The sequence below is a fragment of the Oryzias latipes genome, chromosome 12 (assembly GCF_053564925.1).
Source record: "Oryzias latipes strain Hd-rR chromosome 12, Olatipes_Hd-rR_3.1".
Lineage (NCBI taxonomy): Eukaryota > Metazoa > Chordata > Actinopteri > Beloniformes > Adrianichthyidae > Oryzias > Oryzias latipes.
In genome coordinates, this window is record NC_136248.1 from 5,395,564 (window position 1) to 5,539,742 (window position 144,179).

General features: G+C 40.7%; 5 protein-coding genes and 1 long non-coding RNA gene across 10 annotated transcripts; 4 read left to right on the forward strand and 2 right to left on the reverse strand.

Moving 5' to 3' along the window:
• Positions 1–249: 249 nt before the first annotated feature.
• Positions 250–81,699, forward strand: npr2 (natriuretic peptide receptor 2). The gene is given in 22 exon segments (NM_001104658.1): positions 250–1,150; positions 18,517–18,698; positions 28,491–28,604; positions 28,972–29,107; positions 29,774–29,868; positions 35,228–35,363; positions 40,444–40,525; positions 50,903–51,023; positions 52,185–52,259; positions 52,785–52,862; positions 55,302–55,406; positions 58,915–58,986; positions 59,507–59,666; positions 59,752–59,907; positions 63,743–63,911; positions 73,759–73,905; positions 74,377–74,500; positions 77,113–77,181; positions 77,258–77,432; positions 79,053–79,151; positions 79,454–79,545; positions 81,143–81,699. Coding segments are annotated over 22 exon segments (3,168 nt in total). The 5' UTR covers positions 250–432; the 3' UTR covers positions 81,206–81,699.
• On the forward strand, positions 46,406–47,521 carry LOC144996293 (uncharacterized). The gene is made up of 3 exons (XR_013659291.1): positions 46,406–46,531; positions 46,661–46,726; positions 47,454–47,521. It is a non-coding gene; the product is annotated as an uncharacterized LOC144996293 (long non-coding RNA).
• Positions 81,700–85,101: 3,402 nt separating the features above from the next.
• Positions 85,102–92,556, reverse strand: spag8 (sperm associated antigen 8). Of its 4 annotated transcripts, none has more exons than XM_078955702.1 (6): positions 92,373–92,556; positions 91,090–91,246; positions 90,917–90,962; positions 87,428–87,538; positions 87,168–87,230; positions 85,102–85,552 (listed from the first exon to the last, which is right to left on the reverse strand). In XM_078955702.1, exons 1-6 carry the CDS (start codon positions 92,439–92,441, stop codon positions 85,546–85,548), a joined length of 453 nt encoding a protein of 150 aa, XP_078811828.1. In that variant the 5' UTR covers positions 92,442–92,556; the 3' UTR covers positions 85,102–85,545. The 4 variants fall into 4 exon arrangements, with proteins under 4 accessions (XP_078811828.1, XP_004075132.1, XP_020563518.1 ...); XM_004075084.5 differs by having other exon boundaries at positions 87,424–87,538; XM_020707859.3 differs by having other exon boundaries at positions 91,084–91,246.
• Positions 92,557–103,013: 10,457 nt separating this feature from the next.
• pmchl (pro-melanin-concentrating hormone, like) lies at positions 103,014–103,634 on the forward strand. Its single transcript, XM_004075083.5, has one exon. The coding sequence runs from the start codon at positions 103,094–103,096 to the stop codon at positions 103,502–103,504; it is 411 nt and encodes a 136-aa protein (XP_004075131.3). The 5' UTR covers positions 103,014–103,093; the 3' UTR covers positions 103,505–103,634.
• Positions 103,635–128,105: 24,471 nt separating this feature from the next.
• Positions 128,106–131,897, reverse strand: ccnb1 (cyclin B1). 2 transcript variants are annotated; one of them, NM_001104667.1, is given in 9 exon segments: positions 128,106–128,584; positions 128,673–128,930; positions 129,002–129,112; positions 129,191–129,652; positions 129,790–129,948; positions 130,022–130,216; positions 130,698–130,814; positions 131,303–131,434; positions 131,674–131,699. In NM_001104667.1, coding segments are annotated over 6 exon segments (921 nt in total). In that variant the 5' UTR covers positions 131,695–131,699; the 3' UTR covers positions 128,106–128,584; positions 128,673–128,930; positions 129,002–129,112; positions 129,191–129,355.
• Positions 131,898–135,902: 4,005 nt separating this feature from the next.
• Positions 135,903–143,776, forward strand: LOC101161739 (AN1-type zinc finger protein 5). The gene is made up of 7 exons (XM_023960843.2): positions 135,903–136,167; positions 140,689–140,852; positions 140,954–141,104; positions 141,227–141,330; positions 141,987–142,115; positions 142,865–143,040; positions 143,312–143,776. The coding sequence occupies exons 2-6, from the start codon at positions 140,696–140,698 to the stop codon at positions 143,011–143,013; spliced, it is 690 nt and encodes a 229-aa protein (XP_023816611.1). The 5' UTR covers positions 135,903–136,167; positions 140,689–140,695; the 3' UTR covers positions 143,014–143,040; positions 143,312–143,776.
• The last annotated feature ends 403 nt before the right edge of the window (positions 143,777–144,179 follow it).

Below are 144,179 nucleotides of genomic sequence, written 5' to 3' on the forward strand. Positions count from 1 at the left end.
TCGGAGAAACAAAGATGTAGGTCTGGTTTTGGAAAATAAAGTCTCAATTTGTCTCAAATCTGCCACAAAAGTCCAACAAATGAAAACACTCAGAAATGTCTGTGTTACACTTCAAAGCTGTAAAATTTCAGAGGAACTGAAATCCTTCCCGGGGTGGGATTTACTGTTGAGGGACACTGTGCAGCGCATGACGTGTGGGGGCCGAGCGGCGCGGCGCACAGTGAAGTTACTCTCGTTTGGACGGCTGTTATCACTCTCCGAGGGGCCACCTCTGCGGAAACCACGCTGCGCTTCGGAACTTCATTCGCGTGGACTTACACAGCGGAGACTCACGCGCGCCTTGGCGTGACAGCATGACGCATTTGTGCGACTTTTGAAGCAGAAAACCGTCCAGTCAGCCGCAGAGCTTCAAGACGGTCGAGTGTCCTCTCCATGCCGCTCCCTGGACAGAGAATGGGATGCAGAGGCGCGTTGGGATGCTGTCTGTTCGTGGCGCTGTGCTTTTGCCTCCTGCCCGGCTGCAGAAGTAACATCACCGCGGCGGTCATGCTTCCGGACAACTATCACAAGTACCCGTGGGCTCTGCCGCGCGTGTTCCCGGCCCTGCTCATGGCGCAGGAGGATCTGCACACCAAACACAAGCTGCTGCTCGGGCACACCATCACCATTCTCAACTACAGCACGGAGAACCCCGCCGCGCCAGGCTCGTGCGCAGAGAGCCGAGCGCAGGTGGTGGTCGTGGACGCCAAACTTTACAGCCGCCCAGATGTTTTCTTCGGACCCGGGTGCGTGTACCCGCTGGCCTCCGTGGGGCGCTTCGTGTCTCACTGGAAGCTCCCGCTGATCACAGCCGGAGGACCCGCTTACGGCTTCGAGAAGCTGGATGAGTACAAGACAATAGTGCGCATCGGGCCGTCCACCACTAAGCTGGGGGCCTTCGTCAACGTGCTGCACACGCAGTTCAACTGGACGTCCCGGGCCGTAGTCATCTTCTACGACCTGAAACAGGACGACCGGCCGCACTACTTTCTCTCTGAGGGAATTTTCATGAACCTGAAGGACGAAATGAACATGACCGTGTCGGCGCGGCCGTACACGAACGAACAGGACTACAAGGAGCTGGTTTCTTTCATTAAGGAGAACGGAAGAAGTAAGTTTACGCACCAATATGACACAGCCTGAGTGAGTGAAACAACCACACCTTAATAATAATAATACTGATTATAATAAAGTTTCTGCAGATTTCTGCTTCAGTGGTTCTTTACAACTACTGTCGGAAGCGCGTGAGATTATCTGGAGCTAAAGCAGCTGGAAACTAGATTGCGTTAATGGATGGAGGATCCGGTCTGCGGGAAACTCTCCAGCGCGCCGCGTTCGTTCGGAACAGCTTGACAGTTCAGATAACCAAAAATGAAAACACAATGCGTAGATGATGTTTCGCAGGACTGATTGTTTCATTCTTGGAGTCACCGTCAGGTTTTTCTACAGACATTGTGGGTGGTGGGTTTTTAGTCCGCGTGAGTATTCCGGGGGTCCTGACACAGCCCTCTTTTGTGTTTGCTGTGCGTCCTCCTCGCTGCTGCCAGCAGCAGCTTCATCATTGCGCGCGGACCTCCACCTGCGCTTTTTTTACGCACGCAAATTCAAGAGTGGCACGTGCCTCCAAAACTGGCTGGATGCATTTGTTGGGTTTTAAAAACTCAGAGAGTTTTTGATGCATTTTTTGCACACTTGAGAAGCTGAAAATCAACAAACCACGAGTTTTTAAAATTCTATTTTAAGGTTTCCTTGAAAATCCAGGAATTATTTTCTCCTGGACTCGTATCTTTTAGAACTGAATCGTTATCAAATACATCTAAACACAATTTTAGAATTGTGTCAGCTGTGTTAAAAGTGCAAGAGGCCTATTTGTATGTAAACTGAATCGGAATCATATTCAGGATCAAAGCTGCTCAATGTTTCTGTGCTGGAAGGTTAAGATGAAGAACGTTTGCCCAAACAAGTTCAAAATGAAATATTAATTTCAATCTACTTTCAACTGAAAAAAGATTGAGTCTGAACCTTTTAAAAAAAAAAATGTTTTGGAGTCATTTCCTCCTCCTGGAGGTTTCCCTCTAAAGCTTCACCTTTCTGGTGTTTCACAGGTGTGAATGTCTCAAAGCGCAGAGCTGCTGCTGAGCTTTGACATCATGCACAGCCAGGCAGCCTTTTTTCTACCAAGAACTGGGAAGAATTTATTTTGGAAGCAGCTCAAATCTGCGATTGATACTTACTGAAAATCTGCTTTCACTCAGTGGATCATTTCGAGTTGTGGTTTCGGGTGAGACAAACGGTTTCTAAATATTTAAATCTGTTGTTGCTGTGAAGGGAATGAAGGGGAAGCTCAGCATTAGGAAGGGCAGCCTGCGGCCCCCGCCCCCCTACTACTGAATTAGGGGTCTACTGCAGTGAACTGGGGGTCATGGAATCTGAGGGTTCAGTTGCTTGCTTGTGCGTGAAAACCCCTTAACTGTGTTGAGTCTGCACATGGAAACACTTCCACGATTTTCCATGACAGCTTGTCTAGCTCTGGTTTGTCTCCACTGTCCTGAACTTTCACTCTTTGAAGAACAAAAAGACAAACATGTTTGTCACATTCTGAAGAGCAGTTGACCTTTCCTGTTTCACCAGGCTTTTTTCTGCTTTTCAGAGCAAACGTTTCTCCCCAAAAACACAATAATCTACAATATTCCTCAGCTGTAAAAACAACCAAGTCTCTTTTCAGAGTGACAGAAGCACAGAACACCATGGAAACTGTGGTGGAGATCAATAAAGTAGACTGACAGCTGCAGCTAAAACACTCATCAGTTTGTTTCGTGTTTGACAGACATAAAATCTCTGTTTTACAGAGCAGAAAAGTGTAAATTCTGAGGATGTACTTAATGAAGAGTCTCTATCAGTGCCCACAAAGGAGGAAACGTTTCTACAACCAGCAGCAGAATCTGAGCTTCAACATGAGGAAGAGGTTCTGTTTCTGCTTCAGCTTTGAACTCCAAACCCACAGAAAAAAATGCTGAAAGAAAATGTAAATACAAACAATAATAACAATAATAATAATACTTAACGTGTTTTTTCTTTCCTTTCAATTATGGCTGAATGGAGGAAATATCTTTCCCTCTGTATTAAAAAATCAAAAACTACAGTTTAGTAAAAAACTGATGTGGTATTCAGCATTTCGAATTCAAAGTGATAAAAAAAGTAAATTTAAAAAGTGGGACAGTAGATTTTGATTAAAACTCTTCTTAGAAAGTTAGAGGCAAACAGGCAAATATAATGAGTTTCAGCAGAACCGCCTGCATTCAGTCTGAACTAAACAAGTCTGAAGCTGTTTAGTTTTCCCCAAAACAAACAGGAAATCACTCTGCTGTGTTTGTACGACAAACAAAGATTTATTCAAGCTGCACGAACACAGGCGCATTCAGAAGCCAAATGGCTCCTGCACACATTTCTGCAGCTTCAGCTGTTTGTGAGCAGATCCTCATGATGCAAATGTCAATCTGTGGAGGCTGGGTCTCATCTGTATGTTAAAGTCCCACTCTGGTCATCTTTTGATCGATTTTCAAAGCATTCTAAGTGGTCTTCAATTATGACTATGACGTTTTAAGCCAAAAAAAAAAAAAACGTGTTGTTTTCTAGGACATAGTTTCTGCAGAGTGGGAGGAGTTCATTAGAGATTCACCTCTGAGTTGTGGTCAGGACTGTCGGCGTGGGGCATTACCCACTTCCCATCACCCATCTGTTTACTCTCTCTCCTGTTAGCTTGCAGATCCTTACACATCCAACCTAACATTACTCGTGCAACAATAATAGTGATCAATATTGTATAGATATCCAGTCGTACAGTTGTGATCCAGATTCCAGCTCAGACGAGGAAAACAAAGTCGTACATGGATCTATTTGTCTGCACGTGGATGCATCAGAAGGGAGCAGAGCAGGGAGACTGTTGCCTACCCAGTAGGGTTGGGCGATGTCCCTTAAATTGGCCGTTGACGATGTTTGCTGTCAACCATCGGGATGGACGATGACATCGTCGGGGGGGGGGGGGGGGGGGTATTTTTACATTTTTCATTCTTATATAACTGCTATTCGTTTTTTTGCTTTTTTCATTTTATTTCCCAACTAATGACTAATCCGCGATGATCCAGTATAAACTGAGGGAAGTGACTTTAACAAAAAAAGTAAAAAACAAAATAGAAAAGAAGTAGTCCGCTCCCGCACTTCACTAGTGAAGTGGACCGGCGGAGCGCGGACTTACAGCTTTGTGTTTGAGGGGAAGGGGGGGGGGTGCTTTGTTACATGAGCGGTATGTGTGGGAGATTTAAGACTGCGATCCGTCCCGCAGCTCTAGGGGAACGAGCAACCGAACTCAGAACCGGGTCTAAAAGTGTGTGTCTGAGCACAGCTCGGATCGTCAGCACACACAGCGGTTTGAGCTTCAAAGCAGAAATGTCGCTCAGTCCTTAGAAAACATTCAAACAATCACGCGGATTTGTGTTTCCAGTCGTGTCCCGACTAAATAAAGGCTGATGTTATTCTTACATGTTTACGTGCAGCCAGCAAGCAGCACCACCCAAAGCTAATGTTGTTAGCCCGTGTTAGCATACTGCTAATCCTGGCTTCGTTCAGAAAAAGCACTGACCACACAGATTAAAATTCAAATGATGAGCGAACAGTGTTTCATAATAACCGTAACATTATTAAAAGCACGTTTAGAAGATCATCTCGTATTTTACCGAGCTGACATGTCAATGTATATAGCCGCTCGGCGCTGTTTAACATTGTTTTGTATTGAATTGTTACATTCAATAAAGTTTGAAAAAAAAAAGCCGCTTGGCGGAATTTATAGTCTTCCGGTTTTCAAACCCTACTGCGCATGTGCGAATGATTTATTCCGACGGAAAGTGTGACCTTAGTGAACGTTTTTATATTCTGAAAACATTTTTCTGGGCCCATGTACACGGTTGGATTCTAATCCGACCATTGATCCCATCAAGATATTTTGTAGATGTAACCGCGGCTTATGGTGTCGACGCGCAACGTGGCGGGGGCGTGGCATCACGATGGTGGTCTCTCTATCGGGATGTCAGTCACCCATCACGATGGACGATGATATCGTCCATCGGCACAACCCTACTACCCAGCGTATTTTCTGCATCTTAAATCTTTTTCAAACTGCAGTTTTGGTCTGCTCCTGATTCACAAATGATTTGAATAAAGAAACACTCAGAAAGGCATTTTTTCATCGGAAAGGGTCTCAAAGGCGTTTTTTTTAATTTGCATTGCCTTCATCATGAAGCGTAAAGCAGTGGGTGATGGGAAACCGCTGGGACCCTCACAGTTGATAATTCCTAAATGCCTCCTAAGTAGCTGTGACTGGAGGCTAAGGGCAGGGTGTCACGCTTTTGGTTTCCTTGCCGCCTGCTCCTCTCTGCGCCTGGGTACTTCCCTAACCCCCAGCATAACATAGGCTCATTCACACTGCAGGGCTTAATGCTCAACTCCGATTTTTTGAAAAAATCTGATTTTTTTGGCAGGCCGTTCACATTTCCAATTAAATCCGAACTTTTGATCTCCTGTGTGACCGTGAAATGACCTTGAAGTGACCCGCATGCGCAGAAGAGTACTCAACGGTGAACAACATCACTCGTTGTTTGCGGAAGTAGCTAACGGTAACAATGGATGTCAACAACAGTGTTGTCAACAGCGGAGCTCTTTTTGCATTAATACATTTATTTTCACAAAGGAGCCAGCACAATTACAATCTTCTCATTTTAAGAAGGCATTGGGACCGGGATCGTCTGTACCTACTGTTGTGGAATGGGGATGTGTATGTGCTGGGACCGCACGCGTGTGTGTAAGAGAGAGGAGAGAGCTCGTGCAGCGCAGTAGGGAATGAGGGGGGGAAGTGGAGGCGCGCATTCATGTTGTGTGTGGGAGGAAGGAGAGCGGTAATAAAAGAAGGTTTCCCCCAGAATAAATGCGATTGACTCTTTATTAACCCACTCTGGAGAATCTGAGGGTCTGAACGGGGAAGTGAACTCCAAAGGAGGATCCGCCTTCGGCCCTGGAGAAGGTCTCCCCCGCGCTTCTGACCACGGTCGGAAAGGAAAAAAAGTCATCGCGGGAAAGGTTCAACACCACGCACGGCCATTTCTCTGGAAATATTTTCAAAAACCGCCTGAATAGAGCTGTCACCCCAAATATGAATCCATTCGGTGACCTCGCTTCCCTTCCACTGACTGGTCTCAGCAGCATCGTCCGCCATGGTTGTTGTTTATGTTGTAGTTCCCGCCTACTTCAACGCAGAATTAAGACGTTTGTAGCGTTTTGATGACGTACGAGTCAGATTCATGTGGCCTGGCCGGTCAAACGGCGGTCGCATTTGAAAAGATCGGAATTGGGTCGTTTCAGCCTGCGATGTGAGGGACTCAGATGAAGGAAACAGAGAAAAAACAGCACTATGGAGAGTTATTCAGTGTTAAAAACAACCCAAAAAGTGTCTTGAATGCTCAATGCTGCAGAATGGATTTGAGAACTGTGACCACTTTTAAGTTCTAACTGCAAGAAAGTCCATTCTCCACATAGCGTTTGTGGCAGCACTCAATAGTGCGTGTAATTCAACAAAATGCTGTTTGATTCTACCGTGACAAAGCTCCTGAGGTTTTCTTGGATGAAGTGAAATGTTCCCGTGTTTGGACCTCCTCAGCTTTGACCCGAGCGGCATTCCACTGCACTCATAGGACTCACTGCATGAAAACCAGCAATGGAGGAAAAACAGAAAGGAAAGCAAATTCAGTCAGCAGCTTTTAGAAGAAATAATCCAAAACAATTTTGGAACTCAAGTGAAAGTCCATGAGAGGATAAAGAAAATCCAGAACCAAAGCAGTGAGATTCAGTTTAAAAGACAAAATGATCTGCATGCATTTTTGGATGAAAACGGCGTCTTCTCTCAGCGCACAGACATGCAGCGCTTCAGGTCCATGCTCTTCTGTCTGTTAATGCAACAGATAGGGAACGTGTCTGCCGGTAAAATGTGTCCCCCCCTCTCCATGCATGCCCTTCATCAGGCTGCGGCTCCTTTTTTCATTATTTTGTCCATCTGATGAAGCTCCATTATTGTAAAGCAGATTCAATAAGATGAGATCAGATGAGGAGCACGCTGCTTTTACATGTTCTCTTTTGGTCGATAGAAAAAGCGCAGAGCCACACATCACTGGTGTAACCACAGAGTGGAAAAGAGCCTGGGGCTGCTTCTAGCAAACAAAGAGACAGAGAAAGACGAGCATGAGAATAGTTAAACATTCAGCTTCACACTGAGAACACTTTGTGAACTTCACATTAATCTGTTTTCTTCTTTGGGACTGATTCATAAAACACCATTTATAAAAGAAAAGGGTCAAATTTGAGAACTAACAAACCCCGCAACAAGCTTTTAACTTATAAAAATGGAAAGATAATTAGTCCCTATGTGGGAAAAATGACTGATAATCTTCTCTGAGGAGCACTGGGTTTTCCTCATGACCCAGTATAAAAAACAGAAAATGTTCTGAGAGCTCCAAAAACTCTCCTTCCCGACGGTCCCAACCATGACTCAGAGATGAATTTCTGATGAACTCCTGCCCCTCTGCAGAAACTATGTCCCAGAAATAACATCCATCCATCCATCTTCTTCTGCTCATCTGGGATGGGGTTGCAGGGGCAGCAGTCTAAGCAAAGATGCAGAGACTTCCCTATAGAAATAACAGGTGTTTAGAAATTTGGCTGAAAATGGCATATTCATAATTAAAAGACCACTGGGAATGGCTTTACAATATATCCAAAGATAATCTGTGGTTGATTCTTGTGTGTGATTCTTTAACATTTAATTGATAAAAGGGAATAGAAAATAAAAAAAGAAAGAAAAAGAAAAGAAAAATAGGAATGTTTTTTCTAAAAAAAAAAAAAACAGCAAACATTGTGGTATACTGTCATACGGTTTAATATATAATCACGTATAACATTTATTTTTCTAAAGTGAAAGCACAGAAGGCACAAATGGAGCACTAACCGTCATATTTGATTAGTTTAGATCATAAAAATCAATATGTAAGCTATACTTTAAGGAGAAAAAAAAAGACCAGAAGTAGAACTTTAGGACAATGTTCCTCAAAGAGTGAAACAATAATGCGGCCTGTTAAAAGCAGGTTCAAATTACACTCCATATTCTACAAAAACAGGACAGGTAGATATGGACTCTGTGAAAACACAGCACTAGACACACCCATAAGCAGGGGCAATACTTGGAGTGTTTCTTTGGACAAGCTTTGCCCCCTCCCTATACACAATTCTTCAATGAATAAATGATCATGAAGGACATTTTTCGGACCCTCAAACTGCATTCTTACACACTTCTTCTTTAGTGGTGATTTTCCCCATCCTCTTTTAGACCTTTCCAAAACAGAATCAAAAGTCATTCTGCTGCACGAAAATCTTCTGGTTCTTAAAACATTAAAATCTGACATATTTTCTCAACAATTCTATTTTATTAAAATTAAAAAAACAACAAATCTATGTAATGAAACAACAATGGAATTGTTCTCCAAATATTTTAATTAACTATCCATATCATGGAGTTCTGTTCAAATGGTATCAAGTTTCATGACATTTAAAATGGTTTTGTGCCAAAAAAAAAACTATTTTTTAATGGTCATATGAAACATTCAAGTGTACATAATAAAAGTGCTTGTATTGCTCTAACATTAATTTAACCAAACACCTGAATTTCTGTAAAAATGAAAACATTCAAACAGTTTTTAGAAGCAGAAAACTCAGGATCATCCTAAAAATGTCCGTACATAAACGACCGAGGTCAACAGATGGAAAGAATAGGAGGCAGCAAAGGCTGAGGAGGACTCAGGAGCTCAAGTCTCTGAAGGCTTTCCTCCATATCGAGACAGGCCAGTTGAGATCGCGGCTTGGTCATCCCTTTTAGATGCCTCCTGAATGCCTCTTTCTCAGGTATTCCCAGCATGCCCCCAAAAGCCCCAGGTAAGACACAGGACGGGCTGGAGGGGATGTTTCTCAGCTAGCATCTTGGGGCATTTCTCTTGCAGAACTGGAGTTTTCTGTGGAGAGGGGAAGTCTGAGCCTCTCTGCTTAGACTGCAACCCGGCTAAGAGGGAGAAGATGGAAGTAAAATGTATTAAATAATCAGTCATTTATAATATTAAAAAAATAATGGTCTGTTTGAAATTCAAGGTAAATTTTGCAAAAGCAAACTTACACTATCAAGGTTTTTTAAAGGATATGATTTAAAAAGTATAAAAGTTGTTTTTAGGAAAACCCAAATTAATTTTATGTGTTATAAAGGCTAAGAGAAAAATTTGCCCAAGCATTTCAGTTGAAAAACAATTTCACCGTCTTACACCGTCCTCAGAGCGGTGTAAGAGACAGACTAACGCTCTCTGCATTGACCAGAACCCACAGACTCTGAAGTCTCATACTGTGAGACTAAAATACTACTCAATAATGATCAGTTAAATGCAGACAGCAGTGCAGCACTCCATGGCAAACACAGGTGAGTGGGCGGAGCCTTCTAGGAGGAACAATAGGATATGGGGTTAAAGCAGGATCAGCTAAAACAGATTGTAAATTTGAAAAGTAGATATCGTAATAAAATAAAACAAATTGAAAACTGTTTTAGACTCGAAAGTACATATTGTAAACTTGAAGGAAATGTAAAAAAATTGAAAAAAATGAGAAGAGCGTCCTATGAGAGAGCATTCTCACTCCACTGGACGCGTCATGGAGAGGGATGGTACAGTCTGCGCTAACAACAGACGCTTCTTGAGACGAAATGATGTCACCTGATATCAATCATATCCTCGTTAGTCAATGGATTCAAGCCTAAAACTAGGCTCAACTCTGGGGGGGGGGGGGAACATAAAACTCCTAATTAAAACTAAAAATTGAGAACTGAAAGTGAAGAAACTAAAAACCAAAAATTAAAAATGATAAACAACAGTTTAATTAACATTGTTGCTCATTTGGTAAGCTTATGTAAAGCAAGGATTTATGTTTTTAACCTAACCATTAAACTATGATCTTTTGTGATTTTGTCTTTAACAAGAACATCGTTCTATAAAAGGTTGCTAGAGTGTTGTTGATCTCATACTGTGTCTGTTATCTGACCCGGTTTACATTTTCACTGCACACAGTAAAGCATGGAATAAGAAAATGTGGTTAAGGCCCTAAAATCCTAGTAATTCACAGCTTAATAGGAAAAATGCTAACATTTGACCAGAGTGTGTGGGTTTCCCTCAAATCTTAAATATTTAAAAATAGAACTCCTTGGGTGACCAGCAAAGTTCAGACACAAGTATTAGCTGAGAAAAAAGATCCTTCCAATCCAGTTAGACTGCTGCCACAACACTGGGGGATGTTTTATCCAGCTGTGCCGTGCATTTATTTTGGGAGGAGTCCAGGACTGCCTGGCACTGCCAGCCATGTTAGAAGAGATTAGAGCTGAGGTCGGAGCTGACTTCACCTAATAATGCAAGGAAATGTCTGCTAACTGGGAGCCTTCCCCAGCGTTGGCAGCAGCCTTGCTGACCGCGCTCTGCATGGAAACAATGCTTGGTTTTTCATGGAGACTCGGCGGTAGGAGGGCGTAGGTGGCAGGGTGAAGGCTGCGGGCAAAGACGCTGTCAGTCTGAAGAGAGGGTCTCTGCTTTGAGTCTTGCAGAGGTAAACACAAACGAGAAAGGGCGTCCTTTAGCAGGTCAGCCCCGGCACTCATGAGGATTTGCTTTTTTGCTTTTTGTTGACATTCAGCTGCATGAAAGTGTGCTGGAAATGCACCGCTCTCGCAGATTTATACTTTATTTCCCCTCAAAATCCTTTGCTTCTATTTCCATTAGATGGAGAGAACATTTTGCCAACTCTAAAAGGTGAAATTCCAAAGATGATGATGACAATAATCCACTAACACCTTAATTGGACAATGGTTGTTGAGCTCTTTCCCGTGTTAAAGCAGACACTGGAGCTTCTTTCTGTGGAAGTTACATAATTCTTATGTAAGCGTCAAGCGGCTCTTCTCATTGGATGAAAACAACCTGTGGCTGATCTGTAAGGTCTCTCAGATAGTAACCTTCAGAAACCATTACAAAGGTTTGACAAGTTAAAAATTCTTCTAAATAATTATGTCCTATGTTTTAAAAATAGATGCATTTTGTATTGAATAAAAAAAACGGTATTTCAGTCAGACAAAACTCTTGCAGTAGAATACATTTATTTTCACATACTTAATTTACATCTTAGTTGGCATTAACAAACTTTGATTGGCATAAGGCTCCGTACAATTCCATGAGATAATTTCCATAAACTTTAGGGTAAGAAACCCCGAACGGACCCACAGGTGGAAGCCGGGGAGGAGGGTGGGGCGAAGAATGCAGCGCTGCGGTAAGAAAGAGAATGAACGGCTGCACACCTGGACTTAAATAGAACGCTGAACAGGTGAGTTAATTAGCTACAGCCCTAGGGGGGGAAGAGACTGCTGAGTTTTGGCTGCCTGAAAGGTGAACTCGTTCGCTATTTTTTTGCAATATAACAAAATATACTCTTATCAAGTTTTTGTATTAATTAATATAACGACAAATAATACAAATCACTATACAATTAATGAAAAATTGCGATAACTCAAACACCATTTCTGATGAAAATCCAGCTTTTGGTGTTTTTAACATGGTTTGGCATATATAAAAAAAAAAAGATTAGAATTAATGTCTGCGTATGTCTTTATTCAAAACGGCATAAATCTGTAGCAGTCAAAAAAAAAAGTAGTTTGGAAAATGTTGTATTTGTTCCGTAAACAATACATTGAGTGGTTGAAGGGGGTTTAAACTACTGGGGCCGCATGTAAACAGTGACCTACCTCTCTGCAACGGGGAGGGAAGGGGGGGCCATATAGGCGGTCCCGCCTACAACTCAGAGGTGAATTTCTACCTTCTGCTGCTCTGCAGAAGCTATGTTCTTCGTTTTTTTGATTTTGGCTAAAAATGGCACAATTATGGTTAAAAGACCACAGAGAACACTTTTATAATAGATCAAAAGACGGTTGGAGTGGGACTTTAAGGGTGCGGATGAACAGTTATGTCTGTCAGAACGCTGACATTCATGTTTGCATAGTTCAGAAAGCCCACAAACAGATCGTTTTTGCTCCTTTACCATCTGCTTACTAGATCAGTTTTAGTGATGTCAAGTGGTTTTCCGTGTAGAAAGAGGAGCAATCTTCTCCATGCACAGCAATACAGATGGGCTTGAGAAGATTTGTAAACACGACTACGGCTGTAAGTTGATCTGTAACGTTAAGTGAAACCGAAGAATATCACAGCAGCTGCCTTTGCAAATCACTGTAAATGTTTATCTTCACTCAAAAAACATTGTAGAAGTGTAAACTGAAGCTTTGCTGTGCCACTCTGTACCTTCAACGCACACACAGATCTAGACAGATGCACACTCACCGCTTTCTTTCAGTGGAGTCTAAGGCTGCATTTACACTGCAGGTCTTGATGCCTAAACCGATTTTCTGACTGTATCCGACTTTTTTGCCGACCCGCTTACATAATCTTTTAACAGTGACCCGTATCCGATTTTTGCATTTAGACTATACAATGCTGAAACTACCAAATGTAGACATTCTGACTCTGACATGCTAGGAGCAGTGTGGCCAGGCTTGTAGCCCTGTGTTAGAGGCAGAGGAGAGGGCTTTGTGACGGTTGTGCACTCAGCGGTTTCCGACTATGGTCTGAAGCCTGTGGCTGAAAGGTAACACGCTGATGGGGCTCCAGCTGTCCTCGAACAGCAAAATCAGCGCACAAAAGCACCTTAATAAGTCATGTGATCTCACTTGGTGGTGTCCTGAGTTGACGTCACTGACGTACGACTCGCATTCACTGGGGAATATCCGATTTGTCTGCTTACATGGCACACGCAAATGCACGTATCCGATTCGTATACGATTTATTACCACATATGAATGAGGCCTGAATCGGATCTGAGAAAAAAACGGAATCCATGAGGTTTTTTCCTGCTTACACGTTCACCGGTCATATCCGATCTGTCACATGAGAGGAAAAAAATCGGAATTGAGTCACTTGAACCATGCAGTGTAAATGAGGCCTAAGATTCCTGACATTGCTTTGTGCCAAATCCATCAATACACTCAGTTTTTGTAAAATGTACTTCTTCATGAAGTAGTGCAAACACCCAAAACCTCCCCAGCTGGGTTTCTCTCCAAGAAAACAAACTGCATCCACTGCTGCCTGAAGTAAATCTAAAAAAAAAATAACAAAAAAAAAAATACATATTTTCCAGCCTTTGAAAAGCAGCAGTCACAAAGCCATTCTCTAAAACACCAAAAGAAAAAAGAAAAAATGACCTTTAGCGCTCTAGCACCAGAGCAGTGCTGCTTCGTAGTTTACTAAGGTGGTACTTCTACATTTTTAAGGGTCGTGTTCCACAGAAAATCGGTTCCAGATCAGTAAGAACAACCAGATTTTGTATGTGTGCACAGGATTATTGGCCACACTGTCAATGTTTGAAAAAAATTAAAGGATTTTAGGAGGGCCTTATGGTCTTAAAGTTCCAGTATAGGAAATCTAAAAAAGGTTGAAACCAATAGAAGATTTATTTAAAGACCCTCTTCCATGAAAGTGGTGTTTTTAACATGCTCTTGTAGCATTTTCTGATGATGGAGGACACATATAAAGAAAATTAAGATTAAAACTGTGTTTCTTTATTGAAATTGTAGTGAAGCAGGAGAAGATTAAAAAATGCAGTTTGAAATAACTTGGAGTTACATACAAACTACAACTGGCAGGCCACAAGCTCCCTGCTCCGCTCCATTCTGATGCATCCACTTATATACACTAAATCCATATACGTCTTTGTTCCCCATCAGAACTGAACAGCTGGATAGGCCCAATATTGCTCACCAATCACCATTTTGTTGCACTGCCAATGTTTGCGTGGGGTTGTGAGAGGGTCTAAGCTAGTGGGAGAGAGTGTAGACAAAGGGATGGTGTAAAGGCTTACCGCCAACAGTCCTGCCCACAACTCAGGGGTGAAGTCTAACTAACTCCTGCCACTTTGCGGAAACTATACTAGCATTATGTTTTACACATCCTTTAGTCCACATATGTATTAGAGGGTCCACATGTCTCCGTCAGTGCACACAAACGCATGGCCCCTCCTGGGTGATGTCAGGCAGACATTTTTGGTATATATGGTATTCTTCGGGCGGACACTGTCAAAGCAAATCCTGAACTTGGTTTTTCGTTGAGTTGGATTTTCTTTAACTGAATCAGCTTCTCTGATGTCCTACGGCACATTCACCTGTCAGTTTGTTGCTAGGAAACTTCACAGCAGGGATGTGCACTTGATTTTAGAGGGGCAGGGGCTCAAAGTCAGAAAATGGCATCAAAAACAAACCAAAAAGTTTTTGTCCTTTAAACAACATGGAAGTAAATAAGTAAAATTTTCAAATAAAGGACTAATAGATGAATACTCAGCTTTGAGACAGGTGTAGGCGAAAGTAATACAATTGTCATTTTGTACTGTCAACATGAGTTTTTTCACTTTATCACAAACTTGGAAGACATCAAAGCAATAAAACCCTGCAGGCTATTTAGTTAAGGGTTGTGCTTCAGGCATAATAAACATGAATCAACTTTAATACAAATGGTAATATTTAAAACTCAGATTTAAAAATCCTTCATCACCAGAATACTGAGATTATTAATAATACTTCATGTTATTATCAAACTCTTGAGGATTCTGCAGTTTAGTTTGGTTTTCAGTGGGGATTTTGGTCATGTTCTGTCCCCTGTCAGTCATGGCAGGTTCCTGTTCATTTCTGTTAATTGTTCTCAGTATATAGAAGTGTCTGGTTTTCAGCTTTATATTGTCAAGTCATCTGTTTTATCCCTTCCTCTGTTTTTGAGCTGTTTAAGTTCATTCATTAAACGTTTTGACCAGTTCCTGACAGCTGCACCCAATGTGACTCTTATTCTTTACTGGGATTCACAGCTAAACTTTCTTTTGCATCGAATCCTCTAAAAAAAGGCTTTTGTTGTATTTGGCAAGATTTTAATACAAAATATTAAGAAACTTCTGAACGATACAGAAATCAAAGAAGGCAAATCTAAGCAGACAGTTTTATATTAAACAGATACATTTAGTACCAGACCCGTCGTGAGGAAGCTATGAACTCGCCCTAAATACAGTTAATTTATTTTGAAAATTCCAACGGTGCTTTATTTTGTACCAAGACCCCAGTTTCCTGTTCCTGCACCATCTGCTCTGATGTCTGGCAATAGCAGAAGCTGAGAGGGTTTTTCTGTAATATTACCCATGTTTAAGCTCGTTCAAACCTTCAGTTCTCTATGGGACAGAAGTTTCTCTCGTTGTCACTCACTCTCTCTCTTTGAGTCCGAGTGGAGCTGTTACTGCACAAGCGGCAGATCAGAACCGCCGTATTGGGTTAGAAAATGTGTTTGATAGAATATTCTGGGGTTCTTGAACTGACGTTTTTGTCTCGTATCTCTTGCAGGAATTAATGACTGCAATTATGAATTAGAACTTTAAAAAAAGTGGGCATTAGGGCACTTTTTAATGAGGCAAAAAAGGGTTGGTGCCCCGTCGGGCCCTGTGTGTGCACGTGCCGGTGTAGGTACCATAACCGTTGGGCCTGGTACTTCCGTTCGGGTTCCTGAGACTAATGCTGACGTCACATTATATGATTGGCTGTACGTTGGTCCGATGACATGTCAGATAGTGATTGGTCTGGACAAATTACGATACTACCATAGAAGAAAATATTATGAAGTCTGTTGCAAACAAACACAGCTCCAACATAAAGTGAAATTGTCTTCTAAACGTGCTAAACGTTATGATTGTTATTGAATGCATGTTTGCTTATAGTTTTTTTAATCCGTGCACCCAGTGCTTTATTATTTGCAGAACGGTCACGGCAGAACAACATTTAGCTGTGCTGACAACATATTCAGCCACGGCTGAACTTAAACTGGAATAAGAAACGGATTGTGGCGACATGTCTTTGTAAAACTTACAAAGAATATTGTCAGACACAATTTATGAGGGAAAATAACTTTAGGTTACAAAAGGGAACGAGATACAAAAATTTGTAGAGCCCGAGCAGATCTGGACGCTACGTAGTTTGTCCAAGTGGGGTTACCGTAGTGTGACGTTACCGTCAGTCGAAAGGACCCTGAACGGAAGTTCCAGGCCGAACGGTCATGGTACCTACACCGGCTTCACAGAATAAGAGGAATATGTTTATGTCCCATTGTGTCGTGAATAAGTGTCTTTCTGCTGTTGGCAAACACAGCTTGTAAGAAATAAAATATTTCTGAAAATGTTATTTTATTAAAACTTAAGAATGACCTCCTGCTGCATGTAAGCATCGCAGGAGAATCAGGTAAAAGATTTAGGAGAGTTTAAAGATCAGCACATATTTAAACATGCAATCCTTCTTCTGCCTCGTCTGAAGTCAGGGGCTCTCAAAAATAGTATTTACCTCCGGAGGAGAGGACAGATCCCCTCTAAAACAATATTTACTTCTGCCTTTGCTCTGTTCTGGTTCGCCTCTGACATGTTTTCATTTACTTTTCATCTGCAAAGGGTTGTTAAAGTTAAGCTTTTATTAGAATCAGACACAGCAAAATAAAAAACCAGGTAGGGTATATTATGTAGTATTTGCTGTTGGTGCATCACTCAGATATGTGAGAGCACAGCATTGTTGCACTTGTTTTAACGACAGCGAGCTTCTGTGCAGATCAGTGAGATTGTGAGGAAACATAAAGAAACCTAATTAAAGAGTCAGAGCCCCAGCTGCATGAAATGAGCTGATCTGACTGTCAAGCAGGACCTGGTGCTATTCACATTAAAGAAGATATTAAAGACCCACTCCAAGGAAAATTTGTTTTTTTGTGAGTTTTTAACACGTTCTTGTAGCATTTTGTAATGATGGAGGACAAATATAAAGAAAACTGTGTTCCTCAGTATTTCTTTATTTCCAATTGGGATGAATCAGGGACAGAATTAAAAATAATCTTTGGAAATGATCATATTTGTGACGTGGAAAATACGCTGGCCGGGCCACAAGCTCCCTGCTCCGCTTCGCTGTGATCCATCCACTTACAGACACACAGATCCATGGACGTTTTTGTTTTCCTCGTCTGAGCTGGAATCTGGCTCGAAACTGTAGGTCTAGATAGCTCTAAAATTGCTCACTATTTTTGTTGCACCCCTAATGTTAGCTTGGGGGTGTGAGGGGATGTAAACTAGTGGGAGAGTGTAAACAAAGGGATGATGGGATATTACTGGTTCCACCCACAACTCAGGGCCAAATTTCTGATGACCTCCTGCTAAACTACTGTATGTCCTAGAAAATGTTGGTTTTATTTATTTATTTATTTTGGCTAAAAACTGCCCAATCATAATTAAAAGACCACGGAGAATGCTCATACGATAGATGAAAATACTGTTGGAGTGGGACTTTAAAGGAAAATGCAGATGTCTACTTATGAGTGTTTCTTATTCTCAGCTCACTATCTCCATCGGACTTCCTCCATCTTTTTTGTGATCAGAATAAAATTCAGATAGATCTGGAAACATTGACGTGAAGTTGTTTTTTGTGGACTTGGAGGAAGGACGCAGGGAAAGAAGGTCATTTGAGTTGGAGGTTGGATTTACAGGTAGCCCATCCCACCGTTTCAGGCAGTCTATCTCTCTACTGGCAACTGTTTTTGGCCCTGTCCCGTTGGAGTGTGGGGTGGCTCAGCATGTGAACAATGTTGTTACATTATTCCATCAACACAAGTTTATTGTTGTCTTTAGATAATTAGGATTGCCTCATTGCAAAAGGTTAAGTGAAGCTTCCTTATGTTCATGTGGATTCAGTAGACTTTTTTTCAGTTATCTAAATGTAATGTTTATCTACAGATGAAGGTTTGACTTGTCTAAATAAAACCATCTTCCCATTGCCGTCTCATGATAGTTTGTTCTTTTTATCCTGTGTATCCCGTGTAGCGCCTCTCCTGAAAAGGAAAGTGGAATATCATTGTTTAAAAATCTTTTTTCGTTCTGTCTCTTAAATTGGAACTGCTGTGACGGTGCTTTGACATTGACTAATAGAGGGAATGAGGGTTCATTATTCCCAAACATGGCTTAGTTAAAGGCACTCTGAAGTGGAGACACAGAACAGCCGCTTTGGCCTGCCACCTTCTTTCCATTGACATTTCACAGCTCATGAAAAAAAGGCTGCAAGCCAGGACTGGTTTGGACCATTCCGCTAACAGCCTATGACAATGTTATCATGTGGAAACTGTCTTTTTAATCTCACACTTCTGAAATGTGAGGGAAAGCCATTTGTTAAAGAAACTAGTGAGAGAGCTGAAACCTTTGTTCTGTCTGCAGTCATATACATCTGTGGGCCTCTGGAAACGTTCCTGAGCATCATGAAGCTGTTCCAAAGTGAGATCCAGGACCCAGAGAGCTACGCCATCTTCTATCTGGATGTGTTTGCGGAGAGCTTGACTCACCGTAAGCCCTGGCAGAACGCTAAATTTGACTGGACCAATCCCATCCAGGTCTTCAAGGTACAATAAACACAAGACACACTTCACAAGCAATATGTATTCATTAGATTTTCACTGTGTGTGTGTGTGTGTGGGTGTGTGAGATCTGCTCTGTAGCTGCAAATAGCACAAAACCAGCAGCTGGAAAGTCTAGTTGAGTGCATTAACCCTGTTTCAGTGACAGCTGACATTCGTCAAAAGTGTGGCGAATGCAGACTTATGCACTTAGATTCTGTCAATATGTGACTGTTTGAACCTGAAGACATAAACACACCCACCTCCACGTCTATGACCACTCCAGGAGTCCAGCTCTTGCACGACCTTAATGAATCTGCGGATGTTTTTAACTTTGAATATTAGTGCTATGAAAAAATGAGTCAGTTAGCAGAGATGTGTTCTCTTCCCAAACATAAAGATTGAAGTTTGGATAAGTGAGTGCTTCCCCTTTCCGTCCTGCATTTCAAGTTTAAAGACAAGAGTAATGACACACGGCATCAATACCCCTGATGTGGATTCTACAGACCACATCATAGCATCATAGCATTAGGGTAGGTAGATGAATGGATTGACAGACTAAGAGAGATAAAGAAGAGCAAATACGTTTTTTCATCTCTAATTATTATTTATACAATGTATTTACTTAGAATAAAAATGCTCTTAAAAGGTCAAGTGCACACATCTCTGTTTGGGGTTAAAAGGTTTAAGCTTTCCAGACTGACAGGAAAGCAGCAAACTTCACAATCTTTAAAGGCACTTTAAAAAATTATAACACACTTCAAAGCAAAGAAAAAAAAAGATTTTGCATGATATTGGGACTTTAAAAAACTACAGATTATTTTCTTGCATTTCACACTTGTGCCTGCCTGATTATCATTTTGTGTTAGTTAAATCATCTTGAACACGTGAATGTAAACCAAATTCTCTACTATCAGTGTGAAATGGTGGTGTGATCATCCTTCTGCTAGGCCCCAGCTGCAATTGAGCAACAGTTTGCAAAGCTAAACGTATTCCAAAATAAAGTAAATCCCAGATCTTTCCTTTTTTAAAATCATAAACTGATGAAGAACATCTCTGTGATTAAACACAGTTAACTCATTCTCAGCTTCCTAGAATTTGAACTCTTTCTCAACTTGGCTCCAGAACCAGATTTTGGCTCCAATTATGCTGATGAAGCAGGCTGTTAATTTGTCAGTAGGCCATAACAGGACTCATTATGGCAGCATGCTTCCTGTGGACGGTAATTGCTTGTGCGAGTTTGTGGAGGAGCTCTTCTTGCTGTAGAAACATGAGAAATGATCAGAATCTGCTCTGTTCTGGAGCTGATAGACTTCATGCAAGAAGCTTGTTTTGGTCACAGAGTCAAAGGTCAGTTTAGCTAAACATTTGTTGCGCCATTGATTTTAGTTTGCAGAACATGATTAAACCTCACTGGCCTTTTGTGCAGTTGATAGTCCCGCTCCAATCATTTTTTGATCTATTATAAAAGTGTTTTCAGTGGTCTTTTCATTATGATGATGCCATTTTAGTCTGAATAATGTTTTCTAGAACATAGTTTCTGCAGGGGAGTTGATTGGAAATTCACATGTCAGTTGTGGACGGGACTGTTGGCACGGGGAACTGGACTGAATGACTCCTACCCCACCGTGTTCCAAACAGGAAGTACCTGCTGGTTCCAAGAAGCCAAAATCCCAAAGGAATTCTATATAGAAATAAACAGCTGTTACTCAGTCATTCTGTTTGTCAGACCAAACATACTTGCTCTGATTCCTTTCTTTAACACGTTCTTGCTAATCCTAACTGTTTTTCATAAAAAAAAAATGTTCTTAATTGCAAGTTATTCAAGTTATAAACTGATGCCTCAATAACAGCATGGGGTTCCCGCTGGCTCCCACCTATGATCTAACAAACGTTTGATTGACATATCGTCCGGAGCCCGCTCTCAGCGGTAGGGGACAGGGTGTGGTCTTCCAACAAGCTCACTTCTGATTTGCGAGACTGGTTGCTAAAGAAATGTGGACCCAGACCAACTGCTTTCTGACGTTGTCTGGCTGCAAATGGTGGCGTCCTCATGGGTGACGTCGCACTTGCTTGGTCCAGTTTTCTTATACAGTCAAGGGCACGGAGCAACCCCGCCCCCACTTCCCCTCCCCGTAGCTGAGAGCTCAGAACAAGGAGTTTGTGCCCCAGCCAGCGTATTTTCCTGCATCACAAAAAAAGATCTTTTTTCAAGTGATACTTCTTGTTTGCTCATGTTTCAAAAAGATTTTAACAAAAAATATTAAGGATTGCAATGTCATGTCCTCCATCATCAGAAAAAGGGGACAAGTTCAAAACACTATTTTCATCAGAGTGAATGTTTAAGACCAGCACAGTTGAAACCATAGTAGAAGTGGGAGGAGGCAGCCACACATCCTTTTAATTGCTTTTTTTTCCCAAAACAGCATCATTTTGTCTTAACTACGAGGTTTTGCCACAAAGCCAATTAAGCATTCAGAGGTTTTCTTTCCTCGTGTTGACAGTCAGGGACTAAAAGACTACACAGCGGACTGACAACAGGATGGAATTCATTTGGATGGCTTTTAGTCACTAGTGTGTCCACGAGCCTGTGTGTGCATGCATGCATTAGTGTGTGTTCTAGGAGGCATTTGTGCATGTATGGATGTGTCTGTGTTGCTGTTGATAACGTTTATTGATCAGGGAGCACGTACATCAGCATTAATCAAAGAGGAAACATGTTTTGTACCAGATTAAAGCATCGATTCATTTCCTGTCTTCAAGTCCTATCCCAAACACACACATCTGTTCAGAACAGCTTCTTGTAGAAAATGCAATTCTGACGGTAATTTGTGACTGTATCTATTCTGTTTTTCTAAATTGAAGTGCTTATTTTAATGGTGTTTTTATTTCTCGTGGACAGTGTCCTTGGATGAGTTCGAAAGGCGCTTTAAAACAAACGTACCTTCTTTGTGATCATTTCCATTTGCAGTCCCTTTTACTGAAAACACTTTAGAACAGATACAATTCATAAAATAATAGAACTAATCCAAACCATGGTAAAAAAAAGACAAAAAAATATGTATTTTTAAAGAACAGAAAATAGAACAATTCATTGCATAAAATGACAAAGTCTCTAAGAAAGTTTTTTTTATTTTTTGGCCAAAATGACAAAACTCTGTACTGTTTGGGGTTTGACAAAATGAAATAGGGATGTCAGACTGTCAGATCAGGTCAAAGGTCATTGCCACAGTTATCTTTAACTTTTGTTTAGATATGCTTTGCATGTTTACATAGGTCAAATCTGAAAAAGATGTGATGGCCTTTTTTGAATGTTGACTTTTATAAGAAGAATGCCACAAGGACAAGTCAGAAAGTCAAAAAACATGATTTTCATCGGAGGGGGACTTTAAAACAAAATAATTTTTACCAAACTGGATGTGTATGGAAAATTTGGTGAGTTGATGAACATGCTTAGGTCATGAAATTTAGGACAAAATTTGGAGAGAGAAAGAATACAAATAGTTTTTATGATCACACTAGATGTTTTTCAAGCCACACTTTTGTGTCTTTTTGTTACAGTTCGTGTATATTTGGACTATACTATTTGCTTTTAACACTTTTGTAGGTTTACATTGCCTTTTTTCTTTGTTGTAATGACAGTAGAGTCCTTCACATACTTTGTGTGTGCTCTGGCCATAATAAGCCAGACTAACTTTGTCATTTTTCTCCATTTTTATATAGCTGTATGATATTATATCTATTGTATTTTCTTTTTTCTTTTGCCTACTTTATCATTTCAAGGATAAAAAAGCTTTAGCTGCCCAGAGTGATAATGTGTTCATTTATTGATCATTTCTGTTAATAGGATGATTTTCTAGTTTTAGGAGTTGTCTGCAGTATATTGTATATTTTTTTTCTCCAGTTGTCTCATTTATGTTGTTTTTGTCTAAGTTATGATTAATGATTGTTGTCATCAGATTTTGCAAAGGCTTCTCACTCTTTTCTCTGTGTACTTTTACCTTGAGTTTAATGTAAAACCATAGTTTTTGTTTTGTTTTGAAGTTCTCCATACTTTTCTATTTTGTGTTTTGGACAATTCCTCACGACTACAGTAAAATTATGAGCTGACATACCATTATTTGAATGATGGGTTTTAATTACACAATCAGACGTTTCTGTAAATATTAGATCTATAGCTTGGGCTGAATGAGTTATTCTTTTTGGGACATTTATCACTTGAGTAAGTGTTTTTCTTTTCTTTTCTTGCCTTATCTAGTCAGTTAAGATCTCAGTCCTCCATCAGTATTCATTCATGGTTAACATTTCTTCTATGCACCCAGGATTTTTGGCAGTGGGCGGCATAAACAGTGAGATTACAATAAAAGACATTTATAGAGACAGGGTTATTTTAACTCCAACACATTCTGATCAATTTTCCGGCATTTTAATCTGTTGGCACTGCAGACCCATTCTAACGCATACCCCCCCCCCCCCCCCCCACACACACACACACACATACACATACATGTAACCCAGTTGAGAAAAGCCCAAACCTTTATTAAAAATAAATACATAAAAATGGTGTAATAAGGAAAATAAATGGAAAAATGATAAAATAGACACTAAAAATTGGTGCTTTAGATAGTGGACACACACACACAACAATCCCCCTTTCTTGCTATTTTGAAGTATTTGTGTAGCTTATTGTTTTTCCTGTGCACAAGATGCCGCATGAACGTACTGTTTTATGGCGCTCTCTTCCTGCTTTGTCTCTGTGGTTCCTGAAATGCAGCCAGAATGAAGTCTGGTAGTGACTGCGCTGCTTCCTGACTGTCTGGGTTTTAAACCGGCTGCCGCCTGCATTCAGCTTGTCAGCAAAGCAACTGCTAACAGCCTGTTTATTGAGGAATAATATGCTCTAGTTGAGTGTCTGAGAAGAATTTGTCTCTCTTTTGCAAAAATGTGTCTGAGTAATTCACAGAGATCTGCTGGATTTATTTTGTTGTTGCTCTTGTGGTTTATACATTTCTTGTGGTCCTGGGTTTATTTCTAGATCCTCACAAAAACAAAGCAGGACTAAATCCTGGCTTTGTATCTCTATGTGGTTTTATTCGTTTATTCAACATTTAATGATTTAATGTCCTCATCATAAAGCTTCAGTCTGACTGGATTGTTTTTAAATTTGCAGTGTCCAGGATAATTTTTGATTTTTGGACAGGTAATACCATTAAGACTGTGAATTTTTTCCCCCCTGGTTAATTACTAAAACTACTGAAGACAAGAGCAGTCATGTCTGCTAATATTCTTTCACCTTCTTTACTCAAGATAACAACTTAATAACTTATTATCACGAGGTAACAACTGTTTTCTTGAGACAACAGAATAAAATAAAACTTTTTTCTTGAGAAAATTAGGAATACAGTCATTATCTCAGAAATGGACTTGGTTTTCTTAAGATAATGGGTTGGTAGAGCTTCAGTTATCCGTGTGGCTGAAGCGGGGCTAATATTCTTCCATAATAACGATCACGGCTGAGATTCAAATTTGTATTTATTCTTTTAATGACAAAAAAAAAAAAAATTCCACCCGAGTTAGACTAAAGGGACCACAATGCGCACACAAAAATTCATTATTTTACTTTAAAAGTTCATTTGCCGTGCCTTTTGTGTGAAATTCGGTTGTGTTTATTAACCTTAAAAGGATTTTCTGTGGAACACGGTGCTCAAAAATCTTATGAAGCTGCATTGCTTAATGGATTATTGGAGTATTATGGGTACTGTAGTCGGGTAGAATGATAAGTACTGTACATAATGAACTGAAAAATCGAGTCTTGTTTTGTTTTTTGGTGTTACAGATACACAATCTGTCTTATTAAAACAGTTTGACTATTTGTGCATTGCTATCTCTACAGATTATTGCAGACAAAAAACAACCCAATTCATTAGAAAACTTCCCATCAACCCCTCTGATCAATCACCAGCTGGCCCCTGGCCCCTCTAGATATTCTGGGAAGTGTATTCACGTCATGTTTTATGACAGTTTAGATTACTTGATGCAGCGTTATGTATAAAAAATGGATAATTCATTCCCTGTTCAATGAAATTGTGCTTTACAATCCGCTGCACCACATGATCTTAAAATTATAGTAATTAATCATAAATTGATCATTTAGTGATGATGCTATGGCTCACAACAAGTTGTTTTGTTTTTTGACTGATCTCCAAAAAAGGAAAAACGTATTTTGTTTTCTCAAGAAACAAGAAACCTTTCCTGCGATCATACCTTAGTTACTCATTTTATCAGACAAACCAATTATTATTTTATTCTGTTATTCTCAAGAAAACATCAGTTGGCCTGTAATAAGAAGAAGTTATTTTACTATACTTGAAAAAAACTAAAATAAAAACTTGTTATCATACATGGCCATTCTGGTCGTCCGTATAAGACACAATATGTTTCCTTGTTTGTTCATTTGATAGGGACGTTTCACATTGACAAAATCTTTTCAGACGGTGATAAAGGTCAATATTCTGGGTTATAACAATAATTCAAAAAATACATTTTTGGTCCCAAGACAGGACAACCTAAGAACATAATGAGGAAAGATTTGCTTTAGTGGGTGGTTTGATTGTAACGAACAAACGTGTGAATGCAAAGAAAATTCTGGTTAATTATTGATCAATTTTGATCCATGTCATTATTAAATTTTATTTTATTTTTAATTGATATTATTTTAATTGATATATAAAATTCCTGTACTCACCAAACTGGTTTAACCCCCCCCCCCCCCACACACACACACTAAACAGAGCTGCCTGACTTTTGCAACCGTTTTCTAGCAAATAGATTATGGAAGCATTTGTGTGGCAAAATTAAAAATAAAAGTCAAAACCAAAAGTCCTTAACATTTTCAAAATGAAGCTGCATTTGTTGACTGAAAATTAAAATGAAAAAGCAACACAAGGCTACAAGCCTGGCCGCACTGCTCCTAGCATGTCTGCGTCTCTTAGCAGCCGGACACACGGAGATAGCACTGACGTCATCGTCCCGCCTCCCTTCTGGAAATTCTAAATTGAATTGTGCGAGACTATTCGCAGGGTGGATGTGAAAATGAAAATGCAATCCCCTCTTTGCATTTTCGTTTTAATTTTGACACAGAATAAGCGGTTTTTAAGTAGAAAATGAAAAAGTATTTTGAAGTATTGATTTTTCATTTTAATTTTGAGTCATTTGATGCAGTTACATTTAGAAAATTAAAAAGCATTTCTGTTAATCCTTTTTAATTGTCAAATTAGACATTTCTAAATGAATTTTGCTACACATTTACCAGAGAACTATTTGAAAATGAAATGTCAAATACCATTTTCATTATCATTTTAATTAAGTGACAGAATAACTGGTGTTGAAGAAGAAAAGGAAAAAGCATTCTGGTGGATTGCTTTTCATTTTAATTTTGAGTCAAAAATGCTGCTTCGTTTTGAAAATGAAAAAGCATTTCTGGTTTTGACTTTTTTTAAATTATGCTACAGAAATGCTTTCAGAATAGATAACATAATAACTTACGATGGTTAAAAAAAGTGCATCACTGTACTGATTGAGGGACTCTGATTGAGGGACTGAGCAGTCTTTGTGTGCAGATCTACCATTAGAAGCATTTTCTAAGAGTATGATTGCATGTTTAATATCAACATTAACAGCCTGATGTGTGTTTTCCAAACTATTAGAATCTTTATTGACACTGAGCTGACTGACATCCATTTGAACAACCCTGACATACTAAAACAGGCATGTCAAACTCATTTTCGCAGAGGGCCACATCAGCATAATGGTTGTCCTCAAAGGGCCAGTAATAACTTATACAACTAAATGTAATGAAAAATAAATGTAACTACTCCTTAATGTTAAATAACTCATTATTTATTTATTATAACTTTTTAAAGTGACAATTCTTCTTTCTCTTTCGGCTTTTCCCATCAGGGGTCGCCACAGCGAAACAACCTCTCCTTCGAGGATGAGTCAATTACATAGCATAAAAAACACATGTTTGCTTGTAACTCTAGCATAAATCCTTTTAAATTTTGTCTGTTTATTAAAATCCATATAACTCCATTAATGAAGGCTCAAACTCTCAGAGGGAATAAAGAAAAGTAACAAAAACTGAGCTAGAAAGAACATGTATTACACATGTAACATTTTACAAAAAAAGGCTGCACACAGCCTTGCATCCAACTGATGGTTTGATGACAATTTGTCTGCATACACAAATAAGACCTGCAAACATTAAATAATTACAACAGCAGCTACACATAAATGATATGTAATAAACTAAAAAAAAAATTATTTTAAGAAATTAAAAACTTTTATGCTCTTGCGGGCCACATAAAATGACATGGCAGGCCATGTCATTTTGAGTTTTTGAGTTTGAAACATGTGTCCTAAAACATAAAACATCTACAACTTGTTAGAAACTAAAAGAAAAGCAAACATTCAACAAAAACTGCTATGAGACTTCATCTGAATGTTGTGTGCACAGGTGAATGTGTGTGTGTGTGCATGAGTGAATATTGTGTGCATGGGTGAATGTTGTGTGCATGGGCTAATGTGTGTGTGTGCATGAGTGAATATTGTGTGCATGGCTGAATGTTGTGTGCATGGGCGAATGTGTGTGTGCACGGGTGAATGAGACTGTGAAGCTACATTCACATCGGCCTCTGCAACACATAATCAAGCAGCCTCTTCCAATAAAAAGTCTATGTGAACATGTTTCTGGCTTCTGTGTTTAAAATTCTCATGTTCAAGCATCACTATGCAAGTTTTTGGGGTCTCCTTATAAAATGTGCTGCGACACGTTGAAAGTTAAACCAGGTAACTTTGTGGGACAGGGATTTGGACTTGACAGTGACGTATGAATGGAATCCCTAGAAATTCACAGAAGAGCTGATTCTCCAGATTTGCATCACTTTGACATTTTGCACAAAGCCTCTTCCAACAGTAGGTGGCGAACATGGGCTGGTAAACAGTAGAAAACAGAAAAAAATGAAGCCCCTCCCTGCTCTTTCAGTGTGAGCAGCATGGACTTAGGTGCACGTTCAAGAATGCTCGTTTAGCGCGTTCTTGAAGGGATGTCACCCACGTACCTAGCCTAAGCACTTTTTGGCCTTCAAGAAGGATAGTAAAGTGCATTTTGAGTAGACACCATTTACTATAGTGAATGAAAATCATTCATTTCCTATTCGATCTATTTTTTCCTTTGGAATGTGCACCCATATATTGACCACTTGGTTTTTCACAGGTTGTTTTTGTTTTTTAAACCAGAAGTTTCAAATTACAAACCTGCTTAGGACAAAAAAAGGTGCTTTTCCCCTGTATAATAATAAAATCTATACACCACTTCTGCTTCAAGAAAATGGTTTAGTTTACCGTGCATGCCTGCTCCTCTTGTATTGACTGCAAACTGCAGCAAAGCTGCAGTTAGAATCAAGTCCTGCTTTTTCTACACCCTATTTAGAGACAAACAAACACTTGGCTGACGATTGGTGCACAGTTTTCACAGAGAAACGCAGAAACATGTCACAGACAATGTTGGTGCTGTTGGTTTGGCAGGAGATGAATGTTGATGCAATAAACAGGGCAAGCAAATGTATTGGTGAAGAAAGAAAACTGCCTAATGTTCCAGTTTACAATTTTATTGGCAAAATTAAAAAAAGATTTTCAATAAATTAAGACAAATAAGGTTTGTTGCTACAATACGTGTCCACTCTATGGATGTAAACTCATCCTGTATGATTCTTTTGTCCCTCTGTGTGCTTCCTCTAGTCTGTTTTCGTCATAACGTACCATCCTCCGGATAATCCGGAATACAAGGACTTCCAAAGGAAGCTCCATGCCAGAGCTCAGAGGGATTTCGGAGTTAATTTGGAGCCATCGCTGGTAAGTTACCGTACTGGAAAACATCCCAACCGTCTTAATCATTAACAAGATGTCAAAGACAGAAAAAACTTCCCACTGAGAGGCGTGATTGCCGGCTTGGAATTATGAGTGACATTTGCATTATTGTTGGCAAATATTAGGGTTGCATTGACTGTATCCCAGACATTCCACATGTGAGTTGAACAAACGCACCATTGTCATAACAAAATTGCATCAATTAATTTCATTCCACTTGCTGGCAGAAGAATAGACACCTCCTTGTTAAAGAACAAGCAACCCTCCTTCCTCTATCCGAGCCCCTAATCCAAAGCCGATGTTGCGTAAACAGGCCTGTGGCTGCTGCTCCAAATAACGCTTCCTCTTGCAGATGGACTACATCGCTGGCAGCTTTTATGATGGCTTTGTGCTGTATGCAATGGCTTTGGATGAGACTCTTGCAGAAGGCGGAGCCCAGAACAACGGCATCAACATAACAAGGAGGACACAGAACCGCAGCTTCTGGGGTGAGCAAACGTCAGTCAAAAGCACCAAAAAACAGCCTGACAGCAGCCCTGCCGTGAAAGGCTGACCGCTGCAGAAAACGACGCGCCTTTCTTGTACAGATCAGTGCGACCTCACACAAACTGTGGTCCTGAAAAGCAGAGATGTTCTCCGATGTTGTTTCACTGCAAATCAGTGGAAACATTTCAGATAACAGGAGCAAACCTCTGTGGAGGACAGAGCACCACCAGACCCAAACTGCTTTCAAACGCACTCTTTCACCACAATAATTACAGTGTGATTGAACATTAGTCACACAACTCTCCATTTAACGGTACATTACATTCTTGGTGTGGGTTCGCACTCACTTCTTTCTTGCCTCTGGTTGCCAGATCTGGGCTCATTTCGCACCGAAACAAGTGAAACAATGGGGTTCTGTTGTTTCGGCTTGAAAGGGCTTCATCAGGACTGTTTTGTTTGGCATGAAAAATAAAAAAGGAACATGGAGGGAGGGGGGCAACTCACAGGGAAACAATAGAAAGTTTCGCCATCATTCCCGGTGTGTTACATCGTCTATTTGACCTTTCTTTATTTAACCGAACAACATTTTTGATGTTCCAAAAACACCGCTTTCTGATCAAGGATAATTTCTTACTTCTCTCAAAAGTCTTTTTATTTGTGTGTTTCAGGAGTGACAGGACTTGTTTCCATTGATAAAAGGAATGCCAGAAATATAGATGTCGACCTGTGGGCCATGACCAACCAGGAGACAGGAGAGTACGGGGTGAGACTTCATTTATTTTAGATGGAAGTCCATTCAATTGAAGCGGATAATAACTTTGGAGAAAAAAAATGTATTTTTTTCTAACCTAGATTTCTTTTTTCTGTCTTTTAAAATAATTTTTACATTTTTTTTTTAAAGGACTGCACAGCATCAGTACCCATCATTCTCTGCGGGTCATTTACCAAATAAATGAACAAAAGGAGAATTTCCCTTTGGAATTGCTTGCTTTTACACAGCTCTGATTGTTTTTTTTTAATTCAGTTATTTATTTGAACAGGAACAGTGCACTTTATTGAACATTTCTGTAAATGTGCCAGTGTTAGCTGCAAAGCTAATTTTCAACTGTAGTCTCCGGGCAACATGCAGATTTGTCAACAACAAGCCCCCAAAACACATCAAATTAACAGTAAAAAAAGCAAGTAATACAAAAAATCAGTAAGAGTTTGAAAGTTCAATTGTCTCTACATAGTGTATCAAAAACTTTCATGTAAATTGATAAATTATCTACAACAATGAAACCATTTAAATACGGAGCCCGTGACCTGACATTGGGAAAAAAAGCGTATTCTTTCCCACAAAATAATTGTGACCTTTTACACATCCCATATCTGCAACCAGAAATAATCTTAATTTCTTCCGGTTACATTTTAATAGTTAGTAGGATAACTGGTCTAAAGCAATATTTAAAAAATATATTTTGTCGATCCATCATTGATGTTTCTGTTGACTATAGCGAGGTGATCGCTATGCTGGGCGGCTGGCTGGACGGCAGACAGAGAGCCGCTGCAAGATGGGGAAGCAGCCAGCTCGGGCCTCCTAAATCTTGTGATGTTTTTCTTATATTATCTCATCGAGACAATAATAAATAAATCCCCTAGTTTGATTCTTGTTTTTATTTTCCCCTCTTGAACAAATGTGGGTCACAGGCAGGATGGAGTGAACCTCGCCGTACCGGCAGAGTCTCTAACTGATCTCATGAACCCAGACATGAAGACCTGGTAACCGATGCTTTTGAAGAGCTTTTTCAAATAAATAAATCTGATCTCTTAACATCCTCCGTGTCTCCCATGCATTGTAATTAAATATACACCGGCAGAAATGTGAATATTACCATATCGTGGGAAAGAATTGTTAACTTGTGGGAACAAATACTTTATTTGTGGGAAGGAAAACCTGATTCGTGGGAACAAGTTTTTTTTCTACCCATGTCAGGCCACGGGCTCCGTATTTAAGCAGTCAAAATGTGGTATGCATCCAACACTGACTAAAAATATGTACATGTGCAGCTTCATGCAGTGTAGGAAGCAGGACATTGCCTCTTTAAGAGTGTGTGCATTGTTGTTTTGATTCAAGCCAAACTTTAAGTTGATTTCTAAATGTATTATAAAGTTGAACACTATTAGGGTGAAGGGTGCACTGTTCCAGATGTTACAGCCGTCAACTGAGAAAACATATTGACTAGAATTGGTACGCCTGTAGGGCACCACCCGGTCACCCCTGGCTACAGACCGAGGGGATCCACCAGCACTAGATTTTGATTTCAAATATTCCCTTAATGGAGCCGGTGAAAGTCCATGAAGGATTTGTACATGCAAATATAAAGCAAAATTCAAAAGATTTGTAAGTTTCCAAGATAAAACTGTTGCCATATGAAATTGTTTTTTTGGCAAATATTTTCGATGCCATTTTGTACAAAGATTCTATCGGTTTAAGAGTTGTGTCACTAGTGGGCGTCCAGATTTTTAAAAAAGTAATCAAAGTGTGAGAACCACATGCAAAAATAACCGACTGTGACATGCTCAGATGTCAGTACAAGAATGACTAACATAATAAGAAACTCCTGTGTTATAGAACATTTCAATGAGCAGATTAGAATGAGATCAGATTTTTTGTTGATGTGATTATAGTTTTTCTGTAAAGAGGAAAAAAAACATCATTACTCTTAAATTCAACTGTACATGTTGGTTTATACCGTCACCAATCTGGATGTTTTAGCCTTAAACTGCAGTCAGTTTAACTTACAGACACACTGATATAACTCTGTTATGGAAACAGCAATAGGTTGGTATTTACAAAAGAGTATATGTTGTCGTGAGATGATGACTACCAAATAATATGTTTTTTGAGCACTTTAGTTAGACCTTTTGATTTTTAATTAAAAAAAATATGTATTTTCTAAGCAAAATCTTTATTGCCCAAAGGTTAAGGAGAACTTTTGATTAAGGTTAAATGTGCAGTTATGCTGTATCATTGATAAAAACAAAGGGAAATTTATTTCACCATTGTGGGATCAATAAAGTTCTATTCTATTCTATTCTATTCTATTCTATTCTATTCTATTCTATTCTATTCTATTCTATTCTATTCTATTTTAAGAAATATAGAAATGTAGTTCACATGTTCTGTCTTCAGATACAGCAAGACATTTAGTTTAAAGATGTCTATAAGGAGTACATGATATTTTTAATATTCTAAATCACGTGTTTTTCTGATGTTGTACGGCTGAGCCAATGTTTTTCTCAATGTCGGCTGCACATTTGCTGGCAATGTTGCTGTTTTCAGGCTCTAATCATATACTTTTGAGTGCTGCACAATTTTTTTTTTCTTAGTTCAAGGAGATTTTTTATGTTTCTTTATAAGTCAGCATGAAAAAAAAATTCAAACAATAAATGCCCCTCTAATTACAGTAATTTCTCTCCAAATTGTTTCCGGCCTCGTTACTCTTAGGTGCATTTGCTTGGGTTTGATTGCTGATCCAATCAAATCAGTGAGATCTCTCTTCAGATTACCCTCAACCTTTGGTGAAAATGCTGGCGTTTGTTGAGGCAAATGCTGCTGCTGTGTGTGTGTGTGTGTGTCTGTTTGTGTGTCTGTGTGTGTCTTTATTTCTCTGGTGGTGGTGGATGGAGAAATGGGTTAGCCACCTTTGACTCCGGTCAGAGCCATCTTCAAAGCACTCAGCAAGATTTCCAGAACTCATTTATCCTTTTGGTGTAATTGGTTCCTTAGTTGACCTGGAAAGTCTGGATGACAAGATCACACAGTTAAACCTTCAGACTTTCACAGTTGCCAAAGTTCAGACCTCTTTTTATACAAATATGTTTGTTCTTCTGCTGCATTTCAAACTCCACTCACACAGGTGGTGACTGTGTTCAAGCTCTTCTAGTGTTTTTTAACCTTTTTAACAATGTCAGAATGAAATAGTTGTCCATCATATCCTGTGTTGTTCTCGTGGGCCTCAGTGCCTGAAGGTTTTAGGGCAAAACGTGTAGCAGGAAGAAACCTCAAAGAAAACATGGGGAGTCATGTTTCACAGCAGGACAGCAGATGCTGAACCAACCTCCCACAAAACAAAACTCACTTTACAGAACTAACTGTTAAAAATTAAAAATCCAAAGATGCTTGAACAAACCTCTTAATCAGACATAAATATATTATCATAATGTCGACTAGAACATTTCTAATTTTATCCTCACAGTTGTTCTCTTTTTAATAACTTTAACTTAAGGGAGAGGAGTAATTTTTTCTCATATTTACACTGATTTATCATAAAGATTTTCCTAGATCTTTACAATTGTTATATGGATGAACAGGAATCACAAGGCTTACTAGCAGAACGTTTGAATTCAGAATCAAACAGTATTCAAAGAGGTATTACACAAAGTTGTAGTATTTATTACCACAGTCCAGGTAAGTACTCAGTAATGGTTGGCTCCAGGGTGTCCATTAAAAAGTAATAATGGACACCTAAAAAAGAAGTTCTGGTCAAATAGCCTTAGTGTTTCAAATTATTGCGCTAGCCTTAACACCTCAACAGAACAGTAGAAATGTGGAACATAGTTGGACATTCGAGATTCCACAGTTTATCACAACAGCAAGACAGTAGAAAAGTTCTCTGTCCTTCAAATGGCTCTATAATGGACATGACAGCATCTCTACAAAAATGTACCATCAACAGCAATGCTGACTTTAATTTTAGACACTTTTTTGACCGTCTTTCTGACCTTAATGCTTAATACAGAGTAAAAACCTATTGAGAAATAATTGTTATTAACTAATGAAAGAAATCGTTTATTGATTCACATTTAATAATTAGAGTTGTTGGATATTTTTAAAAAAAACAACAACTATGAAATAAACTACCTATGCACTTTGGTTTTCGCAACATCTAGACAGAAACAAGTACTTAGAGGTGAACCTCCCTTTGAAATGATGCCTTGTATCACTTAGTGTTAATCAAATATACCACTTTCCTCCCCTGGTTAGTTCTCACAGCTGCATCAGCAAGGTAGGTCCAGGCTCGATAACCATGACCGTGCGTCACACTGGGCATCAAATGGTCCAGTTTTTGTTAAAAATTGGTTTAAACATAAAAAATAACAAGATTAAAGTATTAATAATTGATTTCATATTTATTTATTTATAGGTTATTATGGTACAAGCGGGGTGTATCTCAGAAAATATTGGAAGTTAATTTACAAAAGTTGTACATTCATTTCTGATAATGCAGACCTGGTTGGGCATTATAAATGTTCTTTCATCTGATTTAGTTTGCTTTGTGACATTGTCATGAGAGAACTAAGTCCAAAAGACTAATGCGGACCAAACCACCTACAGAAATCAAGCGGCTCCAACAGCTTCTCATTGGGTGGTACTGTTGTCAAAAACAGACTGTGACCTGGACAGAAACATTTTTTAACGTTTATGTCATCTGCGCTCCTTGGTTCTCTTTGTCTTTGGTTTATGAAAAATCTATTCACACTGATTCACACACATTCACACCGAAGTGAACTGTGCCAGAATTCAGCCACAAGTGAGCAGAGACCCTCATTTTCAAGAGGGCCAGAGGACTAATGTTTAGTCCAAACAAGAGTTCAAGTGAGCTTTCACATCTGCTGAGCTTGTTCCCACATTCTTGATCAGTAAGTACTGAGTTATTTAAGATTTAAATCTGATCTGTAAGGTCCTTCATGGTCGAGCCCCTCCACCACTGAATGTGTTTACTTTAAGCTGCAGTTCTTTGGTTTTGTTCAGGGTTCTACGGGGGGAACTGGGTAGGTGGGGTGTGGGTGGGTGGGTTGGGGGGGGAGGGGTCCCATCTTTGTGTGATTGTCCTTTGTTTGCTGTTTTTAACAATCTTCGGTTTTTATGACTGTTTTATCTGCTTTTATGTGAAGCGCTATGTGTTTTTAACTGAAATGAAAGGCGCTATATAAATAAATAAAGTTTGAGTTTGAGTGTGAGTTTACTTAACAAAAATCGGCGAAGGACTGTTCCAAAGTCACTAAGAAAAGTAAAAAAACAAAAGTAAAAGTCTGTCGTGAATTGACTGTGTTCTGTTGTTTCTCTGTTGGTGCAGGTTGTTTCATACTACAATGGCAGCACCAAAGAGATCGTTTGGTCCCAGACAGAGAAGATCCACTGGCCCAGTTGTGGACCGCCACTGGATAACCCTCCTTGTGTCTTCTCCACGGATGACCCCTCCTGTAACGATGGTATAAAACAACAATCCAACATATGATACTAAAATTTTCTACAACTGATTGAGCAACTTAATTGAAATGCAAGATCTGTAGTACATGGAGCTGAAAAATGATTCTCAGCTCTTGGTCTTTTGTTTGACCACTCACATGCACACAATTGTATTTGGACTACAGAACCTTGAGAGCTTAGAAGGTTTGGTCCATTGACTGTATAAGCACTCAATGTTGAGCCTAAACCACTGACTGTATAAGAAAACTGGACTGAGTGACCCTCTCTCCCCTGGCATTCCAAACAAGAAGTTTCCAAGAGGCCAAAATCCCACAGACTTCTATAGAGAAATAAACAGCCATTACTCAGCCATTCTATTGGTTAGAATAACCATTCTTTCTCTGATACCTTTTTCTAACATTTCCTTGACATTTTCATGATATATTTCTCTTTATTGCAAGTTATTCAAGTTATAAACAGACCAATCAGATGCCTCATGTGGTCTCATGTCAAATGGTCAAAACATTTGATTGTTGAGTCCACTTTCAATTAGTAGGCGTGTGGACTTTCAACAATCTCACTCCTAATTGGTGAAAGTGGTTGCCATAGAAATGGTGACTCAGACTGACTCGAACCAAACACTACTTACTGAAAATTTCTGATAACAACATGGCGACATACTGTGAAAAAATGGCAACTGAATTGACTTAAACCATTTTCCATGGGAGACATCACACTTGGTCCAGTTAATGGTTAGGTCTCTGATGATTGAAGCTGAAAATTCTAACACTCATATGCACCAATAATGCAGGACAATCAGAAAACCGGCCATAAATGCACAGAATTTTTAAGAAATGATGTCACGTCTACTCGAGCGCAAAAAGTTGCTCGTCCAGCAAGAGTTTAGAGATTGCGAAAACCAGAGAATGACCCTCCTGATTTGCATCAGTTTGTTGTGTAATAGTGGTTAAAGGTTTTACGTGCTGCTTTAATGATGATTGGACCCTCGTTAAACTCATTTATGCCTCATGTGAGAATAACAAGTCTCAGGCTATAACACAGCACAGCGGCCCTGTCCAAGTCTGCCGTAAGCGCCGCTCTGAACCAGCAGTTTTATGTTCAGCCTGAGATTCTGCCCATGCCAGTTTCCAGAGGAGAGCTGTGCCTAGAAGTGGGACCAGCAGCGCCGCTGCAATGAAAACAACATAATGGGTCCACAGTAAAAGTCAGCTACTGATTGTATAAGCAAGCTGTCACAATGTTTTCATAAAACACAGGCGCCATCTTGAAGAGACAGTTTGTGAGAGGAAAAGCAGACGTATATCTTCAAAAAAACCAAAGAAAATCGGGGGGTTATGAGCCAGGAAATCATCAGGTCCTCTCCAGCTTATGAACAACCTCAGGTATTTACTGAACAGAAGCTGTTAAGTTTAAGTTTAAGTGGCGCCTACAGAAAGCTTCCACAGGGGAGGGGGCCAGATGGGTCCAATGGGCATCTCGGGGAGGCACACTATATGGTCCTTCTTTGGGAAGCTAATTCACTTTGGCTCAACTCTGACTGTGCAACAAGAAACCCTCAACTCACAAATCCAACCCCTGAAATCTGGGAAATATATTTCAGGGAAACAAAATTACAAACAGCTTGGTTTATTTAGGCTATTTCAACAGCTAAGCAGGAAAATTGTAATAAAATTAGATGTCAAATTAATCATAATTCAATATATAGTTCAAACAAAAAGATATAGATGAAAAATGACCTGAATTCCATCGTAAACAGCCTATTTTCAGATTTTGTGTGTTTTGGGGAAATAATTACAATAAATAAAAATAGATTGAAATGAAAATGCATATATATATATATATATATATATATATATATATATATATATATATATATATATATATATATATATATATATATATATATATATATATATATATATATATATATATATATATGCATATATCTATATATAGATATAGATATAGATATAGATTTCTATATGGTTTCTCCTCCAAGCTCGGGTCCTCTACCAGAGGCCTGGGAGCTTGAGGATCCTGCAGTATCTTAGCTGTTCCTAGCACTGCGCTTTTCTGGACTGAGAGGTCTGAGGTCTTTCCAGGTATCTGTTGTAGCCACTCCTCCAGCTTGGGGCTTACTGCCCCGAGTGCTCCAATTACCACATGCACCACTGTCACCTTCACTTTCCATGTATGCTTTACCTGCCAGCATCTTACACCCTGCAGTTATGTTCTGGATTCTTTCAGGCGCCTCTTTGCACAGCTTACACTTTGGGTCTTGTCTGGTGTGGTAGATCTGAGCCTCTATTGCACTGGTACTCTGGGCTTGTGGGAGGACAAACCCCTTCATGGGATGTACCACCGGACCATAACTGAAGTGGCTGATATCAAGAAGTCCTACCAATGGCTAGAAAGGGCTGGCCTACAGGACAGCACTGAAGCACTCATCCTGGCAGCTCAGGAACAAGCCATGAGCACCAGAGCGATTGAGACTCAGACCTATCACACCAGACAAGACCCAAGGTGTTTAAACCGACCGCTTGAATCAAAATATTTATCGATTTTGGCGATTATTCGACGGATTGTTTGATTAAACACAATGATATTGTTAATAAAAATTAAGCATAATTTATCAAAATTTATGGTGGTAGTGGTGGGGGTTAAAAGGGGTCACTGTTTGATTCTTACAGTCGCAGTGTTTCAGCAGCCCTGGACTTTGAACAGGTCACTGCAAAAACTGACTTTCAGCCAATTGATTGTGTGATTGCTGATTTGCTTGGGGTCGATGTCCTTCAGCACAAACAGCAGAGTTTCAGCTGGCAAACAGATGGACTCCTGGACCAGCAACAACCCACTTCACACCTTTCACCCCACACCACTGCTCTCTAACACAACACCAAGACAGGACGTTCTGCAAACCATGTGGAGCGTGATCTGCACAGTTTTCACAAGATCAAACAAAGCAGTGTCACTTTGATATATATTACATTTGTGTGTGAGAAAATTGTCTCTAAAATATTTGCATAAGTCTTCTGTGTTTGACTACAAACAAGTGAAACATCTGTTTTTCCAAAGTCCAACTTTCTGATCAGATAAGTTGTGACTCTTAGTTTGTTTGGAAGTTAAAAAAAAAAACTTTTTTTTTCGTGGCACTATTCTGTGACTTTTTATATTAAACAGAGAATGCATACATTTAATGGGTTTGAAGAAAATATGTTTTAACCCTTGTGCTATCCTATGGGGTCCAGATGACCCGATCCTTACATTGACGTGTTATCCCTAGCATGACACAGGTGGATAAAGGTGAAGAGGATTTCATGTTATCCATGGACACCAGTGACGATCACATATGAGAAAACCAGATGTTTTTTTCTGTTTGGAAAAATTGTCATGATTGTTAGAGAAACAAAAACTCAAACTGAATGTAAGAACAAACTGAAACCATACTTATCAGAGCGAAGAAAAAAACTCTGAATAAACTGAAAGAAACATGGACAATCTGAGGATTGGCAGTAAAACAACAAAAAACGCTCAGGCATGAATCAGAAACATGAACAACTATGTTTAACCAAACTGAAACCAGGATGATGATGACCTTAGTTAGCGACAAACAAGGAGCATAACTGCAAACTACAAGAAAACCAAGTTAACACTCAGAAACAGATGATTTATTTTGGTCATTGGGTTGCTGGAGCCCATCACAGCTACTGTGGGGTGGATCACCCTGAAGAGGTTTCCAAACTGTTGCAGGGATTTCAAAGTAAATTAAAAAAGAAAGACATTTGAACAGTATTTTACATGCTGTCCTAAATCATGACACCGACCTGTTTTGAGTTTGCATAACTTCACCTGTTAGGTGTTTCTCTCTGCAGGATCAACTTTTACACCTTTACCTATTGGCTGTATATGAGAACAAAGAAAAAACTGCTTACTTTCAGCTCCAACTAAAAGAAGTGAATTAAGTCGCCATATTTTTGGGTGCCGACGTGTTCGTGCCAGACGACTTCAGTAAGCACTGATTGGTCCGAGTCAGTCTGAAGTCCACACCCCTTCCACTGGAAAGCGGGCTCAGGAGAATCTGTCTATCAAACGTCTTGAACATTCAATATGAGACCACATTCTTTTATTGGGACATCTGATTGGTCAGTTTGTAGCTTGAATAACTTGCAATAAAGGAAAAAATATGATGAAATATCAAGAACATGTTAAAAAAGGTAGCAGATCACAAATGGATATTCTGACAAACAGAATGACTAAGTAATAACTGTTTATTTTTCAGTAGAAGTCAATGGGGTTTTGGCTGTTTGGAACCAACAGGTACTTCCTATTTGAAACGCCAGAGGGGAGGGGGTCACTCAGTCCAGTTCTCATATACAGTTAAGGCTTTCACCTCAATGGCAAATGGGGTGGGACAAAGTGAAACTTGAAGATCATCTGGGTCTACCCACCTGCCCATCAAAACACACACTTAAAATGCACAGCATTGAGATCTAAAATATATCTAAAAATATATAAATTCAAAATGACTGATTTAAAAAAACTCCCCCCAAACTGTTGTCATGAATAAAAAGACAAAGCAGGAAACACACAAAAACGGAGGTCAATGAGAAATGATTCCCTCCGTAAGGACAACATGCCTTGCTCATAGCAAACTGGATGGTGGGATCTTGGGCTGATTACAGCTTTGCAGGGTTCCAGTCGTCATGTGTGTGACTATAGATGCCCATCCCAGAGAAAACACTGTCACTTTCAGAATCCAAATGTCAGATTATTTCACAATCATCCACACGTAAATTCCTGATAGTTTAGTCCATTCAAAACAATTACAGTAATGGTTGCAGTGAAACAAAATCCTTAAATTGTTTTCTTCTGTCATTTCCATCGTTTATAGCAGGTGATAAAATGTGGCTCCGGTCGGGTTCTAACCAGGAAGAACCAATGCCAGTCTTTGCTGCCTTGACTGCCTGTTTTCCATGTGTGCTGCAGAAAGTCACAGCTGTGAATTTCCTGATACCGTTTGAACATATGAGAACATATGATGAACAAATGAGAACCTTAACCTCCTCTTTTTCACATTTCCAGGTCTCCCAGTTCTGGGAATTGTTGCAGTGGGTTCTGGGCTGGCGCTCATCATTTTTGGAATCTCCAGCTTCCTTATCTACAGGTGAGCTTGATCACCTCCTGCAGATAATTCCTACTTTAACGGAAACAGCTGATCTTGACAAATAGAGAGATGCAGATGTGATTCAAACAAGATTGCAGCGTTGTGCAGCTATGCTGGTGCTGTATTTATCCAGCTGTTGCTACAGCAACAGCTCAGCGGGAGACGAGATGAAAGCAGTTGTGAAGTGTGTTTAAGCTGCCAAGTGAGCCCATATAGCAGCCCCAAATGAGGGTCACTGCCATCTCTCACCTAATGATCATTAGTGTGTTTTTTTGCTGGATTAATGCTGAATGCTTCGTGTTTGATCCGCGGCTGATGCCAGGCTTAGCACGTTTTAGTCTACGCTTGTTTTCCTCTCTGAGGATTATATGCTTATTTGTGAACTGGAAAAAGTCTTTTAGAGTTTAAAACCTCTGAGATCCTGATGGGAGACGCAGACAGAAGACTTCCTCCTTACACAGTCAAACCTTTTTCTCAAGCTGATGGGGAAAATCACGTTACAAACCAAAGGTTGACCTGGTGAGACGCTTACACTTTTCCTCAGGGTTTTGTCTAGAAAAGACTGCAGAAGTGAATGAACCTTAAATGGTTTAAGTTACTGTATTTTGTGGAGAAAAAGTCGCATTTGCCAATCCTGGCGTAATGCTGCAATTCATGCATCAAAATTACATCTGATGCTTCTTTTGACACTGTCAAATTTAAGGCTTGTCCAAAAATGTGTTCATAAATTAGACGCTCCCATTGTGTGGAGAAGCTACTGTCTGAGATTTTTAGCTTAATCACTACATGGAGGCTTTGACTGTATATCCCCCAAATAATGCACCAAAGATACGGATGAGGTTGAAGTTTATTCATTTTGAAGAGCTCTACAAAAGCATTGATAATCACGTTTCACGTCTTTTTTTTCCCATATGGTGATCCTTAGCTCCATACTGGAGGGGCTGCATCTGAATGATGGCGTATTTAGTTGTTCTTCCGTCTTTCTGTGACCCAGTTTGATGACTTGCTGTCCCACCAATGAGAGGAGGAAAAAAAAGAAAAACGTCATAATATTCAGGAGGAGAACAATCCGATTCTCCTCTGTGTTTGCTTTGGACGGCGCTTCTTCTTCTGCGCTGCTGTCAGCAGCAAATACTGACACCCACAGCGCCCTTTAGCAGTTGTTGGTGGGAAACAACCACTAGAGGGCAACCGGTTGTCAGTGGTAAAATAACAAATATGCAAGCCTATTTCTGCTTTTAAAAATCACAAAGAAGTCACTTCTGAGTATGAGTCGCACCCCTGGTCAATTTATGAAAAAAACGCGACTTATACTTGGGAAAATACGGTATGTGAAGTACTTCTGACAGCTGCTCTGTCTGAAGGATCCTGCAGAAGGTTTGAGGATCTTCATGAGTCACCAGCACAGACTGTGAAAAACAATGGATAAATTAAAGTGTGACGTCACCCATAGAAATTGCTTTACCTGCGGCTCTCACGAAATGAGGCAAAATCCCTCACCATTGCTTCCTGTTACGGGGGCCGCCATGTTGAAACCAGTTGACAGTGATTGGTCCGAGTCATCGTATCTATGGTAATGGCGACACAAGTTGCCACAGATATGATGACTCAGAGCGACTTGGACCAATCGCTGTCGACTGGTTTCATCAATGGCATTCCTTTATCAGGAAGCAATGCTACTTCCTATTTCGGAACGCAAGAAGGGAGGGGTTGAGCTTTTTATTGCTTTTACAGTCAATGGCCACCAGACAAAATTATTTACAAAATGTCCCATTTTTACAGTCTTGTAAAAATAACATTCTATGCATTTTTCAGTTCATTGTATTTAGTCCTTTGTTCATGGAAACCTACTTCTGCTTCATGATTTTTAGGATCAGATTTGTTTGGCCACCTGCTTACATGTTAATCCCACGTTGGACTTCTGTTCCCGGGTTTACGCTCCATCTGCACAAAGTGTTCCTCACACTTCAGCTGAGAGCTACACGGCAGCGGGACATCTGTTTGGCTTTACTGACGTCCACCTCTGCCAATCCTGTGTTTATTAAAAACTGCTGGTTCTGAGCTGTTTATGTAAACCCAGTTTTGTCAAACAGCCACTTTGGATATATGAATGTAAAACACCCCATAATATTAGGAAAAAACATTTAAAAATCTGCCTATTAATTAGATTGGAAGCTTTGCTTGCAGTTGCACTTTAATGTGGAAACATTTGCAAACACTGATGAAGATAAAACGTTTGCATGTCGGTTTCTCTTTTGATGAACCAGGGACCGCTGTATAACCTTAACCAAATGTCACTCAGGTCATTTATTTCTTTGAGTTTATTTGAAGAAGATAATACAGCCTAATGCACATGAATATGTACCAGTATAAACTCTTAGTGTAAACAAGCCTAAAGCAGCTAATTTCCACTAAAAATGATTAAATGCACGTGTAAAGTTTTGATATACTGCCCTCCCTTATTTGTCTCAGGATTGATGTTTCAAAAATAAAGCATGAGAGGTGAAATCTACAAATTAGTCATCTATATATATATTTACAGTATTTATAGATGATTTAAGGCTGTAGAACCCTATCACTTTATATGCACTTTATACACTTTTCTCAGACAGCCATGAACATTTTCACACTGCTCTTTCTTGTTAAATCCAAGTTCAAACCTTCACAGAAAAATGAGTGCAGGATTATAAATCGAAAACAAAGATCTGATCTCAAATGAAGATTTACTTAGAAAGCTGAATGTATTCTGCACAGAAGGCACAGCATGGAGGAGGTTGATTGACAATGGTCTAATAGGCGGCAGAACTTATTGCACTGCAAAAATATTACTAGATAATATCATTAAAATACATGCAAAATTGCTCACAAATATCTGCAAAACAGGGAGGCCGCCAAAGGTGAACCTTGATGTAGCGACAGACCAGTGGAACTTTCTGTGTATTTGATCATGCTCAAACCGTACAGGGTTCCATAGACACCAAAACTCCAGTTTCAGTCACAACTGTCCTCACGGATGGATACGGGCTGTCTGTGGGCGAAAAATGGTCAAACCTGTACAGGCCACTCACAAAACATCAAAGTCGTGGACTACTTATTCCTCATTTTCACATTCCGGTATTTTGAGTGTTTCCATCATAAAATGGACAGATTAAGCTGGACCGAACCACAACATTTTTGGGTCCTTGTTGGTTTTATGGAACGGAGTGGTTAGGGCGGAGCTACTGTTGAAACTCGATGATTGACTGAAGATTGTTGTGACAAAAGAAAGCACCAATAAAGTGGCTGTATTCCTCTCTGCTGCCCGCAATCTTCTCTCAAATAATACAACAAACAACCCACAAGGGTGAGTAAAGGGGAAGTAGGTGAGACGCAGGCATATCATTATTATTTGTTTTACCCCCCAAACCCTGCACACTGCAGAAGACGCCTAAGTGCTGCTGAACTGCTTGCCCCTTGCAGGCTCCTTACCCCTAGCCTGACTTTTAGAATTTAGGAAATTAAACTATCAGAGTGTAGCTTGTGTGGGTTTCTTACAGGGGATCACTTATCGCCTGCACACCGCGTGCGTTCTGCATTTTTACGTGGTCAGGAAGGGGCCAGTATTCGCACCTTAGTAAAGTGTGGCGCAAGAACACCATACGACTGCTTCACTCCTACGTTATAGGTGTGTGTAACTTACATTATCCTAAACCCACAATACTCAGGTGCATGTCAACTATGTTATCAGCCAAAAACATCCCTGAGAACTGGGGTTGCACACAAAGGAGTCAGACCATTCTGGTGTCCTGACCTGGTGTTTATGCCTAAAAGCCATAGCATGAACTCTATGTGTGTGTGTGTGTGTGTGTGTGGAGGGGGGGGGGGGTCTATTTTATTTTAGTTAGTTTTAGGGGACAGCATTTTCATGTATTTTTTCAATCTGAGGAATGTTCCAGATGTTCCTGTCTGATGTTGGAACTTGAACAACTTTAGTGTTCAACAAGAAACAGTTTTTGCTCCTAAAATTACTTTTCCTCGCTGGAAAAGCCAGGTTCAAACATTCCCTTTGCTTTTATCAAACAGTATTGCTTAGTATTTAGATTACTTTAGTGATCTGAATCATTTATGTGTTAAAAAACATTTAAAAAAATAGCTTGGTTGTTTGGAGGAACCCCTGGAGGAAGAGCTCAGTACGCAGTGAAGGAAATATATTTGTAGGAAAGAAGTTCCCACACTGTTTTTTCAATTTCAAGGTTTTAACAAGTTGAAGAGGGAGTTGTATTTTCTCCTAACTGTGATTCAGTTAGGAGAACTGTGAGTAGCTATTAGTGTGACACTCCAACCCCCCCTCCCCATCCCTAAATCCTCTGACTCTTCAAAGAGAGGGTGTTCTGACCGCTGTCAGCTGCAGGTAAGACAAAACCTCAAGTCAAAATTAGAACCCGCCCAAATGCTTGAAACTGTTGATGTGGTTTGATAACTTACTTGAATTCTTAGCTGTGTTCAAATTCACTCACTATTCTCTAACTCCTAAAAGACTGTAGGCCAGAGTGGAGAACTGGATTTTAACCACTGACTGTGAGAACTGGACTGAATATGTGTGATGTCACCCATGGAAAATGGCTTAATTGTGAGGTCAAGCCAGTCGTCTTCGGTACGGACGCCGCCATGTTAGAGCCAAATGACGTCAGTAAGCAGCGATCGGTCTGAGTCAATGTTTCGATGGCAATCAGGAGTGAGCTCTCTGGAAGGCCACACCCCTATCACTGAAAGCTGGCTCAGGAGAATCTGTCAATCATACGTTTAAGGTAGCAGAGGAAGAATGATTATAAACAGAATCACTGAATAATGGCTGTTTATTTCTCTATGGAAGTCTGTGGGTTTGTGGTTTTTTGAGGCAGCAGACATTTCCTGTATGGGACATGAGGGTTCAGGGGTCACTCAGTCCAGTTTTCATATACAGTCAATGATTTAAATGCAACTCAGATACATGGGTACTACTTTTCTTTGAAATGCTTAATATGCCACGACCAATTTGCTATTATGAATAATCTACAACCTTTCAAATGACAAATAGTTCAAATGCAATGCATTGTGGTCTATATTTGCCAGTAAAGTGAGCATGGATGCACACCGGCTTTTTTGCACACTTCTGGAAAAAGTTCCAGAACACTGCATTTTGGAATTGTACATTCGGTCACTTGGACAAAACATCATACTCCCTATATAGTGCACTATAGTGGGCAGTGAGTGAATCCGACACAACCCTACTGTCAATCCTTGAGACTATTTTGTTTGCAGATTTATGTTTTTTTTTTTAATGAGCTGAATTGAGGGGTTTCGCACAAAGCAACTTTAAAGAAACCCATATGTGATATTAAGCTTATTGCTTAAGATCCGAATATTCCCTGAGCATCTCAAGATCTAAATGAAAGTGGCAGGTTCTAACAGATTAGCTGTTTTGCCAGGAGTTTTAATGAGAACATGAGTGAGGTTTCACTTTAAGTGGTTCATGCAAACAGTCTGCTTGTAACTGGAGTTCATTTCAGGTGTTATTTCTGCTGCTCAAATGTCTTGAGGGTTGTGCTCAGCATTCAGCTGAGAAAACAAATGAAAACTGTTGCAGTGCCTTCGGTCTGCATGTTTACGGTGAAGCATTAAGCCTTCTTTAATTACCCAAGAAGTAAATCATGCATGCCTGAAGTAATGAAGCTCCTGGAAGGAGCTCTGAACGCTGCTTGATGTCATGGAAAATTCTGCAAGTATTGAAATGAAAATTTGAACGTTTTTTTTCTTGACGCATTTAATTAAAAGTAAGCGGCTAACATAACGCTTAACTTCCTAATGCATGGGTGTCTTAAATGAGCTGATTTGACGCCACTGAACTGCTAAAAATCACAACCATGATTTGACGGATTTTTCAATACTGATCATTAGCACTAACAAGCGTTAATCACCAGCCAATCACAGTGGATTTTGATCAGAGGAGAGGTGGAGCAAAGATGGAGGAGCACCTATCCGCCTGAGGTAAATCCACTAACCCTAAATCTGAGTTGATCATGAAAAATAATTCAATAATCTAATAAAAACAATGAAACTTGAGTTTATTCTCATCATGTGAGCTCACACATGCTCTACTCGTTTTTTTTCCTGTAGCTTACGGTTCAACAAACACTACATGGTTTCCCAGCAAGATAGCTATCCTTCCTGAATGCCCCTTCGGTAAGTTTCTGACCAAAGTTGTTTTTTAAACTTGTATTTTTACATCTTGAATCTGGGAATGTAATAAGCTATGTTCACACCGCCCTCAGCAGCACAAGTTTCAAGCCAGCATTTCCAATGAAAAGTCAATGTAAACACGGTTAAACGCATGTTTCAGGCTTCCACGTTCAAAACTCGCATTCATGCGTAGCTACGCAATTTTCTGCAACTGTTTTCGGCCATGGAATGCCAGCTAAACCAGATCAAACTTTGACCAATCAGGGACTCTGAAATTCACCAAACTCAGAGCGTAGCGGGTCTGTTTGGTGAACCCAGACACGGTGACGAGCCTGGGGACGTCTGCGTTTGTTTTTCAAATAAAGATCTTACATGATGGTAACCCATATCCGCCATTGCAAGGACGCTAGCATTGAAACAAACCGTTTCTGTGAATTTCCTTCAACTGTTGGTGGTGTTATGCTCTAGGAAACAGTAGGAAAAGAAAAGAAGAACATCATGGACTAAATGCATGCCTGGTGTGTTCGTAGTTTGAAACTTTAACAGGAAAGGGTTTGGAGTCTGCAGCACTTTTTCACAGCAGTATTTAGATTGACTGGCAAATACATTGACTGACAGTTAGACATCACCTTCTCACTTCTGGATTCATATTCGCTGTTTCAATGTCCACTTTGCAGTGAACCAAACACTCACCAGTGACTTCCTGTTTTTGTTGTTTTTTGTGATCCAGGCATCAGGAAGGCTTTGCAGATGGACATAGAAATGAAGATCCAGATTCCCCAAAACCACCACTAAACCCCTTTATAAAGCTTCATCAGGCTCCAAACGTGAAATACTCATCTTTGATTTAACTTTTCATATTTTTGATAACATGTAATTGAATCAGTTAGTTCAAAAGGGGCCCAAGTCCAAGAGGTTTGTTTTTCCAGGAAATGATTTTAATTGCATAGCTTAAAGGGAGGATCACCAAATGATTAATACTTTACCCAGATTCAGTTCATAGCTTACAAATACTATAATATGAAGCACCTCACTTTTATCATTTCAGAGGACTAGCAAACTAAAGTCTCTGGACTTGGGCCCTTCTTGATTTAAACAGGGGCGCTGCCATATTGGATAACTAGTGCTGCCATCTATGGGATAAAGCTAAACCCATGCAAGAGAGGCCCAAGTCCAGGAATTCTGCACTAAATGCATTTTAAATGTCAAGCATAGTCAATACATTACAACGGACTTGGGACTTTTTTTGGACATAATCAGATAGCTTTTCCCTTGAAGACCATAAAACATATAATATCTCCATTTTGAAAAATTGTGGACTTGGGCCCCTTTTGAACTAACCGTTTCAATTGTATTTAAATACAATATATTTCTGGTATTCCTTAATATGTAATCTCAAAATATATGTGTATTCTTTTTTTTGTGTAAATTGATTTGTGGAGGAATGTTATCCTACATGGATGCGTGAAGATGCCCTGAGCTTGATTTTTTTGTTTGAAAGTTTTAGGATTCTGAACCTCAACTGCTGCTGATGGTGTGAAATGTCCCCTACAGTAAAATGACCTGAAATAAAAAAAAGGGCCTTGTGTTGTGAACCTCCTTCTCTGTGCTGCTTGCTTCACCAGCTTTAGCAGGTTGGTCCGGGTGTCCCCTGAAGTCAGAGGGGCTTTTTTTTAATGCAGTCCAAACTTTTGTTTGGACGCCGCTGAGGTGTGAGGTCGGCTGCAGCAGTGTCTGCAGAGGACGTCAACCAGAACAGCAACAGCAGCTGTTGTTTCAGCGGCTCGACTGCTTTTCACAAGCTGTTGAAACAAAGGGACCAGTGTTGCCCCCACCCCACCCCTACACACAGAAAGGTACATTTTTGGGGGGTTGACGTGGTGAATGGGCCTGTTTAATAATCTCAAATTCTAGCAAATATTAAGAATCCTTTCTGCAACAAAACTCTCATTTTTGTTTTCGGAGCAGCCAAAAGCCAATAAAATGAGGAGCGGAGTTTGGGGCCAGAGCGGCTAGAGCAGGAAAAGGCAGAAATATGGGGATGTGCAAACGCTGCAAGTATTCCCTGCAGCCATCTGGAAGTGTTTTACACCTTTTAGATTTCCCTGGAATGCCTACCCTCTGCTTATTTTTCATTTCTAAGTGTTTCAGACCTGAATTAATCCCCCACCCCTTTACTCAGACAAAAAGAAGTTTAAACGAGCAAGCAAGTACAAACAAGGAATTCAGCGGAGTTTCATTTTTGAGATTTGCTCTTGCCGTAAATTATCAAAGTGCAGCTCCCGTTGGATCTGCCCCACATGTGCTGGAATGCTCGTCTTCTCTGGGGTTCTTCCAGCCCGAGCGGCACTCAGAAATAACACTGAAATCGTGTCAGAAACCGGAGGAGACCCATTTCTCCGCTTCTTCTGATCTTTTCTGATCTGCTGTTTTTCACTTACTGATGATCAGAGACGATCATGATTGGGGAACACCCAAAGGAAATTTAGATACCATGAAAATAACTGTATAATCTCCTGAGGCCGGCTATAATAGGGGTGGGTGATGGACACAACTCACTAGTCTTGACCCAAAACAAACAAACAAACAGTGACCCAAAAAGGGAAAAAAATGTCAAACTTGAGCTTCATTTCAGCCATCTGACTTGTTCTGTCCTGGAGAGCTGGCTTGTGCTGGAAGAACCCAAACATTTGAACAAACCCCACACAGACGCTCTTTGTCCAAATCCCCTTTTCTCATCCCGACTTTCTGTTGGATCCAAAACCTGATCCAGAGCTGCTTTGGGATTTTTCCCCTCGTTCTTCTTCCCGCTGAAAGAAGCTGACAGCTTTTACTCTTAGCCGTAAATTTGAACAGAAACGTTCAGTGTGTAAACAGATGTAAGAATCATTTTGAAGTTTTAAATGAACATTAAGTTTCAGAATGAAGAAAAAAAGTCACATTTAGCAGAAAGAATTGTTTTTTTTTTACTTCAAAAACCCCAATCATATTCTTCTTTTTGCGTATTTCTGCCAGTAAAAGTCACAGACACAGAGCAGCATGGATGTATGTAAGTATCCTGGATGTTTTCTTTCTGCATATTTTTATAATGAGGGAATTCGTCTGAGGCGACATAAATGCTGACAGGAACAATAGACAGACGAGTCGGAAAAACCTCACAGCACCTTCTTCTGCAAAAACATCAATAGATTATTTTCTGATTGACACTCTCAGCCACTCACTTCATTTAGAAAGAAGCCTGCTCTCCCGCCCCCCCCCCCCACCCTTTGTGTGCAGAAAGTTGCTGCAAAAACTGAATCTTAAGAACGTTTAAAAAAAATGTAGTGCAAGAAAAGCAATCACGAAAGATTTTAAAAAGCAAAATAATTTTTTAGTAATTTGAGAAAACGTGTCTTAGTGACTAGAATGTTTTTTCTTCAGATAAAATTACCATTTTCCTTTCTCTGTTGGAAGAAATGTTTCTGCTTATTTAAAGAAAATGTTTCATATTTTAAGAATTTTTGACTCATTTCTAGAGGGCCTGTTTTTTTTGGCAGGACATTTGAATCAGGACTTCACTATAAACGTGGCTGTTCAGAGGACTTTGATGCAAAAGTCTTGTGGTTTATTCAGATGTGGACTTGAAGACCCCCCCAACCCATAGCAGACAGTGATGTGACTGCCGAGGTGTCCGCTGAAGGGTGGCAGCTGTCTTGCATAGGGTTTTGAACCGTCTGTCTGTTTACACTCACTTGAAAGCTGCACAGCCGTTTGCAGGCTACAATGCAGCTCAAAGACCCACTGTGATGAAAATGGTGTTTTTGGTGTTTTTAACCTGTTCGTGCATCATTTTTCTGATGATGACGGACAAATATAAAGAAAATTAAGAATAAATCTGCATTATTGAGAGGGGAAGGGGAGGCAGGGTTGCTCTGTGCCAATTTGTTACTCTGTAGAAACTATATCCTTTCTTTATTCTGACTAAAACGTCATAATCATAATGAATCAGATCAAAAGTTGATCGGAGTGGTTCTTTAAAGCTTGAAGTTGTTGCCATTTGAAATAAAGTGAGGCGGTTGCAGCTTCATGGTAAAAACATCAGAGCAGCAAACTTTCAGGACCCAAAGCAGCTTTGTGTGAGATCCTCCTTCCATTCTCTGTGTCCTCGCTGGTTTGACCATCTGGCCTCTCCCTCCACAGGAAACTGAAGCTGGAGAAGGAGCTGGCTGGAATGCTGTGGAGAGTTCAGTGGGAAGACCTTCAGTTCGAGAGCCCCAACAAATACCACAAACGAGCAGGCAGCCGCCTGACTCTCTCACAGGTAGATGCCCTAAAGACGTTGTGTTTTTCTGGTCTCCCCCCTCCAAAAAATGGCTGCCACAAGTCTTTATCTCCTCTGCTGTTTGATGCTGGAGGCTGAAGCGGGCTCCTCATTTATCCTTCCTATCACCTGTGCTGTAAAGTGTCCGCGATGGCACAGAAGCCCATCCTGAGCTCTGTGCCGTGGATGAAAATGGGCTTTTTCTCTGTGAAAACAGTCCAGCTCTTTGTGCGTTGACACATTCTCTTAAACTTTTCTGTTCCAGACATGCAGATGCATAATAAATAACTGTCAAATAGCCCCCCCCCCCCAGCATTATAAAAACCCCTCAGGTTCCTCAGGTGTGGGGTTCTGTCGTCTGGGTGCTAATGCCTCTCTTCTGGATTTCAGCTGGCACGTGCACGTGTTCATGAAAAGCATGTGCACAGACGGCTTTCACTGCTGCTGAGAGACTGGAAGCTCAGACGTTTTTCCAAAATGTTCCATTTTCCAGAGTGCCATGTGTTCCTGGTGTTTTTATACACACGTGGAGGTGTCTGTGGGTGTGTGTGTGTGAGTGTGTCTGCCTGTCTGTGTGTGTATTCATCTGTCTATCTATCTTTATCTGTTTTTTTCTGTCAAAATGCCTGTATACCTGTCTCTGTTCATGTCTCCCTGTCTTTCTTTTTGCCTGTCTGTCTTTTTCTTTCTGTCTGTCTTGCTCTCCGTATGTTTGTTTGTTCCAGTTTATCTGTCTTTCTCACTGTCTGCCTGCCTTTTTTTTCTGCCTGTCTGTCTCTTTCTGTCTCACTTTCTCCCTGTCTGTCTTTCTTTATCTCTGCCTGTCTGTCTGTCTTTGTTTATGTCTCTCTGTCTCTTTCTGTCTGTCTTTCTCTACATTTCTTTATTTCTGGCAGTCTCTCTTTCTTCCTTTGTGCCTTTTCATCCCCGTCTTTTTGTCAGTTTGTCCAACCATCTGTCTGTCTGTCTGTCTGTCTGTCTGACTGTGTGTCTGTACATTAGCTAATGGTTCCACACTAAAGACAGAACACGTCTTTTTTGTTTTTCCCTTTTCCTTTCTGCAGTATCTGTTGCCGTAAAGTGGAACCACTTTTTCAAATGAACCCTTTTTTTCCCCTCCTCACACTAAGACACCTTTTCTTCTGCCTTCTACCTTCTCAGAGAGGCTCCAGCTACGGCTCCTTGATAACTGCCCAGGGAAAATATCAACTGTTTGCAAAAACCGGCTATTTTAAGGTAAGGCTTAGTGAGTTCTGACATTTTCAACTCCTGCACACTCCACTCCCACCCACACATGTGCACACAGAGAAAGCTGGTGAGGCGAGAGACAGCAAGTGTGGGCGACTTTAGGCAGTTAATGTGAGCTGCTGCAGAAAGCATTAGTTTTCTCCCCCCCCCCCCCCCCCCCCCATACAGCGTGGACAGAACCATCTTTAGATTGTTGCTGCTCATCTCCATGTGCGTGAGAGGCGGATCCATGACACACGATGGGTTTTGTTTCAAGAATCAGAGCTGATTTGACAGCCATCAATGCCTTCCATGCTGATGCAGTTCATGAATGCATCATAAGCAATGGGGGGGGGGGGGGGGGAATCACACCCAAACTGCAAGGAGGAAGACACAAAAGACAGCAGTCTTACTTTGCAGAAATAAAAAAAAGAAATACATAAAAACAGTGACATGTCCTCCACTACAGCTCTCCTTTGTTGTTTTTCAAAGACGTGTGGCTTTTGTCTGCTTCCCCTCTCATGTCACTCGCAGGGAAACCTGGTGGCCATCAAGCACGTCAACAAGAAGAGGATAGAGCTGACGAGACAGGTCCTGATGGAGCTGAAGCATGTGAGTTTCTGCTTCACCACCAAATGGGCTTCAACCGTTGATAAAAACCTTCAGATCTCGACCTTCAAGATCCTTTGCATTGATTTAAATTCTTTACATTCGCATATTAATATTATGATTATTATAATTTAGGGGTCAAGTGATTAACAGTTGACCACAAATACATTAGCACTATTATTATAGCACTTTGAAACCCTGTTTTTTGTTTACCTCTGCAACTTTATCATGTACCATAATTCATCATTAACCATAATTATACATTATGTACATCGTTCTCCTGTGGCCAATTGCATTTTCTTTGACATTTTAAATCCATTATGTAAACAACCATCTAACCAGTCAATTTTAAGTATTTTTTTCTGTCCTATTTGTTATTTTCCTACAATTTTGGACTCAGTCTTGCTAATTTAGCCTCTGTCATTGTACTATGCAGCTGTAGTCAACATCAGCTTTAGATTATCCTCAACCTTTTAACCTGTGTTCACTTCTTTTCGGCTAATTTACCATTCAGCCACACAATGCACACCATTCTAACTTCTGCAACTTTTTAAAAATGTTCTAAAAAGAACCCGGAGCAGCTTTACTCACTAACTCTGACCTGCAAAAGGTCAGAAACATTTCAGGAAACATTGTTTGGCCAAAAATCTAAAAAAAACTGTGTTGTTTTCACCTCTTAGTTGAGGGCAGGAAGGCTGGTGTGGAGTAAGCCTGCCTCAATTTCCCATCATCCGTCTGTTTACACTTGCTCCCACTGGTTTACAGCTCCTCGTAACCCCAACCTAATATTAGCAGAGGAATATTGGAGCTATCCGAATGTACTAATCTGAGCCAGATACCAGCTCAGATGAGGAAAACAAAGAAATACACGGATGTATTTGTCTACAAGCGGACGCATCAGAATAGAGGGCAGGGAGCTTGTGGCTTGTTGTTGTATTTTCTACGTCACACCTGCAATCTTTATCAAACTGTATTTTTCATCTGCTCCAGATTTACAACTATTTGAATGAAAAATTATTCAGAAATGCAATTTTTAGATACATTTTCTTCATGTATGACCTCCAGTATCAGAAAAATGCTACAAGAACATGTTAAGAACAGCAAAAATAAAATGTTCTTTAAAGGGTCTTAACTACGAAAGATTTTCTTGGAAGCAAAAAGGTTCTCTCACTAGAAATAATAATTCTTTCAATTATAAATTCTAATCTTTCTTTTTCACCAAACCAGAGCCTGTTGAGTCTTTTTTCAAATGCAAAAGGTTAATTTTACTGTAAAGTTGATTTATATATATATATAAATTTGCAGAGTAATCTTCCTTTTTTTTACCATCAGCTCTTTGACATGAGGATGCAGACTGTAGAGCTTGAACGCTGAGTCATTGCTAGCTGTCCCAGTGTTTTCTCCTGCTGGCACAATAACCTTTGTGTTCCAGATTATGTGAAAAGGTGGACCTCTTCAGAAAAAATAACTTTCTTTTTTTTTTATTGTAAAGTTTTTCTGGTTTTGGACACAGAGAACAGTCTTTGTTAGAGCTACACACAGGATGTTGGTTGTTAATCACAGGAAGGACCCGCCATCCATCACCTCTGTCCTGAACATGAGCCCCAGCAGCTGCTGATCAACGCCGCTGGCTGGCTGGGAATCTTTTACAAGAGACCGATAAGGAAGCCCCCTGGGGTAGGGGGTGGGTGGGGGTGGGGTTAATGGGGATGGAAACATGGTGCGGTGCAGAGACAGACATAACTTTGAAGTGGCATCCACTTGGCTGCAGCTGTTGTTGGAGAGGAGCAGAGGACGGCCTCTCAGGCAGACGCCTCGAGGGGGAGAACAGCCGCTGCTGATGCTGGCAACCCCCCCCCCCCCCCCCCCCTCCTGGACATCCCAGAGGCCTGATGGGCTGTCAAACCTCAAAGCTTCTGCAAAAACCAACCAGATGGGAGGAGAGGCAGGCCTGCCAGTGGAAACTGAACCACTTTTCCTAATCTCCCCTCCTCTTCTATGTGCCCCCCCTCCCAAACTCTAGAGTGTGGCAGGGGAGGTTATGTAGGCCAAAGGGTAGGCAAGCATCTTGCAAGCTGCAAAAGAGGGGGCACTGCCTCTCCAGTTTGGTGTCAGGGCTGCCGTCGGTCACACGGCCGGCCTGAAGCTTCAGTCTGTGAGGAGCAGGAGAACGTGCCCCCCTCCCATCGCTCACACCTCCGTCTTTCACGTCTGGTCTGTCCAGCTCCACTTCAGCTCCACCTCCAGGTTCTCTCCTCCTCCCTGGCACACTGGCTCATTCATAGCCTGCAGGGTTTCAGCTGCAGACGTTTCTGATGAACTGTTGGCAGTTTTTCTCCAAACGTGTTGCATAAATGACCCCCCTCCCACCCCTCCTGGCTTTCCACAGGGTTTGGGAGTGTTTGGAAAAAGTGACGCTCACGGCTGTGTGGTTATTTTCAGATGAGGGACGTTCAGTTCAACCATCTAACCAGGTTCATCGGGGCCTGCATCGACCCCCCCAACATTTGCATCGTGACAGAGTACTGTCCCAGAGGCAGCCTGCAGGTAACACAGCTCTCCCTCACTCACCTGTAAGCGTTCAGTCTAAGTTTAGCTCTGGAACGGCTTCAATCTGACAAGTGACAGCACAGCAAAATAAAAACAAAAAACAAATAATAATAAAAAAAACAGTTTCCATTTAACTTGAATGTTATTGATCATAGAAATATATAAAAAAGAATCATGAGATGCTGAAGAACCAATTCAATAGACATAAGACATATAAAACATTCGATCATGTTATTAATGGAAGAAGGGTTTAACCCTGTAAAGCCCACTACAACAAAAAATTGAATAAAAATATCCAATTAGGGGAATTAAGATGATTTTTTCTAAACCCTTTGATAAAATCCACAAAAAATAATCTTCATTATCATTTTTTATGATACATGGTACATTTTTGCTCACAACAATGCTCTTTAAAATGCAAAAATGGTGACATGATTGTTAAGGAAAAAAACAGTTTATACCCACTGTATCAAATGTGATCCACAGTTTTTTTAAGTCTGTAGCACAAATAATTCATTATCAACAAATTTTGAATTCTTTCAACACTGATTATTATTAGGCTCACCTTAAAAGAGAAGGAAATTATGAAAAAAAAGTAAAATATTATGAAAAATTAATGAAAATAAAATTCCAAATATATGATTTAAAAATTTATAATTTTACTAGATTACTAGAAGTCATGTTTGTTCTAAGATAAATTGTATTCCAATAGTAACAAAGTTGTAAAGTGGGCCTCCTACAAAAAAAGCTTTTCCTTTAAAAAAATATTGTGTTTAGTAAAATAATAACATTAAATCTGATGGAACCCATCAGCAAAAGTTTTTTACATCATGATTATTTTGTATTGACTTATCAATCTAATCAATGACATTTACAATTATATATGTCAGAGCACTCACCATTAAGATTTCTGATGCAGTCTTACTATGAGGCTTTGCCCAGCCCACCACAGTAGCCATAGACCAATCAAATCAATTGTTACACATCAAGTACTGTTGTGGCAACCGTTTACATTTAGCAGCATTCATTCAGTTTTAACTTTTTAAGAGCTCAGATACTTTAACCTTACGTGGCCCATTTTACCTGATGGGCCTAATTTAGGTGATGTCAACCTATTAGTTTAGTTTTTGAATAGCAACAGATGAGTTATTGAAATTTTGGAAATTAGCAAAAGAGATTTCACGAGATTTTGAAATAAGCAGGAAAAGATCTTCTACTGCCTCTAGTGGAGGGACGATGAACTACAGAAAATATGCACCAACATATAGAATGGGATTTTAGGGAGAGTTTGGATCATGTTAGTCAGATAGGGATCTCAAAAATGTGTGTTTCAAATATGAAATGTATAGGGTTAAAGTTAGGCTTAAACCTAGTATGGGCAGCACAGGATCTGAGTCCTAAGAAAATATTACTAACCCACATGAGAGACCGGGGGAGATTTTCCTTTGAAATATCCCCTAAAAATAACAAAACAAAAAAGAAAATTGACGATTTAAGCTTTGAAATGCCACAATTATGTTAAGGTTTGACATCAGAATGCGTCTCTCCGATGCTGGAATACATGCCATTAAAGCACACATTTCGGAGTTGGTGTGATCCGAACTTTCCTAAAAAAAACATTAGTTCATATTTCCTGCCCTGTGGTTCATAATCATTCCACTAGGGGCAGTAAAACAGCTTTTCCTGCTCATTTCAAAATGGCCGCTTCCGGGAACTCTCCAAAAAAAAAAATAAGTATGTACAATCAGAAGTTGTAAAACTAAAAGAATTAAGTCAAAGTTTTCAATAATAAAATTGTTCATTTGTGCTTTAAATGGACATTTTAACAGAAATAAGTTATGTTTTTTCAAAAAAAAAGTTACAATTAGACTATATCAAGTTTCAACAAAGACAATCAATCACTACCTGTTTATTTACCATATGTTGCTGAAAATTCAGAGGAATTGGATAAATAATTACTTTTCAAAAATCTTTACTTTTTTGTAAATGTACAACTTTATTGTCATGAAATTACAACTTTTTCTGCATTGACATTCTGCATTAAGTGTTTAAAAGTGCAACTTTTTAACTGATAACTTTATTCTTGTAAAATTGCCGTTTTCTAATAATTTTGTGATTTTCTTTCTCATAAGTTAACGACTTTGTTCAGATCTGTTTATGGTGGTCCTTCTAATCCTCTATTGTTAAAGAATGGAAAATTTATTGATAATTTATTCTTTATAATCCAGTTCCACCATGTTAAAAATGTGTGGATTAAATTTGAGACAGTGGGTAAATAAGAATCTTCTTTCCTGTACAGTCATGTTGATGTGTTTGATTCCTAAACATTGTTGTAAACAAAACGTACACCTGACATATAACAATCAATACTATTTATGTCTCATAAAAAATGATATTGCAAAAATAATTGTTTGTGGATTTCATAAAAAGGTTTTAAAAACGTCTTAATTCCAAAACACTTGAATTTTCAGTCAGTTCTGACTTTCCAGGGTTAAATTGTAGTGGAATTGTTATTTTATTATGGCTTTGAAACAGAAAAACTCTCCTTCCTTATTTATGTGATTCCAGTGGAAAAGAACCAAGAGTTAATCTTGTAAGGATTCGTGTGTTTAGCATATATATTTTTAATTTGTTGAGCAAAAATATTTCTAATACTTTGCTTTGTTTCAAGAAAAATACAAACCAGGGAAAGATAGAAAATGTGTGAAGAAAATGGCATCCAAATGAAAAATATTATTCCTCTAATCTCATTGAGTCCAGCTTCTGGCTCAGAGTTAAAATGAACCAAATGGCTTTGATTTGAAAAGGAAACGCAGGTTGAACCCGTCAGACATTTGTAAGATTCTTCCTGAGATCAAGAAGCTGAAGTCTAAACCAGATTACTCAAAACTGCACCGCAGGCGAGTCTGTAAATGATTGTTGTCTCAGATAACAGGAAGCATAAATCCCTTTAAGTTGATTTTTGATCAACTTTGACAAGGAAAACGTGTGAAAAACCAAACAAACCCACTGAGGAACAAGCTGCAGATTGAGAGAAGAGCCTTTAGAAATGGAAAAAGTGTCACAAGCAAATCTATGAAGTCTGGACTATTTTACACTTTGCCAAACAAGCTTTTCCTCCAGTTTGTCTCCTGGTTTGAAGGAGGCTTTTAGCAGACGTGCTCTCAGCCAGCTTTCCTAGCAAGGCTGGACCTTCTGAAACCAGAAAGCTTGGACAGCTTTGGACTTCATCGCTCACACTTCAGAATAAAGACGTGTTTGAAGGAACGACCGTCTGCACGGACGTGATGAAGCTGCATCCAGCTGGGGGGGGGTTAGGGTTAGGGTTAGGGGGGGCTCCCTTCAGTTATTCTTTAATATCCTGCAGGCCTTGGTGCTGAACATTTCCACTTATCTGCCCTGAAGACGTGTCTCTGTTTGATCCCAACACAAACATGTGGGCTCTCTCAGCAGACAATGAGGGACAGTGTGTGTAACAGCGCTTTGCCATGTTCCTGCTTCCCAGGACATTCTGGAGAACGAGAGCATCAACCTGGACTGGATGTTCCGCTACTCGCTGATCAACGACATCGTGAAGGTGCGTGACTGCCGGGCCACGAAAGGCCAAGTCCTTTTGTTTACTCAGGAATGTTGGAGAAGAGGGTGACGCCGCACTGCTAAAAGAGTCTTTGTGCACCTTGCAGATATGCACAGAAATGTCTGGGTTGCCATGGTTTCAGAGGAACAGAGGTGTAGAGTGTGGCAGGAAAACACTGAAATGTATTTGTGGCACAGCGTTAAAGTGTAGCTGATGTTTCAATTTCATAATGTAATCCTCAGATTTGTTCACGATTAGTCAAATCGGAACCTCTTCTAAAAAAGAGGCCTTTGTTTGTCCGCTTGGTTTCTGGGCTCGGCTCTCAGCAACGGGACGGAGGCAGCGTGAGCCGCTGAGGGACGTTTGACTCACTTTTTCCAGCAACCAGCGAGCGCAGCTCCCTCTGAGGAGGGATCAACAGTTATTTTAGTGAAACTGGCCTCTGACCTGTCTGTCTCTTCTGCGTTATCGTGTCTGACGGAGAAATCACTGTTCAATGCCTGACACCTCTGTGCTGCAGGGCATGAACTTTCTCCACAACAGCTACTTTGGCTGCCATGGAAACCTGAAGTCCTCCAACTGCGTGGTGGACAGTCGCTTCGTTTTGAAGATCACAGATTACGGCTTGGCCAGCTTCCGCTCGTCCTGCGAGAACGATGACTCCCACGCGCTCTACGCCAGTAAGCAGCGCCTCCCCCAACAGTGTCCAGCCTCAGCAGCTGCTGCCGAACTCTGCACATCTGCTCTGTTTCCCTTTCCCTTTAGAGAAACTGTGGACGGCTCCGGAGCTGCTCATTTATGACCACCATCCTCCCCAGGGCACTCAGAAGGGCGATGTGTACAGTTTCGGCATCATCCTGCAGGAGATAGCTCTGAGAAATGGACCGTTCTATGTGGAAAGCATGGATCTCAGCCCCAAAGGTAAACAAAACTCCTGTACAGGCCTGGGGGTAGCAGGTTGACCCCCACCCCCCACCCTATACCCCGGCCTGCAGATAAGCCTTCAAAGCAGGGCTAAAAGGAATTTTGGAGTTCTCCAGGCATGGCACACGTGCAGGTCAGAGGTCAGGCAGGTGGAGGCCCAAAAACACAGCTCATAACTTAGACGTCAAATAAGTGGGTGCTCACACAGCACCGGATCAGAACACGCAGAAAAGGCATTCGGAAAAAGCTCTACCTAGTCATATGATAGAGTCGGATGACATCGTTGGGGCAACTGTGAACAACAAGTTGCTTGTTATAAAATTATTTAAGGTAGACATAAAGAACACACCCTACAAATCGGAGTTTAAAGTAGCCAGAACGCACCAGATGTTGCACTTTCCTGAACGACCGATGGTTGCCTTTTGTGCAATTTTCCATTGACTCACTTTTAATAGTCAGACTTTTCCCAAAAACAAGCATGTTAATCAGTAGTCATGACTGGCCTTAAAATGGCCAAACCTGGATGGGGCACGCACGAGATATCACGGTGGTAGAGTAAATGCTGTTACACACAGGCATGTAAGGGTAAAAGGGGCAAGTAGGAGAGATGAAGGTGTATCGTGTGGATTTCTTGCAGACTGTGAAAGGGTCCCGTTAGTGCTGTGATAAGTGGGTCCTCCGCAGCCTGACTGTTGAAAAAGAGGAAATTGAACAATCAGTGTGTAGTTAGTGTGAGTGGCCTACGAGCACGTGCACATCCCGTGCATGTTGCATTTGCATGGGGGTCAGAAGGTAACCGGCATATTACCAAGGACCAGCAGGGGTGGGAAATTCCAGGCCTCAAGGGCTGGCGTGTCTGCATGATTTCCAGATAACCTTGCCATACTCATGGCTGATTACCTGGTTCAGGTGTGTCAAGCCAATGAAACACGCCAAAGCAGGGTCTGTTGGAAACTCACAGGAATGCGGCCCTCAGTGCCCACCTCTGGACTAGAGTGTGGCAGAAAACCATTAGAGAGTATCACCCATACGTCATAGGTTTGTGTAGCTTACATGATCCTTACAAATACTTCACAATAGATTTACCACACGCACAACAATTTTACGTTCCATTTTTATGACAACCCTTAAAGTGGCTGTATGAGCCTCAAGCAAACCACAAGACACACCTGCTCTCTTCTTAAGATGCTGCCTTTTTATGGACACATGTTTATGGTTGTGGCACAATACAGCTAAATGTTTTCAGAATACCAGACGTTCTGTCGTTTCTGCGTTCAACAAAGTTATTTTATTATGGGGGCTTCAGACCAGTATTGTCTTTTAGTGTTTTCGCTCATACGGTCTTTTGTTTGTTGCTAATTTTTGGTTGGAAAAAAGAGAAAAATATTGAAGGAACCATGTTTTTAGAAACATCAACGTAATTTGAATAACACAAGACTCAGCAGCGCACAGCGAACAGCAGCGTGTGCTGCTGAATGTATTAACCCTCCTCAAAATCCAGCAATATCTTCATAAACAATAACCTTTGGCTGTTTCTCAGCATACTTTTCCTGCATTAAAAAGCAACATCACACCTCTGACACTCCAAGCTGCGCACTAGTAGAACCAAACCAGGGTAGAGCAGTAACAACAGGCCAACGCTTAAAAAAACTCAGAAATTCTATCGAAACACCAGAAAAAATGTCTGTTTTTTTCAGTGTCTATTTTCCAATAGGGCATACAAACTAAGGGAATACTGAAAGTAAAATATATGACCTTTTTCAGAAAAACACCAGCTCACTGTGAATTTGATGGCAGCAACACATTTGAAGAAAGTCCAGAAACTTTTGCTTCCTGGCTTGAGGCCCGGCCTCTTCATCAGCAACAGTCTATACCTCCAGACTCCTCCTCTCAGGCCACTTTGGAAAACGTTTGCAGAGTTTGACAACAGTTGCTTCTGTTTCTGAGTGACCGATTGGTTAAACATTAGTTACAGTTGTTTAACTAGTTAACTAAAACAGAAAAAAAGCAAGCAAAAGCTAGTAGACGCAAGATTAGGACATAGAAACTAAAACAGAAAAGCAAGAAGCACGATTTTACAAGATTAATCAAGTTGTAGAAATTAATATAACAATTGAGACTTTATTTTGTAGAAAAAATAAATACGTAAATCAGAGTGTTAATACACTGAGGCACAATCACACAACCAGGAGCTGATGTTGCAGGAACAAGAGCTCACAAAGCACCAGTCTTTGCAGGCTGATTCAGGGGCTACATTGACGATCACGGTCCCTACATACAGAGATTTCTTCAGATTCTCTGAAGCTTTTGTTGTATTTTTTGATGAAGAGATATTCAAAAGTCAGCACTGGCATGCTAAAAAACACGTTGTTTTTTTATGCTGCTACTTATGTTATTCTTCTTGGTTTAGTTTATGAGAGACCACCACTGATGCTTTACTATTGTTTTCCCTTTATTCCTGCCAACTGTTTTGGATTGGGAATATACATTAAAAACAAATGGTTGCATTCGATGCCCTGAAGTTCAAATCACCATCAATCAATCACATACACACACAAAAATCACGACTAAGCAAAAAAAGCAAACCAAATAATAATTTATAAACATGCATTTTATAAATCAAAACAGAATTCCAAACAATAACAGAATTAAAATGAAATGAAACAACATAAGTAGGAAATATTTCGGGGGGAAAAAGGAATTGCCAGAAATCAACATGAATGAATGTTAATGTTAAAAATGAATAAAATAAGAATCCAGAAAATGTAGATACTATGGAACATCACTGATTGGACGATGACTTCTGTCCACCTTTTCAACAGAAAGTTATTTGGCGTGGTGATATCTTCTGACAGAAGATATCTCTACTGCAGACGTTCAGTGATTGATCAATCTCCTCCCCAAAAGATCAGAGGAAACATCCTTCTGCAAACAATGAACATCATCATCCAATCAGGGATATCCCATAAAACCTACCAGTTTCCTACTTTGCTTCATTTTTTAACATTTAACTCCGATTTCTGATAATTACTTCTGTTTTCCAAAATGTCTTTTTAAGTATTATTTGGTTTCTGGAAATTTGTTTTGATTTCCAAAATTCAATATTACTTTTTTATTTGTTTTGCTTTTTTTATTCATGTGATCTTTGATAATCCTGTAATTATAATAATATTGAACCGTAACCCTTTGACAATCAGATTTAAAAAAAATCTTTCTTAGTATCTGTTTAAATGGGCTTGACCAGTCTGAACCAGCTGATAACCAACCTGTGGTTTTAAGGAAGTTTAATACCTGTTTAACCCTTTAAAAACACAACCAAGTCAAAATCAATTTAAAAAAATGTTTGTTTTATTCCTGTTGCCTTAAAATAAGTAATACGCTCAATCAGTGTTTTTAATAATCTGTTTTCTAAATGTGCTCTGCCGTTTAGAGCAGCCACCTTGCTCAGATAAAGTGACTGCTTTTTGCATACTTGGTGAAAGGTTACATTTTCAGAATAAAACGTGCATTGTCACAGCAAATACAGTACATGTGTGTTAAATGTAAAAAGGGCAAAAAAGTAAATTTGCAAAGACCAAGTCTAGCATTTTATATGCAGTACTTTCTATAATGAATGTAAGCAAGTCAGGGCGCCTGGAAGCGAGGTCTCCCCTATGGAAAATGCATCCAAAGCTTTACGTGAATGGAAGGACAACAATAATTACTTTAACTTCCTCTTAAATGTCCACAAAAGTAGACTTTTTTGTGTCAAAACATCAACTTGCTGAATCAGGCTGAAGAAGTGAAATGATAAATGATGAAACTTTTTTTTTTTTTGACTGGACCCCCTCAGAGATCGTGCAGAAAGTGAGGAACGGGCAGCGGCCGTACTTTCGCCCGACCACAGACAGCAGGTTTCACTCGGAGGAGCTGACCATTTTGATGGAGGGCTGCTGGGCTGAAGACCCTGCAGAGAGGCCGGACTTTGGCCACATCAAGATCTACATGGCCAAACTCAACAAGTAAGAGCTTCACACCCCTAAAAAACAACAACGGAAATGCTCAACACAGCATGTGTGGAACGTTGCATCCCACTGTGAGGCTGATCAGAACATTGATTAAAGATTAAAAGCAGCTTATTATTCATCACAAGCAGGACTTGACAAGAAGGACTCTTTACTTCCTGTCGGCCTGCAGGGTCTGAGTTCCCCGTTGTTTCCGATGATCTGCTGAATCATTCATGTGCATGGGATGGATCTGGCTGCATGCAGGCACTTGTGTCTCTTCTTGAGTAGAGCAGCTCTTTCAGGTCTCCTGTGGAAACAAAATGACACTAAAGCGTCTGCAGGGGGAAACATAACACAGGGCTCTGCTGTGAGATGAACTTTCAGAGATGTTGTTGGGGTCATAAAGACTTTCTTTTTTTTATATCACACAATCTTTTATTAGGAAAAATTATTTCTGAAATCACCAAATCTGCTAAATAAACTCTTTATAAACACATTTGGTAGAATTCTTTTTGGTCAGATAAATATGTGGAGATAAACTGAGACTGAGCTAGCTGCAGATATCATCGGCCAGAAGCAGAAATTACATTACCGGAAGTAAATCATTTCTTAATGCATTACAAGTCTTTTAATCTTAAAACAGTAAATATATTAGTATCAATCATGACAAAAACATAAGTATAATAGAAATATGCCTTCTCAAATTTGACCTTTAAATTGCTATGGTGACTGCTATGGTTGCTAGTACAACATAAAGTTTCAGCAGCAAGAGAAGCTTAAAATGGGGGCATAATTGACACTAACAAAAGTGTTAGGAACTGTAAAATAAAACATCATTTATTAAAGCGTAAAAACTAGGGTTACCGGTTAAGTGACATGGGAGGACTTCTGGTTTCGGCCAGTGACGTCTGCAGACTGGTCCACCTGAAAACTCTTTTCTTTTTTTTTTACCATGTCACTCCTCAAACAGTTTAAGGTGCTGAATCAAAGCTAATGGTGGGGGGGTCAACTGTGTTGTTACAGGTTCTGCCTGCCAGCTGCACTCAGTCTTGCCGACTGTCAGGCGTAGACATCAAGTTTGTCACGCTAAAAGGCAGCATTTTGAGTCACAGCAGAGCTGCAGCACAAAACACATTTAATGGTAGTCCATATGTCGCAAGAAATTGATTTAATTTCCCATTTTAGTTACCAGATAAGCACCTTTTTTATGAATGATTTATTATTTTTAGTAGTGAGTTTTCACCCTGGGTTATTTTTAAGGTATGAGTGTTGCGTTGACCAGGAAGAAATTTTTTATTTTATTCTACCTGTGACAGTGATAAATAGAGGTCTGTCTATCTAAAACACCAGCCAATCCATCCCATAAATGTTAACCTGTAGCATGGCTCCTTAAACATGTCAGGTTTTTTTCACAGGCGACAGAAACGTTTTTGAACCTTCGCATTGTTTTCGGATTGACTGAAACCATCTTGAATGAGTCACTTAGTTCAAGGCTCAACCAGGAAACCTTTTGGATGAAAAACAAAATCTAACTCCATTTTTATTTCTCTGTACAAGTCAGAAGAGTCAGAGGCTGTCCCTCTGACAGCAAGCCCTGGTATTATCCTCTCAAATCATAATAATTATTTTCCACAGTTGTTACAGTATGTTATAGCTGAAATGCGGCAGTGTTGTGACTTCAGCTTCCCCTGCAAACATGTGAAAGGTGGCGGGATGAAACCACAGGCTTTTTCTTTCTGCCTCTAAGGCACCTTTTTAACTCTTCTGTGCTCCCCGAAAGGTCCGGTTCTGCAAATGTTTCTCCCTGGTGAAGTTTGAGAGAAGAACCAGAGAAGGAGCGGGTGTAATATCTGAGTGATGCTGCAGAGAGATGATGCTGCCACCATCTTTAATGTTAATGTTTAAATATTTCTTACATATGTTTGATCTTCTGCTGCATGGAGGGCTTTTTACAAAGGAAAACAGGCATTGAACAGAAGATCTTCTTTAATGTTGATTTTAACAGAACTCATAAATTCCTTTAGAAAATCAATATTTCAAACCGTTAAGAGGAAAGTGTTCTGTTTCCCTGCATGTGTGCATGTGTCTGCTGCATGGTCAGGGACATCACGGAGAATAAAAATACGTTTTTTTCTGCAGCGCAGCATGTAGACATAAAGCCAGTCTGATCCAGTTTGAAAGTTTGTCTTCTAGTTTTCCTGACCTTCATGGCAGACCTTAAGTGTCAGCATGCTCACCCCTGTAGGGTCTGGAACAGTGGCAGGTCAGCATGAAACAGCAGCTGTGATGGAGATGTAATGAAATTAAATCTGAGCTGCAGTTTTGTGTTACCAGAACTGCACGAAAGCATCTGCAGGGTCATTTAATGTTTGACTCACAAAGCTCTGCCTGGACCTAAAGTCTGGGTCGTACATTGCAAAAAGTCAGACATTTGTTTCATAAGCAGAGCTGCAAGATAAACCATTGTGTTCCTCAAGGCCATGTCACACAGCCACAACGTACACTTTGTGGATATTGCATGGATGAAAATTGGTCATACGTGAATAGTTACAAACGTTGTGCTTCATACATTAAATTCTCATGAATGAATCACATTAAAGCCCTGGTAGAAGTTCAAATAAACCACACAATGAACAAAAAATCAACGTAGAACATGAACCATGCGTAATTATTGCGCTGCATATGCAATTCATTAGTAATTTGTTAATCAATTAACTGTGATATACGCGCCGTATACACAATATAAAGGTTATACATGGTGTAACTGTCGTGGAAAGCCACAAATTTGCGAATGCATCTTGCAAAAAATCCAAACAATTGCATAGGATTTACATGATAATTTCTTGATAGACTACATCAAATACAAGGGGCATAATTCTCAACCGACCAAAAACTCTGAACAGCTCAAAGCCCAATTCACGTAAAGACCCATCGGCCGAAACCCTCAACGCACATCAATGAATGTGAAACACTTTTCAACATTAGGCATTTATCACAAAAGTTCGTCATGGCTGTGTGGCGCGTCCTTCAAGAGGAATAGTTAATGGTCAAGAGGGCTTGGTTAAATTCATGGAATTCTCGTGTGTTTCCTCCATCTCTGAGAGTACCGCATGCAGGACGGCATCACCTGACCAATTTGTCAGTGCATGTCTACTGTGACCAGACTTCAACAAGTCTTTCTCATGGCAAATTAGGCCACTCCCCTAAACCCTGCAGCTATGTGCAACTGGGGTGTGGAGGCAACAAATAAAAAATAGAGGCAACCACACATTCAGGAGAAACAATTTAGAACAGGTGAGGAAGCTCAGCATTAGGAAAGAAACACCTTCACAGGCATGGGGAGAAGATGTGTGAGGACAGCGTGAGATTTGGATTAGGGGCCTTCCTACGGCACCAGGCTGCAGCGACAAAGCATCAAGCTTCCAAAACCTTTCAAAAGTATTTTTGAACAGAAAGAAATGACTCAAAAGAAAAGCCCACAACTGACCAGTAGAAGTTTCCTCCTTTATCCTCTGAAATTACTAGAAACTTAAAGGAAAAACAACATAGGAAGGAATTCTTGGAGTTTTTCTGCACAGCACTGGACTTTGGTTTTGAGAAAGAACAGATCTACAGCTGAATGTTTGAGCGAAGGATTCCTACAAAGGTCTGCAAGTCTTTCTTTGCACAAGTCGTTCATTTGCCAACCATGCAGGCAGATGTCTTGGTGAGCTGTTTAATCCTGATAAAGTAACAGAAATGAAAAACATCACAGCCATTCCAGCTCTGCTCTGTTTTATGTTTAAAATGAAACCTTGAGTAGTTTTCTATCATCTTTGAGAAGAAAGTGAGAGCATTCAAGAGGTTAACACTGTCTTCTGATTGTGTCATGTTCTCCAAAAACACACGCAGGGCTGTTATGGTTCATGGATATAGTTTACTCTGAAAGGCTAAAGACAAGCATGATATAGGCCCTATATAATCATTTTTGCTTCATGAATTCATAAACAAATATTGGTACATGACCATAAGAAGCTGTTTTTAACACATTTTTTTAAACATGTTTAAATCATAGACTATCGACAGCACAGATTAATATGGAGCACGTTTATTATTAAAGCATCATTCATTTTTCTTATTTTTTAAATCAGGTATTGACTTCTGACACCCTTGTTAACCCTCTGATCAGCCTGTTACCCATATCTGGGAGACATTAAATCCTGATCTGCCGAAACGTGTCGTTTCTTTGCAGAAACATCTAGGAACATGTGGTTGGACTATAGCAATTAGCATCTGTTGAAAGCTGTGAGCACGTATGTGCTGAAAATAGAGTCCTGCTGTGCCTTTTCCTCTCCTCCGCTGGCTCTGTAACACAACCAGGGCAATCGAGGAAGGGGGGTCGAAATCTAAACGGCTTGCAGAAGAAAGCGCCATATGATCGATAACCTGAGAAGCACTCAAGGATGCTCCTGACAGCTGGGAGCAAAGCCCCGCCTCACATGCGTGTTAATGCACTGCGCCTCTTCATCAGTAAATGCAGGTTGTTGACGTGACGTGATGGATGGCCTGTTATTTTCAGTGGGAGCTCTGGTTTGGGCCTGAAGGGGGGCTGCAACAAGAAGGGCGTTCAGCAGTAAGTGGGCGGGGCTCTCCTTACTGCCATGAATGGGTGTCTCTCACTCTTCACCATCACGGCTTCTCCCCACCGCTTGCTCTAAATATCCCATTTTTAAATCTCGTTTTAGCTCTCAACTTCTTCTGTGCCAATCGACAAAATAAGGGAGGAAAAAGTGTAATAAATAAAGAAGGACGTTCTCACATTTGTCACCCACATGAAGTCGTGGTACCTCACAAACTACTTCTTCTCTGTGAACAACACACCCCTTCAAAGCGGGATTTGTGTTTGTTTAGATTTGTCAACCCCCAACCTGACCGTCTGACCAAAATGTTCCAAAAATTATTTGAGCAAATGAGTGGAAGCAATGAGATGTGCTCAGTCGGCTCACCAGCCGCCAATATTTGTGTGATTTGGCTGAAAGCGAGTTTGTCACTCGCTTAAACAATAATGCCTGCAATCATCCAGGATATCTCTTTGTCATGACAAATCTGAGCCACTGAGGGAGTTTTATCTTGGTATCAGAAGGTAGTTTCTGTCTGCAGTGTCTTGGTTTGCAGCTAGGTGTCACTAAATTTGTTTAGAAAGCAACAGCAGGGCGGACAGTAAGTATGAGAGTCGGATCTGGGGAGGCAGCTCCATTCACAGCAGATGGCTCATGTCCGAACACGCCTGGGCGAAAACAGGAGGTCCCACTTTGTGGCAATCCGTTTGGATACATAAACATTTAGGGGAATATCTACTAACTTTTACAGTTAACATAAAATTCCTTCTGTGTTCAAAAATGTGTGCCCCACTTGTGATCCTGTAGAAGGCAGTTTGGAAAGAAGAGAACACAATTTTAAAAAAAAATGTAAAAAAGGCGTATAGTTTTCAAAATATGTATATTTTTTGTGTTTTTATCTCTGAATTTCTCTAAAACGTTTCAATTTCAAGTAGAATGTTTAACTATCAAATGTCCAGAAATGCTGAAAACTGCAGGCATTTCAAAGATTTCCTTTCAATAAAGGTTCTGTGAATCCAGCCTGAACTCACATTTAATGATGAAAGAGAAACTCTGCTTGTTAAAAAGCTGTTTCACATAGACGACGTCTTTCTGAGCCTTTCAGCTGTTTTTCATTCAGTCAAATTCCTGGAAGAAAAAAGTTTGTGATGCTCAGCGAAGGCTGATAGTCAGATGTCTTGATCCCCCCCTGTGACCTTTGTCTGTAACACAAACATGAGGGAGGATGAACGCTGCAAAAAGAGGTGACCTAAAAATAGGACATGAACACTAATATTAACGGCAAAATCACTGAAAAAGTGGGAAAAAAATCTTTCCATGCAGCAAGTCAGTAAATCATAATGTAGAAACGAGGTATTCTATAAAAGCATTCAAAAAGGGAGAAATATGATTAAAAAAAAAGGTAATTTCTAAAATGGAATGACTTGAATTGAATGTTTTTCATCACAATAAGTATTTCTTGCTAGTCCTAAGAAAATGGTTTTTAATTTTGGATTTTTTATGTCACAAATTGTTGTTCATTTTGATTACAGTGACAAAAATTACTTGGAAATTACTTTTTTTATGACAAAAACTGAACAAAATAAGAATATGATATTAGTACAAGTTGGCACATCTTAATAAATCCTAAAAAAATCGACTTATTCTTAGAACATAAAACTAAATTTTTGCTATTAAAGAAAAATACAAAAATTTCCAGTCTGGCTAGTAAACATTAAACTTTGAAATTACTTTGAGTTTTTGAGTCTTAAATCAAAATTTTCTATTGTCAAGAGTTTGAACTAAAAAGATTTAGATTCATTTTAATAACAATTTCATTATTTCTAGATGCTCTGCTGATTTTTTTGAGAAAAAAAAGATTCAAGATTCAAGGTTTTAATGCCGTTTGCACATGCGGTACATCAGAATTTTTCTTTGGCATCTCTCATGTCAGGGTAAATTAAAAAGGACAAAAAATTTGAAAAATAAATAGAATAAAGTTAAAAGTCAAAACAACTCAAAACCTGAAAGTATCAAATAGTTTGCAGGATGTGTGACCCATCACAAACTGATGCTGATGCTTTCACCTGACAGAGACGTGTTTGTTTTTGAAGACATCTGTTTTATAATAAGATACCTGTTTCCAAAAATGATCCGGGAAGCAAAAATAAAGTCACACGTCTGTTTCTTCTTTTTGCTCGGCTGCATGTGTAGAACTCTGCAGTCCTGAGATTTTTTATGAAGTTGTGGAAAGCCTATTAGCAACACTACTGACAGATTTGGATGTCTGTCCTTCAGCTGTGAGTCAGAACTCGGTGAAAGTGATGATCTCAGGTGTCTGTCGTCAGCTAAAGTCTCCAGATCAAAATGTTCTTGTCACAGAAAAATCGGCCCTCCATTATAAAATGGAAGTTGAGGCTTTGTTGGGGGAAATATCTTCATGTTATCTCACCTCCTCTGCCAGCCTGCCTCTTTCATTAGACCCAAGAAAATCTGCTGAGCATCCCAGGACTTTAACATCTACCCGGAGCGAGAAACAAAAGAGGCAGAAAGTTTTCAAAGTTCTTTAATGGCATTTTTACAGAAAAACACAAAAATTTCCACAAAGTCTTCCTCACTGTGAATCATCTTCTGCTTTGACACCAGGAAATGTGTTACTAAAAAGAGAATTTGACCAGGAAGATAGAGTGGAGGACATAAGTATTTGATCCTTTACGTTTTTTTTAGTTTTGCTGATTTAAAAAAAACAGACAGCCTGTCATGCCAATGATAGATTCATTTGAACAGTGAGAGATAGAAAAGCCTAACGGAAACCAAGAAATTTACTTTAAAGAATTTATTTACTTTGATTTGCATGTCATTGAGAGAAAAAGGTATTTGATCCCCAAGTAACCATTAAGAGTTCTGGACAACAAAACCACCAGGAAGAAGCTAGGGGTTAACCCTTGTGCTATCCTAGGCACTTTAACATTGGGAGTTGGGTCATCTAGACCCACTAGACAGTGCTCTGAACCTTTTTTCTTCAATGATTTGTGATCTTCACTGGTGTCCATGGATTACATGAAATCTTTCCACCTTTATCCACCTTTGTCATGGTAGGGAGAACACGTCAATGTAAGGGTGGGGTCATAGGATAACACAAGGGTTAAGGTGACACCTGGGGGGTATTCCAGGAAGCAAGTTTAAACTACCCTGACTTTAACCCTGAACTGTGGCTGAAGTCCGCCTGAACTTGCTAACTCTGTGTATATTGGTTCCAAAAGACCGGATATGAGTTAGCGTAATTACGCTCCACTTGGTAACCCTGGGTTTATGCACGTGTATGTCAAGTACATAGAGACATTCTCAATGGTTGTCTAATTTCCAGAGTCACCATGGAAACGCCTGGAGGAAAAACATATCCAACTTAAATGAACTGATTCAATTGGTAACAAGTAATTGAGTTAAATGCATTCAACCTTATTTCTTATGTCTATCCAACTCAATAGTTGTTTATACATCTCAAATTTACATATTAATCTAACTAAATGTCATATTACTCCAATTCAATTAAATGTTTTTCCATCTTAATTTATTGTACTTCTTGAACTCTCAAATGTCTATATTCTCATTTTATAACATTGAAATAAATTATTTAATAAGGATTTATTATATGACAAATTTATTCATTTATTATGATTCTGACCTTAACTAAAGTTCTTGTGACCTTATGTGGCACTAGTGGTGCTAAATAACCTCATCATCCTCTCCGTCCCTCTCACTCATGGTGCAGAAAGAATTAAACATAACAGGACAAAATAACTTGGCACAACACAGTAAAACAGCTAAACAACTGAACACATTTGGTCAAAAACCCAAACTTAAACCCAAATCCATCCAGACAGGCAAAGGGAATGGTATCCCACAATTCCTTGCAGTGACAATCTAACAGCAGCACCAAAGTTACACCCACTTAATTGAATTAATTTGAATGAATGTAAAATAAATGTCTGATAACTACGTGTTATTTTTAAGTTGACTGAACTCAAAAAATTGATTTATCTTAACTGAAGCAAATAATTAAGTTAGATCAAAGTAAAAAAGTTTATCTTTCCAACATCCATATGTGGTCTTATCACCCTCTCATGGTGGAAAAAGTCTTATCTGAGCTTCTTCATCCACTAAATCATCTTCAAATGGACACGCCATGCTGCTTCACCTCTCTGACAACAAACTAACCTTCAACTAAACCTGATCCAGACCAGGTTATGTTCAGAGCATGAGTTGCCATGGCAACTTGACATATCCTGAAACATACCTCTATTTTTGGAATGGCTGAGGTCATCCGCTTCCTTAGCCTCAAACTTACCGTGGTAACTCACATAACCTGCTTTTTGGAAATCTCCCTTGTTGGTCCAATTGTGCCAATATACAAGAGAATACAAAATGAGAGAGAAATGCTGCAGATGATCCCAAGAACACCATCCTAACGGTCGAGCATGGAGTTGGAAGTATTATGGCTTGGGGGTGTTTTTCTGCACAGGACTACCTCACCGTGTGGATGAGAGGATGGACGGAACCAGATACCGTCAAACCTTAAGTGAGAACCTTCTTCCCTCCACCAGGAGACTTAAAATGGGTGGTGGATGGTTCTTCCAACAGGATCATGACCCAAAACAATCAGGCAAGACAACAAAATGCTGAAGAAGAAGAAGCATAACAAGGTCATGGATTGGTCCAGTTAGTCTCCGGACCTCAATCCTATAGAAACCTATGGAGAGAGCTGAAGTTCAGAGTTGCTAAGCAACAGCCACCGAATCTGAATGATTTGGAAGTCATTTAAAAAGAAATTCCTCCTGAAATGTGCAGAAACCTGCTAATCAACTACAAGAAATGTCTGACATCTGTGCTGCTAATAAGGGTTTGGCAACAAAGTACTACGTTTTTCCGGCTAGAGGGTTTTAATACTTATTTTCCTCAATTAAATGCAAATAAAAGAAAATACATTCTGTAAAGTGAATTTCTTGATTTTCTATCTCTCACTCTCTCACTGAACATACCATTAGGATGACAGAGTGGAAGGGCTCAAACACTTTGTTCCTCTAGTTTAAGGAAAGAAGCTGATATTTTATTTCAACCTTTGAATTGATCAAAACAAAGAGGCATCAAACTTGGGCTGAATATGGAGATGTGATCTTTGTTTGTGTTTCTTTCATCTCTAATGTTTACATCATGTTTTCATAAATTCGCCGTGACTGTTATTTGACCTTGAAGTTACATCCGGAACACATCTGCATGTGTTGCAGGGAGGGCAGCACCAGTATCCTCAACAACCTGCTGTCCAGGATGGAGCAGTATGCCAACAACCTGGAGAACCTGGTGGAGGAGCGCACGCAGGCGTACCTGGAGGAGAAGCGGAAGGCAGAAAACCTGCTCTATCAGATTCTGCCTCAGTAAGAGAGCCCTCCCTCCATCCCTGCTTTGTTCTGACAAGTGGAAGCTGGAAGGTCCAATTAACTTAAACCGAGCAAATTGGGAAAATTAACATCAAATCCCAGTGACGCTTAATTGTCGAGTCGAATCGCTATATTAATTAAAGAGTGAAACTTCCTCCCAACAGTGTGCCTTGTTAACAGAAGCACTTCTGCGGGGGGGGGGGGATGATCTGTCTGCAGATAAAAGGAGCAGACAGAGCTGACATGATAAGGGCTCATTAAGAGAGACAGTGTGGAGAATGCAGCCTTTCTCTGCTGCTCCTCATCACAGAATGACGGGCCTGAGAGGAAGAGCTCATTCTGTTTCTCACCATGACATGTGCTGACTCTAAGGACATCTTTTATTTGAATCCCTTTTCCTGATCCTGCTTCTTTGCTCTGAACGTCTTGTTCTTGGTATGAACAGCTTGACCTCTCTGTCTTCCTCAGCTCCGTAGCAGAGCAGCTGAAAAGAGGGGAGACGGTGCAGGCCGAGGCGTTTGACAGCGTCACCATTTACTTCAGCGACATTGTGGGCTTCACATCCATGTCTGCAGAGAGCACGCCACTGCAGGTACGCTCCAAAACCAGACATCCCCTCTCCCGGTTTCCTCACCGAGACCTGAGCGGATCTTCTGAAAAGCTGCGCTTCCCGTTTCAGCCTCAGTGTCAGATCTTCACTTGACCCGTTTCTCCCACACACGGCGGTAACTCAGAATAGCACCGTTGGCAGATGAAAGCGTGTTGACGCAGAGTTGAGTCACGTCAACTCCTTGGCACTCGAAAAATCCAAGCAAGGTCTCCTAACTTTAGATGAGGTCTGACGGGTGGGGGTTAGCCTCCCAGCTCCAGATGAGGTTAAACCATCAGTAAAACAAACGCAGGCTTTCCTCTTAGGATGGGCTGAATAGCCAAGGTGTATACAATCACGTCCTGGGATGTCAGACTTACAAGACTCACTCCAAGTAAAATAGCATTTTAACATGTTCTTGCTGCATTTTAATGATGATGGAGGAGAAAATGATGATTGAAATGGCATTTCTGAGTAATTTTTTTATTCAACTGTCAAAATGCAGTTGGAAAAAGCTTGTAGATATGATGTAGATGCTACTGCAGCAGGCCACAAGCTTCCTGCTCCACTCCATTCTGATGCATCCACTTGCAGACAAATAAATTGACATACAGTACAGACGAAAAGTTTGGACACACCTTCTCATTCATTTGAACGAGAAGGTTTGTCGAAACCTTTGGTCTGTACTGTAAGTCTTTGTTTTCCTCCTCTGACCTTGAATTTACATTGGATTTCATTAATAACTTTCATTGTAATGTATTGCAAGGATCTGCATGTGACCTGCACTGATGTGAGGACACCAGCATGCAAACGTCCATAAGCGAGGAAAGCTGCAGCACCAGCGCCGTTCAGGCTGAGATTCCCCTTCAGAAGACAAAGATACAGTTTGGCTGGAATATCCACGGGAAAACTAGATTACAGAGAAACTTCAGTTTGACTGAACGATGCAAAAACAAAAATCTGACCCTGAAACAGCTGCTCAACAATTATGTGAATTTGAGGAACACTTCCAGGCTGAATCTTTGTTACATTTCTGCGTCAGCAGCTCAATGAGATTCCAGTTTAGTTTGGAAGAAGCATTTTGTTGGATCAAGGAGCAGATGTTTGTTTTAGAACACGAGTCAAACCTGCTGCAGGGAAAGGAGCTGAAGCACAGAAGCTAATCTTACATGAAATTTCAACTAATCTGGCTCTTGGAATGGCCAGCTCGTCGTTCCAGTGAAAACACAGCAGCAGGTTTATGAGCTAAAGCAACAAACAGAACCTGTGCTGCTCAAGTTTTCCTTTTTCGTTTCAGCTCAGTTTTGGTTGAAAACTCTGGATTTTTTTTAAGCAATGCTGTTATTTTGAATGAATCTGGAGAATTCTTTAAAAAGTAAAGCTTTGCTGTGATTTTTATCAGCAAACTTAAAAAAAAAACCACTTAAACGATGATCAGCACTTTATTGAACAGCCACTCTGCCAACATATATTCCTTAAAGCCCCACTCCGATCATCTTTTGATTTAGTGTAAAAGTCTTATCACTGGTCTTTTAATAAGGATTATGCCGTTTCTAGCCAAAAAAATGAATAAATACACTTTTTCTAAGACATAGTTTCTGCAGAGCGGCATTAGAAATTCACCTTTGAGTTGTAGGCAGGGCTGTTAGCACAAAGCAACATGACAACCCCTACCCGTCACCCATAACTGAGCTACAGTGTATGTGTTTAGATGTTCTCCTTCCTGCTAGCTTACAGCCCCTCACACTCCTAACTTACATTAAATAAGCATTATTGGAGCTATCCAGCCTTACAGTTTTGAGCCAGATTCCAGCTCAAATGATGAAAACAGAGACATATATGGATCTGGTCGTCAGAATGGAGCCGAGCAGGGAGCTTGTGTCCCATCCTGCGTATTTTCTACATCACAAATAATCTCTTTTTCAAACGGCATCTTCTTGTCTGGTCCCAATTCAAAACGATTTGAATAAAGAAATACTCAGAAATGCAGTTTGAAGCTTAATATTCTTTATATGCGTCCTCCATCATTAGAAAAATGCCACAGGAACATGTTAAAACACCAAAAACACAAATCAGAGGGGGTCTTTAAATAGAAGAAGTCTGCACTTGTCATACATGCACACACACACCCTCAAAAACACACACACATGCATTTCACAAGGAAGGTGGGACCTCAGACCATCTCTCCCCCACCCCATCCCTGGTAGGGGGTACTGGGCCCTTAGCAACGGCGGCCGTGTTCCCTGGGTCCTGGCTCATACCTGGGGTTGGCGGGGGGGATGCCAAGAACTCCTGGGTGGTGATGAGGTGCTCGTCTGGGGCGGGGTCCCGCGTTGGTTCACCTCTCATCTGTTAGCCCAGCTGTTGGAAAGGACAAGTAAAATAAATAATAAGAAGTCTGCACTTGTGTATTTTGTTTCTTCTTAATGCAGGGGTTGTCTTGCTTTTATCACCTGAAATTTGTCATTATCATTAATGTTTTTCATTTGTTTCTTATTGTAAAGTGATTGAATAATGGCCACTGTCTGAATGTTTTTCTGCATCTTCATGATGATTTTTTTTTACTCCTTGCTAGTTAGAGTCTGAGTTTCTGACTCTTCTCCTTCTCTCGTCAGGTCGTTACGCTGCTCAACGATCTGTACACGTGCTTTGATGCCATCATCGATAATTTTGATGTTTATAAGGTGAGTGACACACTTCGCTGTCAGACCAGTGGCTGATGGTCAGAGTTCTTCAGTCCTCTTTTGGTTTCTCTCTCAGGTGGAGACCATTGGCGATGCCTACATGGTTGTGTCAGGGCTGCCGGTGCGAAACGGCAAACTTCACGCTAGAGAGATCGCCAGTATGTCGCTGGCTTTGTTGGAGCAGGTCAAAACCTTCAAGATCCGCCACAGACCCAACGACCAGCTGAGGCTCAGGATTGGTATCCACACAGGTGAGTCTGCCGGCTGCCTCGTACAGATTCTGAATCCTTATTTGGGAATCCTGTACCACATCAGAGATGCAGAATCGCACGAAATGACCGGTCACAACAAAACAGTGTTTAGACATCATAGTGATGGATGGAGCACATTGGCAGGTCAAGAACTGGTTGATGCTTATTAAATTAAAAACAATACTTACAGTAAATACTGTACTTACAGTACATACTTACAGTAAATACAAGATTCACAAGAATACAAGAAAATGGCATGAGCTTAAGAGTTTGATGGCAGTCAGATAGAAACTGTTCTGCAGCCTAAGTGTCCATAGCTTGTGAGCTTATGGCCCAATCAACCAATGAATGCGAGTTTATTAATTTTTTATATTAAGTCGCTTCCGTTCTGTCCCTCGATGCCAAATCAAACCATTTTTTTCATCTGTAATTCATTAAGAATCTATGTTATTCCTAAAATTCCTTCGTCTTTTTCTTTGTGAATGTTGTGAGTGGAGCAGCATCTCTGTGGTTCATTAATGAGAACGCATCCTTTCATGGCTGGAATGTTTCTAAAAACTCTTAATGATCATCACTCATCATCACACAGGACATCTTCCCCCTCTGACAGCTCAGTTTCAGAATCCCTTTCTAGAAAACACAGTAAGCTAATTGCAGTGAGTTCAGTTTCTCAGTTTCCTGCTGCAACCATCAGCTGATCTCTGTGTCAAATAGGATTTCATGGAAGTAACTCAGCTGTTTTACGTATGAAACATTTTCTTTTGCATTTTCGTGGGTTCAGATTTCTTTTGACCTTAAAGACTTGATTGAAATAGATTTTTAAACCATATTTTTACCGTGTTTTTCAGATTACAAGTCATGTTTTTTTTTTTTTTGCATAGTTAGTCCAGGGATGCGACTTATGCTAAGGTGCGACAAATTGCAATAGACGTCCCTGTAACAGTATTTGCTACCAACAGCAATTCAGAAGAAGCATTGCTCAGTCTTGTGCCACCCTTGCAGAATTGTGCCAAAGTCTCACAGATGATCAAAGAATTCAACAAACTTAGTGATTTAAAGTGGTATAAAGAGTTTAGCAGATTGTTAGCATGTTCTTTATGCTATGTTATTTGAATAATTGTTCATATTTTGCGTTAATACACTGGATTCCTCCTCTGTCTCATGAAGCTACGGTTATGTTAGTGAAGCAAATGCTCATTCTATAATTGTCATCTATTCCACTACTATGATTTGCCTTTCGAGATGAAATGTCAGTTCTTATTGTTGAATACATCTATCCCACACGTGCGACTCACACTCCAGTGCGGCTACATGGTTTTCTTCTTTACGATGAATTTTTTGGCTGCTCTGACTTGTAGTCAGAAAAATTTGGTATATGTTAATTGCGTCTATGTGATTCTAATTTCAATAAAAAAAAGTTGAGGGCAATTACTTAATAAAAATGAAAACAGTTATACGTTTTTTTATATTCTACTCATTGAGTACTGACAGCTAAAGCTAAGAATGTTCTGGCTTCAGCGCAAGGCTTCAAAAGGATCATAAAGCTGAGTAAACCCAGGGAGCATGCACCTGCTCTACTCTAATTATGGTGACCGTGCTGGAAATGTGTGTGTTTTGCAGGTCCAGTGTGCGCCGGTGTGGTTGGTCTGAAAATGCCAAGATATTGTCTGTTCGGAGATACTGTCAACACCGCCTCCCGCATGGAGTCAAACGGAGAAGGTGAGCACACGATGTGTGGTTTATTTTCCTCCTCATTTTCATTCACAACTGTGAACTGGTGATGCAGAACCCCTCCCCTCTGAAGCTCAGGACAGTGAAGGCTGTCGGGTCCAGAGGTGTTTGGCTGCGTTGGTGCTGAACAGAGATGATCAGCACTATGAAACCACGCCACATGTTTAGTCAGGCACTGATCAGATGTATTGATGTCTGCCTGTGGGGGACGGCTCTGTGAGAAAGGGATAAATGTTTGTGCTTGAATTCAGCCTTGTGTTTTTGTGCTCACATTTGTGTCTGTTTTGCAGCCTTAAAGATCCACGTATCTTCAGCCACCAAAGAAGTGCTGGATGAGTTTTGTTACTTTAACCTTGAGTTACGAGGGGACGTAGAAATGAAGGTGAGACTCTTGAACTCACTTACAGATAAGTTGTCATTGTTTCTTGAAAAGTAACTTTACGGAATCAAATTATATGATCAGACATATAGAAATAGAAACATGAGTAGAAAAATAAAATTAATCTATATTCCAAGCCTGCTTTGTCGTGGTCAAGGTCACGGGGTTGCTGGAGCCTATCCCAGTGCACACCCTGAGGACTTTGTTAGTTCCACACAGGGCCACGCCCACTCACATGCACACCTCAGGGACAATTAAGAGATACCAGTTAAACTGTGAAGCATGTTTGTGGACTGTGGGAGGACTCTGGAGTCCCGAGAGAAAACCCACACATGCATGAGGAGAACACACAAACTCAATGGTGATTCAAGCCTGAGCCCTTCCACTGTGAGGCTCACTGTGTAGCTCAGGAAACAACATCAAACACAACAGATGTATCAATTAACAGACTTTCATTAAACCACAATTAAATTTCTTAGAACTTACTAAAATAAACAATGAAAATGAAATGCTGAACGTGTCTGCAAACGTGTCTGAAAAAGCTAAAATAATAAACCTATTAAGTCATCTACTTGATGCTAAATTAACTGGAAAATATCTGAAGAAATCAAGTTGAAACTAAATTTGGATATTAACTGCTTAACTACTTGTTTGTTTTAAGAATTAGCTAAAAAAAAAAATGTTCATTTGTTATGCCACACAATATTTACAGTAATGCTTTAAAAATTCCCATTAGTTGTCACACTACTAGGTCTGTGAAATTTGTTCTCCGCATTTGACCCATTCCATGGAGGTGCCGTGAGCTGAAGACACCATTTGGTAGTTTGACCCCCCAATCCAACCCCTTAATTCTGAAAGTCAAGCAGGGAGGCTTTTAAACACGGCAAAAACTGAATCATAAGGAGGTAAAGAGACCCTTTTTTCAAGAAAGATAGTCTTATTTTCAGTTTTGCTGGAAAATAATCTCATCAAGAAAGTTTTTCAATGGAAAAATGATCTTAGTTTGTGTTTAAGTGATTAAAATTTTTTGTTAAAATGAAAATTCTTGGTAAGGCTATTTTTCTCACCCCATTGGCAGATTTTTGCTTATTTAAAGAACATTTTCAGATTTTAAGAACATTTGACATATTTCTCGGCCTGTTGTTGCACTAGTCCGATCTTCCACTCTTAGTGCCGGCTCTCTTCAACAAGGCCACTGAGTTGGAAAAAGGGCAAACTAGGCATAATTTTTGAAAGTAAATAAAACCCCAAAAATCACATATTCCTTACAAACTTATTTATAAGAAGCTACAAAGAAATACTCCAGTCTTAATCGTTAGGGTCAGTGGCTAAAAAAAACCATAGGCACTTTCTGAAGGCTAAAAAAAGTGGAAGAGCAGTGGAATATTTCTCAGTTCCTCTCCTTCAAAGACCATAAAGTTTCAAAGATTCAGAGCTCTAACCTTAGATTGGGAAAAGTGAAGCAAGTGCCACTTCTAGTAGGAGCGTATCGCTCGCTGGTGAACAAAGGGCGCTGTAACCAGGGATATCAGTCCTCCTGCAACTCAAACCCCACAGTGCATTGATGAAGATATTGATATCTCCTTTTTCTGTTTTGCAGGGCAAAGGTAAAATGAGAACATATTGGCTTCTTGGGGAGAAGACCGATGTGTACGTTATCTGAGCCGCCCGCTCTTTCGGCCGAGCCGTGACTTTATTTGTTCTAGAATAAGTCCATAACAGTGACTTCCCCGCAAAGGCCAATAGGAGCCTTCGACAAAAGCTGAGGGAGCTCCAGGTATATTTATTACCTGCTGGCTGTCACTGAAAGACATGACTATTAAGGATGAGTGCTTTTATATGAAGATTTTGATGTGGTAAAAGTGTCTGTTTTTCATGGAGAAAATCCTATTTTTGTGCTTTCTACGTTAAAATTTGTATAATGTGTTTGAAAGTTGATGATTTAGTAGTATTTCCTTGAAAGATCCGTTAAAGATTGATGGCATAGAAATGAAATCACTGTCACTGCAGCGGTTCATTGTGTAACTTGAGCAAAGCACTCTCTATATATACAATACACACACACACACGAATATATATTTATATATACATGTATATGTATATCCCACTGTAAAATATTTTGTTGAATAAACGGAGTTAAACACTCCTTTTACATTTATGGACTTCTTTTTCTGAACTACTTCCTTTCTCAGCTTTAAGCACAACACATGACTTTGGAACAGATCTGGCCATTTTGCCTCAACGACTCTCACCCAGATGTTTTCATGCCATTTTAGCACTGAAAGAAATCTACAAATATGAGCCATCCTTGCAGAAATGAAGGCGAAGGTTCCTCGCATTGATGCAGCAGGTTCTGCAACCTTTGAGGAATCCAGATTCCAGTTTACCTGCAGCCTGTTAATTCATGTTCCTGTTGTAGGCTCCCATTAAACTTCAGAACAGCTGTACAGTTTTACTTCGTGGTTAACCCTTCTGTTATCTTAGATGACCCTGCCCATACATTGACATGTTCTCCCTACCATGATAAAGGTGGAAAGATTTCATGTAATCCATGGACACCAGTGAAGATCACAAATCATTGAAGAAAAAAGGTTCAGCGCACTGTCTAGTGGGTCTATATGACCCAACTCCCAATGTTAAAGTGCCTAAGATAGCACAAGGGTTACAAGCCCCTCACACGCCCAACCTAGAATTAGTGGTGCAACATAAAATGACAAGCTACATTGGAGCTAACCAGCTGTACAGTTTTAAGCCAGAATCCAGGCTCGACGAGAAAAATGAAGACGTACCTGGATCTATTTGCGTATGAATGGATGCATCGAAATGGAGCGAAACAGGGAGCCCAGCGTACTTTATACATCATATATACAATCTTTTTTTCCAGTTTTAATTCTGCTCCTGATTCACATTTGAATGAATAAATACTCAGAAATGCAATTTTGACCTTTATGTTCTCTGTAAATGACCTCCATCATCACAGAAATGCCACATAAACGTGTTAAAAACAACACCATCTTCATTGGAGGGAGTCTTTACAAGGTGATGCAATTCCAGGTCTTACAAGTTTTGGACAAGAGGATGGTTGCCACGGTTACTACAGTGGCGACCATGGAGCTTCTGTGTTAGATTTGGTTCCACACAGATATTTCCATAAGTTCTCTGAATCTTCTGATGATGTTCTGCTGTGTAAAATATGAGATTATCAAACGTCTTTACAGTTAAACATTTAAGAATAATGTTTTTAAAATATTTCAATATCACTTTAATGTATTGGTAACTACTCTTCTTTATGTATAATTCCATAATGTTCTATACCTGAAATTTTTTAACACATTTAGTCATTAGATGTTCTTCTTTACACATTTCTAGCTTTTCAGTTATCGTTGCTCCCCTCCAAATATTCAGAGGCCTGCAGCAGCATCACTGCAGACACAAACAGAGCGGCTGAACTGAAATACTAAACTTTAAACTGTTGAGCCTCGTTTCATTAGGAATGCCGAAGTTTGCTCCGGAGACCTGTATTTCATGAGCAAATTGCTTTTCCAGTGTCATCCTGTGAGATAATGAAATGTTTGGAGAGGATCTGCTGCATAAATAGAAGCTGAAATTATTTGTTGCCATGGCTACCGCCAAGTAATCCCAGCTGAAGGCTCGGAAAGGATCAGTACATCTGGAATTGTGCTGTGATTGACAGAACACAAATGAGCCTGTAGCACATGCGGTGGGATCCCAAGAAAGTCTCTTTTCCTACGTGCACGCCTGTGAGGAAATGGGAGAGACACTTTTTAGATAATTTTCTAGTTAGTTCTTTGAGAAGGATAAAGTATTGTTCCCTTATCTTTTTTGTTGATGACTGATAGTTATAATTAAAAACTACAAAAAGCTTGCAGAAAAACAAATTATAAAGCTTTCTGTTGAGGAACACCAGAAACTAATTGAAGTATCAGGATTTTATCTTTGCAGTGCCACCCGGAGGCAGCATCCTAGTTAACGGAGAAGAAGCGCAGGAGATATAGTCATATCAAAGGTGTTTGTCAGATACCTGTCCTGACTTAGTGAAGTTTGAAACATGCAGAACAAGTTGGAGCAGTTTCAAAGCTGTAACTTTGGAATCGAGTTCAGCTAATGTAAAAATGTTTTGCAGTAACAAACCAGGTTTAAATTGTTTTCCAACAGGCCTAATTTGTGCAGCTGCAGTATGATCCAAACTAAGTTGTTCGGACTGAGCAAATCAACGCCCTTCTTCGAGTCAGGAACCTGAGGCTGATTCCTCTGGTGCTGTGTGAACACCGACCAACACACTGTGTTCCTGCACAGAAGCAGCAGCAGAAACACTTGCTTCAGATATCATCGTCCGGTTTCCAGCCTGGTGCACGTCACCGTTTCTGCAGCTGCAAGACATTTTCCCTCGTTCACAGAGTGTCTCTGAACATGCAAAACTACAGCAACATACGTCAGGCGGAAAACCTTCGGGTTGACTTTCCTGACAACGGAGATAAAACAAAACTTGGAGGTCGTGTCATTGTTAGAGTGCTGAAACTGGGATGTTTAACTGATTCTGGTCTGGGGGGCCGTATACGGCCTTATCTGATTTTAAAGGGACGAGACCAGTAAACTCAGCATAATTACGTAAAGGTAATGACAAATTCAAATGTTTTCTTTGTTTTAGTGCAAAGATGACAAATATGTTACAACAATTTTATATCTAATGAATTGCTCTTTTGTTAAAAATGCAGGGAACATTTTAGAATTCTTGAGAAAATTGTGCAAATTGAGTTAATTTAAAACTACCGCACAGTTTAACAGTTGTTTGAGTGCATCGTGCATTTACAGCAGTCAGTGTTCAGTCACAGTTATATGGTCTAGAAAACCTTTGACCTCTGAGTTGCCCTCTGGCAAAAAACCCTTTTTTATCCTCACAAGCGGATTTGTGCTGATTGATGTACTATAGGGAAGCCCCCAAGTACCTCTACTAGGGTTAAATATTTTTTTTCCTCATCAAATAAAAAACCTGCCGTAGACTAGAGGGTTAAGTAGCAGCTGTTTCTAAATAGAAACTTAAATTTGATGAGAACAATTAGTGGATGGAAGTGTCGGGGTCAAACTAATGGCAGGGAAAACTCCAATGGCAAATAAACAACATGGTACTTAGAGACCCAGATGCCACATTGCTGTTGTTTCTGTGGCAGTATTGGGTCATCTTGTCTACTCTGAGTCAGTAAGCACACCTTAAGCAAGCCACATAAGAACTGCAGATCTGCATGTTGTGTTCACCCCATAGCCAGCCAGTTCTGGACATTGTGGGCCGGTTCTGGACACTGCAGGCCGAGCATTTGACACTGCCAGCTTAGGCGTCTCAGGTTAATATCTGCTGTCACTCAAACTCATAGATACTTTAAAATGCAAATCATTTTCCCACAAATCTGACAGTAAATATGAGCACAAAGAGGAGTTTTCTGAAAAAATGTGTCTGACATCAGCCAATTAAATGAAAACTAGTTTGTGGTGACTGTAAATGATTTGGATTTTATTTGAAAGAGCTGAAATCAGACTCAAGGAAAAGCTTTCATAACAGAATTTATGAGCAATTAATTATTTCTAAAAAAAAAAAAAAAGATCCAATACAGCATAAAAATGGTAGCAAAGCTGATTCTGTGCTGCCAACAGCCGCACACGGCAATGACATGACACAGGTGACATACTCCAGATTCACATTATTATCAGAAACCTGAAAAATGAAGTTGTGAAGAAGTTCATTGCTCTAAGTTTACAGCTTCAAATGTATTTCTGCTGTTCAACAAACTTTTCGGTGTCAAACCTCTCCTGCCCTTTACAATTCCTGCATCCCACAGATCAGGTGGGTCACAGGTTTTCAGGAAAAGTGGTCTGAAAAGAACAGTGCTCAGTCTTCAGGCGGGGGTTCGATTTCATCCAGTCGTTCACTGAGGGGGGTGCTGAACAGGGCTGACCTCCTGAATGGGGCTTTTTGATTCTGCACCGGGGTCACGCCCTGTCACACAACACAGATTCAAACGTTTGTGGTTTGGTCGTCACAGCACAAACTTCATGGACCAAAACATTCTTCCTTTAGCATGCAAATGATTTCACATAAGCAGGAGATGATGGATCAGTGGCTCTGAACAAGCTATCATCACTGCTCCTAACAACACATTCCCCACTTATACAATATAAAGGCATTCTTTTATGGATGTATATTACTTTCAAAGAGAGATGTAATCTTTTTCAAATTGCTTTGAATCTTTAATCTGTCGTTTTTATGTTTTTACATTTATTGTAGTAGCTCTTGTTTTTATTTACTGTTTTTGTACTCATGTGTTGTAAAGATTCTTTGTGTGCCAATTAAAGCACTATACAAATAAAATGTATTATTACTATTCCTGACTTCTGGACTGTCACTACCAGTTACTACCACATGTGCACCACCGACAGTTGGATGAAGCTTGGTGTGAAATGTCGACGTGGTGTAAATCTCACTCCAGGCTTTTTCCTTCTTAGATCTGTTATGATACATGACAGACTTGGTGTTGTATAATTCCGGCCAAGCATGAACCACAATTATGGATTTTTCCTGCATGATCAAACAGTTGGCACTACCGTGAATTGAAAGGGATCCCATGGACACGTCACCACCAAATCTGAGTCCATGATTGGTCAAAGTACGATCTGGTTTGACTTTCAAAGCACATTCAATGGCTTTGCATTTTGTACGTAGAGCTCAAAAACTGTCATAGAAACCTGGGTAGCTACATGTGAACACGAGTTTTAACCCTTGTGCTATCTTAGATACCCCACCCCTGCATTGACGTGTTATTCCATGACAAAGGTGGACAAAGGTGGAAAGAATTCATGTCATCCATGGACACCAGTGAAGATCACAAATCATTGAAGAAAAAAGGTTCAGCGCACTGTCTAGTGGGTCCAGATGACCCAACTCCCAATGTTAAAGTGCCTAGGACAGCACAAGGGTTACATCCAGAAGCCCGAAATGCACATATGTGTTTACATAAATCTTTCATTGAAAGTGGTCGATTGAACACACGCTTCCGAGGGTGATGTGATTGCAGCTTTAGTCCTAGCTGGTCTCCCATCCAAGGATTGACCAGAACCTACTGCAACTTCCCAAACTTCCAAGATCAGAACAGGGTTAGGGTTAGGGCATGTCCTGGGTGGCCCACTCATTCCATTTGTTGACCCGTTTCTAAACTAAGTTTAGAAATTAAGTTTTGTAACAAACAAAAAACCTCTCCATGGAAAACACTAATTACTTGGGTTGCTAAAAGTGTGCACCCCCACTGCATACCAGTATGTTTACTATGAAAGTGTCAAACGCATGTGCAAGAAGGATTTGGCATTTATTGTTTTATCAGGCTAAGTATGAGCCAAATGAAATGGTTTTCTTCGTTGTTGCTGTCTTCTTAACAAATTTAAAAAAGTTTTTTTCTGAAGTTTTAATTTTTCTGTTGTTGTTTTGTAATACAGAAATCAAATATCGAACCAAAACTAAACTCTGACCCAAAAATCAAAGTTTGAACCGATTCTTGGGAAAAGTGAATCATTGCATACCTAATAATTTTGCTTAAAAACTCAAATATAACCTCACATACCTGAACCTGTTGGTAGTTTTCGCTCCAAAATGTAATGGCTTGCTCAGTTTTGTAATCATGTATCTGTAAAAGAGACAGATTTACAGTGTTTAAATTATAACAGAGGCTATCGTCAAAGGTGTGCATGTTTTTAAAAGGGTTCTTGTGTTTTTGTTGGTTTGTGTCTTTACGTCTTGAACGCTGACGGACTGTGTGTGCATGAGTGTGTGTGGACGTGTGGGTGTAGGCATTTGGCGTGTGTGTTTTGCAGACAGACTTGCGCTGCTTTTGGTCTGGAGGGCTCATATCCAGGGATGCAGAAGTCCCTGTGGGTTGTGGAGCAGAATTCTGTTTCTGGTGTTGGTGTGTTCATCTCAGCTTGCATCTCCTCTCTGTAAAAGCAGGATGTTAGCGTGTTGATCGACCAAAAGACCAAAGGTGCTGGTTCATATTCAATCACACTCCAATCATCTTTTGATCTATTTTCAAAGCATTCCCAGTGGTCTTTTAATTAGGATTTTGCGGGTTTTAGCCTAAATCAAAAACCTATGTTGTTTTCTAAGACATAGTTTCTGCAGGAGTTCTGCCTCACAGTTGTGGTCGAGGCCAGTGGCATGGATTAGGCCTGCCCCTATCATGTTTGTTATATGCTCGCCCACTAGCTTACAACCTAACATTACAAGTGCATAAAAATGGTGAGCAATATTGGAGCTATATTGCCGTATAGTTTAGAGTCAAAGTCCAGCTCAAATGAGAAAAAACAAAGACGTACACGGATCTGTTAGTTAGCAAGTGGATGCATCGGAATGAGGCGGGGCAGGAAACTTGTGGCTTGCCATTGTAGGTTCTACGTCACAACTACAAGCTTTTCTCGTCTGCTTCTGCTCTTTACATGATTACATGAAATTTAATTTTCTTCATACATACCCTTCATCTTCAGAAAAATGCCACAAGAAGATGTTAAAAACACCAAAAAGAACATTTTCATTGGAGTGAATCTTTCATAATCTAAAATATGATAAAACTAGTTGCTTGAGAACCTTTGTGTATTTTCCACATGCTTCTCTAGTAGAATGGTAAAACAAAAAAAGCTGCCAAAAAACTGATTCAAGATATTGACCACATCCTTCCTTACATCTTCTATCTCTTCTTCGTCCTGTGGATGCTGGAGCCTATGTCAGTACTAAAAGGTGAAAGTGGGGTACACACTGGACAGCTTGCCAGGCCTTAACAGGACCATTCGAATAAAAACAACACTCATTTAGAATCAGTAATCAACCAATGAGAGGGGGCCTTCTTGCTGTAGGTTGATAATGCCAACCAACACCGGAACATTGTGCAGTCCCACGATCTGACAACAGTCAAAGGATTTTGTAGTCCAAAGAAGGTTTGTGTTCGTTCATTCTGGCCAAACCCAAAAAAATGCCTGATTTTATTTTCTTTGGTTTAAGGGGAAGAGCCTTCCTCTATCTTTGTGTCCTCCATGGATCATTTTGGTAAGAGGGAGCCAAAAATGGGCATTGGGTCCCTTCCTATCTGCCTTTTTGCAGCATGTTGAACTAGAAACAATGAATTTATGAACACTGCCTTTAATCGCAGCAGGTTGTGGGTTCGATCACGTCTAACGGCTTCAGAAAGGGTCCACTAGAGCAGTGTTTTTCAACCTTTTCTGAGCCACGGCACACTTTAACCTTAAAAAAAATCCCGCGGCACACCAGCATCCAAAAATTAAAAAAAAAGGAGAAACTCATAGTCTGTATTGATCTACAGCCCCTCCACAATCTCACATGCAGTTTTGAGATAATTGTTGCAGAAAAAGCTGGAAACTGCAGCTGTTTTTTTCTAAAAGATGCAATAAAAGTTAAGTTAGAAGATTTAAAAACAGTTTGTGTGTTCGTTAGTTTCAAGACGTTTAACAACAGATCTCCTTTTGCGCTGTCACTCTCACAACCCAATGCATCATGGGAAATGTAGTGCATAAAACGGCCGAAGATCGGTTTTCGGAGCTTCATTGTTTTGTTCACTTGTTCCACGGTCTGATACCGGATTCTGTGGAAAGCTACACCGATAAAGACGAGCTTTAGCTGGTATTTCTGTTAGAAATGAGCGACTTTACGAGCTAAATCGGGACATGAAGTGAAGACTTTAAGCACTTCTGATTGGTCAGACCGATGACATGTGATTAACCCCCCCAACACGGGACTTTTCCAAAATACAGCCGAAGGTGCAGCTGAATCGCGGTACGTCATTCTTATCAAAATGTCTTTAATAAAATAAAATAAACGCAAAGAAAAGGTATTTTACGATCTTTTATATTCCTAACTCCTCAGTGTTTTATCAGGGCCTGTTTGGATGAACAGAGAGCTAAAATCCTGGAGATGGGAAATGTTTTTAGATCAGTTAATGAGGGCAATTTCCCACGGCACACTTGGCCATCTCCCACGGCACACTAGTGTGCCGCGGCACACTGGTTGAAAAACACTGCACTAGAGAGTAGCATAAGGGAACCATATGACAGCATCACCCATATGTCATAAGTGGGTTTAACTTGCATTATCTCCACAATTACTTCATGATACCAGTCTAAGGATTCTGTGGTTTAGTTTTTTATGTTTTGGTCATGTTCTTAGTTGCCCTTTGTCAATCACTGCAGTTTCAGGTTAATCATGATCCACAACTGTCTTCATTTCAGTTAATTGCCTTCAGCCTAAAAGGGTCTGGTTTTCATCCCTGTCAGTTCATCGGCTCTGTTCTGCTCTGCTTTGTTCCCTCTTTTATTGATCCCTGGGGTTTGTCATGTTTAAGTTTGCTTATTAAATGTTTAGTTTCTGTCACCAAGCCAGGTCTCCTGCATTTTGGGTCCTGCAACACCAGCTCCTGACAACCACACACTCAACGATGGTACGTTCCATTATTAGGACGTCACTTAAAGTGGCTGCACAAGCCTCAAGGGAACTTTGAGACGCACCTGTGCCTCACAGGTGTGTCTCACATGCACCCGCTCCTCTATGGGTGCATGTGACTGAGGCACTAGCAACTCAAATTTTTGTACAACGAAATAAAATAAATAAATGAAATAAAATCAAACCAGAGTGAAATGTACTCAACTTACAGAACCTAATGTTCTTGAACCAACAACATTCTAACAGATGAGCAAACATTGTCTCAGGTTGGTAGAAATTGAAACCATGAAGAAAAACACGACCTGAGAATGCAGTAAATCCTTTGAGGTTCAACTTTTTAGTAAAACAAGTTCATGTATGGATAAGCAAGTGTTTAGGTGATATATTGCATGATTTCAGAACAGGCTTGGTAATTAATGTATAAAGTCTGTAGACGGTTTTCAGTAAATATGAAAGCACCATCTACAGTGCCTGCCCAGATAACCAGCAAAAGGAGGGTTGTTCTCTGTCAGTCCCACATCTGGCTAAAACACAGACTTTTGTGTTCAACAGAACTGGAATGAGTTCAGAAAGTGGGAGGATTGTAGACGTGTGTGAGCTGCTGTCAATTTGGCAGAATTGAGGGGTTATTATAAAGGCATGTCTCCAAACAGATATAAGCTTCATCAAACGGTAGGTTTGTCTTCGTTTGAGTGTGGGATTTCCACATTTGTGGGGACATGAACCCCCACTCCTGTGACTGGTCCTCAGTAAGTTAAGGTGATGCTGCTGGACTGAACCAAACCAACCCGGACATGTCCGTATGTCAGTGTCCCTCTCAAGACCTCACCAGGACGAGTTCAGGCTTCACTAAAGACGTGTTATTACCTTATCATCTGGACGATTTGTTTTTCCAAAAGCTCTCTTCTGGTGCCTGAAACATAGACAGTGGAGGATGAACTGATTCGTGTTGTGTACACATTCACTCCATGGTCTGTGATTTTGTTTCTTTTAAAAAAGAATGAAAGAGTTTTTTTTGTTTTGTCTGATGTGACCTTTACCCCGCAGCCTCCCTCCAGGACCCTCTGGAGCCACATAGTTAGCTTTGGAAGTGGTGGTAGTCTCCATTTTGGCCTCTGGGTCTACAGCGAAGACGCCTTTGTGTGAGTCTTTCTCTGTGCGCTGCCTTGAGTCCTTTGTGCTGCGAGCAGCGGCTGTCTGAAGGAAAAAAGGGCCAAATAAATAAATAAAATAAATAAGAGTTAACTAAAAAGCAATTCAAAGATTTGTTTTAGAACGTTCTCTAAGTTAATAAAGAGAATTTACTGCCAATTTCAGATTTCTCTTATACTATTTTTATGTTTCCATTTTTTCTATTCAAAAATGTTACCTAAAATTAGACACAACAGACAAAAGATGAATGAAATTTAAAAAAAAACTGGCTATCAAATGTTCTTTTGTGAACAAAAAGGTTGATGCTGCTGCTGAAGTTTCTTAACCCCTTCATACCTATTGATGCAAATATGCATCAAATCACTTTGACTTCAAAATTACCTTAATTTAGCATTTACCTGAAAGCAAAAATGGATTTCTTTTCATAGCTGGAAAAAAAAATCAGGTGTCAAGAGGTTCAAGGCAAACTGACAAAACATTTAGATTTTTCGGTTTTCTAAAATCTTGTTTTTTCTTCCTCACTTAATGGAAGCTTGAAAGCATCCACCTTTACAGGTGCTTGAAAAGAAGGATGCTCACTGTCTGTTGCAGCTTCAGGGGTCAAACATTTACTGCAGCACGCGAGCTTTCAGAGCCACTGAATAATATGCTTTTCAGCCTTTGGAAACACGCTTTGTCTCGTCTGTTTGCCCGGATAAATAAACTGAATCTGTCTCACATAGTCGTTATAGCAGAAAATATGACGACACAATTGAGTTTAATTAAAGTGAAAGTCGTGGATATTTTTTGAAACTTTATTTTAAATTTAAAAAGAAATTAGGGAAAAGTTTTCACAAATATTTTTAACTCCCAAAAACGTGTGTTTTATTTATTTGATCATTTATTTATTACTTAAGACCAAAAAAAGGAGCAAAACTGGGATTCCTTTCGAGTTTTTAAATATTTATTTTAGATTAAATTAAAATATTTAAGAATGTTTCCTAAAGCCGCTTCCTTGTTAGAGACCAAAATAAAACCAAATGAACTGTCATTCTTGTTAGCGATTTCTTCAAACTTGATCAAAGAATCAGCCTTGAGGAAAGCCTCAGACGTTTTCCAGTGAATGTGTGTCAGTGCAGCCGTTCAAAAACCGCTGACGTCAGCCTTCATTTGTGAGGCTGACTTCGCTCACCTGTTCAGTCCAGCCGCGCTGAGGGTCTTCCACTTGTCTTCCTGTCAGAGGGGAGGACTCTGCGTTCATAATGACCACGATCTGACGGCCAAAAATGAAGGGAATCAAAGGCTACTGCATCTCCGTGGCAATCTACAGTACGCAACAGACTTTAGTTGACGGAAGTGTCGCTATGACAACGAGAGCCCCTCCCCCTGAAGATCACGCATGCAGAAAATCTAAACATTTGAAATTTTCATTTCTTAAGACTTGACACTATATTATATTATATTATATTATATTATATTATATTATATTATATTATATTATATTATATTATAATATAATATATTATATTATATTATATTATATTATATTATATTATATTATATTATATTATATTATATTATAATATATTATATTATATTATATTATATTATATTATATTATATTATATTATATTATATTATATTATATCTTTGATTGTCATGTCATTGCATTAAAACCAATCAAAATTAATCATCTGGTCATGTCATTGCATTAAAACCAATCAAAATTAATCATCTGCACATGTGTCTGTGATTGTGTTTAGGTTTTTCTTGTGTGTCTGTTGATATGCTTGTTTGTGTTTTGTGTGTGTTCACTCTGGTAACCCAAATACAAATCCACATTTGTATAAATTTAAAATAGAAAAATAATAAATAATAAAGCTAAACTCTGATGCTTCATATTTCCATGTTTCAAAGACGACACCAAAAAAAAGAGAAAACATGAATCTTCTCTGAAGGCCAAAAAAATATCTGAATCATGTGTTAATTAGATTTTGTCAATGCATACGCATTAATTCAGTCCAAATGGTCTGTCCATCCCCTTTTATTGTGTTGATGATGGTTATGTTGCTTCCAGACAGACATATTTTTATATTGGAGCATTTAACCAATCACATTTCAGCTGTCCTTTGTTGCATGGCAGTGTCAGAGTTAAATACCATGAGTTCTGAAGGTCCCGTAATGCAAAACCAATGTCTGTCATTAATTTCCTTCAACCAATCAGATTCTGAGTTAGTGTGAGCAGGGCCTTCTAGCAGACTTAAGGCCCGTTCACACTGGGACGAATTTCGCCGGCGATTTTCGCCGACGTTTAACGCCTCGTGACTAAACAAAGGGCACCAATGACAGTGTGCACACCGACGCGAAAAAACGCCACGCATCAAAGCGTCAAAAAAAAAACGCCTCGGGTTCGTTTTTTTTTTTGACGCGTTGCGTCGAAATCTATTCGACCAATGAGAACGGCGCTTTTGCACACGTGTCTGGAGCCTCTGAAGTTACAGTAAAACACAACTTGGGGGCGCTCAAACACAAAACTGCCTTGCTGAGCACACATACCAGCGAAGAAGATAGACGCCGAGTTGCATCTACACAGCCGCGAAGAAATAATGACGGACATTCTAAAATATCCCCGAACCAAGCACCAGTTGGATCTACTGGTGCTTGAAATATTCATGTTTTCTTTGTTTGATTCTGACAAGCGCGTAAATACTTGCTCTCTTCTTCTGAGTGAAAAGCGACTTTAAAAGGCGTAAAGTTGCGCAGCGCCACCTTGTGTACAGGAGTATTTCTGTTTCACATTAAGCGCCATCTAATGTCAGGGAATGAAATTGCATGTTCACTCGGCTCATCGTCAGCGAAAATCGCCTGGGTGTGAACACAAAAAACGTGGCGAAAAACGCTGGCAAATAACGCCTGGCGAATATTCGTCCCGGTGTGTGCGGGCCTTAAGGCACCGCCACAGTATTCAGACCTTCTGATTGGACAGACGTTTCAGGAAGTCACATGCAGCCTTGTCCAGTTTGACACATAACCGCTGAGCCCTTTTTGATCTGTCTCGGTTAAAAACAGAGCTGTCTGTAATGTACGCCATGGAGGATTTTGCGGGAAAATCTCCCACTGATCTCCTTGACTTCCTTCATCAGAAAAAACTGAGTGAAACAGGAAGCAGCCGCACAGATTTGAGTGTTTGGCGTTGACCATCCCGTGTCCACTGCGTCTGTCCAGGGGACATTTTCGGCCCTAGAGGGAATTCAAATCCCAGCAGAAACACAACTGGACAGACTGGGCTCTCAGCACTGGCCTGGATGGAATAGAAAGGACTTCTGGATGGAACTGAAGAGCCATAATCTACAAGACACGGTGATCTAACTGTTTTTGAGGAGAGAGAGAGACGAGGATGAATTTCGTCTTCAAATTATCCGATTTTTTAAGGGGTGAAAGGATAAATATCATAATAAATAATATTCCAAATTTATGTGGTTACTTTCAATGTTTTTTTGCTGGCTGTGTTTGCAAAATGAAATTTGTTTACTGTTTGGTTTATTCAGTTTATTTAGAGGCATTTATTGTGGCTACAGGAATTTTCCAAATGCAATGCAAAGCTCATTTCAGCATCGTAAAATGGTTATTGGGGGGGTTGAGTGATTCAGATGTAGCACTACTGAAGGCCAGGTGTGTAATCCACAGTCCGCCACTGGTCTGACATGAAAACAGATTTTGGGAGCTCAGCAAACCTCTGGGAGTGGATCAGGCCACACCCACTTTCTCCCTGAGGCTGGTTTTAAACTGTGACAAAATGGCAGCATAGCTGACAAGTTAACATCCAACTGTGAGCTGCAATGGGCGTGTCTACCAGCTGACAAAGCACAGCAAATTTGCAAAGTTCTGGAAATTAAGGTGTTTGATGGCATCACTTCCTGTCAAAACTGTAATGACCACAGAGCTGAAAAACTGGTTTTAACGGAATCCAACACGTGACCCTTTGGGGGTCACGTGACCACATGGTTTGTCCATTGCTTCTACAGCTATTCTATGGCTCAACTCCAACACATCCTGGTTGTGGGTTTCATGGAAGCACTGAAGCGGGATTAGATCCTGGCTCCACTGAACACCTCTCGTTCAGTAGATAGAAAGCAGGAACACAAATATTCAGGGTTTTATGGAAAACCTCACGGAAAGAGTGGAATTTGTTCTGGCGGAAAGAGTACAAACCTTTAGACAGTGTCTGAGCCGTCCCTGTAGGTGCGTAGCCTCTCATCGAGTATTCAAAGTGAGACAAAGATCTGCTAAATCCATGACTGATGTTGGTTTTTCAGTAGAACAGGCAGGAATCCAGACTTTCTAAGGCTCTGCATTAAGACAGTGGTTTATGTTCGGTCAGTGAGAAAAGCAGCATCCGGATCAAATTCTCCTAATCCCCTTAGCCCATCATCCATCCATGGAGAAACATGCTGTGATGAAGTCTTTTCAATCCCAGCTTCACACTGTTGCTATTCTTGTACCACTTTGTGATTACTTGTTGACTGACCATCTCCATGGCTACCAGCATTTCCTGCAGCCATACTGCTGAGGCATGAATGTGTTTTTCTCCTGCAGTGAGCACACAGCCTGGGCTGTGGAAATTTCATACTTTTTATTGAGCCAGATCATTGGGAGACATGGCGACACATCAGCTTTGAGTTTCATCTGCATCTCAACTCCCCCAACTCAAATCATTTATTGAAATTTGGATCGTTTTGTCAGACACCCCGTGCAGAGTTTGTTCACTTTATCATGAAACCAGCTGCCTGTGGACGTCTGCAGGGAAACACCACGAAGGGAAAGGCTGTCACCTAATGGCGTCTTTTTCTCAGGGTCAAGCAAAACTCACCTTTCCTGATTGGGAATGTTTCCTAAATTATACGGAAAAATGAATAATTTTTTATATTTACAGAACATCTGTAAATGTAAAGATTAAGAACAGCAGATATCAAACGTATTTTCTAAAATCTCTAGTTAAAAGTGTATTTACATTTTCCAAAAGCTTTTTTTTATTTTCTTCTAAAATAAAAACAAGCCTCATGGAATTGTTCTTACCCATATTTCAAAGTGATATTTTAATCTCTGATCACAATTCAGTTTGCAATTGATCATGCAATTTAAAAATTTCTATTGCTGTTTGGAACTGAATATGAAAAACATCACAATTTTAAATCTTTTTACTTAAAAAAAACGGTTATTACTTTCCCAATGTTTTTTTTGTAGAACAATTAAAAGGAAAATGTACTTTGCAACTGTCAGTTCAATATGCAGTTTGATTATTCATTTTGAAAATGGATTTTACAATTTACATGTTATTACATTAAAAACTTACTCCGATGAAATTTTTGATGTTTTTAACATGTTCTTCTGGCATTTTTTCTATGGTGGATGACATATAATGAGACATTTAAGTTTAAAATTGTATTTCTTTCTTTCTTTAAGTCACAGTGATTCAGAAGCAGATGAAAAATTGCCATTTTAAAAACATTGTAGTTGTGATGCAGACAATACGATGGACATCTACAAGCCGGGGGTCACCCAGTCCAGTTTTCATATACAGTCAATGGTTCCGATGTCATCTCCTCCAGCCGTTTCTGTCTGTTGACTGAAAACTTTAATGTGATTTGTCAAGTACTTTCGAGCTGCTGTTCTTCTAAAAAGCAAAGTGGTGACATCATTCAATCTTCTAAAATGAGCACGTGTTCTTCCTCCTTTACCTCAGACTTCTTCTTCGTTCAACCCATAGACCGGCCGTTTGTGCAAGTGCTGCCATGCTGTTGATTTTTAGCTGCTTTGTACTTTAAAGGATCTGTGCACGTGACGTGCCCTGCGCTGTGAGGACCGGACATTCCTATTCTTGCTGCAAGATCAAAGAAATATCTATATACCAGATGTGAACCAGCCTTTGTCCCTTAAAGTCCCACTCCAATAACTTTTCGATCCATTGCGTTATCAGTGGTCTTTTTGTTATAGTTATGCTATTTTGAGCTAAAATTAGGAAAAACGCTTCATTTTTTAGGCAAGTGTTTTTCAACCTTTTTTGAGCCAAGGCACACTTTATCCTTGACAAAAATCCTGCAGCACACCAGCATCCAGAAATTTAAAAAGGAAAAACTCATAGTCTGACCATCTCCTCACATTCATTTTTGTGATAATTGTGGCAGAAAAAGCTAGAAGTTGCAGCTGTTTTTTCTAAAAGATGTAACAAAAGTTAGGTTGGTTTTCCGTAATAATTTTTAACTATAATTATTTTAAATTTTACCCTGGTAGTTGTTTTTTCCTCCAGTTTATTAACGTGCAATTTTATGTAACCTCACCAAAAACCAAACATATTCTTTCTAAATAGTGATTTGTCTTTTTTATATTTATTTCAATGTTGGTGCAAAGGCAACTGTAATTTCTTGAACAGTAATATGATCATAATATGTTTGATAAATTTTACACAAAAAGACTAACATATTTATGTTTTCTGTAGCTACACAAAAAGTGAACTTGTTGAAGTTTTCTTAGTTTTTCTATTATCTTAATCAAAGATGCAGTCTTTGAAAACTTTAACAGAAATGTTTTATTTCTTTTTAGATGATTAAATTGTTTGAATTTAGTTTAATTGTGTCTCTTGGTCACTTCACCTTAATCCTGTTTTTAAATGTTGTTCTTATTTCTTCTTAAATTTAATATATAAAATAATCCAGACGTTATTAGAAAAGTATTTCAGGTAGAAAGATGACTTGGACCAAACTGGGATGTTTCGCTGTTAATAAACACAAACCTTGAAGGAGAACTAAACTGTTGACCTCTGATTTCATCAAGAAGATTTGAAAACTGTTTGATGTGTGTTCGTAGTGGTTTCAAGATGACTTATTGTACGCTGAGATGCTGTCACTTTAACCCAATGCATCATGGGAGATGCATTGGGTTAAAGTCTGTCTGCCGTCGAGGGCAGACAGACTAGCTTCTCTGAGCTTCATGGTTTTGTTCACTTGTTCCATGGTCTGATACCAGATTCTGTGGAAAGATACACCGCTAAAGACGAGCTTTAGCTGGTATTTTTGTTGGAACTGAGGGACTTTATGAGCTAAATCGGAACAAGGAAGTATAGAATCAAATAAAAACAAAGATAAAGTATTTTATGATCTTTCATATTCCTAACTACTCAGTGTTTTATTAGGGCCTGTTTGGATGAACACAGAGCTGATATTCTGGAGATGGAACATTTTTATAGATCAGTGAATGGGTAATTTCCCGCGGCACACCTGACCATCTGCCACGGCACACCGGTCGAAAAACACTGTTCTATGCCATAGTTTTGTGGATGGGACTGTTGGCAAGGAACACTGATTTCCCATGATCCCTTTGTTTACACTCTGCTCTAGCTTTACTACAGACCCTCACAACCCCAAGATAACATTAGCTGTGCAACAAAAAAGGCAAGAAACATTGGAGGTATCTAGTTGTAGAGTTTTAAACCAGATGTCAGCTCAGACAAGGAAAACATAGACATACATGGATCTATTTGTCTACAAATGGATGCATCAGAATAGATAGAGCTTGTGGCCCTCTGATTATAGTTTGTAAGTAACAACTACAAGATTTTTCCAACTGCATTTTTGTCTGCTCCTGATTCACAATGAGTTTACTGAAGTAATATTGAGAAGTGCAATTTTAATCAAAATTTTCTTTATTTATGTCCTCCATCATCAGCAAATTCAAAAAGAACATGTTAAAAACACCAAAAACAAATTTTCATTGGAGTGGGTCTCCAATGAAGTGGAGTGGGTACGCGTTCAGTGTGTTCTTTTATAATGTGGGGATATTTCTGTGTCAAAAAGAAAAAAAACCTTTTCACTTCAAGAATGTGCTTTCCTGCTGTCCTCATACTCATGTTAGCAGAACTATTTTCAGAGTACCTTCACATTAAACCTATCAGGTTGTGAAAGCTGCAGTAATCTTTTGCCCCCCAACACTGCGGCGCAGCAGAAAACAACTCTCCACGTCTCCACTGACTCCTGCATCTCCAGTCTGTGCCTCAAAATCAATGATGGTGTGAGATTTACTTACAGTGGTGTTACTGAAGAGTCACATTCATGTGGAAGACACACTTCCATTTGAGGCCAAACACATCGGAATAGGTTTGTTGAAAGATTCTTGTTTTCCTGAGAGTCATCCATTTCAGAGCCTCCTCTCAAACCTAGACAAATCTGATCAACAGCCAGACATCAGGACACCTAACAGATCCTCATCTTCTTAATGTTTGAAGCTAACCGTTTCCTCTGTAGCTGGTGAATGTGCTTCTCTCTGGCCCAACAGAACCTCAGATTAATGAAACCTCAGAGCTGCAGAAAGATTGGACTCAGTTGTTCCCTCTGCACCACTTAATCTGCACCTTTGCCCAGTGCATCTGGGCCCTGTGTTTATCTGCAGCGAGAAAGTCCCAGAGGAGCAGCACCTCCCTGAAGTAGGACTTTTCTGTGAGACTCATTGCCCCCCTCCTCGCCAAGGTTCGTGTTACTCCCCATCTCAGCTCGGAGGTGAGGCCCTGCGGTCTGGCTGGCACCCAGCAGGGCAGTCATCTCGGCACATCTTCTGAACCCTGTTTTTCTTCTTTGTCTCCCTGAAGTTTGACACTGTCTGCTAACAACCCACAGCTGCTCCTTCACACCTTCATGGAAAACATGGAAAATGTTCCCGTCTTTGGCTTCTACAGGAATGTTTTGAATGTGATTGGCTTTTTTTATGCACATGCAGGGAGCAAAGTGGTTTAAAAGCATTTTTCTGCCTGTTTACAGGGACAAAATGTTTTAAATGGGGTTTTAAACTTTTGATTATTTCATGTTGTATGATTGTACAATGTTTTGTTTTCCATGTATACAGCACGTCGGGCCTCCTTGGCTGGTGGTGGAAGGTGCGTTCTGTCCCTGGTTCCTCAAAAGACAAACGACTTTATTGAAGCTACAAGTTCACCAACAGCAGAATTTCATGTATCAGGAAATCTTCTTGATCTGCTCTTTCAGCTTTAAATATTTACAGGCAATTTAGGTTGTGTCCAAATTCCCTCAATACTCCCTAACCCCTAAAAGACTAGTCTTGGACCATTTAGAACCCTGGATTTTAAGGCAAAGTCATTGTTTACTTGGCACCCACTCTCGACAAACAGGAGTGAGCTTGTCGGAGGTCCACACCCCCTACCACTGAAAGCGGGCCACACAAAACCTGCCAATCAATCGTTTTGAACGTTTGACATCGGGACCAGTGGGCATTACACATCATTTTTGATGCCTCTGATTGGTCGGTTTATAACTGAAAAACTGGCAACAACAAAAAAGAGTCGAGTATTATTCAGAACATGTTTAAAGTATCAGAGCAAGAACGGTTATTCTGACCAATAGAATTACTGAGTAATAGCTGTTTTTTTTTCACAATAGAGGTCTATGGGATTACTTCCTGTTTGAAACATGAGGGGGGGGTCGGTCAGTCCGGTTACCATCTGCAGTCTGTGTTGTACATACATTTTTTTAAATGACAACTCATTCAAACACAGTGCATTGTGCTCTAAATTTACTAATCTGGTGAGCATCGATGCACTGTTTTGCCTGGTCTCCTGCATTTTATGTCCTACAGCACCAGTTCCTGACTAAATGTGCCACAGTTTTGGAACCTTCAAAATTCCAGATTTGGAAAACTCATCAACCTGGGCAAGTGTGACTGCATTCAGTTTACTCTCCACAATTTGTATTTTTGAGCAAACAAATTATAAATAAATGTATTTTGCTTTCAGGGCCTAGATTGCTGTTATTTTTGTTCTATAGCCAATGTTGTTGGATAGAGGTTTGAGTTTACTTACTGTATTTTCTGCACTGCAGGCTGCAACGGATTATAAGGCGCACAGTCATTGCTCTGTGTCCAAATGTTTTGCCATAAGGTGCACCAGACTATAGACTTCATTAAGCAAGGCAAAAGAGAAGTTTGTCAGTCTGACTTTATTCAGAGTAACTCTAGAACTTATTCATGACACGTTACATGTTAGCCGTGTTAGTGTATTCACAATACCTGTAACTCACAACTTTGTTTGCAACAGACTGATGTCGCTACAACAAACGTTACTGCGACTACGCTAGTATCATGTAAAAACCCTGCTACACTTTAGCCACACTAGCATGTTCACGACGACACTCAAACAAACATTTTGATCGAGTGACGTGTACCTCTCAAAATTGCTGCAACATCAGTAAACACAACCAGAATTAATACATATATAAGGCAATCTGGAGTATAAGGCACGCTATAGATAATTTGGAAAAAATGAGGTTTTCAAGCATGCCTAGTGCGAAAAACACAGTAAGTTCCAGTTTATATTTTTGAAAGACCATTTATTTGTTTATTACATTATTTTCCAGCACATCCAAATAATTCAGCTCCATGTGTCATGGTCAGGAAAACACGTGACAACCCTGATGTAGGGAAGCGAAGATGAAACAGTCTTGAGAATTTATAAAATTAAAAAAATTGCCATACATTATGGGGAAAAGCCCATAAAACGAAAACTGACAAAGCATTGAGGCACAGCGAACTTGAGCATATATAAGTCAAGTCAACAACAGACGCAGAAAGTGTTCTTTAAATACAGTGTGGCTAATCAGCAAAGTGCAGGCAGCTCCAGACTGTAGAAACCTGAAGGACAAGACAATGGAGAACAAAAGAAAAGTATAAAACAAGCAATTCACGACACCATGGGACCCGTCCTTTAAGACTCACTTTTTAACAAGTTCCTGTAGCTTGTTTCTCATGATGGAGGACATATGCAAAAGAATTTAAGATAAAACCTGTGTTTCTGAGTATTTCTTTATTAAAATGTTGATGATCAGGAGCAGATAAAAGCATGTGGTTGGAAAAAGCTCAGGTTTGTGATGCAGCAACAGCCATTGGCACACCAAAGTCTCTATGCTCCACTCCAGTTCTGATGTATTCACTTGCAGACAAATAGATCCATGTACGTCTTTGTTTTCCTCATCAGAGCAGGAATCTGGCTCTATGACTGGATATCACCATTTTTGTGGCACCGCTAATGTTGGCTTGGGGTTGAGAGAGGCTGTAAGCTAGTGGGAGATGGTGTAAGCAAAGGAATGCTGGGATTTTAATGTGGTGTTGCTTCCGTTCCAACGCTTTGGAAATATATTAAAAATATTGTTGCAGTGGGACTTTAAATTGTTTTTTCTTCTCAGTCTTGAATATGTTTTTCTGAGGAATCCTTCAATGAAACGTCAAATGTGTTAAAATGATTGAAGTTTCAGAGTATGTATGATCTAACTGAAGATCTCTTTCCTAACCAGCAGTTTCATGCAGATCTTGTGCAGAGTTGTAATTACCGGGAGCTGTGAGGATGAAACCGTCAGCGCTCCTGTTTGACACGTGTGCAGAGCTTCTGCCAAGAAACACTTTCAGAACATTTTGCCTGCTTTTGTGCTGTAAAGCCGGATAGATCCGCTCTTGAGTGTCGTTGGGACAAAGCCCCATGATGACAGACCTGATGATGAGGCCTGTGATCCTTCAGAGTTTCACAGGTGGGTTGCCTGATCCTGTTGTTTTAAAGGGCAGTGATTTGGGATTAAAGTCCTTTTTGACCCTCTTCCGCTCAAACTCTTTGCTTTCCCTTATTGTTTGCTGGTTAATGTTACCACCTACCGCAGGGTTTTAATTAACTTTTTCCAAAAACATCATACTTGAACACAGCAAGAGCTCTTCCAAACTATTATCCGACCCGTCCTCTACAAAATGACAAAGGACAGTCAGCGTGGTCATCTTATCAGGTATAAAAACAACTGCGGCACCGATGCCAAGTCAGAACAGCCAAACAAGACTTCTGATCCGACCTCACAGCTCCTGAAAATCTTCACCATGAGGCGCTCCGTCATGTCGGTCATCTTTGCCACGGTGCTCCTCTTTGACTGTTATGCACCGTCAGTTGCCTCACCCATGGCTAATACCGAAGACGGGTCCATGGAGCAGGACGCCTTCACCTCTCTGCTGACCAATGAGGCGACAGACAACAGCCTGGGCGAGGTTGAGCCCATCCCCGTGACCAAAGCTAGAGTCCCTCGGGTCATCGTCATCGCAGCTGATCCAAGCCTCTGGAGGGACCTGCGAGTGCTGCACGGCGGACTGTCGGTCTACAAGCGCACAGCAGACGACAACAACCAGGTCCTGGAGCACAGAAACCTGGCGCAGCAGCTGAACATCCCCATCCTGAGGAGGGACACCATGAGGTGCATGGTGGGGAGGGTCTACCGGCCCTGCTGGGAGGTCTGAGGACAATTTGCCCTGCTCCTTGTTGGGAAGAACCTCATCATCCTGTCTCATGCTGAGCTGTGGCATTACCCACAAACCTCGATGTACACTGAATTAATGCAGATCTGAGAATAAATGTTGGTCAACTCTGCTTGATGTTGTTAGTGTGCTTGAGAGAAAATGAAAGTTTCGTCATCATGTCCGCTAGCAAGCAACCGGCTAAGTAAAGCCTTGGACAAATGGGGTAGGGGTCGACCTGCAGTGAGTTTTTTGGTTGTCTTGGGCCATGGAGGGTCACAGAACAGCCACATCTGAAGGGGAACACAGGTATCTTGCAGTTACTGGGCTCCCCAGACCACGTGTGCCCTTGTTTTTTAATCAGACAGAACAATAATTTTAGGCTTTTTCAATAATCTCCCTAACCTTGCATTTGTCTAGTTTTTACTAAGTGACTAATAAAGTCATTGACTTCAGAAGCTGAGCTCCACAAACCTCTAAAGGGGGCCTTTTACTGATTTGAGCAGACGCTCTTGGCATGATTGCAAATATATTTATTAGTTTAAAACTTTAGGATCATTTTATTTCAATATTACAGATTACAAAAAATATTCCACCCAATCTCTGAATCATCCATCCATTTTGTTAACCCGCTTCATCCCTTTCGGGGTCATAGGGCTGCCAGAGCCTGAGCTGGATAATATCGGGTGAAAGCGGGGCTCCTGTTTTTTTAATCATGTGACTGAAATAAGTTGAACTAACCTGTATTTACTTCTCACTGAGGAGATTTTTATTACAGGTTTACAAAAGCTTTACTAAATCAAATGACAAATCCGGCACTTAGAGCCTCAAAAGGATATTACACGATAAAAAAATTTTTAAAACACAAAATAAAATTAGACTGTGAGTTTCTGTTTGATGTGACTCTTCGACCGTTCACGCGATCGACTTGAATCAGCTCATCCTGATGCAGAGAAAAGCGGCTTTTCTTGTTTCCTGTCTGTCTACTTGCCTCCCAAAACATCCAAAGAAGCATGGCAGAAGCATTTAAAATTTCACTAACCATGTATTATTAGCCATTTTTCCATTTAGTTTGCTTGACATTCTCTGACATCCAAATGTCTTCAAGACCCACTCTGATGAAAATTGTCCCTGTTAAAAATTGCTGTTTTTAACAGGTTCTTGTGGCCTTTTTCAGATGATGGGTGACATAATAACCATCTAACACCGGAGATGTGCTGGGTGACACCTAAATAACCTGCACTTTTCGCTTATTCTTTGATCGGTTACACAATCAGTGTGAACCAGCTTATTCTGACAAGGAGATAAACGGCTTTTCATGTCGGCTTTGCACCGATATGCAACATGTCACTACTGTGTTGCATATCAGTGCAAGGCTGCTTTTGTTGCAGCCTGTTCCATCCATCTTCTAGCAAATTGCTTCAGAATTTGCTAGAATTACATTAATTGCATAAACTGTTGAGGAGTTACGTAAGTCGAAAGAATTTCGTGAGATAAAGCTCCAGTGTTAAAGGGTCAATGCTGTATTCCACTACAATTCCAGAAAAACTACCACTTTTTCTAACTTTGCTATTCTTAGAGAATATTTTTAATTGTATTATTTTTTTTGGTTGGTCAGACTGAACACCTGTGATATCTGGAAAAGCTTTGAGAACTTTTCTCTGTCATCCTGAAAATTGTATGCAGGTTTCCACAGAGCTCTGACATCAGATCCTGCTTTCCAGTAAATGATGAGTCCTGCTTTGGTGGCTGGCATGGCGACAAAGGGAAGTTTTTTTTCCTCTTGCATCAGGCTCACCTTCCAAAAGATTAAGTGCGTCCGTTCCAGTAAACTTTAAAAAAAACTTTGAGATGTGACAGGCACATCTGGCTTCTTCCAGGATTCAGCGGGAAATGACCCTCCAGTCCACCTGGATCATCTCTGCTGTGGTCATCCTTTTCAAAACATTCACTGATGGAAACCGAAAAATTCAAATAGAGCTTTGAGATTAATTTGAAAAAGGTCCGAAAATTCTGTTGGACAAACAAAGACATCGTAGGCACTATGTCTCCAGCAGAGAAGCTTCACACTCCTCATCTGTGCCTGCACGTGGTCCAAACGTTTCATAATCCTTCAGAACAAAAGCACAGTGCAGCACTGTTTCAGTGTTCACCCTCAGTGACATTTACGGTCTTTACAGATCCACCTCCACCAACAGCACATACCTCCATCTGTGAAAACATTTCAAAATTGCATCTATTAAATTCCAGAAAACAGAGTGTAATGCGCAGTAAACGTGTTGTTAAGCTGACCCCCCACCTCTGAGCCAAAAGGGAGCCGTACCCGTTTGCATGAACATGTCCGGACAGACAGGAAATCTTTGTGGGAAAAGAGAGAAAAAAGGATACAGGCACAGAAAAGGAGACTGGTTTATTTTTCTCTCTCAAAACCGTGCAGGTTGTCTTTTGGTAACTTGTGCTTTTGTGAGTCCTACAAAGGATACACAATTTGGAACCATGGAACCATGGGTTAGATCTGAACCACTGACTGTATAAGAGAACTTGTAAGACAATGGTTTATTTTCATCTCCGACGATGTCAAATCGTCCCCCATTTTTCAGCGACACACCGGCATTTGGACCCAGACGATGTCAGTAAGCAGTGATTAGATAGTAACTACTGTTGCCAATCAGGAGTGAGCATGTTGTAAGGCCACACCCCTAACTGAAAGCGGGTTTCACAAAATCAGTCAATCAACAATCAGACTTTCAAGGTTGGGGCCAGAGGGCACCACATGCTTTTATTGAGGCATCTGATTGGTCAGTTTATAACTTGAATAACTTGCAATAAAGAAATATTATTATGAAAAAAAGAATTAGGATTATCATAAGACGTGGAAAAAAAGTTAGCATAGCAAGAATGGTTATTCTTACAAATAAAATAACTGAGTAGCAGCTATCTGTGCACACTGGCTACACTGTGACATAAGACTGAAGGAATTCAAAATTACAGGGGCAATGTTGGCATCTTCATAGCTCATAACACCATTCAGTTTTATGGGTCTGTTTTATAAATAACAGTGGGGAGCAACATCTGGAAACTGTTGAACAAATGTCTGTGAAACTTGTTCAAGCAGCGGTGCCTACGTGTAATTATCACATATGTGGTTAGTTTGGCAAAAGGGATCATTCATAAATTCTCAGAGTAAGTCAAAGTTTTATACTGAAGAACTAAAAAGTACATCACAGATGTTCTGAAATATCCAAGAGTAAATAAATGTGTTGTGTGGAAAAAGCTGACCATCATTCTCAGGTTTAGTCTGACTAGGATTCTTGTTGCTTGCTTTCTTGCTTGTTTTTCTTTGTGGAAACATGTAGAAGTAACTGTATTATGAATTTAGAGCAGCGGTCCCCAACTTTTATTGCGCCACGGACCGGTTTGATGTCTGGCAAAATTCTCACGGACCGGTATGTTATATGTGGCGGACACAGGCTGCAGCAACGCTGCAATAAAGGCAGAGACACGTGATAAGACGTCTTCTGCACTTTTATTTTGACACGCTAAACATTGTACATCGCACAGATGTCATCATCCTCTCCCCTTCCCACACTCATGGTGCTAAAAAGAAGTAAACACAACAGGAAGAAATAACTAAGGGTGAAACATAACTGCTAGATGAAAGGACCTATAGGCAAAAAGAAACACCCGTGTTCAACCCTATTTTGACCAAACCAGGCAAAGGGGATTGATTTAATTCCATGTGATGCCAGCTCCGACAGTAACCCCTGCAGCCTGCAGAACTCCGACAGCAGACCAAACGTGCACGTGACCGACACTACAGTACTACAAAATAATATGACCTGCATGAAAACTGTGGGATTTTCTAAATATAACAATAATCACGAATTATGACATGAACAACGTCGTTTCTGCCCGCAGCACTCCCTGGTCGCTATTATTATAACATTGTCATTGATTTTTATACTTTTATGACATTGGTTTTTTTTATATACTTTTTATGTCATTGTTTTTATACTTGTTTGAGTGTTCTATTTTATCCTTAAGTCTTTTATATGTTTTGTGTATTTGGTGGCAAATGGACCTTGAGTCTGTAATAAAGTTTATTATTATGCCTTCAAAATAAGTGCATGGAAAATCCAACTCACCACAATGCTGAATGGTTCTTGGGAATCTCCCGCTGGGATAAATCCGTATTTTAAGTAGCGCTGCTGATATTGTCTATTAAATGTAGCTTTCTTTTTTTGGAAGTTGAAGGCTCCTCTTCTGTCTCCTGGATTGGCCTTTTCCACTTGGCAAAGAAACTTTCCAAAGACGTTTGTTTTTTACTCATTTTGCTAGTTCCTGGCCTGGGTTTTATTTTAGCGGTATCCTATCACGTGACAGAGACAAGCGAATTGGCCTGCGTCAAGAGTAACATAGACAGATGGAACAGAGAATCTGGCAATTTTTCAAAATAAAACATATTTCAGATTCCGAAATAACTAAAACGGAAGTAATGTAGGTTATTTTATTTTTTCTGTGCGGCCCGGTATCTAATGACCCACGGACCGGTACCGGTCCACGGCCCGGGGGTTGGGGTCCACTGATTTAGAGGATTCTAATGGCTGACACAGTGTTGGGTTTTGTTTGTCTGCCTTTAGCAGGATCTTGCACAGCTGAAACAACAAGCTCAAGCTTGTGTTTTGTCTTTCAAAGTTGTCTCCGGCCGTAGACTCCACAGAGGTGAGGCGCTTCTGGAAGGAGGTAACTGTGCTCTGTAAAGTATCCAGAGAAGTTTGGAGCGGCTTAATAGACTCCTGTATTAGCGAGGATACGTCCTCCCTCAGCGAGGCCCTCTGTTTGGCAAACTCGGCGGTGAGATGTTCCAGCGTGAAGGCCGCGGCTTCGGGTCTGTGTTCAGGAGGTGAATCCGGAGGATGGCTGCCGACGGCGAAAGATGCTAGCTTACCAGCAGCAGATGTGGCTGCACGAGTAGCTGGAGTTTGCTTTGGATTTTTGTTCATGTTCTCCCTTATCTTTTTCCAAGCAAAAGGGAAAGTTGGTATTGCTTATATTTAGCAAGACACTCCAGGCGTTCTTGCTAGCAAAAAATGGGTAAACCAAAGAATAAATGTAAAAAGTGAGTGATGAGGATACAGGTAGCAGAAATGGCGAAGGTAGAAACCTGGGAAATGCAGCTCTGTGAGGATTATGGTCATTGATGTCACAGCACTACTCCAACACAAGAGAGTCAAACGGCTGATCCAATATGAGGGTGCTGTTGACATCAGTACCTATACCTATCAGTACAAATACCTAATCTTAAATAAGAAGCAGGACAGTGAAATACTTGTGCAAGTTGGAAAATTTAATAGTAGGTTTTGAAGTACACAGTAGACAGGGGGGTCGGGGGGGGGGGGGGGGGGGGAGCAGTATTCACACATTAATTTCACACCAACCAAACATTTACTGCTAAATTAATATTTATCTGTGCTGAGTGTGTGCAAGAATGTATTCATATGAAAAAATGTTAGGTTTGTGAATCATTATCTGATTCCAAATATCAGAAAATGAAATGTTCCACCAAATTCATCTAAATCGTTCTCCCTGTTTATAAAGCAATGAAACCAGCAACAACGCAGGAAAAGTTTCCTCCGCTCTTCTGGTGATGGGAATTCTGGCTCTTCTGGCTCCAACTCTTTCTGCTCCCAAGCAGTTCTTCAGTTTGTTAAGTATAAACAATACATAAAGTGATGCAAAAAATGAATTGTTAGTGTACAGTAAAGAAAAGTGTTTTATTTATTATTATTTAAATGAACATGCTTTCATTTATTCACTGAAGGTAAGTTTGAAATATATTTATACAAAATACAAAAAACAATTTACAATTCAACTTTTAACTATTTACATTTTTTTCCTTTTTTAGACACATATAAAGGGAAACAACACAAAACACTGCAACGACAACACAAATACACGTTAAAATGTGCAAAAAAAAAGATTTTAATTACTCATCAAGGTAAAGGTTGGTATTTCAAATAACCAAATGCCTCAGCTCTCCCTATTCAGACGCAGCTTCTGCAGTAGATGGTGAAGCTCAGCGCACTGGGACAGTCTCTGAATGATCTCATGAACCCAGACATGGAGACATGTTACTGATGTTTCTGTACAGCTCTTCACAATAAATGATAAATGGTTCACTTTTGTCTTCCACGATGCAGGGATGAAGCTAAAAACATTTGGCGGCAGGAGCAGCAGGTTAGTGAACAGACTTTTGGACAAGCATCCAGAAGCGCATTTGCTAAACGAAAAAAAAACAAGCGGTGGATGCGGATTTGCCATGTAAATCGTGTCTGGTGTGAACGCTGCTTTAGGGTTTACTGGTACAGAGTATCAAACAAAGCTACTAAAAGGAAAAAGGTTTTGTACTTTAAAAAAGTAAGCAATCACAATTGTTTAAATAATTTTATTGTGTTGTGCTTATTGGTTAAGAAGTGAAAGGTAAAATAAAGCCGTGTGTTCTTGCTGCTCAGTTCTGTTATTTTTTAGGTGTAAAGAGGCTTTGATTCAAAATATTTCTACCCAAGAGAAAATAAAAACTGTAAATTGCACAAAAGCACAAAAGTGTGCAGAAAACATCTTGGTTTGCCCTGTCATTGAGTTAATTCGTGCAAGATTGTGAACTCACTTTGACTGTCGAGTTCACTCTTTAATCACTTTTCCCTGTAGGTTTAGTAGAAGGAAGACTTCATGGCTCCTCATTAAAATGTCAAAGTTTTTGGGTTAAATAAACAGCTCAATCTTTGTATTTTTATTAAAAGTGATCAGACATGATTTGAACATAGTGGGGGCAGTTAAATTTCTGTTTGCAAATTGTTCATCTCTGGAGGGAAATGAAACTGTTGAATCACCAGAAGCACCCGTCGAGTTCTTTAAGAGACCCTAGAGAGCTCGGCGGTAAACGCAGACTCCCGTGTGATGTGGAGGTCGGTGTAGTTTGACTCGACAATGTGATAAACTGATAGAGTTGATGCAGGCACAGTCACGGCTGACTGCAGATTCAAAATAATGAAGGAACAACAGGGAGTGTTGATGTAACCCAGAACATTTTCCAGAGTTTAGAAAAACAAGACTAAAGGAGAACGCTTTGTCTCCCGGGTTGTTTACGATGAACGTTCTCACAAATTTTAGTCCTGACCTTTAAATAGAAGCTGCTGCTTCTTATAAACTCTGTCAGAATGCAGATATCTGTACCAATCAGCTAATATGTGAATTACTTTAAGACCCACTCCGATAGAAATTGTGTTTTTGGTGTGTTTATTCTGTCCTTGTGGCATTTTTCTGATGATGGAGGACACATATGAAGAAAAGGAAGTTTAAAGTGGCTGTTCTGAGAGGAGCTGAATTATGTTGTGAGTCAGTAGCAGACAAGACAACAAAAGGCTGTATGAAAGATGCATCCACCTTTAGATGGATGGAGTATGAAATAGGTCCAGTACTCAACATTTTTGTTGCACCAGTAATGTTAGGTTGGGGTTGTGAGGGACTGTCGGCTAGCAGGACAGAGTGTAAACAGATGGGTGACGAGAAGTCACCCATCAACTCAGAGGTAAGATAAGATCTCAGAGGTAAAGGAGGTAAAGGTAAGATCTCAAGCCAGAGCCCGAGAATCATTACGTCCGGGTCGGTTCGGGCTGGGCTTCTCTCTCGCTCACTTTTTAATAACTATATTGCAAAGAAGCTCCTTAGGCGGGCGGTTGTCAAACAGCTCTTTATTAATGCTGTACGTCAGAACGGTTACCGCACGAACCGAAAGGCACAGCCAGCTTCTTCTTGCTCTTCTAATTACCGGTAACTCCTGCTGCTCTGCAGAAACTATGTCCTAAAATATGCCACAGTTTTTTTTTTAATTTTGGCTAAAAATGGCACAATCATAATTAAAATAACACTGTGTAGATCAAAAGATGATCGGAGTGAGACGTTAAGTCTACTCTCAGTTATGTCGCTTTAGATTTTTTATTTTGTTTGATGTACTTGATTATTTTTAACCCTTGTGCCATCTTAGATGACCCCACCCTTACATTGACGTGTTCTCCCTACCATGACAAAGGTGGATAAAGGTGGAAAGATTTCATGTGGACACCAGTGAAGATCACAAATCATTGAAGAAAAAAGGTTCAGAGCACTGTCTAGTGGGTCAAGATGACCCAACTCCCAATGTTAAAGTGCCTAGGATAGCACAATTAATACAGCAGGTTGAGAAAATGGTTTCATGTTTGGAATGTGGTTGTGGAGGACTTCGACACAGCAGAGGAGATGTGGATTTGACCAAAAACTAAATGAATTAACATGAATAGGAAGCAGAGAACTGTACTTCATTAAGACCAGATCACAGAAAGAAAAAGCACTAACATTTCCTTTTCTCTACACCTGATTCTGCGTTCACCGGCATCGGCAACACATGTTCAAACCACCGCTTTCAATGAAAAGCAAATGTAAATGCGCATAAATGTGCATTTTGGGATTCCGGATTCAAAACTTCTGTATTCCTGCATTGATGCGTACATTCTTAAGACCAGGGGCCTCATTTATAAACGTTGCGTACGCACAAAAGAAGGCGTACGCCACTCTCTACGCAATAGTTGAGATTTATAAAAAGCAAACTTGACGGGAAAATGTGCGGTCCTCCACGCAAGCTCTGACCCAGGCGTACGCACAAAAACGGGTGAAATGAGAAACGGCGACACCGTCGGCAGATGGAAGAAACACGTGAAACTGACAGTGTGTGCCAAATCGTGCTGGCATGTGCTGTGCTACACAATGTGGCACAGCTTAAAAACGTGCCTCTACCCCCTGGCGCTGATTGCTGTGTTGGCCCCGACCCTGAACCCCATCCCCACGCATTTGAGCCATTTGCTGCTGCTGTGCGCCAGCGTTTGGAAGTGATGCGTCGCTTGTAAAGAAAAAGAGGTGTGGAAAATATTATTTATTTAAGAATTCCCTCATCGTGCAGTTTATTTCAGTCAGGGCGATCTTGATTTCGCCCAACTCCTTGGCCACCTCTCTGATTGAACTACTGACTTCCCTCTGCATTTCAAGGACTGCATCGGTGAGGACACGTCCACTGCTGGAGGGTTGAGAGCCGCGTGCCGTGGAGACGCTGGGTCCAGACGGCTGCTCAGCTGCAGCATCGTAACCACTGGCCCCGCTGGAACACCCAGCAACTAAAATAAAATTGTTCTATATTAATAATCTGTAATTGTGTAGCCTGCATACATGTGACTCGACTGCATTCATTTGAATTATTTCTCTTACCTGTGTCAGCCTGACCCTGGCGCGTCGGCGTCCCCTCCGTCTCAGTCAGGTGACTGAGGCGGAGGAGGACGCCGATAAGGGGGACTTAATAGGGATTCCCCAATAATAGCGGTCAGTTTCTCATCAAGAGGGGTCAGCTCCGGTCCCCCCCCCCCCCCCCCCCCCACGTGGCGGACACACTCTGCCGATGCAGCGCTAGACGTTTTTTTGCCTCGACTTTGATGTCGGATCATTTCTTTCATTTCTTTTTTATTTCGGCCACGGTCCGAGGTTGTGAGGCTCCAGCATTTACGGCGTCTGCCACCGTTTGCCGCTCACGTGCCTTTTCGGCATTAGTAATGCCCACACTGTGCCCTCCAAACAACATTTTCCTCCTCTTTTCCACCTCGCCAACGATAAATTCTACTTCACATTGAGTGAAGTTACGTTTTTTTGATTTCCTCTCTGTGTTTGCCATGATCTCGCAATCAATGAATATTCATTTGTGGGCGTTTCACAGACTATTTATGGGCAACTATGGGCGTGTCATGTAGCCGCAAAAGCTGCGCTGCATTTAGAATCGGTTGTGATTTATTAAGGGAAAGATGCGTAGGATGTGCGTGCGCACGGTTTTATAAATCCGAATATTTCTGTGCGTACGCACGTCCTATGTTTCATCCGTACGCCACTTCTGACGCAAATCCTACGCAAAGTTTTATAAATGAGGCCCCAAGGGCCTCATTTATAAACGTTGCGTACGCACAAAAGAAGGCGTACGCCACTCTCTACGCAATAGTTGAGATTTATAAAAAGCAAACTTGACGGGAAAATGTGCGGTCCTCCACGCAAGCTCTGACCCAGGCGTACGCACAAAAACGGGTGAAATGAGAAATGGCGACACCGTCGGCAGATGGAAGAAACACGTGAAAGTGACAGTGTGTGCCAAATCGTGCTGGCATGTGCTGTGCTACACAATGTGGCATAGCTTAAAAACGTGCCTCTACCCCCTGGCGCTGATTGCTGTGTTGGCCCCGACCCTGAACCCCATCCCCACGCATTTGAGCCATTTGCTGCTGCTGTGCGCCAGCGTTTGGAAGTGATGCGTCGCTTGTAAAGAAAAAGAGGTGTGGAAAATATTATTTATTTAAGAATTCCCTCATCGTGCAGTTTATTTCAGTCAGGGCGATCTTGATTTCGCCCAACTCCTTGGCCACCTCTCTGATTGAACTACTGACTTCCCTCTGCATTTCAAGGACTGCATCGGTGAGGACACGTCCACTGCTGGAGGGTTGAGAGCCGCGTGCCGTGGAGACGCTGGGTCCAGACGGCTGCTCAGCTGCAGCATCGTAACCACTGGCCCCGCTGGAACACCCAGCAACTAAAATAAAATTGTTCTATATTAATAATCTGTAATTGTGTAGCCTGCATACATGTGACTCGACTGCATTCATTTGAATTATTTCTCTTACCTGTGTCAGCCTGACCCTGGCGCGTCGGCGTCCCCTCCGTCTCAGTCAGGTGACTGAGGCGGAGGAGGACGCCGATAAGGGGGACTTAATAGGGATTCCCCAATAATAGCGGCCAGTTTCTCATCAAGAGGGGTCAGCTCCGGTCCCCCCCCCCACACACGTGGCGGACACACTCTGCCGATGCAGCGCTAGACGTTTTTTTGCCTCGACTTTGATGTCCGATCATTTCTTTCATTTCTTTTTTATTTCGGCCACGGTCCGAGGTTGTGAGGCTGCAGCATTTACGGCGTCTGCCACCGTTTGCCGCTCACGTGCCTTTTTTGGCATTAGTAATGCCCACACTGTGCCCCAAACAACACTTTTCTCCTCTTTTCCACCTCGCCAACGATAAATTCTACTTCACATTGAGTGAAGTTACGTTTTTTTGATTTCCTCTCTGTGTTTGCCATGATCTCGCAATCAATGAATATTCATTTGTGGGCGTTTCACGGACTATTTATGGGCAACTATGGGCGTGTCATGTAGCCGCAAAAGCTGCGCTGCATTTAGAATCGGTTGTGATTTATAAAGGGAAAGATGCGTAGGATGTGCGTGCGCACGGTTTTATAAATCCGAATATTTCTGTGCGTACGCACGTCCTATGTTTCATCCGTACGCCACTTCTGACGCAAATCCTACGCAAAGTTTTATAAATGAGGCCCCTGGGCTCTATGTTGAAAGTTAAACCAGGTTTAACTTTGACAATGAGGGACTGCTTGGTATCCTATTACATATAGAGAAATATAACACTATACGTCTCATTATAAATATGTAAAAGCTATATTTTATAAATGAATGGATTAATGACCACAGAAACATAAATGAATAAAATGAAATGGTGAAGTGGCTCTCACTGGGTTTGTGTTTTCAAGAAACTGTACCAAATGTCTCTTTCAGTGTTAAAGGCTGCAGGCCCTTGGATGGATGGATGTTGGATGTTTAGTCACAATTTCTGCAATCGTTGTGATCTTTATTTCTTTGTCTTAGATTTTCTTAGATATTCCTGTTGGACTGTGTTCCTCCTGTAACAATTCACTGTTGGATGAAACAGACCTTTGGTGATCAAGCGGTAATCAAACTTTGCCATCACTAGGTCACACTGATTTTCTTTCACTTCTTCTACAGGAAACTGTGTAAAATAGTCTCTGCTTCTTTGCTGAGCATGTGCACCTGCATGCTCACATGAATGGGGTCATTCTCTTCTAGCAGTAATCCAGTCAAGTAATACTTAAACTCTTTGGCAACCCAATCTTTCAATAAATGCTTCTGAAAATTGAAGGTAATTGATGGAAAACAGATTTTGGGTCATATTTTAGTTATAATTTATCAGTTCTGCTGTTCCTGAATCCTCTCCTGACGTCCAAAACATTGTTTTGCACCACAGTGAAAAGACTTTGTCAGGACAGGTTTCAAAGATTTCAGATGATCTGGTGTGTTTCCTAACTGGTAGCATATATGAGTGCAGCCAAACCACAGTTTGACTGAAGCATGCAGGCCGAAGGAGGGTGTGGACAAAGCAAAGTGGACCAGAAACAGGCACGGTCTCTGCTTTGACATGTCTCTTTAAAAATGCAGAAAATGACAAATCTGTAATAATGTTTGAGTTTGATGATCATCCGACAGATATTTTCTGAAACGGAGTTGCTCACATCCAAGTGAGCCGACTTTCTCCTTGTACTTGGTTTGTCCTTAGCTGTCACTGGTGTTTTTTTTTCTGTCAGTTCTTCATTTTTGCAGCCTTCTATATTTGCATTGATTATTAGTGTTTTTGCCCCCCAGAGGAAAAGGTTGTGTTTGTTTTCAAGGGTTGGATCAACAGGCTTGTCCTCTGCAGTGATGGTCTCCGCTGAATCGCTGTCATAGTTAGAAAAGGGGGGTGGTTCTCCCTGGACATGCACAATCAACTGCAAAGATTTTTGTTTTGTTTTTAATTTAAAGAACATTTTTTAGGTTAGAACACTAATCCCAGTTGTACTAATAATCCCATATTCTTGTATATTTGTCCACACTTGTGCAGGCAGATCTCTTTAGCCCATAGAGTTACTAATGGAGCAGGTGAGCATGCTCACATGTAGACGGACCACTGCTGATGTCTGCAGCCACTGACACAGCTGGTGTTTGTGTGTGTGTGTGTGTGTGTGTGTGTCGATGGCTTATTTTAGCAGGAAAAGACCCCTTTGTGTACTTTCTGCATATTTTTGCTTGCACATGCTCACACTTTATAACAACAGCGCCGGACCTCTGTGGGGTACCTATGGAGGAAAAGTCAGCATCTGGAAGCCGTTGACCGAGTGATTATCCTGTCTGGGCTGTCAAGATAACAATCTGTACAGCCAGTTACCAAATTACATTTACAGTTTTTTAATGTCCTTGAAATACGTATCCCTGCACATTTGTGGTGAAAGTAGGTGCCTCAAGTTTAAATAATTACGTTTATACAACCAAAAAAAAAAGGGATTTAGTTAAGACACGGGTGTCGTGACTTTTGGCTTTTATTGCGTTTAAACTTACAGTTAGAGCTTGAAAAGTTTGTCTTTATTAGTCCCACTGAAACTGGCAGGGACGGTGTAAAATTCTACAAAATGTTCTCTTCACAAAACTTGTTAAACAAAATCAGCATTTTCAAATAAAGAAAAATCTAAATTTAACTGAAAAATATTCCCAGTGCTTCCAAAAATAGGAGGTTTCAATTCAAATTTTCTAACTAAAATTTTCAGTGTCACCAGTAACTTTTGGACTCATCGGTATTTAGCTTTTTTTTCTAAAAAGTCTTGCTCCATTTTTTTGTAGTAAAATGTTTATAGTTATTTTGGCAGTTCCGTTGAAAGTACAATGCTGATACAGAAACCAGGGACCATCAAATCCCAATTAAGGTCAAAGTCAAAGCAATTCCTTTTCTGAAGCGTGAATCATTTAGAGTTGATGATATCACTTCAACCTTCAGTGAAGAACTTTGTCCTTTTAGTGAAAGTGCTTTCATTCAGTCATTACACTGGCACCAGGCTTTTTAAGTAGGTCAGAGTTGCTTTCAATTAACAAATTTTATTCAACTGAACCGCCTTTAGAAGACAAGAGAACTGAACTCACTAAAAGAAAGTATCACAAGTCAGAGTTATAGTCACACTTTAACTGAGTGTCATACAGGACAAGTTTAAACCACAGTATGATTGTTAAAGCACATCTTCCATGTTCTACTGCCAACAAAAGAGGTTTGCAGCTGCTGGACGAGACAAGTTCAGACAAAACAGGTCATAGTCACATGCAGGGGTTTGACCCGTATAGGTGCTGCAGGTTTTTGGGTTGTAGACAGATGCGGTCGGATTTTAAAGGGAGACCAGGTGTGTCTTGCAGTTCTCTCTAGGTTCGTACGGTCACCTTAAGAGACGACATAAAAATGGCGGGTACAATTGTTGCGTTTGTGGTAAATGTATCGTCAAGTGTATGTAAGGATAATAGAAATTGCAAGCGCTTATGATGTAGGGGTGATGCTGTCGTATGTAGTCTTTACACTGCCCTCTACGCTGCTGAAGGTGTTAGTACTGGTCCCTTACTGACCACATGTGAATGCCACAAGTACGGAGTCTGCACTTGACATGTAAGTGCCTATAAGATGTCCCAACAAACTATACTTTGTCTTATTTCCCAAATCCTAACAGTCAGGCTGCATGTAAGGAGTGTGCACCTTTCACCTGAACAACACTGAGGGCATTATTGAGCATCGTACAGGATTTGGGGGGATAAGGACAACTCTATGTAACATGCCTGCCTCTCCCTACTTCACTCTTACTTACTGTACCATTGTGTCCAATTAACTCTTGTGCTATCTTAGATGACCCCACCCTTACATTGACGTGTTCTCCCTACCATGACAAAGGTGGATAAAGGTGGAAAGATTTCATGTAATCCATGGACACCAGTGAAGATCACAAATCATTGAAGAAAAAAGGTTCAGTGCACTGTCTAGTGGGTCTAGATGACCCAACTCCCAATGTTAAAGTGCCTAGGATAGCACAAGGGTTTAAGTGTTCGCTATAACCCGTTGCCCGCAGCGTGGCCATGGAAAAATGTGACTGTACATTTTCTCTCTCACCAAATGGTCCATGACTTTGCTATGTTGTGCCTCCTATACAGACTCCTCCAACATTTTGGCATTGTTAGGCATTTCTGGTGAACTTGTGGACCTTTGAAAATACAGACGGAGCCCCATGATGCATCAGTGCTGGTCTGAAGATGTAAAGTCTTCTGTCCAGATGGTGAAAGACAAACACGAACAGTGAGGCAGAGAGGGGGAAGAAAGATGACTTCTGGCATCTGAACTGTTCTGGTTTCTCGTAACTTTCTTGGTGTCTCTGGTGACTTTCCAATGTTTTAACATTTTTGTTCAGTAAATTGCAAACTGGGTTTCCCAGAAATCAGGGGGGAGGGGAGATCAGCGGTGAGGGGGGATGTTGTAAAGCACAGTGAATCACAATTTTTTCGAATTTCAAACTTTTGATTGGCAGCAGACTATTGCTTATATTTTGATAGTATTGTTAAAGTCACCCATCCGATTTTCACAGCCTCTATCAAGAATTACTCACAAGTCAGAAGAGCTTTAAAGTTAGATGTGATAGAAATACCCTAAAAGTCTGATGCATTTGTCAAGATTGTGTTTTCTTTACAGCCCAAAACCCTTGGTGGCTAACCAAATAAGGACAGAGGCCACATGACAGCTAACCTTTCTTACGACGCAGGGTCAAGCACAAACACTTTAACCCTTGTGCTATCTTAGATGACCCCCCCTTACATTGACGTGTTCTCCCTACCATGACAAAGGTGGATAAAGGTGGAAAGATTTCATGTAATCCATGGACACCAGTGAAAATCACAAATCATTGAAGAAAAAAGGTTCAGAGCACTGTATAGTGGGTCTAGATGACCCAACTCCCAATGTTAAAGCGCCTAGGATAGCACAAGGGTTACAAGTAGATAATGACAGCTTCCAGTTCAAAGGATCTTTACTATTCTCCAACAATGCAAGGTCATCAAGGTCTGAACTTGTTGCTGACAGACTGACCAATAAACAGAATTTAGTAGTAAAAAGCATAGTTGATGTATATGAGGGGCTGTACATGACACATTTAATTCTGAACCACTCACAGACCTATTTTCTCACTCACACATACATACTTACTTACTTTCACGCTCACGTACATACATTCTAATAACATGTGTCTAATAACAAACTCACTTCAACTCCAATTTCAGTTCAACATTTTACGTCAGATTGACATTTTTATTAGACGTCACACAGACAAAAACCTGTTCTTGATGTCTATGGGTTTACTATGTACATATTTTGTCCACTGTTTTATGTCCAATAATAATAACCTCATTTGATGTCCATTTTAGTTTAACATAAAACGTCAGATTGACATTTTAATTACACAGAACATGAACGTGTGGGACCAGTGCAGTATTTTGAATTTTTGTTTTCATTTGATATTTTCTTGTACTGTTTATTTTATCTTCTTATAATGAACCGATGAACTGATTGCACTTTGTCGAAACAGTTAAAAAAATTATTTTCTTTTTGTTTATTTATTTAGGCTCAAATTATTTTTTTTTTCCATTTTCACTTTCATCCATCAGTCAATCATTCTTCTCTAACTAGTCAACTCCACTCTCACTAAAACAGCACGTCTAAACCGACCGTATGGTCCGACTCTGAACCGGTCTCAACCTAATCCATAGACATATACATTAATGGACAGAGCATCTCTGACGTCACCCATTCACTTATACAGTTCCCTACTTGAAGCCTAATTGTCAGCTCACGGGCGCAGCCATATTGGCAGGAGTTAATTCCGCCTAACTCGGACGTTCCAAATGTGGTGAAAAGAGGCAGAACCAAACAAAGTTGTTTTTCTCCCCTAATGTTTTTTTCAACGCCCATGGATAATGCCGATCCGTGGTACATCCATGCTACTGCGGCTAACCACTTTAGCTAAAGTCTCCAGCTCGGCAACGCTGAAGTGGACTAATATTTGGTGTTTTACACAGAATATGTAAAAGCTCTCACGTACAGCGGTGCAATTGACATTTATTACACACATAAACACATTTTTCTGTATTTTAGTACAAACAGTCCCTTCTAACACATACTAAATATAAATAACAGCTTGTTTTCACTCTGCATCCATCTGTGCTTTCAGAGCTTCTGTGTGTTCTTGTTGTTGTTTTGTGTGTTTTTGGTCAAACTGTCAGTCAGGAGTCATTGAGTTCTATGATTATATAAGCCTGTGTCCAAGGATTTGCAGAGCTTTCCTACCCCTCCTGGTGGAGTGATTTGTGAAAGCAGAGTTCCTCCTGCAGACCTTTGGTCCTGCTCTGACTCCACTATTCACTTCCAGTTGCCCGTGCCTGGCTCCATCCTCATCTCCTACCCGCCCCTCCTCCTCCTCCTCCTCTGACATGTCTAATGGAGGTCTGGGGCTAGTGCGGGTCCTAGTGAATAATTTAGGAGCTCTGGTGCACTTTACAACCTGCCCTGCAAGTCTACCCCGGACATTTGCCCTAAGTGCATTACTATAATATACAAGGAGAAAACCATCCTTTATTGAATAAAATGATCAATAAATGAGCCTCTGTGCTGTGGAGTCTCCTACTTCTGTAGAAAATTGTCCCAAACAAGGAAAAACCTCAAAAGCAGCCATGCTTCATGGATTTTTGCAAAACAGGATTGTTTAAATTTTAGGTCTAGAATTGTGAGAAATCATTTTTTCTTCATTACTTTAGTGAATCAAACTTTAAGAAAGTTGATGCCAGACTTTCCTTTCAAGAAAAGAATGGCAGAAAAAGAACGAATAAAAAAGCCAGACTAAGGGGTACATTTAACACAATATTGATTACATTTGTATGCACCCCGCGTTCCCAAATTAACCTAATATTCATAATAATGGTATTTGTGAATGACATATTTTCTGTGTACCAGTTTCTAATTAAACAGTTAATATACTTGTGTGTAATGGAACTATATAAAACAAGTGTATAACTGTTTTCCTAAAACAAACTATTATGACGCTAATGACGTGATGACCAAAATGCGCCACAACACCTGAAATGTGCTGCTGCCAGACCCCCATGGTGCGTCTGCACATCGACTTAACATTAAATGTGGACACCCCTGACCTGTAAATTGTGTTCGGTGTGAACACAGCTTTGCGTAGCTGAGATCAGCTCCATACGGTGGTTCTGGGATGCTGGAATACACTGTTCAGTCTTCCCTTAGCAAAGAGCCGAACCTGGAGACCCCAGTGACTTGCTTGAACCCTTACACCCACAACAGTTGAATGTTATTTCAGACTGTGCTGCACAAACGTTGGTTGGAATGTAGAATGATGCTGTTCACTACAAAGCCTTACCGATGTTTGACAGCACAGCCTGATGTTGTGTTTGATATTAAGCAATGGGTTAGAACGCCATTTCATTCTTCATTCTTTAAATTTTTTAGATCTGTTTTTTACTCACTCTCCCTCATTTACTTGTTTATTTTGCAATGGAATGGAAATGTTGAGAATGGGAAAGCTAACAATGAGGGACAGACCAAGTGACAGCTTGGATCGACAGCTGGCAGGAGGGAACAAAGCCCAGCTGGGGCCATCATGGCTTAGCGTGAAGGCAGTGTCAGGTAACACTATTAAAACTACAGTTGAACTCAGATCAATATCCCTAAAACCAGAGAGTGCTGACTCACAGATGGGGCCGGATGTGACAAGAAGTTGGACGATAATGGTGCTGCCTCAAAGGCACAACTAGCATCAAATGTATATGATCGCTGAATCAACGATCTTAAATATGGTTAATATTTCAGTAAGACGCTCTAATAATAATAATAATGAATTGGATTTATCTGCACTTTTCCAGATGCTCAAAGTGCTTATTGAGCCCATTATTCATTCACTCCTCATTCATGCTTGGTGATGGTTAGCTACTGATGGAGCCATAGCTGCCTTGGGGCAGACTGACAGAGGCACGCCTACGGCCCTCTTTTATTCAAAACAAAACACACTAAATTAATGTGTTTAACATATTATTTTCTGACTAGAAATACCTTCTTTAACCCTTGTGCTATCTTAGATGACCTCACCCATGACTACCATGACCACTACCATGACAAAGGTGGATAAAGGTGGAAAGATTTCATGTAATCCATGGACACCAGTGAAGATCACAAATCATTGAAGAAAAAAGGTTCAGCGCACTGTCTAGTGGGTCTAGATGACCCAACTCCCATGTTAAAGTGCCTAGGATAGCACAAAGGTTAAAGTCTGTATCATTCAGTTTCACAATCTTTGGTATTAGAATCTTTCCAATCACTGTGTTTAGAGGACAAAAATGCAAAAGAGAATTTAGCTGTGAATCCCAACATTGAACAAAAGTCACATTGGATACAGCTGTCAGGAACTGGAGGTGTTAGAGCAAACAAGCAGGAAACTGGGCTTGGTGGCAGAAACGTAAAGATTTAATAAATAAACTCAGACTCAAGGGTGTTAAACAAATACCTCCACTCATTGAAGTTGGGAATGCATTCAGTCTTTGGGATTTTCTGTGAATATCTGAAAGTGTTTCAAACCCCAGCCAGCCTATTTCTGTCCTTGGGCTGAAAATTTGCTCTGTGTTGGGGTAGGTGCACCCGTTGGAGCAGAGAGTGGCCGCATTTCTCCATTGCCTCTCCTGGTTTCAGTTGGGACGTCAACTGCGCTCCCGGTGGGTTCTACAGCTGATGTAGATGTTCTTCTATAAGTGGTGTCAACAGATTCTTCCTTGAGGGAAAAGGGGGGCTCTGTGTGATCACATATATCCATCCATCCAACCATCTTCCTCCGCTTATACGGGACCGGGTCGCGGGGGCAGCAGTCTAAGCAGAGAGGCCCAGACTTCCCTCGCCCTGGCCACTTCCTCCAGCTCCTCTGAGGGGACCCCAAGGTGTTCCATGCTGCCAGTACTCTGACAGGCTCCACGCCAAGCTTTGGAATCTTTTTTGGACCTCATTGCTGACAAGTTATTTCATCAAATGAAGAAAACTTGAACACAAAAAAAGGAAAGAAACAAACGAAATGAGTATTGAACCACAAACCACATTACAAAGATGAATTAGTGTGTCAGGATGCAAACACAATTCAGTTTCAATTCGGTTTATTTATATAGTATCAGTTCACAATTGAGGTTGTCTCAAAGCACTTCACAAAAAATCCTATCAAAAAAAGCTTCAATAAATATAATAATCTAATGCAATCCAGATCATTCTTATACAGGCACAGTGTCATGTTAATCAAGAACAGCAAAAATAGATATAAAAAATTGATTACATGGAAGGGTTCCCCCTTATAACAAAATTAAAACAAGGTCCACTGCGTTACCTGGATTGACCTCACCTGTACTACACCCTAGGGCAGGGTCCAGGGTCAGCATTTAGCAGGGATCTTCCCACATGACGCTGCAGGGCTTCATGGGTGGTATTGGTATTGCACACAGGTCCAAAGGACCATATGATTTGGCCCAATCCACAAAAACAAAGGTATTCATCAGAGCACGTTGCACCAAGACACAAGAGGCAGGAGGTCACATAACTACTGATGGAGGGTTTTCCTTGATACTTGAGAACCCCCCATCCTGAGCAACATTGACTGTATATGAGAACTGGACTCAGTGACCCCTACCCCCATGTGTTCCAAACAAGAAGTACCTGCTGATTCCAAGAACCCAAAATCCCATTGACTTCTATAGAGAAATGAACAGCTATTACTTAGGCGTTCTATTTGTCAGACCAACAACTCTTGCTCTGATACTATTTAACATGTTTTTAATAATCCTACTTTTATTAACCATTTTCTATGGATGACATTACATTTAGCCAGTCTAGCTCTCATATACCAATCCATCTATCGTCTTCCACTTGTCCAGTACAGGGTCGCGGGGGCAGCAGTCTAGGCAAACATACCTTGACTTCCCCTGCAACGGCCACTTCCTCCAGCTCCTCTAGGGGGACCCTGAGGCGTTACCAGGCCAACCGAGAGACGTAGTCCCTCCAACGTGTCCTGGGTCTTCCCTGGGGCCTCCGCCCAACGGGACATGCCCGGAACACCTCCCCAGGGGGGCGTCCAGGAGGCCTCCTTACTAGATGCCAGAGTCACCTCAACCTCTCGATGTGGAGGAGTGGCGGTTCTACTCCGAGCTCTCCGCAAGTGACCGAGCTTCTCACCCTGTCACTTAGGGAGCGCCGAGCCACCCTATGGAGAAAGCTCATTTTACTCCACCCACCGAGAGATGGCAAACTACCTTTCTCCGGTCAAGAACCATGGACTCCTATTTAGCTGTGCTGACCCTCATCCAAGTCGTTTCACACTCAGCCGCAAGCCACCCCAATGCACGCTGGAGTTCCTGGCTCAATGAAGCCAACAGGACAACATCATCTGCAAAGAGCAGGGAGGAAATCCTGTGGTCTCCAAACCAAACCCCCTTCGGTTCTTGGCTGTGCCTAAAATTCTATCCATAACTACTATGAACAGAACTGGTGATAAAGGGCAGCCCTGCCGGAGTCCAACATGCACTGGGAACAGGTCTGACTTACTACCAGTTATGCCAATCAAGCTCTTGCTCCGGTCAAACAGAGGCCGGACAACCCTCAGTAAGGCTCCCCGGTCTTCATACTTCCAGAGCACCCTCCACAGGATATCACAGGGGATGCGTTTGAAAGCCTCTTCCAAATCCACAAAACACACATGGACTGGATGAGCAAACTCCCACAAACCTTCCAGTACCCTAAAGAGGTGTAGAGCTGGTCCACTATTCCACAACCAGGACGGAAACCGCACTGTTGTTTCTGGATCTATGGTTCGACTATCGGACGGACTCTCCTCTCCAGTACCCTAGCATAGACTTTCCCAGGGAGGCTGTGAGTGTGATACCCCAGTAGCTGGAACACACCCTCCAGCCCCTCTTCTTGAAAAGGGGAACCACCACCCATGTCTGCCAGTCCAGTGGTACAGTTCCCGACTGCCACGCGATGCTGCAGAGACGTGTCAGCCAAGACGCTCCCAAAGCATCTAGAGACTTGAGGTACTCAGAGGTACACTCAACAATGTCCCCAATCGTAGTCAACAGCTCCCCACCTGCACTGAAACAGTGCCTGAGAACTGATTTCCCTATGAGGTGCCATATGGTCAATATATGAAGAGCTAAATGGTATATGAAGAAGAAACCTCCAGCAGAATCAAACTCATTGAGGGGGTGTCCATCTGCTGTGACCAGTTAGAGATTAAGAACACAGGAAAAAGACAAACATAAAAACACTGGAACATTTTTTTAAGACAAAAGTAGTAAAGTAGTAATGAAGACAGAGAAATACAAAAATAGTTGAACGTCTGGTGAAACCCAAAAGAAACTTTGACTCAAAAGATTTTTTAATGATGTACACATTGATGGATAGAAACAAATGAAAGGTGTAGCATGAATAACTTAAGGAAACAGTCTTTAACAACATTCACAGCAGCCAAGACACAACAGTCATTCTGCTTCTCTAGCTTTGAGAGAGATCAAGTTAGACTTTCAGTTAACATGGAGTAGAATGAAAGTAACAGAGCTGGAGTATAGCCATGTGAATGCTAAAAAACCTGCCTCATCGTGAGCAGTCTGTGCTGTTGACGCCATCGTTTTCATGACAACTACATGGACCAAAATCAAACTGAGCTGTGAAGCAAAGGCTGCATGTTAGCGTGCTTTTGAAACACTTTTCTCAGTTGTATTGGGCTCATTTATTATGACAAGAAACCATGGCAACAGGAAGCCTGTTTACAGGATGTGTTATGAAGATGACTGAGATTTACACAGTTATGTCTGCAAAAAGCTCTAAAATCCTTACAAGGACACAACATAGAAAATGGACAGCAGACAGATCAAAAGGGATGCATTTGAGCAGTTTTGTACAAAACTGTAGGACCAAATTTATCCTTTTACGGGGGGAAAGTTATGACTTTCCAATAAACATCCACAAATCTCTACAGTTTTAAATCTGATAAAACCCACAATCCAAGAAAAACTTTATATTAAAGAAATAAAAATAATACAAACTCACCTGCTCCCGCTTTATGGATTTTGACCTTTGTAGGATGTTTTTCACCCCCCCCCAAAAAAAGGCAGAATGATCCCAGACATTTACAACATGTCAACAAGAACAGCAGTATCCTCCTAGAAACTCCACAGGGAATTATCTCAGATCAGAGCTGATGTTTTCCTGGCAGGCTGACTCAAAAAGTGGGTCGAATTACACAACGCCATAGATATCTCTATGTACATAGATAAGCCAAAATGAGCCCCCACAAGTCTCTAAGCACATGTGTCAAAGTCAAGGCCAAGATGAAGACAGAAAGATGAAGAAACCTCCAGCAGATAATACAAACCCACCAGCTCCCGTTTCTTATAACTGCTATATGTTCTTATAACTTCCTACATTTTCAAAACAAACTTTTTCCTGTAACGGGAATCTATACTGTTTAAATTTTGCCCGCAGGGTTTTTTTTATGTTAAAAAGGTTTCCTTAAAAACCAAGGCTGTTTTTTTCTTAGCAACGCACACCACTGTCAAAAAAGAAAAAAAAACAGTCCAATATTTCTTTCTAGAGAACTGAACGATGCCAAGCACAGAACGCTAAAAACGTATTCAAGATGATTTTTGTTTTCATTTTGTCTGCAACTGTCTCTGTTTATAGCTTTCAGCTGCTTAAGTGAGCAGCATTCACACTTGATTTGTTAAAGAAAATGCTTCTTTCAACTTCACACTTATATTCAAAACATTAAAATTACCTTAGATGTATCTATTTTCCAAACATGCTTTATCCTTTTTTGGGTTGTGGGGTTGCTGGAGCCTATCCCAGCTAGCAAAAGAAATGGTTATAAATACATTTATGAATTGTGTGTGTGTTTTGAGGGGGGTATTTAAAAGCTGAATAAAAGTAATTATTTTAAGTTTTATTTCCTTAGATCTGGTTGGTTTTGATTTAGATATCTGCTTTGACAATAAAACGGTTGCCTGTAAAATGCTTAAATAAAATCTAAATTGTTTTAAATCTTTGGAGCAGTGTTGGTCATCTTCATTGCGTTTGAGAAAATGTCAGTGTTATGTTCTCCTTAGGCATCACAGATGAATGAAGGTCATCTGCTCCGTCTGCTGCAAACGCTTGAAGCTCAGCGAGGAGGAGCCTGCCTGTAAACCGACACGCTGCCCAGTCATGACCTCATCCGGCGAGTACGAGTTCTGGGTTTGAGCCAGGGATTTAGGAGCTGAGGTTCACAGTATAGCTGAGACTACTTACCATTTGTCCCCATGGGAAAACACGAGTGGAAGAGACAAGCTCAGCACATGGTCACCCAAAGGGCATCAGTGGACTTCAAGTCTTCAGCAGGAATCTCCGATCCTGTTGCTGCATGAACTACGTCCAGGTTTTAGCTGCAGCTTTTTCTCCCCGAAGCAGTTGCCCTGCAGGCATCCAGGATGATCCTGACCATTACCCAGTCTCCCCCAGGAGAAGGGGGGGCACACACACACACACACACACTCCTTTTGGCCTCAGCTGTGAGGAGTCAATGATGCTCCATTAGCTTTTACTGATGTCTTTGGTGTGTGTGTGAGGTGCCATGCATCATGTACACACATGCATGTAATTGGCAAGATTGAATTATGACATTGTCTGCCTTTTAAATGCTGGGGGCAAACTTCTCCAGTAAATTTTTGCTAAAGTTTATCCCCTTGGTACACAAGTTTAAATAAGTCAGAAATGGGCGTCCTCAATTTTACAGTAGTCATCTTTAATACTGCAACACTGAGTAAATTTACAAAAACATTTCAGAAAATAGTATTTGAAATAGAGTAAAGAATTTAAAATTTAGTTCTTTAGACAGCGTTTTACACAACATCCACTTTTGGACTAATCTTGGTGAAGAAATTGATTTTAACCCAACAGGATATAGCTAAAACATTAAACTGTATCTTTTTAAACTTATGGTCTAAATACCAACATTTAAATCCTCAAACATCTGCAGACTGTTCTTAGAGCACCCCCTAGTGGAGAAATAAAATCACAACAGGAACTAATCTTAGAATAAGGCCATTTAATATACATTTAAAAAAAAATAAAAATCAGAAACATCCCATACAACAAAAATTTAAAAGAATAACTGTACATATTACATAGTCACCTCAACACAGGTAGCATATTGTTGTAAATCCACATGTTTAGAAACATTTGCCTGCTGGGTCAGGAGTTCAGCCGGCTAGCTAACAAGTGATATAGAGATAAAAACAAGTTTGTGCATTTCTGTGGTCAGATGTAGCCGACTGAGCTCCAAGGAGTTGGATGCTTTTGGTGAAACTACTGTGATTGAGGGCTGTCTGTCACAACTTCAGGCACACTTTTAAAATAAAAACAAAACTGTAGTCGGTAAAAAGCCCAATCCCAAGAATCCCAGCAACAGTCCATCTGTACACGGCAGCACACTGTGCTGTCCTCACTAAGAAATCTGCGTTGCCAGATCTTTCACCACAGAGGATTTGAGCTGAGAGATGGTGGCGATCCTCATCTGCTTTGATGTAGAGTATTTTCCTTTGATGGCCTGTAGGGGGCATAACTGTTAGAGTTTGTGCAAGTTATGGCTTACAATAGGATTAAAAAATAAAAGATTACCATGTGTTTAGTTTGCCCATTGTTGACTTTCACGACATTCTTAGCGATGTGCGCCATAACAGGTGTCAGGGTCTCTGCTGTGTACTCCATGTAATGCTGCAGTGTCACATCCTGGGAAGGAAGACATTCATATCCAATGCTGTCCCAGGCAAGTCAGCGATGAGAGCAAACCCTTCAAGTGTCACTCACCCATTCCCCTGCATCCAGGACCTTGAGAGTCAGCGCCAGAGCTGCACTCGCCACCAATGAGGGCGGGAAATGAGCCATGTCGTAGTCAACCATGGAGAGCTCCAGCAGGTATTTGGCCAGGGTGTGTTGTTCAGCAGTTACCTGAAGAAAAATAAAATCCCACCTTCACCTCAGCACATGCAGTGGTGGAAGAGAACAGTTTGCCGCACCGACACCGCGCCACACCTCATAGATCTTGGAGGCCCTTCTGAGGAACTGCAGCGGGAGGGGGCGGCCCAGCTGAAACTTCAGCACTCGCAGAATAGTCATTTCCATGTCTCTGATCTGAGCAGTGGTGTAAGCCCTGTCCGTCACGTAGGCAAAGTCTGAGATCTCCGGAGGGTACATCTCCTCGTATTTGGAGGCCAGGAACATGGCGGTCACGCCAACCAGCTGCAGCTGCTTCTTGGGGACTGGATGGTCCTGTTGAAAGGACCGCAGACAAAATAAAAGAAAAATCTCAGCACACAAGTCAGTTAGAGGACATCTGTTATGAAATTATTTTTTTTTATTGAATTATGGAGCACATCTAGTCTGTAGAGGAACACTGACAGACTCACCTGAAGAAAGCGGTCGATTATTCCCACAGTCATGTACATGGTCTCCTGCAGCAGACGGAACTTGAGGCCCACTTGTACCAGCCAGTCAATGAGGATGGCTCGCATGTTTCCGGTGATCTCCTGACCCTCAAGGTAGTTTGGCTTTACGCTCTGCTCCATCTACAGGAGAACAAACGTCTCTTTAGGGAAACGGCACACATCAGGAATGCAGCTTTCCGGGTTTTAGTCCGACCTCAAGCTGACGGAGGTACTTGTAGATGTCCTTAACATATTCACTGCAGAGCATGGGGTTGTCGTAGTCATCTGCATCCACGTCCCTGATGGCCGTGTTGAGGATGACATCTGAAAATGCTTGACAGAGGTCAGCAGACTCACATCCAGAGGTCTCCATGGGGGTGGGGGATGCACGTTCAGCCTGGGCTGGCACCTGTGAGAAGGTCATGTCAAATCATTACACGTCACCCTAGTGGTAGAGCGTCTGCCCCAAGACTGGTAGGCAGAGGGTTCAAAACCAGTGGAGTCACAGCAAAGACTTCGGATGGAACCAAAGCCTCCCTGCTTGATTCAAGTGGACACATCAGAAGGGAGCTGGTGACCTGCCGGTGGGATTTTCTACCTCACAAATAAGCCCTTATCCAAACAAACAGCATTTTTTTTCTCAATTCACAACATTTGAATAAAGTAATCAGAAATGAAATTTCAATCTCATTTTCTTTAGATGAATCTTTTATAAGAAAGAGGCCACAATCAGAGTGGGTCTGTAAGGGGTTGGATTGGGAGTGGTTAACCCACCATATGGCTCCGAAGCACAACCATGCCTGGAGCTCACTGCTGCCCCCAGAGGATGGGTCAACCACGCAGGACAAATGTCCCAACCAGGTGTGTGACAACCAATGACACCAACTCACCTCAGTCACCTGCACTTCAGGTGCTGGTTTAACAGGGACCACAGCAGCTTTTGGTAGCTCGATCTTCTCAGCTTTAGCTGGGATCTTTGTCTTCTTAGCAACCTCCGTCTTGATAGTCTGAAGAAAGAAAGGTCAAACCCAAATACTGCTATGCATTTTACAGAGCTGGGATCTTTTCATTTGAGTTCTTTGCTTCTTGCACAGTTTGGGAAATCTCTACAGCTGCAGGCCAAAGCCACAAGTCCTAGCTGTACAGGTTTTGAAGCTCTGCGCATTGAGCTGATAGTACAGCAGTAACAAGAGTTTCTCTTAACAAATGTGCATTCAAACTCAAGTTGTTGTTTTTTTAGCAAAGATTTAAATTTACAATTGATGGTGTACATTCTTAGACATAGTTCCAGGTTAACTGTGCTCCTCCAACCTGGGATGCATTTTATACTTGACTAAGGGCCCCAGTTCAGCACAGTAGACATTTTCTCATCAGAACAGGCCCAACCCCTCACTTCTACACCAAACTTGCCCCAAAAAAAGGTTAATCACTTTACTTCGATAAGTGGAAAATACATTTATATAGGATTTTTAAAAAAAAAAAAAAAAGATTTTACCTTTTTCGTGACATCTTTGTTAATAACTGCGACGTTTCCGATTTCTCCGAGGGCCGCGCGGGGCTTCTGTGTAGGCCCGGCCACCGAGCACGTCTTTCCGCCCAGTTCGGCCCGGGTGGAGGCCAGTCGGTTCTGCAGCGAGAAAACGGACAAAACAAGGCGCGCTCGAGATAAACCTGCAGTGGTGAAGCAGCACGTTCAATAAATTCAAGCCAACAATATTTGACCTCTAGCTTCCGCTCACATACAGCCACATGACAGTCCAGTCAGAAAACACGTCAAAACATTTAAAACCAGAGAAAGACGCGCTTCCTGAAATCGTTCTTTTCCGGTAAAAACAGAGAGGAACGTGTAACGTGGTTCAGACTTACCCTGGTAACTCTCAGAGCCATGCCTTTGCCTGCTTCTCTTCCACAAACAACCACGAAATTGAAGCGGAGAAGGTGAAGATTCCAACGCACGAGTCGTGGTTTAAATCCTCGCTCGCTGCAAACCGATTGGCTGCGCTGGGCGGCTGCGGCGATTCTGATTGGATAAACGAGTACGTGTCAGATGCGCTCCCAAGACAACTTTGGGTCACGTGATCACGCTCTTCTTAGGTCACTTCCCTTACCCGGATATCTAACTCCGTTCTTCTAGAGCTATTAAAATAAAAACATTTGTAGATAAAAACATACACTACTTTATTGTTTGCATCTAAACAAGGAAAACACTTTTTTAACGCAAAACAAAAAGAAGAAGAATCAAGAGGATCTCAAAAACAATCCTTTACAAAAACAAACAGTACACTGAAGCTTATTTTTTAAGTATACTTGAGCATCATTTTACCAAGCATGCTGCTATAGGTTGGATGTATGTATAGTAGAAAGTACAAAATCTGTTAAGGGTTAACAAAATTTAGTATCCTTAAATGCACTTCAAGTAGGCTAAAAGTGAGGCAGTGGACTTGAAGTTTACTTTTTATATCTATATATTTTAAACTTAGACAGACTGGGCTGGCGACCTGTCCAGGGTGTCCCCTGCCTTTGCCCGTAACATGTGGAAAGGCTTCGGCAGCCCTGTGACCCCAAAAGGTACAAAACGGAAGAAGATAAATGTATATATAGTAAACTTAAAATGTTCCAATTTAGTCTATAGATGTATTCAGTTAGTATATTCCCTACACTACATGTGTATACCGGCTATACTTGTTATGCTCAGTTATACTTAATCAAATAAACTCAAAGTCTACCACTTATTGCTAATAGAATTGAATGTTGCCCTAAAAATGATTTTATTCTGACACTTAATGATTTTCTCAGTTTATTGTCATTTTTTATGTTAAAACATGTTTGAATCCCTCCGTGCAAAAGAATGCATATATATATATCTTTTTCTTTTTACAAAAAAGCTCATTAGTCCTGTATTCGCTACTAAAGTAGAACAGTGGTGTAGTGATTTGTTCTTTTGCCTCAGTAGGGCCTGGCTCACATCCCAGCCGGGTCTTTTCTGAGTCAAGTTTACAAGTTTACCCCAAGCATGTGTGGGTTTTATCCTGGCACTCAGGCATGTGCAAACATATTTAGGTTAATTGATGATTCACAATGTCTGTGACTGTGTGGCCCTGCAATGGACTGGTAACCCATCTGGAGTGTGTACAGCCTTCACCAAAGGATCCAGTGACCTCAAAGAGGATCAGCAGGTTTGAAATTGATTTTCTTTTTCTCCTTTTAATTTGAAAACACCTTCTAGTGCTGAAGCCTTTCACACAAAATGCATGCTGTCAACACATTTTTAAATGTTTTCATGCAGCTCAATCATTTTCTGCTGCAACGAAAAACTAATACAGCTCTGATCATTTTTAAGTTATCACCTCTGAACATGACCAAAAACAACACAGCGAACAGTCATGTGTTCTTAACTCCAAGCAGAGGAAAAGCGGGAACTCTGGCTGCATGTCTTTCTGTAAACCGTCAACAGAGATGTCAGTGCCTAAAAAACAATTCTATTATAAACAGAATTTTCCTGCCATAGTTTGAACTATGATGGTGGATTAAAAAAAAGTATACTTTTACTGAAACATGATTCAAAGTATTCTGGAAAATGGTGCAAAACTATGAATCTTCTTCTCTCCATCTCTGTGAGCTCTTCAAACCGTTCCTTCTGCTCCTCTCCAGGATCCTGAATGATCTTCTGCTAATCCAGTCTCATTTGGTGAGAATGCGTTTACAAAGATGAGGAGCCTGAGCGTTTTCTTTTTCCGCACACCCCATGGCGCTGGAGTTTCTACCCGTGTGTCCTGCTGTCAGCACCTGGACATGTTGACACCTGTGTCCCCCCTCCCAGAGCGTTGAGGGAGCCGCTCAGCCCACTCAATCCCAGGTAGACATGTTGGGATGTTGGCGGAACTGCAACGTAAGCTGGATACATTTAGGAAAATATCATGCCTTGATTAGAAACTTGAGTAAGAACCTTTCTATTCACCATTTTGCCGATCAAAAAAAAAGAAGAAGTTCAATGTCCGTATAAAATTGGGAGTCATGTGTAGCCCAAAACTTCATTAAATTCTTTTTGACAGCTTGATTTCTCCCTGTTTGTCTTATTGTAATGTAGTTTTGGTGAATACTTTTCCAACTTCTCTTCATAAAATGTTTGTTTTGCATACTTCCTATACCACATTACTTCAGAGACATCAAATTTTCCCTATTTATGACATTAATGTTTCTCAAATATATTTTTCTACTTTTAAAATATTTTAGTGAAGGGAAAGTTCCTGAGCAGTTCTCAGTGTATTTCACAGTTATTTGACAGTTTCTCACTTTACTCGTAACTCTTCAGCTTTTCCTAAAGTGGAATACAGTCCTTCCTAAAGTTTTTTCCTGTCAACGTCAGTTTCAAGGCAGCGAAAATGACTTTCAATGCAGGCAAAAGCTGCCTCTCTTAAGTGGTGCAAAAATGGCTAAAAAACATACAACATCTACCTTTAGTCTAATCCACATGCATTTTGTTCATTAAAAATCTTTTATTTATTCTGATGAACTCTGTGATGAACTTTTGATTTATCCTCACTGTCATATTTTTTGTATTTTTATTTGTCTTTTTATTTCTGCGTTCTTTATAAAATAAAATGTGCAACTGTATTACGTGGAGGCTTTAAATTAGCCCTACAAGCTTTTTGTCCCCTCTGCAGTGTTTTTAATTTTTCTAATTTTCTTTTCTTTTATTTGTGCAAAATAATCAAATCAAATTAAATTGAATCTTTTATATGGATTAACCCAATAAAATAATATAAAAAATAATACAACACAATTAAGTGGGCTCACATTGCCTCCATTTAGTCATTTACTCTAAACTATTTTTATTTTTTAGCAATTTTTTTGTGTGTTTTTCTTTTAATCAGTCTGCTGTTTTTAATAGAGCCATGGTAACAATTTCACTTTGTGGGATCAATAAAATTTTATTCTAATTCATTCTATTAAAAAAAAAAGACACTTGTTTTTCAACTGTTTCTTTAAAAGGATTTTTATTTTTTTTGCACTTCTAGAAATGTTTTCTTTTCTCAAGTACGGGCAAATATTTTACATAGAAATATACTGTAAATATTGTGCAGTGGTTTAAATCCCAACTTGGTCTTTTTTGAGTGGAGTTTGAATGTTCTCCTCATGCATGTGTGGGTTTTCTCCAGGCACTCGGGCTTCCTCCCTCAGTCCAAAAACAGGCTTTATGTTAATTGGTTATTCCGTCCTTAGGTGTGCATGTGTGTGTGTGGCGACATGTTCATGATCTCCCTACCCTGCCCTCACCCAACTGTAGCTGCAATAGGCTTCTGCAGCCAATTCTGAAGATGGATGGATGGATGGATGGAAAATTTAAATAAATAGAGGAACCATAGGCTTTTTTTTTACTACATTAACCATTGGCAGAGTGGTGGAGAAGAAGCTTCTCAAAGATCTATCAATAGTAAAATTGAACAAATAAAAACAAATAGGAGGTGTTATAGAGCTTCATTTAGATGCATTCACATATAGATAAAACTTGCATGATTTGTTTGTAGATTTATTTCAATTTTAGAGGTGTTCAAAAAGATTGGTTTGTTTATTAATCTCCAAAAACAAGGGGAACAATGCCAGTTACGTACCTTGACGTGAGCGTGATTTATTTCTACACTTCATGACACACCAGGGGCAGGTGTATTATTTGGATGTAGGTGGTAGTTCTGTGAGTATTTTACACTTATGCAATAATATCCACTAATTAAAAAGCTGTATCAAATCAGTTAGGTTTAGGAAAGGTACCCAATTAAAAAGCAAGAAGAAGATAAGCAAATTTTTCACAAGGTTCCTTTGGTGAAGTTATAATTTTCTTTTTGATTCAATGAAAAACGAGAAGTTTTGTGTGGAACTGGGGGTTACGAGTCACACTAAGGCGGCATGTCATAGAAGTGCGGTTCCAAAGGCAGGGAACGTAAAGTACTGGAGAGCGATTAATGATCTACCATCAGGTTTCAGCGCAACATAATTCAGGACTCGTGTCTCACAAAGCTGGAGAATCTGTCGTGAGCGTACTCCAGTCTCCCAAACCACAAGGGAGCAGTTTCCGTGACGTCCACCGGAAGCGGAGCAGACGCAAACGCAGCACGTAAAACCAAACAGATGCCAGAACACAGGAGGGCCACAGAGGACATCTACAACCAGACCCGAAACCACTTCTCAGAGCCCGAAAGCCGTCTCTGCAGCTTCGTGGGGGGTCACCCTGATAGGCCGAAAAGAAACACACAAGTAACGACCTACCTAGACGACCCTAGTTAGTCCACTTAAGATTAATCCAGTCATTTCACCGTCAGTCGGAAAACTTGCCTTAAAAAGCAGCGTCTGCCTCACACAAAGGTAAGTAAACGCCACGCACTTAACCCGCCATAAAGCTGTACTTCGAGGTACCTTAAATGTTATTATGACAGATAAGAGAAAATAAAAGTTTAAAGTTCGGTTTCAACGTTAAGCGAACATGTTTTTCTGCTAAATCTGAACACGTGTGCTGAATATTTAAGCTCCGACTAAAGCTTTTCAAGCGTAACATTAACAGAAACTACATCATAACAAGAACCAAAATTTAAAAACGTTATCGTTGGTTTAACACTGATTCATTTTGAACAACAAAAAGGTGTTTGTTAATGAGGAACTGCTACCGGTTTCGACTACACAAGTTTACCGTCAGTTTTTAGCTAACTTTATATTTCGTTTTTATTTGGTCTATTCTATATAATTATTCTCCTCTGTTCACATCCTGACGTCGTTTAGTAAATTTCATGTCTTTGTTTTTAATAAGCACGTTTTTCCCTGCTCCTTACCGGAGAAAAGGTCAAACAAAGCAGCATCTGAAGTTGTTGTTTTAACTTAGCTTTAGCGTGCTAACAGCTAAGCAGAGCTCCTACTGGGTGTTGCTAGTCCTCGACTGTTGGCTCAGTTTGTTGAAACCTTTGTTTAACTAACATATATGTACTTTAGTGAACTTGGACCTTTTTGACATATTTGTGTATCAAACTATTTTTTAAACTTACTGACCCCATGTGATCTAGCTCTTTTTCAGACAACATTAGCATTAGCCTGTTAGCATGACTCAGTGGATTTGTAGAATTAGCAGCGCCTAAGGCCGGTGGCGGCGTGGGGGCGAATCATAATCGCAGATAATGTTTTTGGTGACAAAAACTGCCTTTTGTTAAAATATCGAGAAAGGTCGGATTGTGTTTTGTTGAAAAGAAAAACATTTGAGCAGGTCGGGGGGTACCGGGGTCACGCATCCGGACTGGACTCTGATCCACAGGTGCTGGTTTAAGACGGGCCGGTTAGACAGAACGAGTCTATTAATTACAAATTATAACTAAAACTGGTCCGCATCTATTCAAACTCCGAAAATATTATCAACCAGACGTTAAAAATCACAAACTAAAGTTGTTTTCACATGTTAATTCTGCCGGTTAACGCTAAAATATGAGACTGTTCTTAACTCCTTTTTCCTCCACTTGTGTCAGTGTGCGAGTTAAAACATCAAATGTTTTTGCTTTATTTTATAAGCAATAACCTTAAACATACTTCAAATGGTGTAGTTTTCCTTGTAATCTCAAGTGTGGAGCCAACAAAAATTGATTAACCAATCAATAAACACAGGGTTCCACATTCTAGTCCCAGATTGTTACAAAGTCTGCAGTAGATAGTGTCTTTAACTGATCATCTTCATGAATGCTATCTTTGCTTAAAATCACAGCTGCTTGCTCAGACTGGTCAGTAGAGATGAGATTAATTAAATTTACATGATTGTGGTATTTTACTTGGAGTCCCTGCATCTTTAAACCCGTCTTTTTTTTTTTTTTAGCTCACAGATAACATTTCGTTCTCTGTGGTAGCTGAAATTCACATTTGCATATCCATAATCAATGGTCACAGGCTCAACATTCATGTGGTGCTGTTTTTGATGACGTGGCTAAGATTTAAATAGGGACCTGGTCTGTTTTTAGATGCGTCCTCCCAATCCAGGAAGGGGACTTCCTACTATTTAAAAGCACCCAACAGGTCATGCAGTTTTATGTGAGGGTGATTAGTCTGATTAGTCCTACAACAGACCCAATTAGTTGGTTATGTTTGAATGGTTGTGAGTAAAGTGCAGTTAAGAACATCGAGACAGTAGAATCGACCCTAATCATCAGCTGAGACCCGGGGTTTGTAAGCAGCACGGCTGAGAATCACGTGTGACGTGAGCAGTTTAAACAGGCTCGATTTTGTTGTTGCTGATCAGGTTTGCCTAACTGGTTGGGAAATAAATCCTGGCAACAAACTAGAGCTCCTCTATAAATACGTGTGTTGGGAGCTTTGCTCCATTGTGGTAATGTGTCTGTGAGAGAGATGAGTGTCACATTGCACTGCGGTAACAGTGGAAAGCTGTCATACTGCCATCCATGTGATCTCAGGCGGCATGAACTATGACAGGAATCTACTCTGACTACAAACATTCCATCATCACAGACCAACGTTGGGGGGGGGGGGGGGGGGGGGGGGGGGGGATGAAGGAAAAGATGTCTACTTGAGTCCTGCTGATTTCATCATCCACCAACTAACATGTTGTTTGTGTTTGATTTGAAATATTCGTCATTAAGTGCCTGAATGAACTTAAAGAAAAAAAGACATTGAAAATCTCCCTTAGCCTTGTAAGTTGAATTTATTTGTTGAATAGGGACAGATTTAAAAACATCGACATGCTACAAAAAGAGCAGTCACACCATAATACTTTCAGCAAAATCTCTTTGCAGCACTTTTCCAGAGGTGGGCTTCTTGACAAGAATGAGAATTGCAAAAATGAGAATAAAATACCAGAAATAAAAAGTTAATGCCAAATAATTACATGAAACAATATGAACAACACTGAGAGACATCAGACGAATAAAAAACACACACCAGATCAACCTGTTAAGGACCCACTGCAATGAAAATTGGGTTTTTGACATGTATGGAGAAATTTACAATTTTACTTCAGAGTATTTCTTTATTTAAGCTATTGTGAATCAGGAGCAGATGAAAAAATGCAGTGTAACCCTTGTGCTATCCTAGGCACTTTAACATTGGGAGTTGGGTCATCTAGACCCACAAGAAAGTGCGCTGAACCTTTTTTCTTCAATGATTTATGATCTTCACTGGTGTCCATGGATTACATGAAATCTTTCCACCTTTATCCACCTTTGTTATGGTAGGGAGAACACGTAAATGCATGGGTGGGGTCATCTAAGATAGCGCAAGTGTTAAGAAAACCCCATGTTATGTAGAGGCTACAATCGGCAGGCTTCAAGCTCTGCTCCATTCTGATGCATCCTTTTGCAGACAAATAGATCCATGTATGTTTTTTTTGTTGTCTGCATCTGGGTAACAGCTCCACCCATATTGCTCGCCATTTTTTTTGCACCACTAGTGCTAGGTCGGGGGTGTGAGGGACTGTAAGCTAGTGGGAGTGTGTGTAAACAGATGCATGATGGTATGGTAAAATCTCAGATTTTATTTTTTCAATTCGATTTCCAATTATTATTATTTTTTTTACCTACCCCCCCCCCCCCACACACACACACACACATAAGAAAAGCTATAAGTACAAATGGCAGACAACTTAAAGCAATTTTTGCTTTTATTTAATCAAACGCAAGACAAATGTAACCCCCATTTCTGGGATGAGTAATAAATAAATGAACACACTCTTGGAATCAGTGTGTTCAAGTTAAGTATAAGATTTTTCTTCTTCTCCCTTCCTTTTGGACTTGTTGTTTATATAATTTTGTTTTATGTAATTTTTGTCGTATTTTTGTCTTATTTTGTTATTGTACACTTGTTTTCACTTGTCCATAAATAAAAGGTTACTTACTTAAAGTCCCAGCTGTGTTTTAAGTCACACTTTGTAGTCCAGACTAAAAGGAGACAAACATTCACTGTGAGAGTAGCACCATTTTCTAAAGGATTAACAAAACCGCTCATATCTGGGGTCTAAGGTTTTAATTAAATTAATAAACCACGGAGAAGATGGTGAAGCGGCAGGAGTCGCAGTCAACCCCCCCGCCTCCGATCAAAAAAATTTTCTGGCGGCCGCAAATGAATACCGGTACAAGTAATAATTACAACGCAGTATTCTTTATTAACAAATAACAGTAATAACTAATGAACTAACTATATAGGCGTTGTAGAATGTGTGTGTGTCGGGGCGCTGCGTGTGTAAAGAGGACTGAGTGCGTGCCATGCTAGAGCGAGTGAGTCTTTGACTGCGATGGGCTTTAGGCAAATGTTGCAGCGTGGGGGGGGGGGGGTCTCTTCCTCTTCCCCTCTCACCGGTAGCCATGTTGTCGCTTGCTGTTTTGTGTGTGCTATGATGTCGTTTGGCGCTTGCCATACCGCCGTGTGATACTAACGCTACGGAAGCTCTGGGGAGCCAAAAATGCACCATTACACAAAAACTCGATTTAGTTATTTTAGAAATCGCCCGTAACAAAAAATTCGAATTAATTAATTCAATTGATTTTTCGCCCAGCCCTACGGTCACAGTCCCACTGAAAACTCAGAGATTAATTTCTGTTGAACTCCTGCCGCTCTGCAAAAAAAAACGATCTCCCTGAAAGAGAAGCAGTTTTTTTTTTGGCTAGAAACTTCATAATCATAATGAAAAGACGACTGGGAACAGAAGATCAAAATCTGATTTGGAGTGGGACTTTAACAGATTACGTCCAACTGTAATCATAGAAATTAGTTCCAAGTAACATTTTAATGCACCTTTGAAAAATACACTGTTCTACACTGTAATGCAGCCTCATTACAATACATGAACCCAAAGACACTTAAAGTGATAGAAACTCTCATTGGTTTATGTTTTTGTTTAATCTTCAGGTCCACTATGGCCCAAGAGACCAATCAGAGCCCAGTCCCAATGCTCTGTGCCACTGGCTGTGGTTTCTATGGCAACCCTAGGACAAACGGCATGTGCTCTGTGTGCCACAAGGAGCACCTGTCGAGGCAGAACAACGGAGGGGTTGGTTCCCTGACTGCTGTGGGTAAGATCTGCTGTGTTTTTGTTCCTCCCTTTGAGCACAGTGGATCCTTTAACCCCACCCTCACCCCCCATGTATGGCTGCTCTGAAAATGTCTCCCTCAGGATCCAACAGTAGCTCCTCTGCTGAGGTCTCAGCCATTCAGAGGTTAGAGGCCACCCTGAACAATGCTGCAGCTGCTGCAGTTGCTGCTGCAGAGGAGGCAGCCGAGGCCGCCGCCGCCGCCTCTGATGCTGCGGGCGCCTACGCTCTCAGGTGAGCCAGACGGCTGGGTTCTTCAAGCTTCATGTGCCAGAACAGTCTGGTCAGGGCAGGCTTGGAAGTGAGACCTCGTGTTTCAGAGGGTTGTTCTCTGAATTTCATCTCTACCTTCTCAGCGGAAGCTCACCTGCTGTCGCTGTAACGCAACAAATGACTGAAATGAGCCTCTCGTCTGAGGAGAAAGCAGCATCAAGAAGCAAAGCACAAGATTTGGAACCAAGTAAGCCCCCCAACCCCACGCTCACACTCAATAACCTGTATACAGGGGCCTGTTTTGTGAGCAGACATGCTGTGTAGGAAATTTATTCAAAGATGCTCACTGAGCGCTTTTGTGAACAGCTTGAGTCAGTTTCAGTACCGACTGTAGTTGATGAACCCTGTTTGGGGAAACGCCGCCATCCAAAGCATTGCAGGGTGGAGCTGACGGCATGAACGGTTGTTATACAGCTACGCTCATCTCACATTCAGAGAACATGAATCTGTCATCTGCTGCGGTGGAAGGAGAACTTGTTTTCTTTAGGAGTGAACAGAAAGCAGGCTTGTGGCACTCCAAACATTAAGGCCACCTATGAAGCCTCAAACACAATGAGATCAACAGAAAGAGATGCATCAGCAAGATGAGATCTAAACCAAACCCCCAAAGCACACGCACTCCTTCACAAACAGCACGTTGTTGTCTCTGTCACATGCACCAACTTGTTTGTTGTGAGCCTGCTGTTGTATCCTTATTTAGACAGAGCAGAACTGTAATGTGAGACTCACCCGCGCTCATTCTCATATTGGCTCCAGATAGGTTTATGCAGTTATCTGGTTGTATTGATTTGTCTGAGTGGTCGTTTCCTGCTGTAACCACGGCACTGCTTTTTCTTTCTCCAGTAGTGAGCCAGCCATCCGTCTCCGTCTGCAGTCCCTCCACTGCTGGCAGTGAAGAAGACAAAACCCCCGAGTCGCAAAAACCCAGGAAGAACCGCTGCTTTATGTGCCGCAAAAAGGTCGGCCTTACAGGTGAGCAGACAAACTTACAGAACTCCATCTGAGCATGAAGCCAGGAATGAGACCCTCACCAACATGTCTTAAGACCCACTCCAATGAAAATGGGGTTTTCAACTTGTTCTTGTAGCATTTTATTCAGGACAGAGGACATCTATAAAGAAAATTAAGCTTAAAACTGCTTTCTGAGTGTTTTTTTTAATTCAGATCGTTGTGAATCAGGAGCAGATGTAGAAAAGCTGTTTAAAAAAAGCTCGTAGTTGTGCAAAAACTGCAGTCGTCAGGCTACAACCTCCACTCTGTTCTGATGCTTGTAGACAAATGATCCATGTACGTCTTTGGTTTCCTCGTCTGAGTTGGAATCTGGATCAGAACTGTGCAGCTCCAATATTACTCATCATTTTTTACTACAGCGTTAATGTTAGGGTTGTGAGGGGCTGTAGGCTAGAGGTAGAGAGTGTAAACCGAGAGCTTTCAGTAATGGGGAGAGGTTTTAACGGGGTGGTCCTGTCTACAACTCAGAGGTGAATTTCTAACAAACCCCAGAGCTCTGCAGAAACTATGTCCTAGAAAACAACACAGGTTTTTGGCTAAAAACGACAGACTTAATGAAAAGACTCCCAGGAACGCTTAGAAATTAGAGGTAAAGATGATCAGGGTGGGACTTTAAGAAAGCAACCAGCTAAGTTTATTTCTGTGAAGGTGCGAGTCTGAACAAACATGCTGAGTCGGCATCACTGACCTTTTCCTGCCCGGCGTTCCAGGTTTTGACTGCCGCTGTGGGAACGTTTTCTGTGGGATTCACCGTTACTCTGACAAGCACAGCTGCCCGTACGACTACAGAGCCGAGGCCGCCGCCAAGATCCGGAAGGAGAACCCCATGGTGGTCGCCGACAAGATCCAGAGAATATGAGCGGGCTCTGCTGGACTTTGAATACCGGTCAGCGTTGGAAAGAATGGACCTGAGACACACACACACACACACACACACTCACCCCCCCCCCCGTAGTTTCCCGCTCTGCCCACCCCTTGTCGCACGTCCAGGACTTGAGTGTTGGGGTTCCTGCGTCTGCTGTGTTTGTGTGAGTTTGACCAGGTGTGGAGCCCCCCCACACCTAGGGGCACCTCCTGCTGCTGGTGCCCCCTCCCTCTCAGCTCTGCTTGCTCTCTGCTGGCTTGAGTAGCAAAATGGATCTTTTTTTGTTTTTCAGCCTTCGGTCGTCCGAGTCTGGAGTGCCCCCCCCCCCCAGTTCATACTTGCGGCATATGAGAGGTCGTTGCCGTGGTTTTCTCTGCCATTGAAGCTGTGACCAGCAGCCTGTGAACTTGGATTTTCCTGATCCGTCCACTGATCACAGCCAGACCCCCCCCTTTTATTTGAGTTGGTTTCTTCTGTTTCACGTGTGACATGCGGCTTGTCTTTATTAAAATTTTCATTTTCATGATTGAATTGTTTTGGGATGCAGGCGTGTTTGTTTGTGGGCGCAGAAGTGAGGGTGGGAGGGGGGTCACTGTGCTGCAGCGTGGTATGTAGGTTTTAAAATACACCTTTCAGGTTTTCTTGTTTTTGATCTGCCTGCTTTGATTTTTTTTTTAACCCTTTTAGTTTGTACAAATCTTTGTATTTATATTCTGCAGTGTGTAATCTGACAACAATAAAGTATGGTGTAAATGAGCGTGTGCGCCTTCAGTCAGGGTTGGAGCTGCACATTCTGAGCAGAGGAAAGGGCAGCCGTTTGGAATGAGGGGTGTGTGTGTCGGTGTTAGGAGCTGCGACCCCCCCCCCCCCCCCCCTGCAGAGCGAAATGCATCTGCTGCAGCTACGGTGGCTTCTTCTCAGATGGTTTGGTGTGAAGGCTCTCAGCCAGGACCGGACTCAGCAGCACAACCAAGATCCAACGTGGAGGAACATGAGACCAAAAACGGACCACTGAAGCAGCTCAGACTGAGAATTCTGACACACACTGTTACCTAAAATAAATAAAATAACGCCGTGAGCAGCGTTGTGTGGCCTGCAGGTAGTCTGCGCCCCTATGGCCCCCTCCTGACATGCCCTCACTGGATGTGCAAGTGCTGCAT

Coding starts and splice junctions, on each gene's coding strand:
- pmchl (XM_004075083.5), top strand. CDS start 103,094: ATGAGGCGCTCCGTCATGTCGGTCATCTTTGCCACGGTGCTCCTCTTT.
- LOC101161739 (XM_023960843.2), top strand. CDS start 140,696: ATGGCCCAAGAGACCAATCAGAGCCCAGTCCCAATGCTCTGTGCCACT. Junction 141,331..141,986: donor AGCACAAGATTTGGAACCAA/GTAAGCCCCCCA, acceptor TTCTTTCTCCAG/TAGTGAGCCAGCCATCCGTC. Junction 142,116..142,864: donor CAAAAAGGTCGGCCTTACAG/GTGAGCAGACAA, acceptor CCGGCGTTCCAG/GTTTTGACTGCCGCTGTGGG.
- ccnb1 (XM_011482036.4), bottom strand. CDS start 131,694: ATGGCTCTGAGAGTTACCAGG. Junction 131,435..131,673: donor TGGCTCTGAGAGTTACCAGG/GTAAGTCTGAAC, acceptor TTCTCGCTGCAG/AACCGACTGGCCTCCACCCG. Junction 129,949..130,021: donor AGTACCTCCGTCAGCTTGAG/GTCGGACTAAAA, acceptor GTTCTCCTGTAG/ATGGAGCAGAGCGTAAAGCC.
- spag8 (XM_011482055.4), bottom strand. CDS start 92,441: ATGAACGCAGAGTCCTCCCCTCTGACAGGAAGACAAGTGGAAGACCCT. Junction 91,247..92,372: donor AGCGCGGCTGGACTGAACAG/GTGAGCGAAGTC, acceptor TTTTTCCTTCAG/ACAGCCGCTGCTCGCAGCAC. Junction 87,539..90,916: donor CAAATCGTCCAGATGATAAG/GTAATAACACGT, acceptor CTGCTTTTACAG/AGAGGAGATGCAAGCTGAGA.